Source organism: Barbatula barbatula (genome assembly GCF_947034865.1).
Source record: "Barbatula barbatula genome assembly, chromosome: 20".
In the NCBI taxonomy this organism is placed as follows: Eukaryota; Metazoa; Chordata; class Actinopteri; order Cypriniformes; family Nemacheilidae; genus Barbatula; species Barbatula barbatula.
This window is the reverse complement of record NC_136783.1, coordinates 13435637-13569984: the sequence shown is the minus strand read 5'-3', so window position 1 is coordinate 13569984 and position 134348 is coordinate 13435637. Positions and strand designations below refer to the sequence as shown.

The 134348-nt window shown below is 37.9% G+C and overlaps 5 protein-coding genes across 20 annotated transcripts; 4 read left to right on the top strand and 1 right to left on the bottom strand.

The window, feature by feature from the left end:
- Window positions 1-14627: 14627 nt before the first annotated feature.
- Window positions 14628-74313, top strand: plekha6 (pleckstrin homology domain containing, family A member 6). Of its 14 annotated transcripts, none has more exons than XM_079483256.1 (26): window positions 14628-14753; window positions 39240-39326; window positions 41097-41229; window positions 41415-41519; window positions 41689-41761; window positions 48840-48940; window positions 56912-57096; window positions 57577-58023; window positions 58442-58943; window positions 59096-59182; window positions 59481-59534; window positions 60564-60644; window positions 61621-61689; window positions 61796-61876; window positions 62395-62544; window positions 62660-62755; window positions 63152-63263; window positions 63474-63613; window positions 66559-66634; window positions 67124-67233; window positions 67887-68063; window positions 68155-68304; window positions 68461-68594; window positions 68702-68844; window positions 69588-69678; window positions 71446-74313. In XM_079483256.1, the coding sequence occupies exons 3-25, from the start codon at window positions 41113-41115 to the stop codon at window positions 69674-69676; spliced, it is 3279 nt and encodes a 1092-aa protein (XP_079339382.1). In that variant the 5' UTR covers window positions 14628-14753; window positions 39240-39326; window positions 41097-41112; the 3' UTR covers window positions 69677-69678; window positions 71446-74313. The 14 variants fall into 14 exon arrangements, with proteins under 14 accessions (XP_079339382.1, XP_079339384.1, XP_079339383.1 ...); XM_079483262.1 differs by lacking the exon at window positions 14628-14753 and adding an exon at window positions 22833-23181 and having other exon boundaries at window positions 41412-41519; window positions 67887-68060; XM_079483261.1 differs by lacking the exon at window positions 14628-14753 and adding an exon at window positions 22833-23181 and having other exon boundaries at window positions 41412-41519.
- A 271-nt stretch (window positions 74314-74584) lies between these two features.
- Window positions 74585-79851, top strand: golt1a (golgi transport 1A). Of its 2 annotated transcripts, XR_013788073.1 has the most exons (6): window positions 74585-74696; window positions 74869-74960; window positions 76649-76827; window positions 77029-77092; window positions 77315-79218; window positions 79500-79851. XR_013788073.1 is itself a non-coding variant. In XM_079482739.1 (5 exons), exons 1-5 carry the CDS (start codon window positions 74672-74674, stop codon window positions 77354-77356), a joined length of 402 nt encoding a protein of 133 aa, XP_079338865.1. In that variant the 5' UTR covers window positions 74585-74671; the 3' UTR covers window positions 77357-79851. The 2 variants fall into 2 exon arrangements, 1 of the variants encoding a protein (XP_079338865.1); XM_079482739.1 differs by having other exon boundaries at window positions 77315-79851.
- A 513-nt stretch (window positions 79852-80364) lies between these two features.
- LOC306909858 (uncharacterized protein) lies at window positions 80365-83165 on the top strand. 2 transcript variants are annotated; one of them, XM_079483948.1, is made up of 7 exons: window positions 80365-80568; window positions 81167-81238; window positions 81688-81727; window positions 81951-82051; window positions 82165-82254; window positions 82341-82387; window positions 82495-83165. In XM_079483948.1, exons 1-7 carry the CDS (start codon window positions 80517-80519, stop codon window positions 82765-82767), a joined length of 675 nt encoding a protein of 224 aa, XP_079340074.1. In that variant the 5' UTR covers window positions 80365-80516; the 3' UTR covers window positions 82768-83165. The 2 variants fall into 2 exon arrangements, with proteins under 2 accessions (XP_079340074.1, XP_079340075.1); XM_079483949.1 differs by lacking the exon at window positions 81167-81238 and having other exon boundaries at window positions 80403-80568.
- A 2571-nt stretch (window positions 83166-85736) lies between these two features.
- csf1a (colony stimulating factor 1a (macrophage)) lies at window positions 85737-93335 on the bottom strand. Its single transcript, XM_079482478.1, has 7 exons — window positions 93110-93335; window positions 91233-91346; window positions 91006-91068; window positions 87792-87962; window positions 87516-87705; window positions 86607-87422; window positions 85737-86519 (listed from the first exon to the last, which is right to left on the bottom strand). The coding sequence occupies exons 1-7, from the start codon at window positions 93140-93142 to the stop codon at window positions 86239-86241; spliced, it is 1668 nt and encodes a 555-aa protein (XP_079338604.1). The 5' UTR covers window positions 93143-93335; the 3' UTR covers window positions 85737-86238.
- Window positions 93336-107787: 14452 nt separating this feature from the next.
- On the top strand, window positions 107788-112284 carry optc (opticin). The gene is made up of 7 exons (XM_079483610.1): window positions 107788-108141; window positions 108984-109151; window positions 109424-109592; window positions 109706-109864; window positions 110990-111192; window positions 111335-111430; window positions 111509-112284. Exons 1-7 carry the CDS (start codon window positions 107950-107952, stop codon window positions 111677-111679), a joined length of 1158 nt encoding a protein of 385 aa, XP_079339736.1. The 5' UTR covers window positions 107788-107949; the 3' UTR covers window positions 111680-112284.
- The last annotated feature ends 22064 nt before the right edge of the window (window positions 112285-134348 follow it).

Sequence of the window (134348 nt, the reverse complement as noted above, 5' to 3'; positions counted from 1 at the left end):
GCTCTCTGTCCCTGACACCACATGCTGCAGAGATATGTTTGTGTTGCCACTCTCTCTCCCTCTCTTCTGTTTATCTGCCGCGTGATTGGTTTGTGCAAAGCAAATGCACTTTTGTTCCCTGTTTCTAGTTCGCTGTTCACTTTCGTTCTCTTTTTCTCATTGGCCGAGCGTGCAGAATTCATACCGATGGCCGTTAAATAATAACACTGGATGTTTTGTTGTGCAAAGCTTGAAAGGTAAAAAGGGGAAAGTTTGCATGTTTTTCAGGGAACACAGTTACTGGATTCAGAGACAAAATGTGAGAAAGTGGTTTCCTTGGCACATTTGCTTCTCTCTCTCACTTCACAATCTCAATATCTTGCAACAGCCTTGCTCTGATGCAGTGCTGATACTGTGAGCGCCCAAGGCGAATACTGAGTAGTGATGGAATGCTGTGCTCCTACATCCAATTCCTCTGTACATCCAAGTACTGCATATTAATTATAAAACAGTCATCTTAAAGTAATAGTTCAGCCAAAAATGAAAATCATTTATGTACCCTCGGCTCATTCCAATCCAAAACGTTGAATACAGAAGATACGATGTTGATAACACTTTATAGTAGGGTTGTATTTGTTAACATTAGTCAATGCATTAGCTAACATGAACTTACAATAAACTACAGTTCTACAGTATTTATTAGTCTTAGTTCATGTTAGTTTTAGCATTTATTAATACATTTTATTATGTAATCAATGGTTGCCAAGAACTAAGCATTCTTCCAAATATCTTGTGTTCATCAAAACAAAGAAATGTATACGGATTTGGAACAACTCAAGGGTGAGTAAAAGATGACAGAATTTTTTTTTGGGGTGAACTATCCCTTTAACCGTTATTTTACAACCCATAAAATAGTGATGGACGCCCTGCTTTTTACCTCAGGATCTGCGCTAGTTTGGGGTAAAATTTCAAATTTGGGCAAATGTGTTAAGCAGAACTGATTGTACTTCCGTCTGATCTGTTGCTGAAAATACTCCCAAATCCGTCTGTTTAATAAATGAAAACAAGGGGGCGTTGAATGTGTAGAACCGCGGATGATAGACTTTCAATTTGTCAAGTCTGTTAAGTTCTGCGGGCACAGAATCTGTGTGGGCCTGTCCATGAGTCAATGTAATGATCAGAATGAATCTTGTGAATTGCAAAAGCCAGACTGTTGGAGGAGTGGTCATGGCACATATTTGTCTAACTCACTAAATTGGTCCACGGCTACCACTTTTTCAACACAGTATCATCAATGGGTGCGTCACATGGATCTTAGAGAAGAGATTGTTAGGTATGTTGTTCTACAGTTGCATCACTGTGACAAATCGCAGGCTTGTCACGTGCAAAGAGCACTGACCTACAATATACAAACACATCACATGCATTGTAACAAGACCAACTAGTTCCAACTAGGCTTGAATGCATTTATGTTGATTCAGTCTTTATAGAGGTGTTACCTTTCAGCACATGCTTACGAGAATGTAATTAAGCGTGGAAAAGTGCACAGCACTCAGCTAGATCGCCTCCATCAGTGTTCTTCAGTGTGGATTAATGTGAGCCAGACAGAGAAAGAGGGGGTGTAGGAGGTTGGCCCGTGTGCTGAAAAAAAGACAGAGATTAAAGAGTTAATCTGCTCGCTCATCACCTTTATTTGAGGGTTATCCTCTCCCAAAGGGTTTGGTATAGTAGGTAACCCACTAAATATACAGTCGGTGCTAAATTTGGACACTTATAAAATGACACCAAGTCACATTTATTGTAAAGAAAAGGAAGCGTATAGCAGATGTTTAGCCCAGAAGTCTCACAAAAATATTTAAAAGTTTTTTTTTATTATTTAAGATTTTTTTATTTTTAAGCTCACTAAAAAAATTATTTAAAAAAATTATTTTAATTTGTTGAATAATTCGTTTTGCTTTTTATGCTTTCTAAATTCTTTTCAGATTTTACTGAATCAAATGTTAATATGTTTTGCTTCGCAAATGTGTAAGCAAGACAAAAATGTAAGATAATTCAAATCTTTTTGGGATTTAGTTATATTATATTGTATTCGTTTTATTATAATAAGAAATGATTTATATAATTTGGTTCACTGTGCAGATGACAATTTACATGTTAGATATTTTATCATCTATGCAAAAAAACTGAAACATGTTTATTTTACGGGCCGCGTTATGTCTGTCAGAAAGCTGAGGCCACTGTCCGAGAAAGGAAGGACAAAGGAACTTGGGAGTTGGAGGGGTTGTTTAAACGAGTGGGTGAAGAAAGGCGGGATGAAGTGGAAGATTGAGAGATGACAGATGGAGATTGTTAGGTTTCAGGTGCATTGTTTTTTCCCCTCTGCCTCCATGAGGTTCTTTCGGTACCCCGGAACCTGTTTACTCTACACCAGCCCATTTACTTGTTTAGGGCTGCCTTGCATAGAAATAGGTAATTATACATATTTTATAAATAAAATGGATATCCGAGAGCGGCTGCACACAGAGAGACAGATTGCCTCTCCATTTTGCCTGTTTAGTGGGGGGAGGGAGCAGGTGGCCTGCCAAAAGATGTGCCAAACTCGCCACACATCGTGCTCGACTGGATCTTAACCCTTTTATCTCCCGTCGCTGTCTACTCCACACCAATTGGACGGGACTGCCCCGTCAGTGGGTGTTAATCCCTGTCTGCATCATGGGGTGTTTTTTTCACTTGCCTTGCGGTCTGTTTTGGTGGCCTGGATTGTTTGGTTGATTATCTGACTAACCCCAACCAATCAGTCAATTTCAGTGTATTCAGCTTCTCTAAATGACCACCATTGGTAGCAGTGAGGTTCACAGTGGTTCTGTGTATAGTTGCCTGACAATGATAGCACATTGACACAAATGCCCTGATGTTCACCTGCTGTGACAAGCTATTCTGCTGGAATGATTGAATTGTTCAACTGGAATTAAGCTGTTCAGCACAAATGGTTTGGGACAAGCAGATAGAATACGTCAGTCTACAACCAACAGCCTGGTAGATCTTATCATGCCATTGTCTGTCTGTACAAAATATTCTGTATATAACATAATGTTGTCACAATTCTTTTAATTCTTAGTCTTATGCCACCACCATCTTTGTTTTAATGACCTATAGGACTTTACTTGTTCCGCAGAACACAAAAGAAGACATTTTGAAGAAACTTGGTAACCGAACAATGCCGGCACCCATTCACTACTATTGTGTGGAAACAAAACCAATGCAAGTGAATGGGTGCCAGTTAACAACTTTCTTCAGAATATCTTCTTTTGTGTTCTGTATAAGAAAGAAAGTGACAAAATGATGCGTAAATTATGACAGAATTGTCATTTTTAGGGGTAAACTGTCACTTAAAGATACAAAACTGTATGTGAATAAAATTCGTGGAACTTTAGAATAAGATTTTAGCATAAATCTTAGCAGCCACATCTATTCTTACAATAATGCTATTTACGTGCAGTTGTGATATTTAAGTAAGATTTCATCAAATCTCATCTTTTAAATGATAAATTGGACCGAAAGGTATTAAATTACCAATGATATACTGTGACTCTAAAATAGTGAAATGAGCAAATGGGAAAGAAAAGCTCAGATATAATTAGGCCTAATATCATAAATTAACGGTAATGTAATGCTAATCTTTATAGGACCCGTGGTCGTTTTCAGCCTCTCGCCAAGCTGCAGTATCTATTGGATGTGAATCCAAGCCCTGCAGACAGTATTATCTCCTCCAGTGTTGTAATACAGAGCAAAAGAGCCACACAGGAAATAGACCCATTAGGATTTCAATGACTTTACAAATCCTTATTCCAATGAGTTGTGAAGGACTAAAACAGTCTCTAAGACGCCCTCCTCCATTCTCTTCTAGGACTGATTAAAAAGCTTTTTACTGTTGATTCCTTCCTAGGCGATTACACAATACAGTATTTACCCCAATTCAGTTGAATTACGCTGCACATCCACAACCCTTTATAAGTGTGAACGTGCAAGGCTGTGTCCACATTAATAGCCAAATGTAGGTGGAAGATTCATCCATTTTAAAATCTCTTGAGTTCTTGATGGAAGTGATGCAGTACTTCAGCTGGACTGAGACGTCACATCTCGTTGTCATGATTGCTGAGTCTCTGCTTTAGAGGCCTGCTGTGACACTGTTCACACGCCTCTGGAACATCCTATTCTGTCCTTGTGCAGTGACCTCGAAACATTAATGCAAACTTAATTGGACAGACTGACATTTGCAAGTACAGTGATGTGTTTAGGGAAAATCGGGTCACCTTTGAAGAGTCTTAGAAACCTCTGGTGCTTTCAGAATGACTGAATGAAGATGAAATGCTGATCTTGTCTGCGTTTTCATTCTTCTCAGATATACAGCGTCGTGCAAGTTTTTATATTTACTGCATTGTTCATTTGTGGTTTGATCTACATCGGTCTCTGCCATATGTTATCCCACCACATTGTTGCTGAGGCTTTCTATTGGTTTATGTTCTGAATGTTCTAATCTGAGATGCAGGATATCCCAAAATCCAGACCTGGGATGCCTAGCAAGATATCTACTGACCACTTGTAACTGCTTGAGACTAGATTATCTCTGATTCTGAGATAAGGAAATTGAACTGCTATTAATGATGTACATTCGAAAGTGCCTTTATATACTGAAGCTTTGGAAACAAAACTAACGGTCCAAAAACATAAATGTATAAAAGTGAAGCAAGCAATGTTCAACTTGTTAAAAAACAAGTTAGACGTATGGCGTAGTATTTCTGTGCTTGATAAACTCCCCCAGCACTCCGACTTGTTTAGGAAAGTTATTTATAAGTCGTAATCATGAAAGGGATCATATTCCTGTTCACGGCATTTCAGTGATGGATGTTATATAAATGGTGGATATAACGCTGGATTTTTGGAGATAGTTTGTGCATAATGTAAACAACACGAAGGAATGTATTGTGTGCTCCTGTTGTAGTTCCGTCCCCCCTGCCTGCCTCCAGCAGCTCGTCTTTTTCCAGAAATAATCGCACAGCTGTATCTCTCTTATAAATTTGTTCGAACCAAATACTCTTCGAAGATATGCCGTATGCAATACTACTGTATAGATACTTCAGATTAAAATGAGATTGGCAGAAACTGTGTTTGTTATCCCATCTTTAACAAAGTTTGAAGTGCAGAAAGAGAGAAATGCTTTAATTTTATAGTGTCTTCACTAGAAAAAGCATGTAGACTTTTGAACACTCAACTGGTCACAGGTGTGCACTTTAGCTCACACACTGTAGAAATGAAATCTTTTTGAGTATGAAACTGCACAGCAGGATCTTTCCCCAAAGTATAGAACACAAACCCTCCCAATACTTTTTCATATCATTAAATCCTAATCCCTTAAATCTACACAGCCATAAATCAAACCGCGAGACAGAAAAGTCTGAAAAAATGATGACACCAAGAAAATACTTTTAACTGCAGCTCAAAGCTTCTATAGCGCCCCCAGAGTTCACTAAGATAATGTCTCTAGGCTATAAAACCTGACCAGCTGGTTTTATGGATTGCGTGAACATTACACCTGTTGTGTCAACACCCGTTTTTTTGCTAACACACAAATTTAGACTGTAGTAAATCTCTTTTTTCATTTTTTTAAGTGGTGTTGTTTTTTCATTCCAGTCAGCCCACACTCTCATGGACAGAGAATAAGAAGAGAGTCATAAGGCTCTCGGATCTTACTGTAGGTTCCTTTTATTGAGAATTCACACCAATTGCATTATTTGAAACCCCAATGTAGTCGGAAGAAATTATATATGCTGGTAAATGCATTTTGCTTTACTTGTTACTTGCTGTTATTAGCTTTGTATCAACTAAATCATGTAAATTCTACCACAACAGTTGTACACTGTGCTGTTGCTGTTGTTACAACTAGGAAGTTACAAATCTTCAAATTTGGAAGTGTGTGGATATGGTGAGTCAAATAGCGTGCCAGTTGAGTCAAGTTTGTCAAATGGCCATGACATAACAGCACCCTTATTTGTCAGACAATTGAAGAATGTAAAGGTGTGGCCTTCTCCTGTTCAATAACTTAAGCCATGCCTCAAGACTCAAACACAATCGAGCGATAATATTCACAGGCAAATGTTTTGCTCTCCAGAGCTCCTTTTTCCATTCGCAAACAAGGCATTACTGGTGTTTGGGTGTTTAGCTTATAGAATAGAAGAAAATATTTCTGAGAACATAAGAGATGACATATCTGCACCATACCTTTAAACTGATAAGGATCGTGCTGATAACATGCATTGTGTCTTAAGTACGACCGTGACAACCCCCCCACTGATTCTTTAAACTGTCCTTCTACTGGATATTCTGAATCATAACAACAATACCTTTTTATAATGGACTTTATGAAGGCAAGGTATGTACTTTAACTTCCTATTACTAGCATTTAGTTGACTTATTTTATTGTTTTTAATAAAAGTAATATTCTGTATTACAGTTGAGGTGTGCCATTTTTAATGTATAAACAACTTTTCATGTTTAAAACTTTACTTGCAATATACATATTCAATATACTGCCGTAGTAAGTTTGTTTACACTCTTCCTTAAGCTTCTGTGATGCTTCTATAAATATTTGCTCTGTTTGTATTAGCATCTTGATACAGCACTGCTGGTTTAACCAGCTTTATTTAGTTCTTCAATAGTAATCATCAATAAATGGGGATTTGATAATCAGATTATTCATCATGAAAATACAAGCAACCATAGCAGTGTTAATCTGAACGCTGTTACATTGGTTTATCCTGCCGTGTGTCTCATTTACATACTTTGCAAATTATAGTCATGTCCCCAAGTAGTCTCATTTGAAAAACAGCGCTGATTATTTAACAGCCAGTGTTGTATTGTAGGGGTGTGAAATATGAGATGGGATCTGGGCTTATGATGTCTTTAGGGGAGTGAGGGGATGAAAGTAATGCGGGACGAAAGTGACATAGCGATTTACTCACAACCATAAATACATATTGTCATTCCAAGCTTTGACGTCACATTTCGGCATCGTTTCCTGTGGTTAGGTCCGGAAAACAGTTTTCGAGCACGCAGAGTTAATTTTCATATTGTTCAAAGTCTTAAAACGTGTTATAAAATGCATTGACATTGCCAATCGTAAAATATTCGAAACAATTAAAGTTTGTACTATCAGTTATTTTTTAAGTGTGTGGTAAAACTGACATTTAAAATGAAATGTAATTTCATCTTTTTTTGCAAAGATAAAAGACATAAGGTGTTTGCAGTTACATATTAACAAGGTTATAGTCAGTTAAATGAATAATAACCAGAATAACAAAAAATCTAGCTTATATTGGTGTGTGTTACGTCCATCGGGACGTGTGTATATATGTGTTTATATTATATTTAAAAAAGTGTGAAGGTGTTTCTTTTGTGATGCATGTGGGTAATGATTTGTTTCCCAGTTGTGCTATGTTACTTCTCGTACAGTCTCCGTAACAGGTTCAGCAGGGCCACCTGACATCTATAACAGCTTGTTAAGGAGGTTACTTAACCTGTGATTACCAGCCTGCTGGGGGAGAGAGAGACAAAGACTGGAGGTTTTTCCTGTTGTCCAAAGCTGTTGGTTTCCAGGTGCCAACGTATACCAAAAGTGGGTTGTATGCAAATGAACTCTACTAGTGTGTAGGGGCACATTTAGTAAGTTGTTTATAAAGAAGTAGGTGTGCCCAGTTGTATTTCTGTTTTCTTTTCCTTTTATTGCAAATAGTTAATTAACCTAAGGACTGAGTTGTGTTCTATTTGTTGGCCACCTTATATGTGAAACCTGTTATGAAATGCAATAAGGGGATGCCATAGTGTTTGTTTTGCTACGGATTTTCATGTTTTTCTCCTGTTTTCTTGGTTAGTAAGGGGCAGTGCTTTGTCTTTCCTCTTTCTTTATTTTTTTTCTTTGAAGGCTAGAAGGACTCTTAAACCCCAAGAAAGACTTTGTTATTGTTATTTTATGGACATATCCCTTCACAAGTCACTGCTTATGGCTTGACAACATAATAAACTTTAAAACTTAACACGTGTGTTGCTGCCTTGGAACCTGGAGACCTCAGCCAGCCATTTTCTCTCTCTCCACACGCTTTTGTTACCTTTCTTAACCCTAGACTAAGTAAAGCGTAAGAGGTTTACTTTTGACCCAACTGTGTGTTACCTACTGATGGGGTCGAAAGTAACAATGTGCAATTCATCTTCAAAGTGAAATTATACAAAAGTCATGTAACATTTGAACAAAATACCACCTGGTATTGCTAGACCAGACTTGTGAATTACTGACCACAGCAAAAATATATCTCTTTCTGAAAAATTATGTTTTAAAAATTAAATTTTTTGGAAAGATTTTGCTTTCGTCCCCGCTCTCCCCTACTACTCGGCTGGAGCTGTTAAACCAACTTCTACAATAAAAGAGACAGGCTGTGATGTAACTGGATGAGCTTTCATAATGTTGACTGAATAGGAAGAATTTATGAGTGTCGGGACGTTGCACGTCACAGCAGGTTTACTGTAGATGCCACAGATGCTGTAGTTCGTGACTTCCTGTCAATATGATTATTATATTTAATACGTTTTTGTCATTGGTAGAAGAGGAAATGTGTTGTGGAAATGATTTGAGATGTAATGCAAACAAAGCATTCTTTCTTTGTCCCCTCACGTGCATAGATGATGAAAATGGGTGGGGCAGAAGGAGGGGCCATCATTAGTGGGCAGCACTAACAGCAGATACATAATTGACTTGAATAGGAGCTCCCGCCCTTCCTCCACTCCACACACGAAGCCCCACGCTGAGATCGCCTCCTTTTGTTAAGCTTTCTCCTCTCGTGGCGTCCTCCTTGCCACGTGCCAAGTGTTTTCGTCACGGCAGATGTCTGACACAATCTGCTCTAATCTCCACTGCTTCCTTTTCGTGACAGGCATATAGCGTGCATTAAACCTGGTTTCAATGAGGTCTGGATGAAAAACGCACATTCCAGTAATGGTGGACGATGTATTTGCTTAATTTAATTTGGAAATAAGTACTATTGATTGAGCTAATGACGTGAAATAAAATGTTAGTTTAAGTAAAACGGACGGGCAGAGGACGGATCGCAGCAATGACATGGTCAATGTGAGTTTGCTACGGTCCTCACTAATGAATTTGGAAACACTTTTTGATAAGGGTCAGCGGGGGGTTTAATCTTCAAAAAGCCCAAACAACACACTGATTAATTCGATTAGATGAAATCCCAGCTTCAAACGTGCGAGCTTTCTTCATCCTCTGCACAAAAGTTGATGAAACTGTGAATGAAGGCAGGAAAAGGCCTGCGTTTCTTTTCCAAAGCCCTGATTATATTGTATTTCCCACCTTGCAGTTTTAGAGAGGTTTGTTCGTGCATGCTGAGAGACCTGCTGGGTTGACGCTGAAATACAGTCATAGAGAAGGATCGCCCATCGGTCGGTATCAGATTTGTGTGCTTAGGGTTGAAAAGCTGTGTTCTTGTTCCCGGCCTCCTATCTGTGCTGTTTGACACCGTCCTTCTCTGTTCATCCTCACCGTGGGACTGTTATATGGCAGTGTCTGCCGGACCAATGGTTGTTGTGAATGTGATTTCTAGCGCTGCCCATGTTTTTTGCTCTTTGAGTTTGTTGGTGTTTTGCAGGTTATCTTTCCCAGAGGGTTTTTGCTAGTTGATATCCATAGCAAAGCCTAAGGCTTTGATTCTAAAGCATCTGCAAGATTGCTTGTACTGGTTCAGCGGTATGTTCTGGACACAGTGTTCTGTATTCACAATATATCTATAGACTTCTTTGGATGATGTTAACAACGCTGCTTCAATGCTGGCCAAGAATAACCTCCTGTTTTAGTTCTTTACCACTACACCAAAAAAAGTTTGAACAAAATACAAGGAACTGAATATCTAGAGCAAGTTAAATGTTAAATACCTTTATATTATTTTTATTTATTCAAATATGTAAGATAAAAAATATATTAATTAAAACTGTAAATGGGAGTGTTTACATCTTGTAAAGTGGTCTATATGACCCACTACATGCAGGTGTATCGTGCTTGATCTGACCTTCCACTTTTAGTGAAAAACATTTTTCAAATATCTTTTCAGTATATAGACATTTTCAGTGGCAACAAAATATACAAAAAAACGTATGTGGCCGAAACTTACCTTCCGGTAGACCTCTGCAAAGAATCAACTGAGTAGTTTTAATAAAATGTAATACTGTTATAATTCAACAAATTATGAATATAATTGAAAGTTAGTTAAATAAAAAATCTATTGTTATATTATAACCAAACACAGACCGGAAGTTAACTTTGCCAAACATTCTGCCACAAACTTGATTCCTGCAGCTCAACTAAAACCACAGAAGTCATGGGTTTCATAAAACATAGAATTTGTAAATGGCTTTGGATTAAAACAAATCTAAGCGAAATGACACGTGACCTGTTTCTTTGACCTACCTTTATTATGATTTAGAGATTAAGTCTTTCAATCAGCAACTTTCAGTAGTCCGCAGACTAATGAGGAATTACTAAAATGTAAGATAATCTTAGACTGTTAGATAAACGTAGACTGTTACGTGTATTTTATGTGTTACTGGTGTTCTAATTTAATGTGTTTTTGCTCTTTAATCGCTTCTGAATAATCTGCCCTCACAGCCAAGTGCCATGCAGTAAAAGTCTTTAGTTTCACGGGTACATGTAGCTATATGTCGCTTTCATTGGGAGGGGTATTTGTATTGAGAGGATTCTGGAAAATGGAGTTCTTGGGGAATGAGGGCACGTTCACTCCTCAGGGAAGAATGCTAGCACACAGTGTGGTAGAGGATTTAAAACACGAGTCATCCTTTCTTCTTCCGCTCTGGGCTGAGAGGGAAACGGCAAGTGTTTGCTTCGTATAGAACGGGAACCGCTGGAGCTTCATCCCATTTGGTGCAAGCGGCCTGTGGGGACAGAGCGGGTCATGGGCTCAGTCAAATCTCTATAACTCGATTTAAGCAGACTATGTGAATATGCAAGTTGGGTGTAAACAGCAGAACTCTTTCAAGAGCTAATTTGCTTAATACACGAATCATTAGATGTGGTTCTCCGGTCTGCCTTCTGGATGTTACTGCCCTCATTTGGACGAATGTTTACTTCATCCATGGTATGTAGGATTCAGTGAAAATAGCTCTTGGCATATCAAAATAAAAACTTCAATTTAAATGTATTTTTGTCAATGTCTGAACGTTCTTGAAATGAGACAATTATCTATAATATACAGTCGCACAACATTAAAAGACCAATTCAAACTTTTATTTTATTATCAGTATTACGGCCATTCCAGTCCAGTGTTGAATTTCAACAAAATCAAACCTCAGGAGTGACAAAAGGTCATCCAACAGCAAGACTGACAGCATGACAAGACACATGAGAACTGTCAAGATTGGGGTTATCACATGAAAAAACATTCAGTACTTTTCCTAAAAACACACACAAATATTACTGATGTATGGCTTAAAAGTGAATATTCACCTGTTTTCTTTGCAGCATTTGAGGTCCGTCTCCAGTTTTCATTTTGTGCAAATAAATGCCAATAGAAAAATATTTGTATGTGGGAGAAATATTGTTAGTAGTACACAGAATGTAGTAAAATTCATACAAAACTAAATTAGTTATGAAATGATCTCTTGTTTTTTTGACTGTAGGCTAAATATTTGATTTAAGAGCACACTTTCCAATAAGGTTGCATTTGTAAGATTAGTTAAAGCATTAGATAACATGAACTAACAATGAACAATACCTCTACAGCATTTATTATTCTGTTTTGTGTTAATTTAATCATTTACTAGTCTTTTTTAAAACCTCAAGTTGTATCTTTTAACGTTAGTTAAAGGGATAGTTTGCCTAAAAATGAAAATTCTGTAAACTCTGTGGGAGTCAATGAGATCTGTTTGGTTACTAAAATTCTTCCAAATATCTTCCTTAGTGTTTAGCAGAACAAATAAATATGAGGGTGAGTAAATGATGATAGAATTTGTATTTTCCTCTCACTTGTCCTTGACTTGGCCCTTGTTTTAGCTCCCAGCAGAAGGCATGCCACTGCAGTCTGTAGCTGGGCTACTGATGGTCAACATTATTAGCATGCAGTTAGCACACAACGTGCAGCCCATGTCCTTCTCCCTTATAAAATCATGTTTGTCGGGCCCCGAATAGTCTCTGCTCATCTGTCCTGATTTACCACAGCTTTACTCTAAGGCCATGGGAACAGAGCATGTACTCACAGCATTTAAAGTCAATGGATTCCTTATATGGACATATTTCCAGTATAATGGCACCGCTTCCATATTCTTCGGACAAAACCACCATCTGTGACATTTAATGGTTAAAGGAGAAAGATTTCTCTTTTTTGCATACAAAAGTAATAGTGTGTACTCCATAAGAATTTAGAGTTTGTTTCTTGGTTTCTTGTTGAGTGTTACAGTGGAGCTCTGTTTCATGATGCAGTGGTACTGTTATCATGAAGATGTCACACTGTCACATGTTGAAGAAGGAGACAGATCTTACAATTCATTGTTTTCTGTCATAGTGTCAGGTTTGTTGACTATGTGTCTTTCTCAGGTCAAGACTGAAAGCTTGATCGATATAGAATTTTGCCATGTTGCAATGTTGAGCATAGTACAGCATGTCCCCTGCATGACCTTGTTAATAATTTGTGGACAATCCAAAGGGTCAGTTTACTCAACACGTCTCCGGATCATTGCCTGTCTGCCCACTGTCAAATATAAGACTCTCGCTCATTCCCTCTAAAAACATAAGTGATTTTTTTTATGTTCTGCACTGTTGAAAAGGTGCCGTATGTTAACAATCCCTTGGTATGGTTGACCTGGTCACATGATTTTAGAGAAAATGGTCTTTTTGTGGTCTGTTAAAACCAGGTAAGACCAGTTTAAAAAGAGAAAGATCGAGCTAGGATAAGCAACTGGAGGAACACACAACCTCCGCAGATCTGTGAAGATCCAGTAACAATAGACTTGGTTCACATGGACAAAGAAGTTGTCATGGTATTTTCCCCTCATTCTCTCTGGAGCAGAACAGACCGATTTAGTTACAAAGCAGATTATACCCTACACAGAGGCATAGGTGAAACCTGATTTGGTCTAGCCGATAGCCAATAGTCGGACCATTTTTTACACTTTTAACGGAAGAGATGGGATTTTCACAGTCCCAACAGGCCTGCTGTGTCTGTGCATGGATGTCCGACCATTAGAACGGCTGTCATCCTACTGCAAACACGATTCTACGGTAGTGGGTCTGAAAACACTTAACCTCTAACCTTGAGAAAAAGCGTAGCTCTAAACACAAGTGTAAGTGTGGACAGGTCCTGGAAGTCTCGGGCGATTTAGCCTGTGGGTGTGTGTATTTAGAAGGATATATAAGAGATCGGGGGCTTTGGAGTGCTCCCATAATTACTCACAGATGTATGTGCTAATTTTTTGGAGGATCTATTGACCGACGTCCACTATAATACACATAACTATCTTTTCAGAGGTGTATAAAGACCTTACATAATGAAGCGTTATGTTTTTATTTCCTTAGAATGAGCTATTTCTATTCACAACCACCGTGGGTCACCTTGAATGGAATTTACCATTTTGTTCTAATGTAGCCCAGAAGGGACAAACTGTAATGACCAACGTTTCGTAAATATGTTTTCTCCTTGGACGTGACCAAGCCACCGTAGTGCTTCGAGTGGGAAGGGTGAGCGGTGAAGTGAGCCGTTGGTTGCAATTTACAACCTCACCACTAGATGCCGCTAAATTTCATACACGGGACCTGTAAAGGATAATATTGCTGGTTATAATAATACAATATTTAAATGCTAAGTCTTTAGTTGCCAAATGATTTTAAATAGCTTCCCATTTTTAGTTTTGCATATAGATATTTGGATGGTCTTTTATGGTGCATTTATGTCATTATTTATTTTGTATACCCAGCACATCTTTGTGTGCCTGAACGGGCACGTGAGAGACGATGATCGAACAAAGAAAGGAGGACAGATTTATCGCTACTCATATCTCACATCTTTCATGGCTCTCTGGAGACCGCTGTCTTTACTATGACTATTAGCCCTGCCCAAATGCTCAGTCAAGCTCTCTCTTATGGCTGGCCACGGTGCACCTGACCTCAGTCCTTTCCTTTTATTAAAAATATGTTTACATGGCTTCCTTTCTTTAGAAGAGCCATGGTTTTTTGCTGTGGAAAGAATGAACAGCATTTTGTTGTTTAAAAAAGGAAGCTTACTGATTTACTGATGGGGCCCATGTGGATGTACTCTCCTATTTAATTTCTCTATTGAATCTGGATTGGAGTGGGAAAAGGCTTTTATTACGTTTTACCCTCCTTAAGAACCAGGAAGGGATTTACCCGGAGGTTCATGAGTGGACGAACGAGGGGGAAATGATCGTCTAAGGGCCACCGGTGGTTTCAAGTTTCACCTTCTTTTACCCTGGAGCTTTTGAGCCTTCGCTCACTCTCTCTCTCTCACTCTCTCTCTCTCTCTCTCTCTCTCTCTCTCTCTCTCTTCCTTTCTCTCCCCCTCTGCCAGCCACCCCCCTTCCAACCACACCACGCTTCAGGAGCTCAGATAGGAGAAGAGGAGAGGGAAGCAGAGAAGGAAACGCATCGCGACGACCGAGAAGCGGTGATTCACAGCCACCAAAACTCCCTGAAGGTAGGAGATCCTCTTTCTTGTGGGGGAACTCCAGTTGGGGAAAAGAGTGAATGGAAAGTGTATTTTTTTGCATCTGATGTACATTGAAGCCATTGAATTCTGTTCTGGTGTTTCTCGGTTGTTAGCTACGGCACAGATGTGAGGTAATCAATGGATGCATGCGTGCTTGAGAGTGTGCATGTGCGCATTTGATATATAGAGGATAGACAATGCAAGGCGTCTAGACGGAGGTGCAGGCTAGGGGTTGTTTTGATGTATTGTTTGGAGCTCAGAAGCTATTTTAAAGACATATTATGCAAATCAAGGGTAAATATGAAAGGAATGGAGTCATCAGGCAACGATTCTTGATCTTGCTTATCAAAGGCAAATACGTCTTCTGGCATTAAAGTGATAGTACACCCAAAAATGAAAATTCTGTCGTTGTTCAGTCACACTCTTTTGAGAAGAAATAATAAGGAGAAATATATTTTTTTGTGTTTGCAGAAGAAAGAAAGTCATACAGGTATGAAATGACAAGAGAGTGAGTAAACGAAGACGAATTGTCATTTTTGGTTGAACTATCACTTTAATGCTGGTTCTACGACCGATCTAAAAGATCACAGAAAGCTAGATTTACTGACTCATAAATGCTGATTCATCTTCAGGTGAGCTTAAAGGCAGCAAAAACAGATCGTGTGTAGGAAAAATATAGGCTCACTTAAGAACAGGCTGGGACAGATGTTGTGTTAAGTCATAGCGATGGCCAGGTGTTTGACAGGAATGTGTCTTCATATCCTTAAACTGAGGAAAAACAATAATTATACACATAGATCCGAGGTTGCGTGGCAATCCTTGTCGGTGCTTCACAGTCGTCTTCTACATATAATTGATGTTTTTCTAATGATTACAGGGCACCTGGTTTGTGAGTCTAATATCTTTCAAAATCTTGAAAATGTAAATTTTTGTGCTGTTGGCTGTCGATAAACATCCTTGCATTCTGGGTTTAAACCTTTGATAAGTATAAGCCACGAGGCAGCTTAAGCATTGAAATGGGAGGCCATAAACTCCCGAGCTTAATTTTAGTGAGCTCACGAAAGAGCTCACTGGTGGAGTTGTGGTTCTGCTGCGAATCTGAGACGTGATCATATTTATTCTATATTTGGATTTTAGGGGGAATGGCCGAGATGCTAATTTGTGATGGGAAAGATGCCATCATTCAGGCAAACTTTACATGACATCACAATCAAACCATACAAACCACTGGATGTAATGACCAACTTTTCAAACATGTGTACAACATTGCAAGTTAATAAATGATCCTTTTGTCACTGTTACTTTGGCATGAAAGGGTAAAGTCAGTTGGCGTTAGGTCGGTTTGGCAGTCGTCACATGGTTGCTCTCTGGAGTGGGCTGCCGTCCCTTGACGTGACTAGCACAGGGTGAATAGTCGCCTCGGTGTCTGGATGGACAGACTTGGCACTGCCTGACGGATCGAGAGAGGTGAACAAAAAGCTTGAGGATGACAGACAGGAGAGGAGAAGAATTCCCACAATGCCCCGTTTGTATCCTATGTCTGAGGAGCTTTTCAGCATCTCAGGGTGGGAGTTTGATGTTTATCTGGAATATGTGTAGATAAAGGCTGGTTTAAACACACCTCTTTTTAAAATAGTCTTGCAAGAGACGGCAATATAACACGCTTCTTTGAATACGGCTTCCAACGAGTGTTAACCACCATAAAAATTGTTTTTTTCTGGTTTCAGTAAAAAGGTCTGAAATTTTTAACAAAAAGATACATTTACTTAAGGAGCAAAATGACTAGATGTACAGTCTTGTTTTCTAAAAGAATTATATCAAAATCAGTTTATGCTTCAAACTAGCAAAAATATCTCTCATTGGGTAAGAAAAATCTACTTAATTTTAGTTTCAATTTAATTCATTTTTAACTCATTTGCAGATCATTTTGCTTGTTTTTGGCGTACATTTAAAAAAAGTAAATCAAGGACTAATATCTTATGTCGTTTTGCTTATCAATTAAATGTATTTGGATTTCAATATTTTTATTCAATGAATCTATAGCAATGGGCAGAGGACATTTTTACTCAAATCTTAATAAATTACAGAATGATTTATATTACTAAAGATTAGAGTTATTTAATGGGGTGAAATATTATCAGAAAAAATCAATTGTTCAACAATTCTCATTCATTAAGATTTTTTCAACCTCATTCTCAAGGATTTAGTTTTCAGTGCACAGATTACCTTGGTAAAAATGTTTGGACAAGCAGTACCCTGATATATGTCAAAGTACAATGGTATAACATCACATACCGTGACTGTTCCATGGTAGCGCTTCTATACTTTTCTGAGGCTTGCAAGCTCTAAAATCATTAGGATTCTAGACAGAGATCCTTAAAATGAAGCCAGAGCTCAATAAAAAGTCAAAAGACTGTTGTTTAGAAGAGGATACAACCTCAAAGGGCTGACGCAGTGAGATGAAACTGCAACTTGTATTGTCTGTTCTTGATTTACTCTGCAGGGCCATCTGGGGTCCTAATTAGCACCAGTGTTATTAACTATAGACGGTTTCTACAGGCGTGTCCCTCCACACACATACACACGGTGTAAATTAGAGCCTTCAGTTTGTCTGTACACTGTCTGCACAAGTCACTAACTCCCACATCTCAGTCCCTGGAGCATCATTTGGATGGCTTATATATGAGAGAGCAGAATAAATGAGGTGGTGCACAGGAAGTCATATCGGACGGGGATCAGGAGAGCAGTTTGACTTATGGCAGTTTAGTGACATGCTTCTTTTGTTCAGTGAAATGCTTTGGCCATTTTAATTGCTCTTTGAGCGGTCCTCACTCGTTCTGCTGGGCTGCTCTCTTGGCATGGAGATGTTTTTGGCAGATGTCCAGCTGGGCTGCTGTTATGACTGTAACTTTGCTGTAAATGAATGCTTCATGGTATTTAAATACTGCAGTATTAAGGAATAATGTCGTAGAAGTGACACGAATTTTACATATCGTAGCAGTAACTTGGTGTCATCTTTTCCGATTAATTTATGTTGTATGAGTGTTGTTATATATAGTTCTGTGCACATCTTAAATGTTTTGACTATAGTGTTTTGATAGCATAATTAAAGGGATAATTCACCCCAAAACATTTTTGATAGTACTCCCCTTCTTGTACTATCGAAACCTATATGACTTTCTTTCTTTTGTCTGGAGAACACAAAAGAAGATATTTTGAAGAATGTTGCTAACCGCATAACCCAATTCACTTCTATTGTATGGACACAAAACCAGTGCAAGTCAATGGGCACAGTCGCTTTTTCGAAATATCTCCTGTATGAAATCAGAAATGTCTTCTTTTTTTGGCGAACTATTCTTTTAAATATCATCTGGTTTGAATATTTGAGTACAGCTGTAGTTGACCTTATCTACTAGTACACTAGCCTCTTTTTCTTTAGAAAATCATGCCTGGAAGTCAGTTTCTCTTAGTACGTCTGTTTGGATTCAAACAGTAATCCTGTTATTCGGATGTGATCATTTCCGCTGATCCAAAATCAACGTGTTTATTCATTTTAAAACGAGTACAGCAACTTGGTCCTAAATCAGAAAAATAACATCTTCTGGAGGGATGTACTTCTATGCTTGTAGAAACCCGCTAATAACACCCCTCCGTGTATTGCCTCGGGTAAAGAGGAGGAACAGAACCAGAGTTAAATACCTGTCTGATGAGACGTCAGTGAGATAGAATGCAACTTTGTCTTAACATGGAAGGGGTGTTGTTACGTTTTAAATTGTGTCCGGGACCGGCGCATGCTGCAATGACACAGTACTGCTCTCCAAATCAAATCTCGGACCAGCGATGATCCTACAGAGCCCAATCCATCTGGATGTAACTGTTTGTAAACATTTTTCAGTCCATGGAGAAAAGCTTTTCATCATTTTCTTTGAACTGCTACTAACCTGACCCGGTCACTATAAGGAGTTCTGGATAAAACAAAATAATGAGCTCTATGAATGCGCTGTGCATGTTGTTTCTGAATTGTTGCCAAGAAATAGCTTTCCTCATGAACACAGTGTGATTAATGTGGTTTCTATTTGTTAAGAAAGACAGCTGGATTATACTTGCAATATGGCTACATGGTGTCGATGTTATACATTTTGAGGAAGTGTGTATCACGCTGTTTTCTTAATTAGTTTCAAGAAATATAAATCTTATATATCTGCCATCATTCTGTTATGTTAATATTTACACAATCCATTATTTTCAACAAAATTTGAAGCCGTTTATACAATGACAGTTAAACAATTTTTTTCATGAAATAGGAATTTAATTGTTATGTATACATACACAAGCTGCTCTACAAAGCGCATTTCCTAAATATGCTATCCCCTCAGGCAAGTTCGGGAGGGGTAGAGTAAGCCATTGCTTGCAATTCGTAATCACACCACTTGATGCCGCTACATTGCTCCTTTAAAAGCAATCCTTATTTTGTAGTGAATTGCAAGAAATGAGAAACATAAAAGAAAAAGAAAAGAAACAAAAGAAAAGTGTGATTGGTTGCATAAATAAAATAAGCCAAACTATTGCTTGTTAGATCATTTCTAGCTGTTAACGGTGCAAAATCGCTCCTCTCTAGAGATTCCCAAATTAGCGCAATGGTGGATACGATAAAAGATTTAGTGCTCTCTGGCCGGTGGGTTAGTCTACTCAGAGTAAGTGGCATACAGCCGCAAATAACCTAAATTCCTCTTGTTAGCCGAACCTGCCAGTACCTGTTCTGTTTTAGTCTTACTAAAAGGGATAGTTCACTCCAAAATTATAAGTCTCAACCGGTATATGACTCTTTCTTCTGTGGAACACAAAATATATTTTGGTTTTGTGTTCATACAGTGAAACTCAATTGCTGTCCAATGTTCTTTGAATACCAATGTTCATTTTTGGGTGAACTATCCCTTTAAGCTGATCTTTCAACCCTCCATGCAAGCTATTATAGTCGAATGTTCTAGTTTGCTGTAGACTAGCAACTGGAATGAGCAGGTGCCCCTCATAGTTTTGAGAAGAGACACTTGTGGTCATGTTGGTTCTACAGATTAGTACTAAATTACAAGTTAATGGTTTTGAATAAAAACAAAGGATTGTGGTGCTGGAATGTTTTAATTGGCCAGAGAAGGAGGAGATTTGTGGCTCTTACGAGACGTTGGACCCCAGGCAATGAATCAAGCTGCTGTGTGGTCGAACAAACGGAGCTAAATAACATTCCCCAGCGTGCCTCGCCCGAGCATGCGTGTGCCTCGGATTATCTTGCTGTGTTAAAAGGAGTCAACGTACGTGTGACTGTTTGTGTGTGAGTGGATCCAGAGCGGCTGGCCATCTGTGTTGACTCATTCTTGATAAAGTCACTGAATTTTAGAGTCATGACAGGTTGACGTCTGACCTTGGTTAGAGCTCAGGGCAGAATTAGAGGTGCCATCGCTTGAGTTGAGAGACATTACCGGACCACATCGCTTCTGATAACCTCATCTCCAGTGTTCTGCTCTACTCAAATATTTGCCTCTGGTTGTACTGTAGATAGGATGTTCCACTGGGATGTATCTGTACACCAGAAAAATGTTCAACAAAAAGTTTGCTCACATTCCCGGTCGAAAGAAGAAAACTGTCGGCGATTCACAGCATTACAATTTTTGATATTTGAAACATGTTATTTTGTATTCTTTTGTATTTGTTACTGTTCAGCTAGTTTGTGAAATTAACAGATTGCATGTTGACTGTGTGAGTGTGTGTTTGTTCTGGTTACATAAGAATAACCACATGCAAATGTCTTGACACAGTTGCAGCGTCCCTCTGCTGATACACACACACCACACCGTTTCAAATCTATATGTGTGTTTATGCGAGACTAGAGAGCTGGCACTAACTCCATGGTGACCAGAGAAGCATAAATAAGCCACCTGTCTAAATGCTCAGTGCACAAGCTTTAAGGCCAGTGCGTATGGCCTCTCATATGTACGCATTTTCAGCTTCTGTTCACATTAGGTTAGGCACAGTCGTACAAATGAGGTTCCTTTCGGCCTGTGTGTATCACTGTGGTCCCGCTTGGGCATTTATGTTTTTGGCACAATGTAATAATGCCTTACCATCATACATTGTGCATGTTTGTGCCAGATGCGGCTTTTACCCATTTGTGTATATCACAGATCTGGTGTATCATGAGGTGTGATGAAGGTGGTTATTGAATAGGAAATGGCTATGACCTTGCTTGGTAGTGCCACATGTCACCACTTGACATATTACTGGGTTTCAAAGCGGGTTGGATTGAATGATCTCACTGAGAAGCTGTCACACAGCCCCCACGGGCATGTAGATCAAGCCTAGGAACAGCCTTTAGAAAGATATTTCGGTAAATAAATCAACTCTAAATTTGACAAATACTATATATGTATGTGTTTAAATAACTTGTTAGAGTAAATACATTATAAATAAATGCTGATAAATGATCAAATACCGAAAGACAAACAAACGCTAACTTGTACAACAATTCTTAGTTTTTTTGTCAATGTACAGTTAACATTCTTCTTAAACTTTGTGACATTACAACAAGGATCCACTTGAAGGCGAATTCCATTTTAATTCTTATCCATATCTTTGCCCGAGTTTTGGGACGACCAGATCTGTTTTGCCCCCTCCCTCGTCTTGAATTGCTAATGTTTGTAAGAAAGCAGCCAGAGAGACTGATAAGATGGACAGAGAGTCACGAGGAATGTGCAGTGATATACGGAGGCCCGGCGAGGGCTCTTGTCCGAGTATCTGAGTGAGTGAAAAGCATTTTGGAGTGGCTGCAATTCAAACCCTAATGGGACATGGGTGGCCATCAGATGCCAGGATGAGTTATGTGGACATACTTTATTAGGAGTTTGTTTTGGGAATGAAGAGCTGGGACATTGTGTGTGAAAACTGTATCCATTTATAAATAATTAATGATAATGATAATATAATGATTATAATAATGATAATCTGTGGAGGTTTTGTACAATGGCAACAGCATGAAGCAATCTGCGTGTTTGTGAACAAACAGTTGACCTTGGAAATCTTGAATTATCTTGAAGTGCAGTACACTTTTTGGCAAAGTCTACACAGACTCATTAGCTTGTTTGTGATGAACCGTTTCTGGAAATGTAGTTAAGGAGCAGTAGTCAGAAACATTATGTCCTCTTACAGGTCATCCACATTCTGATGTAATAATGAACAAATAGTGGCCTATGCAGTGCTTTATTTTGCAGGTAACCTAAACAGATTAAAAACAGAAAACAAGTAACTAGCTTGATTAAAGTCATAATTTACTAACCCTGATGTCATTTCAAACCTGGATGACTTTCTATCATCTGCAGAACACATAAGATATTTTGAAGAACGTTGGTAGCCAAACAACACTGTATCTTCTTTTGTGTTTCATTTTTATTTTTGGGTGAACTTTCTATGTAAGTGTCTTCCTAACATTTGTATTAAACCCTGTATCCTTCTATAGAAGTGTTTATTAATGCCTTCTTAAGCCACATTTCCATAAGAAGGAAGAGGGCTTGCATTCGAAATGATGTAATACAGCATACTGTGTTTCTGAAATACCTTATGCAAACCTAGCTTAGATATTCAGTAAATGTAACCCCAAATGGTTTAACTTCAAAATCAAAACTGAAAAAACTATAAAATGTGTAATCACAAGTCCCTACAAGGGAACATCCGAGCATGAAAAGTTTTGACAGGGCATTTTTTAAGCTCCACGACGGATGGCTGGGAAGACCTAGCTCAATGTTCATCCCAACCTCAGATGAATTGCCCTACTTCACCATGTTATGTAATGTTCTGCAGCCCATTAGCACTGAAGCGGTGGCCCCCACGTTCACCACCCCTGTCAATGGTACGAACTAACGCAAGCAACGCTTTGTTTTGTTAACCCGTGAGGTACGAGAGGCGAAAGGCCACGGAAAGAGTTAATGGATGGTCTTCTGAGCCAATCGGAGTTAATGATTAGAGTAAGCACAGAACTGCAGAAGTTAGGTGGCGGGCAGGGGCTGCGTTGTGGGTGTGCGTAGGGGAGAGAGAGAGTGAGGGAGAGAGAAAAGCCACTGTGCTTAAATCCAGCTGGCTGCCTCGCCGGGAATGTTATCCATATGTGCGGGCGGGTTCAGCTGCAGGAGAAAGAAAAGATATTACCCGCAAAGAAGCGATTGTTTCTGCTTTTCTTGTTCAAATTCCACTCATACTGGCCTCTGGCCCCGTTTCAACGGCCGATGTAGAAAGAGAGGTGAAGAAGAAAGACAAAGTGAAAGTTGGAGATCGTAAGCAAAGTCTAAATGATCTGTGGACAACAGTATAACGGATAAGAAACAGAGAGAAAAATGATAGAGACAGAAGACAAAACAGAGGAAGGCGTACCGAGGTGGGTCATCTTTGAGGTGGAATTTTTATGCTGAGCTGTTTGGATTATGTCTGGATAGGAATCTAGAGGAGACTGCGTGTGTGTGGGCAAGACAAATGGACGGGGGCGTGGGTCTTCCAAATCCAGCAGTTTGGTATATAGTCAATTTGAGATATTACAGCAATATCTGGAGAGGGTACGTGGCATTTCCTGAGTTAAATGCTTCCAGCGTTGACTCATGAGATGTTTGGACTGTGTTTGCTTTGCTTCTGGGACCTTTTATTGCATTACTTTCTTTTGATGTTAATGGATAACCATTTGAATTCTAAATGTGCCTCTTATCATCATGGTTTGTTTGCATATTGTGCATTTGTGTTCTTTCTCGGGCCTTGTATTGCCTTTCTGCAAAGGTTTAAAGGGGGAGAAACATGTCCACTTGTTTGTCTTTGAAAAGAAGACCACCTGAGATCATTTTGGTTGCAAACGCAACGCCTTCAGCAATTTCGAGTTTCCAGTTGCCACATCACACTGACAATGAGTTACTTGTGTGGCACAACAAGAGAAGAGTATCAGGTTTAAGACCCTTTACCTGCTTGTTAATCTTTATCGATGATATATCACCCTGTGCAGTTTGTTTACAAATATCATGATGTGACTAAAAATTATTTAATGTATCTACATTATATTCTTATATTCTGAGGAAAAAAGGCTAGAAAGGGGGAGTTTACTTGCAGACGTGCAGGAGAACCTCAGATTCTTGATTGCTTTTGGCAAATATGGCAGGCAGGAGAATTCTGACTGGAAGAATTTAAACGTAACCTTTAAACATAGTTCACTGGCAGTAAAGTTCAAAGCTTGAAATCGCTGTCAGGCAAGAACAACACTGTGCGGTGTTGTAAAATAATGCGTGCAGTCTGAAAATAAAGCCAAGTGTAAAGAATTGCCATCACCTGACAGCACTGCCATAAAGTACTTTTTATTAGGGACAGTTCACCCCAAAATGAAAATTCTGACTTTATTTACTCACCCTCAGACTATTACAAATGCATTTCTTTGTTCTGATGAACACAGGGGAAAATGCTTGTAACCAAACAGTTCTTGGTTACCATTGACTTCCATAGTAGGAAAAATTGGTTGATACATTTCGGTTGAGCACAAAAGAAGATATTTTGAAGAATATAGGGAAGCAAACTGTTCTTTGGCACTATACCATTGTCATTTTACCTACTATGGTATAGTCAATGGTGCACAAGAACTGTTTGGTTGCAAGCATTTTTCCAAATATCTTTCTCTGTGTACTGTTCATCAAAACAAAGAAATATAAACAAATTTAGAACTCAAAGGTGAGTAAATGATGACAGAATCTTTATTTTTGGGTGAACTGTCCCTTTAAGCTTCAGTCGAAACTGTAGTTTACTCAAAATGAAGATTCTGTCCTCTGTTATTCAGCGTCATGTGTTCTCTTTCCTCTGTTAAACACAAAAGAAGATGTGTCCATACAGTGGAAGTTTATGAGGCCCGATGTTGTTTGGTTACCAACGTTCTTCAAAATATCTTCTTTTATGTTCATCAAAAGCAAGAAAGTTATACAGGTTTGAAATGACATAATGGTGAGGAAACGATGATTTTGTATGTCATTAAAATGTTTATCCCTAAAACACAGAGCACGAGCTGGTATTTAGTTGGCTTATTGCTCAAAACCCTTTGAAGACCAGCGAACCAGAACACACCCTGACTAGAAGGAGATCACAAAGACTAGCTCAGAATATTTTCAACTCTTTTTTTCAGTAGGGATATTGGCCAAGCTTACCTGAGGCATCTGCATTTGCGAAATATTTTTTTTGTCCTATCATGCAATGAGAGGAATCCATCCTTTCACACCTGTGCAGGTGACAGCCATCTTACTCCTAAATAAAAGTGTGCTAACAATGCGTGCAAAGGTACAGAGGTTGGCAACATTTTCGTATCTAGAGATTCACTGGGTGGTGCCAACTATCACGAGCTCTGAGAAATCTTTTGTCAAGAATTTGTCTTGATTTAAAGTTCTCCGCTGTGAGCAATGAACCTCCCATTTGTTGAAGGATGGCTGCCAGGCCGTTTCCTCTCTTTAGTTCTCACCAAAGAATAAGCACGTGAGAAAAGAAACATGCGTTAGCCATTGGAGATGGTCTTGTGCATAGGAATGTTCCCTAGCCGTGCTGTTGGGAGCGTACTGGTGTGTTGACTACCAATCATCCTTCAATAAGGATTTCACTGTGCAAAAAGTGTGCACTCGTTTGTAAGGTTAAGTCTTAGTTAAATTCATTTTTATTTTTTTTAAATCAACCTGAGAAAGTCCTCCAGAAGTGTGTTAGCATCATGTCTCACATTCCATTTGAAATCTTACAGTAGCGGGTTATGGAGAAGTGGCATCTGTTGTCTCTGCTTTAGCTTGGCCTAGTTCTTCTCTGACCTGACGCAGGAACAGATGTAGAAATAGGACAAAATCGGGCTGCTGTATGGCCCGAGACCAATCTGATTGGCCTGCGAGAGATCAGGGCCGTCGTGTCACATAGCTGTGCACTCTCCAAAAGTAGTTTGTCCTTTTTCATTCTGACTCTTTCTACTGTTTAGTAGTTGACACTGACCTCGGATCTACAATAAATGCAAAATCCAATCAAGTTCTTAGTGCCAGACACAACTGTGTTGTCCTTTGAGAGGCTCAGATATCAAGTCATCTTTTATTTCACATTAAAGGCACGTCGGCTTCTGTTGATAGCTGATTCGTGTTTTGTCAACATTTGATGTGCCGGCACTGGGAGCAAAACACTGTATCCAAAATGTGTTTAATCTCATTACTGCAAGTAATTGAATGCGAAGGGCTCTCAAAATAGATCTTTATGTGTTAATTTAGTTGTAATCTTGGGATGGTATATTTAAACTAGCACTTGTTTGCTGTGTGAGGTGTATTATTTATAATAACTATTTTTAAATGGTGTCTTGTATGCTTGTTTTCACACGAAGCTCTGTTGGCTGTTCCAAAGCAAGTTTTCTCAAACACGCTTAATCCACTTTATTTCAGTTTCTTACGATTATATTTATTTTCCATATGTTATCAACAGACTCGGCATTGACTATACAGTGAGAATAGTTTGTGTTAGCTCAAGGAGGAACTTACATGAAATAATTATATATTTGAAATCCCTTTAAACTGAAGACCATGCCACATTTGTGAATTATTATAGATGCGTTTACATTAAATCCAATGTATCTTAAAGAGCTCAGTGTAGTTTAATCGGATTTAATAAAGCATAACTATCATTTCTTGAGAGTTCATTAGCAGTAAAAAGTATTTTAAACTTAAACAGTCGTGCACATACACTAGCACCATCCCAAGCATATCATTTAATGTTTCTTATACTATACAATTTATACACGTTCTCAAAACAGACTTTATATTATACACTAACACATTCGTTTGGGTTTTTAGTTTTAATTTCAGAGCTAGCATTTTACATACGGACTAACAGAGCTGCACGACTCATCTTAAATTGAAATAAAAGATGCTAATATAAATGGAATGCATAGGACTTTAGGTTGGTTATTGGTGAAGGATTGAACGATTATGTCCCTGCTTTGTTTTGTTAGAAATAGTTCTGTGTCTAGAATTCCTAATGTCCTGTATAGTCAACTTATTTATAGTAGTACTAGTCATAATTTTATGACCAGGCATGCAGCAAAAGGATTTTTTTACGTCTTGTTTCAAAAACCAATGCAGGGCAAGGAATGTATAGAGGAATGAAAATATGGAATGATTTACCATCAGATATTACATATTTTAAAAGTAAAGTGTGTCACGATCCTGCCTCGCTCAGTCATCCTTTTCTAGTGTTGTGTCAGGGTCGTGACAGTCCCACGTGTTTTGTGTGGAAGCACATGGCCATTGTTTGTTTTTGGTTTGCCATGTGCCCCGCCCCCTCGTTTCCTCATTAATTATCTCTAAATTGTTTCATGCCCCTCGCCTGTTGCCCTCATTATTTGCTCCATATTTAATGCCCTTCTGTTATCTGTCTTGTGCCCGTTCCCTTTGTGTGTATTTGTACCTGAGTACTGCCTTGTGTGATTTTTGAAGTTCCTGGAAAGTCGAGTCGTGTCAAGTCTGGATTCAGTCAAGTTTAGTCTAGTTGGTCTGTTTAATGTATTTTGTCAAGCTCCCTGTTATTTTTCCCCTTGTGGGTTTTGGTTTCCCCTGTTTTTTGTCAATAAAATTTGTCAACTCGCTGTCTGCGTCTAGGTTCTGCCTACCAATTCTGACAAAAATTTGGTTTAAAAAATCTTTAAAGGAATATTTTTTTGTGGTGGAGAAATGAAGCCTCACGAAACGTTGAGGCTTTTTAGCCATGTGGTTCACAAAAGGGTTCATTTCTCGAAGGCTTAATTTGCTCACAATACCACCTGGTGGCCAAAGAGTGTAAAACAAGCAGATACAGTACAGATGTGCCTGATGTTGTCTGTGATACACAGTATTTTGCGCCAGTTAAGGCTTAGAAATAACGGTTAAGAAAAAATCTATTTATATGAATATTATGCGTATTTTCTGCTGGTATTTAATGATTGTTTTACATAACTGTGTAATAAATGGTCATAATTGCCAGAAGGGGCAATATTTTGATTCTACAACTGGAAAGTGTCTGGGTTTAACTGGGCAGAGGGCAGTGAATGTGCTTGTGTAACTTGGTTTATATCGCTGTCAAAATGTTGCGGCAAGATTCTAACTGCTCACTGAACCACTCAGGCAGAAGCAAGGCTTCCTATGACGTCATTGGTCTAAAGCGATACAAGCTCTATACGCCAGGTTTCCATTACCCTAAAATATGCCCCATGGAAACACGTCAATTTCGCAAAATCTCTGATCGCAGAATGACTTATCGCAAGAAGAATAAAAATAAAATGTTATCGCATGACATAATTTAATGGAAACGCAGTTATTCTGCGATATTGTTTTAATCGACGTTTAGAAAACATTGCTTACATTTTGCGCAAATCTGTAATGGAAGCCTGGCTTACACGATTTCTCAACACACGCTCCGAAGCCTCGGCACAGAACGTAACATCACTTAATATTTAATGACACAAAGTAAAGCAAATGGTTAGTTTTATTTGTTATTTATCTTTTATTGACTTGATGTTTATGGTTGTTGTTTGATGTAGTTTTGTATTTTATACTTGCTGGGACCACAGGATCAGTAGCGCTAGGTAGTGGCTAATGGGGATCCAAATAAACAAATAAAATAAACATATACTGCAAGTAAATAGGCAAATATTTTCACCCTGTTTATATTGTGACAAAATTGCAGCTTATTGCACAGAAATGTGCTTTTATTTTCCCTCCTCACAGTGATTTGTAGACTTTCCAGTACATGACAAGTTACTTGCTCAGGGTTTGAAGGCAAAGGTGCATTATAATCCCAATAAACCGTTTTTCTATCCCCAAAAGTATTTTAAACACCGCACTGACCTGTATGCATAAAGCAAAGTTTGATCAAACTGATTTTTTTTTAATGATTTGTTGCCTTTTACGCCAAAACGTTTCAGGTCTACAAAACCTAATTTAAGGGGATAGTTCACCCCAAAATAACTATCCCTTTAATCCCAGTATTAACTAACCTGTTGAGCTCACAAAATGTGCCTCCGTTTCAACAGTCTGGAGCAGTTAGAAGACTGTGATTAAGAAATCAGTATTCTTCTGAAGCCGGCGTGGTGTTTGTCGAGCTAAAAGGCAGGTCGTAGGCCACATTCTTCATATGATGTCCCAGTGATTGTGTGTAGTTTCATTCTTTTGCTTTAACACCAGTCTTAAGCGATGTCTTGTGGTTGGGGATTTGTTAACTCCCTTGTGTTCCTAAAGGATCTTGCCTCACACTTAATCTCTTGTCTCAAGACTTAAACGTCCTTGATGGACCCTGGTTAAATTGATGGCTCCGGAAACACAGCCACGAGAGGTTACAAAGAGAGTCCAACACAAATCTATTGTATTGGCTTGATCCTTTATGGCCCTTACTAATCATTTCCTCTAAACCTGTATTTGTTTTTGCTAAATCTTTCCTGTCCGGAATTTTTGATGTATTATGTTACACTAGTGTATTACACATAGGTATGATAACACACTTAATTATTGCATCTCTTCCAGGAAAACGAATAAGTAAAGTAGCCTATAGATTAAATGCACTGTAAATTGCTGTGAACAAACAAAGCTTTCAAATGATAAATGTAATTTTGTTATTCCAGTGCATGTCACTTTAAATGCTAAAACTTGCTGTTTCCTCAGAAAATAGTTTACGCCTGTTTCTATTATTAAAGTAATTGCACATTCAATCCTGTCATAGTTTGCATATAGCATACCATACTTTGCATATGTGAGCAGACAAACACTTGATCTCAATTGAAATTTCTGTACATCTCTGTTTGTTATACTTGAGATTCTCAGTATGTCATTATAACATGCTTTAAAATGTTAATGCTGCTCTCATCTTGTTGCATATCTAACAGCATGTCGGATCATTTTTCAGCTGTTAAAAAGAATGGCAGGCGGTCTAAGAAATTTTTCCTGTCATGGACATGAAGATCTTGTGGAGATGATGTAGAGAAGATGAAAGTGTGCCCATGCTCTTATAGTGTAGTTATAAAGGCTTATTTGATCTCACAACACTTTTGCTTGCCAAGTTAGAATTGAATTATTGGCAACTACGGGATTAGATTACCCATATATAACCTGATCTGATTTATCTGTAGCGTCTGCACCAACATCAACACTGTTTCATGGCATCTAAGGTCAGTTTTATTCATTTTGACAAGTGCACCTGTAATCTCAGGCCTGTGTGTGTATTTAAGCCTGCATTTGTATCTGAGACCTTTTGTTCAGGTTGCGTTTGTTTGTTTTATTAATGCACCCAGATATGACGTCATTATTTGGCTAAAATCATAAATGACTCAAGGATGAGCGATATCAAAAGGATGTGTGTGTTATTACCATCAGATGTTTGATTGGAATCATAAATGCACATTTATCAGCACACGTCATTTGAGGAAATCTAGACATTTGACAAGTCTTTCCTTGGATAAACATGCACGGTTCCACCTTGAATTGTGCAAATACTGTGAGCGCTGTTGAGTAAGGAATCCTGGAGTTAGGAAAGAAAGCATCGGTCAGCAATGTTCTGGACGGTGCATTGTTTGACTTGGGCAGGGAACGCACAGAGCCCATCTGTGTAGATATCTCCAATAAGGACAGAAAGAGAGAGAGTAAAGAAAGGGGGTGAGATGAATTCGAGCTTTGACCAGCACTATTTGACAATGGGCACTAATCACTCTCCACAGTCGTGATGTCACCAGGGCGAGTCGGACAGATTAACGGTCTGCAATGTGGTGGGAGAGTGTATGCTGTCCTGCTTGTCTGTTGTATTTTAAATCTTGGGTGTCCGAATAATTTTTCAGAAAAGCATGGAGCAAATATTAATCATGTGCTTTGTCTGTTTTGTGGGTGTGTGTATAGTATTTCATGACTCGTTGAGTCGGTAGTGAAGTATGTAGGTTCCCTAGTTCTATAGCATTTAGGCTGTTCATTGGAACTGGGTTATCTGATCTTTGAAGGAAACTAAAAATGTAAATAAGTATTAACCCGCATTTCATTTCAAACCGGTATGTTTATTTTTCGTAGAACCCCAAAGTGGAAATTGTTCATGGATATGAAGAAACAATGCATGGTACCACATCTGACAGGTTATAATAAATCATAAGTAGATTATGTGATTTTCAAACCATATTACAAGTCCTTTTTGAGTTTGACTCATGTGGTCACTTTGAGTTGTAGTTGAATGGTTTCGATTCTTATAGATACTTCTTTGTTCCTCAGAAAAATAAATGGCATACCGGTTAGCAATGCCATGCGGGTGTGTAAATGCCGACATTGTGTGTGAACTGTTTCTTTAAAGTCGTTTATTAAATGCTGTTGAGTTAAATAAAAGCAGTTAAATGCACATCATGCCCAACTGAGCACGATACTCAATGGGATAGCCTTGAGAGAAGCCGTGTCAGCATCTCCCTTCCACCAGAGTGCATTGATCCATTTGGGTGAGCCTTGACAATCAATACAAACCTCAACTCCCATCATTAAACAGACACAGGTAAAATCCCACCTCTGCTCTTTTATTTTATTGCTGCAGCTTCTCTCTCTATCTCTCTTTTTCTTTCTCTCTGCTATGAGATTACAGTGTTTTGAAGGCAGGGAGCCCTGGGCAGCTCTTGGCAGTTCATATTGTAACCGTAGTTTTGAAGAACATGAGGGGGAAGAAGTGGAAACTCCCTTTGTCGGTTCCCATGATGCCTCCTCCAGTGGACAGCCAGCCAAAAGAAAATGTACAAGTCGCTCTAGGATCCCCCACAGTTCTGTTACTGAATTTTTGTATTTGTTTTGCTTTCCGGTAAAAATATCCATTACAGTACATTCCTATGTGAAATAAACTTTAACATTCATAAAGGAACAGTTCACCCAAAAATGAAAATTCTTTCATCATTTACCCCCCCCCCCTCAAGTTCAAGACGATTGTAAGAATGCTTGTAACCAAACAGTTATTGGCAACCATTGACTACCATTTGTAATGTGTGTTTTTCTCCACACCACTTGCAACATCGATACGCCATGAGCTACCATGGTTTCTATGTTAGTAACGGTTGTTTTTTAATGTAGCACGTCTGGTGTGGACACTGTTATGCAAGGGTGTTCAATATTAAAAGGAAATATAGGAACAGGGAAACATATTTTCTGTCAACATTACTGATCACAAATGGACAATGTTTGTGTCTGTGTGGTGTATGTGGTACCTCCATTAATGGCTCTCTGACGTCCCTAGTGTGGAATGAGTCATTGCATGTGCGGGTGAACATGCGTGTGCATTCTCAGAATTGCAGTTGCACAGCTAAACACCATGTTTGCTCTTTCTTTTCTATGTACCAAAAACAAGAACAGTTTAAAATGACCATGTGAAATGGTCGACAGTGTTTATTTTCGTGTGCACAGTGTTTATGAAGCCATATCGCATGCATTACAATGTGTTTGCGCCTGTGTGCGTGTTTTATGGGTATCGACAAATGTCAGGTAGCCACCCACTCCATCTCTCCAGTTGAAATAGTCTCAGCAAATAATCTTGCTGTTTATGCTTTAGAAAACAGTGACTGATCAAGTTTCATTGGATCGCTTTTGTGGTTTGCTGCGAGATACTGCTGCTGCAAGCTTATTGGCAGCAGCTCTCCAGTCTAATTATACATCCCCCACCCTCTCCCTCTTTTCATCTCTCCACCCCCTCTTTCCTCTCTCATCCCACTCATCCTTTGGCAGCCGGGCTGATGGCGGTGAGGATGTGGCCGTTGTGATGTGGCGACACACCGCCACCATCTTGGTGATGCCAAGGTCAGAGGAGGGGCTTGTGATGACATCATCTCAGCCAGGAGAGGAGGAAAGAAAATGTGCATGCATACGCACAAGGCACGTACACCCGGTCCATTCATCATAGTCCTACCAGCATCGTTTTAATAGTGCGCTGGAGAATGACATCGCAGAGACGTTTGTCAGTCTAATGACTCCTGAATATTCAGTGAGGATCTCAGAGCCAGCAGATCAGTATAGGACATCCCCTTCATTCCTGTTGTATGTGGATATCTATGATTTTATGCTATGACCGAGATGAGAAGTTATGAAAGACATTTCATTCCAGATATGAAGCTGAATTTGGGCGAGAACATGATGGTTCCTGTTGCAGAAGCACATCATGAAACATCAACTGTGATGTTCAGGGTTCACTTTGCAAGCGTTGTCGAGTGGGCGGTTCGTGTCTCAAAAGTATGAAGAAACATAAAAAAAACTAAAAGCTGACATACAGTTTCCTAGTGAGATGAATTTGAGTCAGCAAGTCTGAGGTTGCCAGTGATTTCTTTTTTTTTTTCGTACATCGGATTTGGTGTTATGCGTTTGAAATTAGACATTCAACATTTATCTGTTTTGCACTCAGAAATTGACAGTGGAGTTTATATTGTGACTCACTATTTACAAAACAACACCGATTTCTATATTGAGTCTATGAGAAGATCATTATTCATATCCGCAATAATAATTCCACCTCCACACAATACACAAATCTCAAAAATAGTTTATAATGTTGCCAGTTGATCTTTGAGTGGGCGCTGTTGTTGGAAACAATGTATACATTATAAGAATCACATCGATCCCGCAAGCGAATATGACAAAGCGACTCTCTGGCTGACCTCCGTTCTTTCACCACAAGGACAATTTTAATTTGAGTGTACGCCCTCAATACCAAGTGTATCGCTGAAGGATTGTATTAACAGCACAAACACAGCAGGTAAATTGTTTGCAAATGGATATGATCTTAAGACATGCCAGCTAACAGCATGCCACGTGTTGTCTTGTAGAGCAAAAACCAGACGCATTACGGTGGTACATTCCAGGCGAGCTCTGTGTATTAGCATTAAATGAATGCTTACCATTGATATCCAAGGTTTAAGGAGGGATCAGGGATAATAAATAAATTGCTCTTTCAACACCCCATGGATTAGCACAATCTGTACAAATGCAAACACATACGTCTTGTTTGTTTAGATTGATGCATTTTGCAGATGCTTTTATGCAAACCTACTTCCAGTGCATTCCAGACTTATTTTATCTGTGAGTTTTCCCAAGAAATCGAACATCTTACCTTGATGTCGCTGGCGACACATACTACCAATTGAAGGAAAATGTCAATATAATATGATTTAATATTTGTTATGGCTACTAGAGGGATATGTGGGTTTGAAATACAGTGGTATGCTTATGTGGCGTGTAGATAATCTTCTTAGACGGGCAAGTTAAGATTGTGTGCTGTTTATGTGTGTGCCTGTCATTTCCGGCCACAGTGAGGACGGCAGGAGTGAGACCATCTGGTGGGACCAGTTCAATATTGGAAGTACAGGAATAGAAGGATGACCGCTGTGTGTTGTAGTGGATTTAAAAGCTCTGACACACCTCTGAGATGCGAAGTATGAAGTGACCTCAGCAGATGCCACAGGCCTGTGTAAATGCGGTTTATTAGTTATTGAAAACCACTTTACATTTCATCTCAACTGTGGGGTGAGTAATAGTCTAGAGGTGTCAGTAAAACATCCTCAGAACATAATGTAGTTACCTTGAAAACTATATAATAGATTTGTGTGCTTTCCAAGGAAAATGTGAGCTATAAGGTCTTCACCATCGTGGTTAAAGTGTTGTGGGTCGTTGCACTGTGTGGCTATGGAATTGTTAAGATATTTTGGTCACTAGGTATTTATCTAAAGACCAAAAGACATTTTCCCTTTGCTTTGTAAATTAAAGACACTTGGAAACGAGAATAGTGTTGATTTTCAATAGTGATCATTGATTTGCACAATATTGTTACAGTGGGCAAAATCCAAATGCTTGGAATCACTTTAGATAACATATTATCATAATTGTTTACATTTCTCTGAAATCACAGAAGCTTTTTTTTGTAACTCAATATTGAGAACGCTTTAACGCTGCCCTTCGCTTCTGGAGAATGTATATTTCTTTTGAATCATGCTGATATCTTTTTTAAAGCACTTAATAAATGAAAAGTTACATGCCGCCACTTGCCTATGAAAGTGTTGCTATGGACAACAGTAGTTATTATGACAGTAATACTGCAATAATACCGTGTATTGAAATAAAAGCCTTAGCAATTAGCGTGATGTATGAAAATGGATAATAGCTCATCCAAGAATGAAAATTCTGTCATCATTTATGCACATTTTTGTCTTTTCAAACCTGCATGACATAATTTCTTCTGCAGAACATAGAAGAAGATATTTTGAAGAATGTTGGTAAGTGAACAATGGCGGTAACCATTGACTTGTATTCTATGGACCAACATTCTTCATAATATCTTCTTTAAATTCTGCAGATTAAAGAAAGTTATACAGATTTGAAATGACAAGAGTGTGACTAAATGAGTGATTCATTTTTGTGTGAACTATCCCTCCAAATCTCTTTTTATTTGCTTCATTATGTTATTTCCACCTACAGTCGAAAATCCAGATTTACACGCACAAACATAGATAACAGCTATTAGAGTGTGAGAAATGGCTGATGATTATATATCTGCCGACATGATTAAAGTCGATATGACATGAGCTTGTGTGACATTTTAACACGCTTGTCTATGGCTGTTGCCTGGCTTGGTTGTTTTAATGCTGAGCTGGTCTCAATATGAGATACGGATCCAGTAAAATCGGTATGTGTATGAGTGATGCGTGTGTGTCCCTGGGTAAGGTTTGAAAAGCTGGTAGCACAGATGAAGCCATCCACCTGAGTAATGGCTTTTGTTTTTGCCTCCATTTGGCCACTCCTCCTTTACCATCACCACAGCCAAGTGTCTCACGGCCGTCCCAGGGGTCTTTCGGTCATGACTCCTCCTCGGTTAGGCAAGGGGGTAGCATCTACATCTCAATCTGATCTCTGATAGGAGACCTCACGTGTGTGAGGAGAAAGAGAGAGAGGGTCGGACGAAAACCAAATAAGCTGAGCCGAGCAGATCTGGAAGGCAAGAGAGCCAGAATGAGATATAGAGGTTGAGCAAGGGACAGTTAAACAGAGAGAGCGAACGAGAGAAAGAGAGAGAGAGTGTAAAGCTGGCTGGCAACGGCACACATGCTCAAGGAGAAAAAGGAGGACAGCAAATATTGTATCCAACACCCTACAGCTCCTGCCATAGAGGCTCTCCGGCTTTCCGGTCTCTGGCATCACAAACCTGCTGTTGTCCACCTCTCTTTTCTTTACCTGGCCTCATCACACATGTATATGGTTGATCCGGGAGAAAATGCTGAAGTTCCGCGCGGACCGGCGAGTGAGGTACGTGAGGTGCGATGATGGGAGAAAGGGAAGGAGGAAGTTTACGGCATCAGCCAGAGAGAGAAGCTGCAGTGAAAAGAAATTGGGTGCTGGAGGTCAGGCAGGACTGCAATGCAGTGCTACCATCACGGACCAGTTTTACGAGAGAATGTCTCACTTAGGTGCCGTTCGCACGTCATGCTGCTTGTGCGTACGTCGGCTCCTCTGTTGTGCTTTGAATGTCATTCCTGATGTTAGTGGTGGAGAGATCTAGTCAGAATCCCACATGCTCTAGCACTGCTAAATATCTGTGTTGTGTGACTGTTTGGAAATGATTTGTATGTGTGCTAATGATTCACCCATTGATAAACGGTCATAGCTGTGTTTATGAGACGTCTTCTACCTCTATATAGGTTTATAGGTTACGCACTCAGTCGCGGGACTCTTTGAGACCACGTTCGAGCGTGCACATGTGGGCACACATGTTTCAACCTGATTGTTGTTCTAGTTTTGTCTTAATGTTTGTTAAGGTTTGGTAGAGCACTGACGTCTGGTGTTTGTACCTTTGGTCATGAGTGTGTTCTTGGCCCAGGTTGCTTGTCGTCAGCCTATCAGACTCTCTGTGTGTTGTGTGTCTGTGTATATCCACACAGACTCTTCTGAGAAGAAGTTCTGCTCGTGTTATGGTTAAGTGGGTGATGCCAAGAATGTGGCATGGTGCTTGGCTGAACTTTTGTGATTGTGTTGAAGAACTCTATGTATTCAGCTGATAATGACTATCTACATCCACAGAAAATAATAAGAGAACATTGCATTTGTGTCAACCTTACCATGGAAATGGTTTTAATCAGAGTTTTTTCCATACCAACAGTGCAGATATTAACATTTGGTGGTTGAAATGGAGGTCTCTCAAGTTTTCAAAGCATTTGTTTTATTTTCAGCGTATGATTTTTCATAGTTCGACAAGTTACATTTTCAGGATGGAAATACAAATTTAACAATTATTTTCTTTTCTTTGAAGAATCATCCCTTCTCCCTTTGTTGGGTGTCATTGCATCAGGGATATGCATTTTAATTCACAGAAATTCTACAATGTTTCCCTTAAACTGTTTCCTTTTATGTCACATCCATAAAGCATGTTTATTTCTCTTTTTTTAAATAGAAAACATGTGCATATAGTTGATATTATACTATCAACAAGGGTTTAGTAAAACATAAATAGATGGTTGAGTATATTGGTAACAAATACACGTCACATCCATAATGCTGGTGTTGCCCATAATCAAATAGAGTGTTTTATTGTAAACCTAAGAATAAGGCTTTTTCCATTTGAAATGTTTTCTAGCCCCTGGTTTTTATGATTCTGGCTAATCTTGTTCAATGCAGTTGTTTTAAACTGTTTACACTTTAGCATTGTTTAATACTTCACACTTCAAATGTTTTTTTTGTTAACTTGTTGAGATTAATAATATTTTATATTGAAGTACAGCATGTGACAATGTGGAATTTATTTTCTAAAAGTGTATGTTTTTGTGGCTTTAAAAACACATCAATATTTAATAAGGCAAGCAATATTATGTTTATAGTTGGTAAAGTAATTATGTTTAAAAATGTTTCCCCTCATCTGTCATTGCTGAATAAACAGATGTTTTTTCCCCCAAATTGTGTCATTGTTTTAGCCAATGTTGCTGTCTCGGGCTTGTCGGGATTCTCAAACCAACAAAGAGATGATTTCAAATCAGTTTTTAATATAGAAGATTATTTCTATAGTTCTTTTTGCATTGTTGAAATCAGCTTTATAGGAAAAACAACAGCACATTAGCGATACTATCTGTATTAAATGTATTCTGTTTGATCAGACTTTTGTATTTGAAAGCCATACGAAGGCACCGTTTTCAGGGAAATCAACCTATTAAAGGGACAGTTTACCCAAAATGGAAAATTCCTTAAAACCTGTATATCTTTCTTTCTGCAGAACACAAAAGAAGATGTTTAGAAAATAATTGGTTACTTTTTGAATGATTTAAATATAGTACATGTCTCTGCATATTAAAAAGTATTTAAAAGAAAGTTTTTTATTATTTCATAGAAACGGTACCATCACTAAAATGATATCTTATGTATGTCATCCTAATGAAAATTGTATTTGATGTCTCGTTTTCTATGGCTCTACTAGAATAGGACGCCACGGACCACAAAGCAAAAACAAATGTTTGTATGAAGGTTTTATATTTGGATGGATCTGTGTGTATGTTGTGGGTGCAATCTCCTGCCTCCATTCAAACGTTCTTTTTTCTTTAAGTTTGGGTCGAAGTCATATTAAACGTATTGAAAAATCCAATGGATTGAAGTTGGAGGATGGTTTCAAACAGGTGTTTCGTGAAGGTCTATTAAATTGTCACCACAGTCAGAAAATCTTACCGTGTTTAATATCCATATTTATTATGAAAACATTTGATGATCATCTCTGGTTATTTTCAATGGCTGTGAAGTTGTTTACAAAACTGATGGCAATTGAAGTTGAAGAGCATGTTTTATTCTCTGTACTGAAAAATCAAGGCTGGGTTAACCAAATCCCAAAGTATACTTATTTCCTCCATCTTTAGCATTTAAATAAAAAATCAATAGCCTAAAGACTGACATGAAACCACATGTAAGATTTGACCCAAAAGCCATCCACACAGAGGACATACAAGCTAAGAGCAGATGACAGGAAGTTCACCTCAGGCCTCTGTCATGTACACTGCTTGTCATATGAACAAATGACATATATAAAGTGTTAATATAACCTCTGGCACAATATTCGTCTTCAATCGGTCTTGTTTATCTTTAATAGTGTGATGTGAGCCCAAACTCTTTCACGCTTGATATACAATCTTCCACAACTGTTGACAGCCGTTCATTTCCACAGTAGTTGTCTCACATGGGCTTACAAAGAAAGTGGTCGAGTATTGATCGGACATGACGATGTAATGTTGAATTATTAATAAAGGAGGGCTGTGCCTGCTGTGCTGCTGGTTTGAAACTGCTCAGAACAGTCCCTCAGCTGCTTTTGATCTACTTTTCTCCAGACATAGTTTTTGAAGGATTCAACGACTGTTATGGCTGGTTCGAAATGTGTTTGTTAATGAGCCTTAAAACTCAAGTACTTTCTTTGTATTTTCAGTCAAAATGACCCAAACGGACCGGCTGGACACCAGCAAGTGATCCAGAACCATCTGGAAGAGAACGGGCAGATCCAGAAACTCTTGCTGTGAGTGTTATCTATTGTTGTTTTAAAAGCCAATGATGAATCTGTAACATGAGCTGTTAAACTATTATGACATGCATTCCAAAAGCCCTGAACCCGTTTAGTTGTTTTTTGGTGTCTTTTTTTAAAAGATACTGCAATTACGTCTGTGATTCAGAATGAGTTCTTATACTGCAACAGTATTTGTCTGAGTATGTGATTATTTTGGGTGGATGGGGTTGACTGTTTTAAGTTTAATTGTTTTCATAGTTTAAAACACAATTAGGTCTTAAGACAAATGTGTTCTTTGCTACTCAGAGTCGGAAAATTGGCGATATTAAAATGTTTTAACTACTTCAAATGGGTGATCAGTGAGCAATGAAACATTTTGCATACACTGTCACTGTCAGTCTTGAAATACTGGATACCATAAACTAACCAGTATGCTATTTTATTCCCCCTCTTGTCATTTCCAACCTGTATGACTTCAGAACACAACATAAGATATTTTGAAAATGTAACCGGCACCCATTCACTTGAATTGGTTTTCTTTCCATACAAAAGAATGGGTGCCGGTGCTGTTCGGAATCAAAATATCTTTTTTTGTGTTGTACATGTTTAAAATGACAAGAGGGTGAGTAAATAGTGACAGAATTGTCATTTTTGGGTGAACTATCCCTTTAAGGATCCTCTGGCACCGAATAAAATAATCCGTTACGTCTCAGACAAACCTAATAGCCATTATTATTGTACACTTGCTAAAACATGCATACAAAAACTGTCAGGGCAAATTACACTACAAATGTTGCATTAAACAGACTTGGATGGAATCACATATCTAAGGTAGAAGATAAACATGTCAGCGTTTCCTCGATTTCCTCTATATATTATGATAAGATGTTCCCCCTCAGACAAAGTGAATGCACTTACTGTACCTCTCTCAGGATTCAGCTTTCTGCAGGGTCAATGCAATATTGAGTAGACAGTAGAAAGCGCATTAATAAAGGGCCATTACATTATAGCAAAAACCCTTCCAGTGCTTAATGTTTTTAATTTCCTGCTACAAGCCACTGAAACAAGGCTGTCGTTCATAGTCTGGGTTAAACAAAGCTTAGATCATTTCTGCAAATATGTTTCTTGCGTGGGTATCATGCCCTGATGTAGTAATTGTTACTGCCACGTGTGTGTTCCCACTAATGACTCAATGTTTGTTTTTGGTGTCCCGTCCGATCTGTATGACCACACACTATTTCATATGTGTTCCCATATGCGTGATTTTTTCAGACACTGGTAATGGCTTGAGTATGGCTATAAACCATGACTGTGTGAGGCTAGCATGGAGACTTTAGGGAATTAGTTGTAAATTTTCTGTCTTCTCGTGGATCGAAGGCTGTTGGAGAGGCCTTGGCTACCAACGAAAGGAGATCAATACGATTGGCCCACGTCTGCAGCCATGCATCCACAACACAGCTGTCTCTCTTTTTCTCATTCTCAGCCTCCAATCGCATTCTTTGCGGACTGTCTGCTGTTTTTAAACGGCAACCTCAGGGGTGCGGCCTTGCGCTTGTGCCAGTTGGGAATAAAAATAGCTGGTCCCTCTGTGTCTGTGTGCTTCCATCCCATAAACCCTCAGTTTTTTCCCCAGTGCTGCTGCTCAATATATTTGTTTGAAAGTGATTTTTATGCGTCGCTGCGTTGAAAGGGCAGATGATGAGAAACGTGTGTTGCGTTTAGTCTCCGTACGGTGATGTCAGAAGCAGCTATGGCTTATAGGCTTTGTCTGTGTGCTCGCAGGAATTCCGATTCGGAAATGAACGGCAAGGCGGGTGGAAAGGGCCCCTCGAACATAGCCAGCGAAACCAACAGTAATGCCAACAACGTCAGCATGGTTTCTGAGATGACCTCGGACCCCCAGAGCCACACACGGGTCAGTATATAGAATGTACAAGTAATAGATCCACCAAGAACGATTAAGAGATAAATAATTTTGTTGCAAAACTGGCATCCTCTATTTTTTTGCTTTCTGTGTTTCAATTCCACTTTCATGTTTCGATTGTACAGAGTATGTGCACATTTTTTATGTTATCATGCCAACACTCCTCTCCCCAGCAGGGCACACGCACGCCCAAAAGAGCCGCCACTTTCGGGAAGCGCTCCAATTCCATGCGCCGCAACCCCAACGCTGAGGTGACCCGTCAGGGCTGGCTTCACAAACAGGTACTGTTACTGTTTAAACATAAAACACATCTTCACCACACACAAACAAACTCACACCTTCACACAACCTGGAGACATATCTCTGTGAACTGCACTTATAACATTTGTCGACTGGTTTAATAATGTCTGGGCATATTAATGTAGTTGCAACGCCTCTTGTGTGATGCAGGCAAGCAGTGGAGTGAAACAGTGGAACAAGCGCTGGTTTGTGCTAACCGATAGATGTCTCTTCTACTATAAAGGTAAGATTGACGGTTATGCAGACTTTAAGTGCAGAGCTTGGGGTTTTGCTTAAACACTCTCTTGAGTTATCTCATATGGTTGTATGATTTGAAACAGGGCTGGAGAGTAACGCAATACACGTAACTTAGTTACATATTTAAAATACAAATATCATTGTATATCTGTATATCATAACAGTTACTTTTTAAATGGGTGGTAATCGAATTACAGTTACATCCGAAAAGTTATTACTTGGAATATTCATGGCATTATTTCATTTAAAGCTTATATTAACTGTGACGGGCAATTCATGTATCAGCAATCAGTGATTCTCTGACTCGGAGAACTGCAAAAGCATCCATAACTCATTGGTTTCATTCCCCTTGCAGAATATGCGAAATTTGAATAATTTTAACAAAATAAGAGCGATCTGGGTTCATAGAAATTGCATATACATTTTATTTAGTACGGTTCTGAACAAGCTATTTCACGCAATAGAAGTTTTTATGTACTCCATAACACAAACTGAGTGAATTTATACAAATTACCATGTACATTATTTTTACATATCCTTAAATTCTTAATGTCTGTGGTTACCTGTCAACGACTGTTTTCATGTTTTGTGATAGTTGTTTTGTTTCTTAGAATTGTGAGACCTATACACTCGCAATTGCGGACTATAATGCCCAATGTTAGAAAAAAAAAATTCTCAGAATGCGGGTTTGAGAAAACAATTCAGAAAGGTTCTTAAGTCAGAATTGCATGAAATAGACTCACTAGAAAAATGAAAAGTATCCTCCCCAGCCCTGATGATTTGAATGTATGTTTTAAAAAAACAGCATAAAACGGCATTTGAATGTAACCCTTGGCATTGTTTCACCAAAAAATACTGCGGTAGACACACAAGCTGTGTGTTGCCAATAATGAAGAAAAAAGAGACCAAATGGCAGTGAGTTTATTTATGCACTCATCAGTTATTTTCTTTTTAAAGGATCTAAACATCTTTTCAAAAGGCTAATATGCTTAACAATCAAAATGACATGACGTATTAAAGTTGATAGTTCTTCCCAAAATGAAAATTCTGTCATCATTTACTCAACCTCTTGTCATTTTAAAACTGTCTGGCTTTCTTTCTTCTGCAGATATTTTGAAGAACGCTTGTAACCGGACAGCAACGGCCCCCATTCACTTGTATTGGTTTTGTGTCTATACAGTAGAAGTGAATGCGTATCACCACCGTTCGGTTACCAACTTTCTTTAAAATATGTTTTTTTTTTGGGAAGAAATGACAAGAAGGTGAGTAAATGATGACAGAATTTTGATTTCACATAAGACACTTTAAGTCTAGTTTGAAGTAAATTGGCACGTTGCCATTTGGTTCCATATTAAAGTCTATTGTACAAATTGTGAATATGGTAATCATGGAGTATTGTGGTATTATAAAAATACCACAGAATTGTCATCTGACAACAAAACCCTTACAAATAAATACTGTGGTACTACCCATCAACATTCAGTGGTTTTGCTGCCTGCGTAGTGTTCTAGTATAATGCCGTTGTTTATTGAGTGCCAGAAATAGAGGATGTCATGTTTAGACATGTATTTGTTGTGTCTAGTGTGTTATTTCTCATGATCACTGTGATGTTGTCTTGACAGCTGCATGAGCTCAAGTTGTCATGGTAGCCTTCCGAGTTTCACATAAACCGAAAGTGTCCAGTTTGCGGTCTGCCTTCCAGCTGAGGCATATATAAGAGATTAGTAATTATGTTTGATTTGGTTTAGGGTAATTATACGCAATTACATTACTTTTCGATTTGCATATGTATTCAGCTAGTTGCCAATATAGAGACGAAATTAACGAAGCTTAGAGAAATTCCTTAAAATGCATCATGTTGGAGATCCCGGAAATTAAATTGTAACAAGCCCTTAATTATTTTTAATTTATACATGAAAATATTTGGTGTGTAGTGCTCAATGGAGAAGTCAGTGTAAATGGTGGAGTCATTATTTACTGTATAACCAGTATGTGCAGGATTATCTGTATTCCATGTCAATCAGAAGGAATGTCTTGAAAACATGTACGAAAATAATGATTTAATGCTTGGTGCTGTAGCATGTGTGTGAAGTGAATGAGTAAGTGAGTCATTCACACTGTGTGCTTTCACATCGATCACATTCATAGAAAGCCACATCTTTTATCCGTGTGACAAGAATATTTGACCGCTTGGCGTCTTCTTAAGATCAGCCGTGAAGGTCAGTCTACACACACAGAATCAACATCATCCAGAGGCATTGTGAGATAGAGGCAGCATGTGGTGGTGGAGGGACAGATGCTCTGTGCAACATAGTACAAAATGAATGTGGTTCTTAACGTTATTGTGAATAACACTCTAGTAGGAACTTCAGAGAGAATAGTTCACCCAGTAAATGTAATTTATAACATGATTTACTCACCCTCATGGCATCCTAGGTGGACATGTTTTCAGCCAAACACAATTTGAGTAACAGTAAATTAATATTTGATGTGAAGTTATATTTTGAGAACATTTAGCCAAGATAGGACACATTTAGACTTTGAACAGGAACATGACGGTGGGTAAATTACGGCATACATAATTTTTTTTTGAGTGAACTGTTCCTTTAGAGAGATACAGAAATACTCTATCACGCAAGCCAAGAATATTCTCAGTGTTAAATTAAGTCTTTTGTAGAAAGCCTGACTTCAGATTGAGTGGATTCGCATTAAAGTCCCTGTCAACCGGAAGTTGCGATCGTTTCAAAAATACATTCTTACAATGCAAATGTCTTAAGCATGTCAATGGTTCATTATTTATTATTAAGTCGGGAATTTAATCGGTCTGAAAAAACATTTATTATGTAACTATGTTTTCTTTGGGCTTACAGTTGTGGTTTCGGATTCAATGACTGTGTATCAATATGTGTGTTCTCAGACACTAGCTTCTGGTTTCAGTTTCTGTACAGTATACTAGTAGTTTATCATAGCAGACACAAATGTGTTTTGTGAGTCTGTAACTGCCAGTCATCCATGTAAAAACAGTTCGGTTTGCTTAGTGTTTGTGTTAGTAAGATGAATTGTTTTTCCTTCTGAAGAACCTCATGACTAAGATGAGAAAAATAGAGCTGCAGTTGTAGAAAAATAAAATAAAAATGTTCTAAAGATCACTTCTGTCCCCCGAAGACCTCCTTATCCTCTCAGGTTTCCCATCTGAGGGAATAACTGTAAGCACTTACTCCTTTGAACTTTTACCTTGCTACCGTGCTTGAGTTTATGAGTTCTTCTCCCTAAGGTATAAATCTTATGCTTTTGATATGGGGGAGAAGAGACGACTTCCCAGACCTGCTTGGATATGCATGTCAAGGGGGTTTGTGTGGGCAGGCTGTTTTTTGTTCTCAGAAAGTGAAATTATGGGCAGATTTGTCCTTTGTAACCGTGAACCTTTGGCTGCATGCTTTGATGTAAACACGACAGTTTGCAAAAACCCAGAGCTTTGCATGTGGCTAGCGTGTATATGCGTGAGATGTGTGTTTACAGTAGAGAGTGTTTACTATTGGTTTGGTCTTGTAAACGGTATCATGTGAGTATCACCAGCACCTTTATTGGTCATTTTATGGCTTTTTTCTTAAATCATACTCGTAATGCAGAATAGCCTGTACATTTCTGACTCATTAGAACTCTATTAGCCTATCACATTAGATCATAAAATCTTCCCAACCTGGCCTGCAATCTAATCGTAACTTTGGGAACATCTGTGCATATGTCAACCCTGAGGAAGAGGTAGACGGTAATGGGTTTTGGCTTTATGGAAGCTTTCTACGTGCAGCAATGTAGCTTTAATTACATCGGTGGATGCAGCAAAGCCTGTGGGGCCTTGTGATTTAACCCTGTTGAATTATTCCACATTTCTCTCTATAATTACTTTACACTGCCTCTTCATTCCCCACATATATATATATATATATATATATATATATGTCAAGTAGCATAAAAACACGTCCTCTAAGCATGATCCCAACTTTTTTCCCCTCAGTGGAACCACCCAGTGCTAAATTCTTGAATTCTCTGAATATGGTTTTCTTCTTGAAGAATGATGCAGTCGGAGTTATAATACCACGTATCGTTTTACTTCCAAGCGGTAGAATGGGAGTGAATGCGAGTTGACTTTTTGAAGCTCCAAAAAGTGCATCCATCGATCAAAGAACTGCCAGACACGTTTCTGCCATGCGTTTGTTTAAGAGAAATATCCATATTGACAGCAATGCGCTTGAATCAGATGCTTGTTTTTCCGGAAAATGGCGGTGACGAAAGCTCCCACCAGAGTAGACACTATCCTATTGGAGGAAAATGTAGCGTTCGTCACCAAAACTGACACACCTGCGTCATCTGCCGGAAAAACAAGGTGATACGTGGTATTATAACTCTGATACGTGGTATTATAACTCTGACTGCATTATCCTTCAAGAAGAAACCCATATTCAGTCAGGCTGCCTTGAGGGTGAGTAAAACACAGGGAAATTTCTATTTGGTGGTGAAATATCCCTTAAATAAGCATCCTTAAAGGGACAGTTCAGCCAAAAATGAAAATAAAAAATAAAGTTGTTCCAAACCATTTTTTTGTTCTGTTAAATACAAAAGAAGATATTTTGAAAAATGTGGGATACCAAACCGTTGGGGCATCATTAACTACCATATTACCTTTTCCTAAAATGGTAGTCAATAGTGCCCAAGAACTGTTTGGTTACAAGCATTCTTGCAAATATATTTCTTCGTGTTCAACAGAACAACAAATGTATACATGTTTGTAACAACTTGAGAGCAAATAAATCAAGGCAGAATTAAATTCATTAAATTAATGATTCTTTAGAAGGTAGCAAGGCAGCTCACTAGGCAGTTCACATCTTAAGTTATGCTTTACAATATTGACGAGTGACTTAAAGAGTCCCAGTCAGCCGTGCAACAAACACGCTCCAGGAAGTTTCTTTCCCTCTACTGGGTTGAGGAGGTCATTCTTTTAAAACATCACATCAGCACAACTCTATGACTGGATGTATCCCGTACGTCTCCGCGGCTGCCCTTAATGTCTCATGGCATTTTGTTTGTTGGCACAACACCCCTTGTCCTCTTATCACTCGGCATCCATCTACCCAGCTGTGATGTGCAAAAGAGCTGGAAAATGTGTGACAGAGCAATTTAATGCCTCAATTGATATTCTAAACGCAGGGAAACGATGAAGAATGGCCCGCTGTTGTTGTCCCTGCAGATATCGGAGCCATATGTCAAGAATGAGGAAGAGAGGGGAAGAGGCAGATCATGAAACTTGGAAGAAATTATTATAAATCTTGGTTCTTGCTAATGATTAGCAGTGTATGTTTTACATAAATTAGCAATATGTACTGCTTATTCCTCCATAACACAGAATAAGCTCAAATAAAGGGTTAAACCTCATGGTTGGAACATTTTAAAATGAAGGCCTTCCTTATTTGGCTAAGAGATGTTCTTGTGATAACAATTCAATTACCCAATCAGATTTGACGGATATACTTACAGTTAAAGGGATAGTACATCCAAAAATTTAGGAGATTACTCTCCCTCATGACATTCCAAACCTGTATGACTTTCTTTCTTCTACAGAACACAAAGATAAGAACGATCAGTTAACAAATTACATTGGCCGCTATTGACTTGACATTGATTGTACACAAAACTACTGAAACATTTCTCAAAATATCTTATACACAATAGTCACTTTCAGCCCTGCTGAAAAAAACCCCAATAAAACCATGTCCAAAACACAATAGAAAATCGAATGTTTTTAATGGCTATAATGGGAATTGTAATGGTTTTAATGGAAACAAATGTGTCTACTGGTACATGACAGATTGTGTTGTTTGTTATTCACACCTGTTATTTCACTCTGATGTAAGGGATCAGCTATGGTAGGGTTTGGGTAGGGGAAAGGGTTTTACTAAAGAAATGCCAACTCATGTTGACCAAGAAACATTTCAAACTCAGCCAAATCAATCCGAGCACATACAGTAACATGTAAATATTCCCTTTGCTTTTATATTGACATGTAAACACAGTTGTGAGTTTTACTGCATGTAACAGTGAATTGAAAAATGATCCATCGAGGAAAATATGTTGGGCGGGGATGAAGTGATATTATCTTTAAACTGACTGACACATAGTTTTAGAGGTAAGATGGACATAATATGGTTAATTTTGTACACACACCAAGCGCTTGAATCACATATTTCAAATTGAGAAAACCAAATATGATAAAATTGCCATTGACAAATTAATAGTGGTCAATTTATGCCGTCTCTCGATTTAGTTTGTGAAAATATGTGGCATATTTTGTCAGCTGTGGCAATGACAGAAATACTGTACATTTCTTATTCAGGATTCTTTTTGTTTACCAGCAACCTTTTTTGTTTACAGAACAATAGATTCTAATTGGTTGTTCATTGCAGGTAGAGCTGGCTGAGAGCCAGAATTCTTGCAGCACTGAGTCATGGAGGGTTGATAGCTATCTCTCTCTCTCTCGCACGCTCTCTGTCTCTCTATCTATGCTCTGCCCACTTCTATTCAGCACAAACATAACCTGCACTACCCCTCCCACTTCTCTCTCTCTCCCTCATTCACACACACAGCGCTGTCAGAGCACATACAATACGCGGGCGAGCTCAGTGCATTTCCCCGGCAGCAGGGGTTCGACACATGAGAACACTGGATCTGCTTGCTTCTATTCCGATAAAAATTTAACGACGTGCTTTATTATTTAATCAGCCCGAGCCTTCCTCTCTCGACCGCGCACGGCTGATCTCAGAGTACACGGCTGTTCTTTATGCTGGAATAAAATTGATTTCTATTGTGGTATTTACCTGCAGTTTAGCTGGAGTTTGCTTTTTCACTACCGCTGCCCATCATTACCAGCATAGAAGAACACTGTTGGACTTTTCTCATCAAAGATCGCATTTGTATAATCTAGGTCGGAGTGATGTGTTTTGAATGTTGTTCTCTCAATCTGCTTATTTTTTTGACACTGTCAAAAATGTTTATGTGTTTGTTTGTTCCAGACGAGAAAGAAGAAGGGGTCTTGGGTAGCCTCCCTCTTCTCAGCTTCAAGATTGGACACCTCCAGCAATTGGACAACATCAACCGCAAATTTGCCTTTAAGGTTGGTGAGTTGTTTGGGTACGTGCTGTTGTGACAGTAGAGGGAATGGGTAACAGGTTAACAGGATATTTAATGTCAGGGTACCCGGGCATCTTGCGATTCTTGTAAAGTGAGAGCAGTTTGAAGATTGTATTGGTTAAGATTAAATATCAGTAGCTGTTTCTCAGTCAAAACCAACGATTGCACAAACGCACACACACAAAGTGGACTTTGCATCTACTCATGTTCCTGAGTGTGTTTGTTTATACACTATGTGCCAGAAGGGCAAACAAAATGCCAGATTATTAACGCGATTCCAGGTGGCTTGGTTCGAGCACACAGATCTTTAATCTGTGGGTATACAAATGTCAGGGTTCAAAGGACATTTTCAAATAAAGAACAAATGTTACATAACAAATTATAACATCAAGGTAACAAATTGAGCTTAATGGGCTTCATTTCATTGAGAAAATTTCCCTTTTGACACTATGGACGTGAGCTGGCATGATCTCCATAACATGATGATCCAGTTTATTTCAGCATGCATTCCCAATTGGAAATATGGAAATCTAAGCTTTTATTCAAATTTTATCACAAAGTGTTCTTATTTCACATTATAACCTTTTCTTGTTTTTTTATTTTGTACAAAATCGTTACCTTTTAAAAATCTATATCTTTCTATATTTTCAATATGGTCTCAGATTAAGAGACCCCGCTCTTGTCATCTTCATTCTAAACAGACTATACCGTGCATTGTATGCAAATGAAGTATCTGTGCTACTGTATGTTTATTTTCCAACATGACTTTAAATAATCCACATCCCTAGAAAGATGTTCCCACTGAGCACCACGTTGCTATTGAACTCTGAAAGGCCGTTGTTGTGATGATGTTTTCGCTTGGCCTGCATGTGAGGCTGTATTAGATTAGACAGGGTGTATTCTGGGTAGTACTTGAACTGCGCACAGGAGAGGTGTTTTGAAGTGTGTTTATTACTATTTCAAACAGTAGGCCTGCTTTCTCCATGTGTGGGAATGTGAGACCCGTTCTATGTTTACATCTTTTGCCTCTGGCACCGTGGAGCACCTCAGGGCTGGGCTGAAGACAGTCATGTCTATGCAGGCCTTGTTAGGTTTCTAGCAAAACGGCTTGTTTAACACCTGCCTTTTTAAAATTAAAATATAATAGAGGTATGCAGTAGAGGAGACGTTGATGACCTTTGACACTAGTTCAAAACGATCAGGTAGATTATGTTTTGCCTTTATTTGAGCCGTTTAAAGATTTCTGATCATTTAAAATATCGTTACATAATATTTATTGTATGTATTTATTTATAATTCTATTTAGTTAAATAAAATAATAATTATTTATGATTATTATTAGTAGTAGTAGAAGTATTATTTTTATATTAATATAGTGTAAGTTCATTTTAAAGTATCCGTTAAAGAAGTGTTCCGGTCTATTTGTTTGACTGTGAGATCACGTTTATTTAAAAACTTTGGTTTCACACTTCTGGTTCTAAATTTCATCCCCCGTGGACATATCTAAAGAGAAAGACTTCAATAAAACCTCTTAACACCCATCCACGTGTTCAGGAAAACATATCCAAACTCGTTCAATGTTCTCTTCTACAAAAGAAAGGCTATTAGATACTCTCATGATATACATGCCCAACAAAAATAACTCACTGTAGTCACTATAAAACTGTGGTCTCTTGAATCTTCACCCAGAGGCAGAAGGTGTACTATGTATACTTTAAATATCACAGCCCCCTGTGTCACAGTTTCGGTCCAAAGTCTCATCGACACACTGTGTTTTTTTATGACAAGTGTGACGAAAGTCATGAAAGCATCATGTGTGTCTCTAATATAATGTATGTCTCTAAGAATTAACTCATTAAGTACATGACTGGGTGTTAATAATTAAGCGGGAAACGCTGAGGCGTGTTTGTTGTGTGTGCACATGCACAAGAAAGGAGGAGAGAGAGAGAGAGAGAGACAGAGAGGGGTGTGTTTAGTCAGCCGTTCTATAACCTGCTCTATGACACTGAAATGTTACATGTATCATGTTCCCTTCACAAAAGAGACAGAAACTGCTGTGACCCAGTGCATCTTGCCCAGGGTTTCTGTATTCAGTTGCTTCACCTTGATGTAATGCCACTTCTTTTATGAAATCCTCCTAAGTTGTGCCAAGATCAGAACTGGTGTTTGGCCTCAGGGTGCGGGATAATTCTCCTGTTTCACAGAGGGGAGTCTTATATTTTCTAGCTCTACATTGTTAGGCTTTATACTGTACCTGTATGTGTTACAGTATCTAAATCTGACGATCCCTCCAAAATGTAGAAATATGCTTAATCTTTTCTTTCACCCCCTCTCACTTATTCACATGTCCCATTATAGAGTGTCTGAAATATTAATAAACGCTGGTTGTATAACTACCGTGGATTTTTATTCCCGTTATTTTTCTTCTTCTGAGAGCTGAATTTAAGAAACTTGAAAGATCAGTTGGCAAGTCTGCCACCATCAAACTCACAGCTGAGAAATTGTCAGTCCTCGACAGCTGATCCAGGGACAGAACCAGGCCTGTTTTCAAATCTTCTGGGATGTTCAAGTTAGGCGGCTTTGTAATTCATTCTCAAAGATACTTTTCCTTGTTGTAGGTGGAATTAAAGATTAAATAAGCGTTCTTTGTAGCCAATAAGGAAGAGCTGTTGATGGATTTTTGGACCAAACCTCAAACCACCTGGTCTCAACCATCTCCTGAGTTCTCTCCAAAACTTATTTCACCTCAATAGTGCTAGTCCTTGGTAGGGTTGTGCAAATAAATTTACATTTTTTATTAAGTTGAAGTGTTACATTTACACATTATTTATTTGTTAACAATTTGTCTATTTGTTTACTTTTCCACAATCTTAAAGGGATAGATTTTTATTTCTGTGTATCTTGCTAAATTGTAATCTGTTTTAAACAAAACCCTGTTAGTAGAAAGCGGCTTCCATTGAATTCTTCAGTTTTATGTACTAATTCCTTTGTCCACACATGAGGGAGCGAGGCATCTCCCTTAGAGACATGTGGATTCTCAGAACAGTTAGACGTCATCCGGAAAGAGAGCGTGTGTGTGCAAAATACAGGGGTAGAAAGAGCTTATTTCTGTGACACCTGGTCATCAAAAGTTGCTGCAATCATTCATTTGGCCGTCCTCCACCATATTTTTGCTGTAGTTTGGCTCGTGCTGTTGACTGCTTGTCAACATGTTGTAGAACATCAGATTGCAGCTGCGGCCGCAACCTCTCTGTTTTATCGCATGCATATCTCCCAGCTGTTTGTCTGTAGCCAGCTGAGTTGAGAGCACACTGCATGTTTGACAGCTGGGATGGCAATTTTGTGAGCTTTAGGACATTTTAAGCAAGTATAGCATGAACATCACATGGCCGAACAACTACCGGTGTCATGTACTCTAAAAGAGAGAGACAGACAGAATGACAGAGGCAGAGAGACGGGATAGCAGAGGGCTGTCATTTCCATACCTGCTGAAGCCTGACTGTCTGCTTCCTCCTCACAGACTAAAGGCAGGGAATTGCCTTGTTTCTCTCTGTTTACATTGAACTGCTGTGGGCGTTGGCACCTGCTGTCCAGCCTAACATGTCCCACATAATGTCTGTCTTTCAGATGGGCTACTGTTTGATTTAACAGGTGGAGACAGCTGGACTGCTCACCCTTTGAGCTTTTTCAATCCAGATAAAACTCAAAATGATTATTTTGCCTTACACTGGAGCATTATAAAGGAAAATATTGTGTCCACATAACTGTTTATTTATGTAATGGCAATTTCGTGTAATTAAACATCCTTTAAAGGGATACTCCACCTAAAAATGTTAGCAAGTGAGATTTCTGGGGTAGACATAAAATGGTAGTCAAAGGTGCCCCAAAAGTATTTATAAAATAAGTTCCTAAATTATATAAAATCTTCTTTTGTATTTGCAGAGAATTTAGCAAAGATTTTCCTTTTTAAAAGAGAATATTGGGTATATATCTTATATTGGGTTTGTATTTCATAAATGGATAGTTCACAAAAATGACAATGGTGCCATCATTTCAAAGCAGTATTTCTTGTTATGTGGAATACAAAAAGCTATTTTGAAGAATGTGTAAACCAAACAGTTCTAGGGCACCATGGTATAATTTTCCTAGTCAATAGTCAATAGTGCCCAGAAATGTTTTTCGTTTTTTCTAAATATTTTTATTTGCCATTATATTTTTTTATAAATGCCAAATGCATAAATGTAATGTAAATGCATACTCAAAGAAATAACCTGCTCCGTCTTTCATTGTGGCCTGTTAAAATAAATGTTGCCGTAACTGAGACCCACCAAGCAGTCAGATTAACAACAAATGGAATAATTTATAGATTAATATAGTCTATAGCATTAACATTCCTATCTTCCATCACTATATGATCATTTACTGTAGCTAATGGCACCCAGGTCGCACCTCTGTTTCGGTGCCATGGGAGACGGAGTGCTCTTGGCACCGTGAAAGACATCACAACAAACTCAGATTACAGTGAGCTCTGTGCAGCTTGACCTTCTTTTATGTGCTATCAAATAAAAGGCCAATTGAACATCAGGTTTATCAGATCATCTGTCAGTCTGGTGAGTTGCCAGTAAGCAGGTGCACCAAAGCATCCTTCTATTTTTCCTAAGATTGTTCCCTTAGGCTAGTTCATCTCTGCTATATACAGTAGCTTCACTGTGGTGAAGTGCTTGGGTTAATGGTCTTCTGAAAGACTATGATTGAGGTATATGTGAGAAATTCCACCGTCCTGAGAGAACCACTATCTATGAAATTCCTCTTCGCAGACCGATGATAACAGATGTTTTCAATTAGGTCATAATTAAGCCTTGTCTAAATATAGCCCTGACACACTATGTGATGAGAGCTTGTGACGTCCCCGCGGCTCTTGGTATTTTCGGCTCTGGTTTGTAAAGAATAGAAGAATGTGCCTTTGTTTGGATAAAACAGGTAGTTAGAGGAGGTACTTTAAAGATATCAGACTCTTACATGTGACGCCACTGTAAACTCAAATGTCTGATCTAGACCTTAACCGCGTCTCCAAGATACACTTGAGTTCAGGATACTATTTCAGCCCACTTTTGTAAAGGTGATTTGCAATGCATTGAAGTCTCACAAAAACATGTTGTGTTTACTAGCGTTCCTGGTTGATTTAAGGAAAGTCTTCTGGGCACAGTTGTAGTTTCTACACTGTAAAACAATCGGAAATTTGCTGGCAGCTGGGCGCCAGAAATATTCAGTAAAATAGTTTTCTGAAATTTTCTTGTAAATGAAATGAATATTTTTCTGCAATTTGACTGTTTTTGACCGTAAATAGTAATTTACATATAAAAACAGGACTATACTGTAAAAATAATAGTTTTTTCTTTTAAAATCACGTTTTTGACCGTGTTTCAAAAACATGTGAAAAATCTGATAAAAATGATTCTGTCTCATTCTGTAAAATAGTTTTTTTACAGTGTAAGATTGTCTAGTTTTTACATCTTGAATAACTCTACACTGTTTGGTTCTTGTAAGATTGCATAACTAAGACTAAGACTCATTAAACTAGTGACAAATTGGTCTCGCTTCAGTGTGAATGTATAATTTGTCATGCTCATGCAACAATTCACTGCGATACTTCTCACGTACTAATAATCCAGAGAGAAACAAAGCGTCCTCTGTTAAATGAAATGCAGATAGAAAGTACAAATTTTGCCAAACCCTCAAATGAATCAATAGTAAGGGAGTGTTTGACAGTTTCCTAAGGGAGAGGTTTTATTAAAGCAAGAAAGCCTTTCTCTTGGCAGGTACAAAGGTAAGACTTGTGATAGCATGGCAGGTTTTTCTGGGCCAGACATCTGTAAGTCGAGAAAGCTCCACAATGCGAACGACCGGTCTGTTTTGATCTTGTTTCCTGTGACATCAAATGCCTGTTTCGGTTTGTTTGGAATTGTGAGCGCACATACAACATGCAGTCTACTTAGTGAACGACCAGGAATTGAGGACGATTCAATTTGGGAATGAATATGAACACTTTTAATTAGGTTAATTTAGTTTATGCGGTCTTGTTATGCAGGTAAATTGGAGTCATTTTGATTAAGTCTCATTAGATGTGTTTGCATAATGAAGCTCAGAGGACTGGCCAAGTGTGCTTGACATTTTACATGACAGATTCAAATATTCTGCATATTAGTGTAGATTTAAACAAATCCTGTTCTTCAAGTTTCATATGTTGCATTTTTGTCTTTATTCAGAATCATTTGTTTCTTGATGGTCTGTAAGGAAGGTCCGTCTATTAAATATTCGATTGCATGAAACTAATGTTGGCACACCTTCAGATCATTATTCAAGATCATTTGTGAAGATTAGCAAAACATTATTTTTAAACTTATCATTATTACTGGTTTCAGTGATTGTCCGATTTCATAATGCATAACACACCCTCTCCATTCACAAGAACCTGCTGTGCATGGGACGGTGTTTCTCCACCTGCCTGTGAAACTCATTGTGTGTGAATTCTTGTGTGTGTGGGCTCTTCGCATTGTTAGGCTGGTTTAGAATCAGAGGTCAAGACTTTTAACGTATCATTAAAGAAGTAGGGAGTAAATGTGAGTTTCCATTGTCATTTTTTATTCCTACTATATGGAAAGTCAATGGGGGTAAATTTTGAAGTGAACTACTTCTTAAAGCTAGACTTGCAGGGTGAGTGAGCTTACCTGAGATTTTTCAGATGCTTTTAACTTAAAACAGTCAATTCTGGCATAGCAATGCTTTTATTGTGTATGATATTTTAAGTCTTTTATACTGTTATATTTATACCTTGTATTTCATAGAAATCTTATATTATGCTACTTTATTGTGTGGATGCAAACTCCAAATAATTCTAGGTTGCCCCCATGTGTACTAATGTGGAACAGCAGTGTCCAAGTTTGTATAAACAGACAATTTTTTTACTGCCCTTTAGGTATACTTAGTTATCTGTGTGCATCATATAATGGCTGCTGAATTGTAATCAAAATGCTACATAACAGAGCAAAGTCACATTCCTAACTGCTGTCTTTCCAGAATATCAATGCACAATGTTGAGCACTCACTAAATCTGATGTTAACTGCATCTAGTTCACATCTAACTGGTTAGATTATTCTAAAGCTGACCATCATATCTGACCCAGTCACCTTCATGTAATCTTTTCTCCTCCGTTCCCAATAACCCCACCACCCCCACCTATCTCTGAGGATCCATGAGTGATTTGACCTCCAATGTGCAGATGAACCCTTTTAGTAGGTAATTTAGAGCACCTCTGTTTTCTTCTTAAACTGCATGACTCCAGGTAAATAGATCAGACTCATGTGGTTTTGTCCTTAACATAAATCACATTCATAAAAAAAACCAAGAATGACAAAATCTGTATATTAGCCTCAATAGAATGTCAAGTTTTAAATGATATATAATAGTCTTCTACAGTACATAGAGTATCTTACCTGTTAGTTTCTTCATTAGAACAAGTTAGAATTAGAACTTGTGAGTCTGGTTTTGCATGTCCTATTCAAACCTTCTTTAGCTCAGCATTATAAAAATAAATTAGACTGCATCTGAAACTGAAGACATCTGACCAAGATTGTAATCGATAATGAATATGATATTAGATAAAGATGATGTCATAACATGTTAATGCATGTTAATGCTTGCATTCCACACATCTTTATGTCTTAAGCTTAAAATTACATTTATCTCACACAGTTTCCATTTTTGCATTCATACTTGTCTTTCACAGACAAACTGTTATTTAACTGCAAATTCAAATTTTTATACTGTTGCACCTCGAATGTGCTTTTGCATGTGCTGTATTGGGCCTGTTTTGCATGATTTGTTTTCCGCGGGGTTGCAGGCGTGTGACTGTAGAACACTTCAGTGATGTTTCTCTCTTTGTTTCTGTTGCAGGTGTGGTGTGAAACAGAGGAAGACGACGAAGAGGAGAATGAGGATTTAAAAGGCAGTATTGCGTTCTGTTTGCAGGTAGAGCACGCAGGCACGCGAACGTATTACTTCAGTGCAGACAGCCATAAGGAGCAAGAGGAGTGGATCCAAGCCATGAGTGACGCTGCCAGAGTCAAGGTCGAGACCAGGTAAAGACATACACACTATGCACCCTGTTCTGAATTAAAGATCCACTGAAGTACCCTACAATTTGCAACTTTGTTTCATGCATTGAGGTTAATGCATCAATAACATAAAATAAGGGTGGGACATATTGAAACATACTGTTTCTTAGAGAACTTTTGATTGGTCAGATGGATGAGAAGCTGAAGTACAGAATGATGTCATAAAAATTCATTTTGGTGGAAGTGAAAGACTGTAGGTTAATATCATCTAAATGTACATTTTGTTAATGTTTTGGATCGCTCTAGTTTATAGATATTCTTCAATATTGATTTCATGGGGATATTAACACTGGTGTAATGGTGATAATGGCTGATAATCTCTGAAATACACAGAAATGCACTCAAGGTGCAAAATTGACTTATTTGATCTAAAAGCATTGCTGTGTTCTGTAAAAACATCTCACAGATGTTTCAGCTTTCTTTCTCTTTCCCGCTGTCCTGCAGAAATAAATCCGAGCCTTATCCGGCAGCAGACCAAAACGACATGGTAGCAAAAAGTCTCGAACCCAACACTCACGCCGAGAACAACGGCCAAAGGCCACACCCCCATGAACCTGTCAATCACGATCTCAACGGACTTGAGACCAGAGACACCATGCCCACCACTCCGGCTACCCTGAATATAGAGGGCAGGGTAGGGGAGAAAGGAGGCTTGTCGCCCCATCAACCCAACGGATGGGGTAACTACGGTCCTCCAAATGGTTCAAGATATCAGTCCCGGGAGAACGTGAGGGACGTACGAGCGCCTCACGAGGAGAACGTGGTGATGCGGAGAGGCTTTGTGCCTAGGACGGCACCGGAGAGAGTTGCTCAGAGAAAGAGCTCTATGACTCAGCTGCAGCAGTGGGTGAACCAGCGCAGGGTCATGGGGCCTATGGATGACGGGCGCAGGTGAGAAAAACAGATTTGGGATTGAACTAGGGCTGTCAAATGATTAATCGCGATCGATCGCATCCAGAATAAAAGATTGTGTTTACAAAATATATGTACATATTAATTTTGAAATGATAAACAGATACATGTACATTTTTACATATTTAGAAATATTTACATGTATTTATTTATAATAAAACAATAGATAATTAAAATGATATAAAAATGTTTCTTAATTTTTATAGTTTATACATTTTTCTCAAATATATGCATTTGCAGTATGTGTATGTTTTTGTAAATGCAAAATTAATCTGCACTGTACACAGACATATTTTATGTAAACACAAACTTTAATTCCAGATGCGATTAATCGTTTCACAGCCCTAGATTGAACGTATGCAGTGACATCACATCATAATATTTTCCTACTTCTTAGTCCATCCAGGTATTACACAGTACACCGTGGTATGTCACCGGATTACAGTGTATATGGCGGACCTCAATATGTAGAGGAATATCCCCTCTACCCACCCGGTGTCCGCCCTGAGAGCATCTGCTCCATGTCGGCTGCGTACGATCGACCGCCCCCTCACTGGAATATGGAGGAGAGAAGGCGATCATTACGAGACGGACCCCTATATGGACAACCTCGAGACCCTCAGTGGATGATGGGACCCCAGGGCCCCCATCCTGGCTATTACTCCCAAGTGGATTCAGCACAGAACTCCATGCGACGCCTCTCCATTCAGCCACGTTCACGGTCCGTTCCCCGCTCGCCTTCTACTTCTTCTGGAGGACCGTACTCTCCACATAGCTTTGCCTCACCCGCCCGATCGCCCAGCACCAGGTTCGATCGAGCGCCCAGCCGAATGAGAGATGATGGTATATACGCTGATCCCTCGGTTTACGGCTTGCGCAGGTCAATCAGCTCACCTAAGGTAAAGAACTAGTCGCTAATCATCCGTGACATTTTAACATCAATGGATATTTTTTACCTGACTTATTTTATAATGTGATGTCTGACCACCCTTAAAACTATGTTAGAAAATGTGGGCGGAGACTAAATGACAGTAATCGTTTCTTGTTCCAGTATGAATTTCCTGGAGATCGCCGCTCATACAGTCAAGGAATGCACAACTATAATTACCCAGCATCCCCCTCTCTCCATAGTAAAATGGTAAGTTAAAGCTTTTCAACTTTTGTGCATGTGTTTAGCATAAACCGCTAAATAACAGCCGTGCAAATCATGTGACACTTCTAATTAAATGAATGATGGCAACTGGTCTGTCTGTGCTTCCACACGTGTATGAGCGTAACACACTACACTTCACTGTGATAATCGATGTTATGATCAGCTTGTGTGTGCGTCCTCTCATGTGTTTTGCTCTCTGTCTCGCCGTCTGGTGCTTTGCGGGTGTGTTTGTGCTGTATGCTGCCGGGTTTGCTGGACTTTGCTGTTGCTTCACTGCACACAGGAGGACATTTTAGACCTGCAACTTCAGAGGAACTTGGAGTACATAGATCAGCAGGTAGGAGGCTTAATCTAACAAGCACTAATGCATTTCTATGCTGAAGGCGTGTGTTTGCTCCGTTTCAAAACCTGGTGAGGTGATATTTCAGGTTAGGCACTAGACTCTAAATTGAGGGTTACAAACTGGTGTCCGAGGACCCCCAGGGGTCACAAACACAAAAAATTATTCTGTGGGCTTAGTAAATGGGAGCTGTCACAAAAATAAACGGCTATATTAACTTAAAAAATATATTATTTTAGTGGGACAAATTAAATAATTATAATTATTACATACAGAGAAGTTATGTTAAAAAATGGGCCGTTATGAATAAGACTGTAGCAAATAAACAAATAAATTAGTTTGATTTAAATAAAAGATCTGATTAAAATATCAATAAAATGTATTAATCTCTAAAATGTATTAGAATTGTTTATTAATAAATTTATTAAATACATTTAATTATTTTTATATTTAACAGTACATTACATTACAACAGAAGAAAATAATGATGTAAGATAATGTTAAACTTAATTTTTGATGTATCATGTAGAAAATTAATTGTGATGCTTTTATGCAGTATAAAACATTTTGATTTGACAAAGTAGCACCTTTGTACAGTAGGTCAAAGTGACACGAATACGGACAAAAATGCACCTTCAATGCAATATAAGATGCTTTGGATCAAAGTGGTTTAAAATACATTCAAGTAAAAGCACTGTAGCGCATTACTGTAGTTTTTAAACAGTGCTTTTGAAAACCCTAAAGGACGTGAGGTAATGCAGAACAAACTGACTGATGTTTGGATGGCCACATCAAGACATAACAAACAACCACATCCTAAATGTAGTCATGGTCCTCTCACACATTTTATAAAGCACCCACTCCTCCTACATTCACTGTCTCTCTTTCCTCGCTGTCTCCTCTCTGTGTTAGTTATTTTATTAAGCATGTCGAAATAGGTCAAATAAGGCTATCAGGAAATAATGTTATGTCAAAGTCAATATGCCATATTTAGATTCAGCTGAATGATGGTGTGTTCTGCCTCAGATGACAGAGAGTGGTCACCTTATCGGCATGGTAGCCAGAATGGTTGAACGTTCTTCTCCTCGATCAAAGATATATTCTCAAGTAAGAAAGACGCAAGTCTTCTGGGAAGGCAGGCTGCTGTTTTGTTGCTCAACAACTGACCTCAGTTGAGCATCATGACTTGGCTCAAACAAGGCTTTCTGAAGTTATAACAGCGCCTGCCTCTCTCCGTGCTTCTTAGTGAATGTAGCATGTTGGATGTTTTAGTAGTGCTTTAGTAGTTATACTCTAGTTTTAAAATCTGTAACCTTTAAGTTGAGATATTACAACCACAATCTTAATTTAGTTTCTGTTCGGTTTTTGGTTGAAGTAATTATTTCTTGTTTTTCAAGTTATTTGTGTCAAAATTTCTCCATCACTGAGTGCTTGTTTGCCCAGTATCACATCTTTCATATTGTGATCATTGTGTAGTCGTCTGTTGTCGTCTGTGTATGTGTCTTGTTAACTCATCTTCTACCGTAGTGCAAGAAAGCCATTTCCACTCTATACCCTTCACATGCGGGGCTAATCATTTTCAGAATTTGGGAATGTTTTTTTGTTGTTGAATAAAGCAAACAGCACATTTTCATGCAATGATATTTCAATTTGCTTGAAGACTCAATGAAATCAACATTCGATTTGAGTGTTTGCACTAGTACAGTATATACAAAAAAAGTTAGTCTCCATCTTCTGGAAACATAACCAAAATGATTGGTGACTCCCTCCCTTGCACCATTCATAAATGTTTTGTCCAGTAGAATTTTCTTTAAAATGAAAATGTCCATCTGCCTTATACCACTGCCATAGCTGGTGGTAAGTAATAGTCAAACTAAAATTTAAGGGCGACCTTGCTAATGTACATTACCAGAGAAAATCCCTGCACCCCGTCGACTGATTTCATTTGGTCTTCCACAAATGTTTAAATTTCTGTTATTATTATTTCCTTTTGTTGGATTGTTCAACAATCAATTTGCATATGCATTCATTGGTGGTCTGTAAAGCAATATGCTTATTTAAAATTGTTCCTCTGTGATCGTAGGTGCCTCCATACCATGATATGTACAGTGAGCTACATCCCACACTGAAGCTTAATGAGATTGAGACCAGTGTAAGTCATTTATATCTGAATTTATTTCAAAAGCATCATTGATAAATTGGGCAAATAGTCTTTAGTCAAATGAATGATTTGACTCTTTGTTTTTATCTCTGTACAGAAATTGCTCGGTGGTCTGTGTGAACAGATTCGTCTAGTAAAAGAGCATGAGGCTGTAGTCCATCGATTGAGAATGGAAAAGGTATTTCAACCAAAGCCTTAACCACGTACATACAATCTTATGCCTGATGTGCTAAAAACAACTCCATGTTATTGTTTCTTATCAACAGATACAATAAAGCATTACAATTACATAAATCACATAAATGTTTGCCTCGCAGGACGTTACTATCGGATGTTTGATGTGCTAAAACAGTTGCAAAATGTCAAAGTTTAGCCACTTTGCTAAAGTTGAGAATGTTGACCTGCTTCTATGAACAAAAAAAAAGTATTTATTATGGTTCCCCATCACAATTTTTTTTTTTGACGAACACTGTTAGACCGCTGAGGCAGATGACCCGAAAAACACTTTTTAAATTATTTTCAGCAGATCAGCATTAAAAATATAAAATGTTGCGGGACAGTTGGACCAATGTCTATGCTGGTTAAAACATCCAATACTCTGAATGCTCTTTTAATCACGTAGAAGCCTTATTTAATTATTTGGTAACGTACCTTAATTCTTCTATACGCTCACTATATGTTGTCTGCCATTTTCAGGACAGCCTAGAGGGGGTGCTGGTGGCCACACATCAGGAGATGGAGCTGTACAGGAATCAGCCACTGGCCATGGAGAAACTTCAGCTGAAAAAAGAAAGTCTACAAAACAAACTGATTAACATCAGAGGAGAACTTTCTCAGGCTTCAAGCGTAAGACAACTAATCATACAATACATGGGCGATGGTGATATAAAGGAATAATGAAGATTGGGATGTGAAGGAATTGGTTGAAAAGATGATCGTAGATGTTTCTGAATCTTCACAGGCTCTGACCAACGCTCGAGTAGAGTTTGACGCTCTGGAGGAAGAGGTGAACTCTATCCATGGTGACTTGTGGGAGCAGCTGAACGCTGGAGGGCATGTACGTCAAATACATCAGTGTGTTTATGCTGTCATCATCATAATCCGTATTAGTTAACAGAAAACCCCTCTAGTGCCTTCTGCTATTCTTGAATTCAGACCGGTCATTTATTCATGAGCATGTGCAGTTATGACCTCCACCAAAATGAACTGCATTTTTTTTTGTTTTAGTACTGCCATACTACTATATTTAGCAATTATGTATTCATTTGTTACTATTCTTATATGAATACGAGCTGAATATGCAATCAATAATTGAATTCATTATTTATAAGCACCAATATTCATTTCTCTAATGATTCTGACAGCTCTCCTCAATAATGCATGGCTTTTATGTTTCATTAAATGGCTCATCTAACAGAAAACTCTTTCCTCTACCATCCACCCGTCTCCTCAGGGCGAGCTGGTTCACAGGCACATTCAGAAGGAATTTTGGAGGGTTCAGGATGTTTTGGAAGGGCTGCACAAAAACAACCCATCCCGTGGCACAGACACGGCCAAGCACAGGGGTCAGAGAAGTGAATATACTCCGCTCATACTGCATTAGGGATAGTATTGTTAATTCTATCATTATGGTTCGACTTCATTTCTTTTTTTTTATATTAAATTGCAAATGCAAATGAGGAAAGTTTTCAATAAAAATACTACATAATATTGATCCAGTGTAATTTAAATATCTGCTTGTTCTTAGCCAAATTATCTGCATCTGTCTGTTACAGTAGCCAGTAGAGCATCAGGCTCCTTCAGCACAAACAGTCCAGCGAGTCCATTGAGTTCAGTGAGTCTCACAAGTCCTCTCAGCCCCTTCTCACCTGTACCTGGGTCTCTGGCCTCACCCACTAAACAGCTGGCCACAGAGGTACAGTAATACACACAACACTATTCAACACACACAGTCAGTTTTACACATTGCAGTGTAATAAATGCAGTACAAAACTATAAAAGCAAGCTGTGTTTCAACTAAATGAGATGATCTCAGGTTTAGTAATTGTTTTTCAACAATTGTTAATCAAAATTATAGATTTTTCTTTTATGCCAAAAATCATTAGATTATTAAGTAAAGATCATGTTCCATGAAGATATTTTGTAAAAGTCCTACCCTAAATATATAAAAACTTTATTTTTGTGAGTGGATGGCCTGCTACAGTAAAAACGTATTTCGATTTTTTCACTCTCTAAACGGTTGTATCTCCGCCATTTATTGTCATATCCGTACAACCCATACATCAGCTTTATTATTCAGATTTCAGATTATGGAAAAATCTCAATTTTGAAAAATTGACCCACAAGAGTGGTTTTGTTGTCCAGGGTCACATTTATGTTTAAACAATATCATTAACCTGAAAATGTAAGAAGATAGATCTGATGCCATTATTAGGGATTTTATGTACAGTATAAAGCTCAATTTCAAAACCTCCTACATTCTTACTGTCATTGAAACCAATTTTGGAAACTACATTGATATATGGTTTGACATTAATATACTGCAAAGCTAAGTGCTCCCACAAGGAGTAAGTCTATCTGCCTCTTAAGTCACGCAATACGACTTTCGGGCTCAAATGCTCTATGGTAGTTCTCAAACTTTTTTATTGTAAAGCCCCCTTTGTGTAGGGTGCATCGCTTTGTGGCCATCTAAATAATGACTTATATTCTTAAAATTAGAATTTACTCCTATTTACAATTATATCAAATGAACACATTTGAGCAAATACAATTATACAATGCTGGAACATCAAGTCTTTTGGTTGGTGGTCTTATTTTTCGGATGTTTGATTGCACAAAATGAAAGATGCAATTTTTGTATTTCATAAAATGCCACAAAAACTGTGGCCCCCCTGGATTCATCTTGCATAGCCCCAGTTTGTGAACCACTGCTCTATTGCAAAAAAAGCTAATGAGCCTGGAGACTGAAGTATATACCATGAGCTTATAATAGTTTTGCTTTAACGTGTGACATGAAAAACCATGCTCATAAACAGCTATTTAGAAGCGTCATTTTAAATGAGTGAACTCTTGTACCCGGCAATTATATTCATTACGTCATGACTCTACAAGCGGATGTAGGGATCTCACTAGTTTTTAGAATAGAGAATGATAAATGTTCTTTCTCTAATACCTTTTTCTCAATGGCTGTGTGATCCTTTAGCTTTAGATGCTCTTGAGTGCTTGGCTGTGTGTAATCGATAGTTCTCATAGGCGAACCCTTCCTGCAGTGCTACACTACCAAATTGTTACCCAGAGTTTTCTGCTTGTAGTGTGTACCGTTTATTCAGAGAAATTTACACCTAACCGAAATTTAAGATCACAAAGATTGTTGTGGTGAATTGTTTTACCACGTCAACAGTTTGCTTAGAGTGTTATGCTGATGGTGAAAGTACATAAACATTTGCAATACATACAGAAACAATTTCTGCTTAATCCCATACTGTAGCTGTGTGCAGGGTCAGTGTTTTTAATAGTGAATGTGATGAGGGCCTCTATGCTTCCTATAATTCTCTGCCTCCTCCACCTGGCTTAGTCACACCTGATGCACAGCTCTCTCTCCACTTCTCCATCCCCTCCTTTTTATCCTTACCCTTCTGTGTGATTCTATCCCTCTCTCTCCTTCTCCCTCTGTTTTTCACTTCCCCACGACAGGAGGTTGGCCCTCCACGACCTCCGCTTCCTAAGTCTTACCAGCCCCTGGAGACCTCCCAGACCTTTCCCCCCTCCATACCTCCCCTGCCCTTAAACAGCAATGCCTGGCTGCCCAGCATGGGCCCTCATGCCGGCCTCCACCAGGAAAGCTACAAGGACGAGGAAGAATACCACAGCAGAAAGGTACCGCAGAGACGGGACTACACAGAATGTGGACGAAACTATAATTCCCATCAGAACGCCAACATGTCCTGTGTCCATGTTCACACAGTGTCCATAATCATTAGATCATAATAACAACCCTTCACGAAACGACCACAATCTTTCAATTCATTTTTCTTTCACTTCACTTTAAATCTGAATCTTTATCTTATTCTGTTTGCTTTTGAAAATGTTTTGGTTTTGTCATTTATTACTCACTATCCTTTAATCTCAAACTAAACACTGTTCCATTAAACTGACAACTTCTTTGGTACTGTAATAAATCAAAGCAGCTCCATTTCCATTAAAGCTCCTGTTTTTCTTTCCTTAACCACATGTGTGTGTGGTAGTATAGACTGATCCCTCATACACAGATTTGTCGATACTACCGCAGTAGTTATGTCATTTCCATGCGTAGTAACTGTTTTATTTGTGTCTGATGTTTGTGTGTTGTTTGGTGTCAGTGCTGTGTAAAACTGCTTTCATTGCTTTGACTTATCATCCCGTTTCGGCTTAGAAGCCTCATGCGCTTACAGGCATCTTTTCATCAAGCCGTATGATCTCAAAAGTCCCCAAAATGCATCTGTGAATTTGAGTTTCGTTTCAGTATCTTTTAGAGGGCAAATGTGTTGTGTGTTTGGGGTAAACACCAAATACCCACTGACCCTAGAACAACCCCTGGGTGTTTGTTGAAAGTGTACATAATCTTTAGGCAGGATTGATATTGAAATTTCTGTCATAAACTGAAACTAATTTAAATGGGATGAAATAGTAAACAGCTTAAACTCAAATGTAGTTCTACTAGATACAATGAAATGGAGTCAAACATGAATGTAAAATAAACAGATCATCCGTGTGGGTCTCCTCTTGAAAGATCCTTAATAGACCTCATTAGGATTCTTAAAAATAGTTCTGCATTTAGCAGTTTAGAGTATTCGTGTTTACATTTCTGATGTTCGGTTTCAGCACAACTACAACTCACAGGGAGAAAAGACCAGCGACTTCGATTCAGAGCAAGACAGATTGTCCAACGTGAATAAAGGTATGTTTTTCTCATGATCTCATGTTTTCCGGGATGAGTCATAATAGACAGTTTCAGCAGCAATAACATAAACAAACGTTATGTGGCCCAGACTTAACTTCCGGAAAAAGAATCAATAAATATTGAGTAGTTTTAATACAATTGAATACAATTCATATACAATAAAATATTAATATAAATTAATTTAAATTAATATTAAATACATTTAAAAGAACATGTTAAGAACATGCCAGACTGATAAACAAACACGGACCGGAAGTTAACTTTGTCTACAGCTTTTATTGCTTTACAATAATGTCAATGCATAGCTGCATCAATCAACCAATATAAATGAATAATCAAAGTCAAAATCCTTTCCTACATCTTTTTGTACCTCTTTTAATACACCTACAGTATCACACTCACACAGTGTTAAGGATGCCACTTTGAAGGGATTCTTTTACAAAAAATGCTTATAGACATATTTTACTAGAGATTTCCCTTGTACAGTTGGAGTTGTTCCACCCAGAGCCCTTCAGAAGTCACCTTCAGAACACAAGGGTACTTCTAATGGTGTACAACGGAGAAATGGGAAGGTTCCCAACGGTCACATTTCCAGGGTAGGTTAAAGTTTGTGCTAGTAAATCTATCAGTTATACGGCACTAGTAATAAATCTGAAATAATACATACGTCTGTAATAAAATATGGCCCCATTAATATTGTCTGTATAAAGGATCTGAATTAGAGGTTTGTTTAAGCACTTGTTCCTTACACGTACTTCCTTTACAATTTTCCCTTTTACAAATAATGTTCTTATCATACGTGATGGATGGATTCATGACGGAAACATAAATATTAAATATTGTCTGGTTTTGTCTCACAGGATAGCAAATATCAAAGTATTTTTTATTCTTAAAGGCTTGATGGAACAAACACAGATTTTTCTGTTTTTGGATGAAAATGCAAGGGAGCAAATTGACAGGCACATTTATCTCAGCCTTTCATGTGTAAAAAAGATTTGTTTCGTTGTGAATCATATTGGATGATGGTCTTTGTAATAAGAATAAGGCTAATGGTAAATAATATCAAGTATGAAATTTAGGAACACAAAGGAACATTTTTTTTATTTGGTTTTGTTCGAGGAGTATTCAAGCCTTACTGATGTGGCTGGGATACAGAAGTGTTGGTAATACGCTGTCCAGGGTCCAGATTAAGTGTTTCTGTGTTGTATAAACGCAGGCTGTAATGGTAATGGGTACACGTGTGTCACAGGAACGGCCAAAGAGTGCAGTGTTTCCTGCCGAGGTGAAGTCGAAAATGACCGTGGAGGAGCAGAACGAAAGAATACGAAGAAACCAGAGCAGTTCTGTCAGAGATAAGAGACGGAGCCTCAACCTGTCCAGCGGCCAGCACGTCGATGGATTCAAACCCACCACAAACTACAGAGTGGTTAGAATACTCTTAAACATTCATACTAGTCTTTTATTACTCAAATAGCTTTAGTTCAATGACTTATATCACATGTCTTCCCGTCATACAGGTGCGGAGGAGAGTGACTGCAGATGAGGTGGATATTAAGGGTTTGGAGGCAGCTGTGAGGGGTGCAGGTGTGGAGTCACCCAGACAGGAAATTGCACGTCTCCGACGACAGGTGGAGCCTGAACTCTACGACATGGATATCAGCAGAGAGGTAAAAAGTCCCATGCACAAGGAACATCACTGGCACATTCACATCTATATGAAAAACTGGAGTAAATGATGATTTTTAGTTATTCTTTCAATTTGTATCAATTGCAAAAGAGAGTTCTTATGTGAATGTGACTTTGTTCTTTCCTCTTGTCTACAGATGTCTGCTCCAGAGAAGGTCCTGATTCCTGAGCGTTACTTAGAAATGGAGCCCAGCACACCTCTAAGCCCTGAGGAGCTTCAAGAAAAGCAAAAGAAAGTAGAGCGAATCAAAACGCTCATTGCCAAATCTAGGTATGACTGCACATCACATCCCCTGCTGCACCTTACGTACCAACAGTGGTCAAATGAATTGCTTTACATGAGTAAACGGTCACTAATGGTCGATCTCTGTCCTCCAGCATGCAGAACGTGGTGCCGGTGTTGGACGGGCCGGTGGAGGGACCCAGTAATTCAGAGCAGCAACTTCAGGAGCAGGAGAAGCGGATCGAGATTTCCTGCGCGTTGGCCGCCGAGGCCTCCCGTCGCAGCCGGCTGCTCTCCGGTGAGGACGCCTGCCTCCCTGAGGAGTCTGGGCGCGCTGTGACCCCCTCTGTCTGACCTTTAACCCCGCTGTCACTGTCACATTCTGTCACTTATTCCTCAAATTTCCCAAACTTCAGTGCTGAGGTCGCACTTTGATTATAATTATTACTCAATGTATTTTTTATATTTCAGATGTTTACTGCAATCTGTTTTAGCATTCAAAACATAGAAGCTCTTAGAGCGTCTCTAATGTGCAACCTCTGCAATGAAGAACAACGCTGTCTAGTTTCATCTAGATTCACAGAGGAAGAGTGAGATACATTTGGACTAAGGAATGACTATGAATCTATTCAGGTGTTAAATCTAATACGCATACAAGTGCATGTTAAGCATGACTTGATAAAAAATTGGATTAAATAGAACCATCTTCATCATTTTGCCTTAAGTTACATCCTTCAATTCATGTGCAATTTGGAGCTTATATTTAGTTTAAAATGCCTTTGCTATCAGCATTTCATAAAGATCTAGCCTGTTTATTAAAACAAAAAATATTTAAGCATTATAGTGATTTGATCCTTCAAAGTTTTCTTTCGTGTCATTTCATAATCTGTATGTCAAAAATGCAGTTAGCATGATCCTTCCTCTTCATTTTACCCGTTGGCTTGTGGCTCTGCGAGAAGAGTGTTTCATCACCTCTCTGATCCACAACTCGTTTTCCTTTGCCCCATATTTTTGTTTCCCCATGACACCACTACATTGCAGTCCAGTGCATCCCCAGTCCCCCTGCCTCCCCAACCAGCCTGCTCCCTTCTGCTGACTACTCTGACTCCTCCCACATCATGAAGGTGTGAAGGTGAGTTCCGCCCATCACACGACAAACCCCACCCCCGCTCCCTGAACTGTCCTGCTCCTTATAGCCCTTGTATCCCTTTAGTAAGGCTGGCTTTTCAGATGTAAACATAGCTGAATTCCTTTGAGGGGTACTTCTTTAAATACTATTATTGCATTAGTATGCAATATTATATTAAGCCAGTGTTTTGTAAAACGGGTGCAATACTATATACCCAAGGGCTTTTATAATGTAATTAAGTGTGAACTTGTTTTAGGAGCAGCCTGACTGTGTGTTTAGGCAAGTGTTAAAGCTTTTTTTACACAGTATTTTGGTGTAATGCTATAACTTTAGCAGTTTCTCACACAAACTCTTACGATAGCCGTTTCTCACAGGCTCCTGCAGCTGGCTTTTATTGTCCAGAATTTCGTTTTGAATATTTTCAATGACTAAACAACCTTAAATCCTACATAGACATCTGCAATCATTAAGCTTTTATTTATTCTGAAAAAAATGATCTCTGGCCAAAAATATTTATTTTCACCTTATAACATACACAAGTCTTTTAAGGGATGTTTTGATGTGTGTTTCATGAGTGGAATATTTTAACTGATTTTTACACTTTTCTACACACTTTTTAAATAACGTGACACAATTGACATGCCGTCAATTTTCATGAACCTCCTCAGATTATATATAGTTTAATTATTAGATTATGCATTGACTATGCAAATTACATTTTATGGCAATTTATTTTCTTATACAGGTTCCGTGTATTAACAAGTACACACTAACAGACGCAAACACTAGACCAATGCACCTGTGCAGACAAAAATAAAACAAAGTGTTCTCTGCCATGACCTAAAAGATAGCTGGCTGCAGAACCAGACATGTTATGATAAGTCTGCTATAGTGTCTTTGCAACATCCTCTCATCAAATTATAAATACTAGCTAAGAAACATTTGCAAACAACCATGTTAGTAAGGATTAGCTTTGACAGTTTGCCCCTGCTGGTAGATAATATAACAACACCATTATAGGGGCTAAACATGTTTCTGTATTTTATCACTCATTTCTGCTATTTGTATATATCGTTGCTGTCCTTCCGAGACCTTGAATGTCCAAATTCAAAGGATATACAGATTTCTTTAAATATGATTAAATACTGTGTTGTCAAAGTTGACAAGCACTTTTAATACTTTTTACTTGTTAGATATTTGCAAAACCCACTGACAAACATAAAGGGTGACTAATGATTTATGGCAAAAAGAAAAAAGACAAAATGTGATTTCTGAAGGACACAGCAAGATATGTATTCATACGGTGTGTAGTGTATTTTTAAACCAATATCTCTTTTTGAAAAGGCTTTGAGGAGCTGGAAAAAGATTTTTTCCTTAACCGCTGCTGCCTCAAAAACAACATAGAGAGATTAATCGCATTACTGGCTAAAAAAACAATGTTTCTCGGATGTGTCCACACACTGCATCCAGGTCACATACCATCAGGTCGGAATGCCCCAGCTGAACAACTGCCAGTGGCAGTCAGATGAAAGGGAATGCTAATGGAACAATGTCTTGCTATATAAATCACACTGGCGATAGCACATGACATCTTGCTTAGTAGCCTAGATGCGTATGCATAGAGTGTGTTAGTATGACAGACCTTTTTGTGTGCGTGCTTTGAAAAAAACAAAGGCTGTTATTCCTTTGTTTAATAGAAAATGCATCACTCACTGAAAATGTCTTTTTGTTCTTCTCCTTGTTTTCCCTCATCCTCTCGAATGTTTCCAGCTCAAGCACTTGCAGCTACCAAATTTGATGGGGAACCCTTCTGAGTGTCCAGCGGATCAAGATGAAAACCACCAAAATATGTTTCGCCTCTGCCAAACATTGCATAACACCACGCTGAGAAATATTTCAAAGTGTTTGGATGTTTGCGGAGGTCTGTGAATACAGCGAGGATCATCTGCCTCCTGCACTTCTTGTTTAAGAACTCAGTGGAAACCACGACAGAACTACATAATTCAATTAACAACAGTTGTTTCGGAGGATGACAGTCACATAGCTACAAAACTAGCCAGGATGTGAAATATGTTTACATGTTCATATTTGCTCTTGGTCGCATTACAGTGACTGGAGCATATAGGCCTACAGAAAATGAAAGGGTAGAGTTTAGCCGCTCAGGGTGGATTCTGCAGACAGAAGTACGTTGACAGGAAGGATCGTGGGATGGAGACCTGTAGAGATGGGAAGTTGGAGATTTGACCGGAGGAGACTAGCCATGGTAAAGTAAGGACTACGGCAAAGTTGTCGAGCTCAGTTTATCTGGAAGTCATAAGAGGAGAGAGGATAATGATTTGTTCCGAACACAATTGAACTCTGTGGATTCATGTTGGGATGCCCGAATTGACAGACTTTAGATGAAGGAGCCATTTCCCTCCATCACCTTCATTTCTCCAGAAAAGGAGTTCAAGGCCAGACTCACTGTGACTTTTCCTGGCCTCATTTTCCATACTGAACGTAGGGCTCACAAACCCTCTTCCTTGCCAGCCGAGTACAACCTGTCAGAATTGCAGTCTTTTAAACCATTGTTTTTTGGTCTTTACTTACAGTGTACGTCTATAAAGAAAGCTTATATATTGATATGACTTTTACTCTAATCTTTGCATCAAAGCCATGTGGACGCATCATAGTGCTTTACTGCTAGAACAGTAGTTACCAAAAACGGTAAATACTTGTGAGCGCTCTTGAATAGTAGATTATAGAGAAAGCTAAACATTTGGAAGTGTCCTTAGAGGTGTAAGTCTGCTTGTTGAAACACAATGTGTGTTGATGTGGGGCCAGCAACTTGCATTACAGCCTGTATATACTTTCATTAAATTATATCAAAACCTGTCACCCCGACAGAATATACAAAGCCCTTATTTGTGGATCATTGTGCCATTTGGAGATTCCTTTGGCTATGTTTCTGCCACGGCACACTTTTACGTGTAAATATAGACTTCACATGATATTAAATGGAACAATATTTTGGATTATTTTTCTAGCACTGGTGAAACATTTTATCTATCAAGCAGCTTGATTCTAATGTAACGAAACGTAAAGTACGATTTGCCAAATAAAAAATCTTCTGTTTTGTACTTGGAGGTCGTGACTGGAGAGTGTATCTTTCCTCGTACTGAAACTTCGGAAATGCCATGCAAGTTGTTAGCCCGTAAACTGTGCTTGTCTTTTTTAAAGATGTAAAAGTCTTTGGTTTAACTCTCTTAATTGAGAATTTGTTTCACAGAACTGTGTCATGTTTTTATTTCTCTCATCAACAATAAGGCGCACTATCACTGATATTGTGATCGTGTTATTCCTATATCCAAAACCCTAAATCGAGGTACAAACACAGTACGTTATCTGTAAAAGAGTTTCTAAAGGAACAGGTTACTTATCATCACCAAGCAAAAACAGCCCTGAAGGGACAGACAAAGATTTATTTTTATTGTTTTTGTCAAAACGAATCATATTTTTCTAATAACACAGATGTATAAAATGAGGTCCGGTTGGTTACATTTGTAAAATGATTAAGAGTGTTTTGAATTTTCACGGTATGGGGAATACTGATTGATTCTGATATTTTTAATTTATTCATCTGAACTTCAAAGCATCTTTTTGAAGGGCTTGTTTAAAAGTGGTTTGTAAGTGTTATGTTTTACGTACAGTAATTGGATTGGGTTAAAGTTGCTGTTGGATAGTCAAAGCAGAAATGTCTAATATTTGATCAAATATGTAGCATATAAAGTGGGATTAACAAATACAGAATAAGCACATGGATCTGTGTAAATATTTTTCAAATCTAATACTGTATGTCTTCATATAGACAGTAACTAATGCTCTTTTCAAGTAAAAAGAAACAAACTGCTTGAGCTATGCAAATCAGTCAAGATAAACAATACTTAATGTGCTTGCTTTAGAAGTACCCTCATGCAATAAAGTGAATGTATTTAAAAAAACATCTGAATTTGTTTATATATCCATTCTTCAGAAGCGTTTGTACATCCATCAGACAACATCCACATGTCCTATGCAAATTACAAAACTCTTAAAAGCAACATAACAGATTGCTTCGCTACGATAATTAGATATACTGTATATACAGTGTGGTGTGTGTCAATATAATATTGAATACTGTACTGCACTTATAATAGTAATAGTTCCTAAATGAGATATGTTTTTCATGAACTAATAATTTTTATTGTTGAAGAAGTTTAAGTCTGAGTCACAAGTTGGCAAAGAAATACCCTGTAATGAAACAGACTGTTAAGTCAAATTTTGGTCAATACAACATTCTTAAATATTTTTACAGAAATCCTGTACAGAAAAGGCTGTAAAATAAACCGCATTGTGTCTCCTTTTGATCTTTATAATAGTGCCAATAATAGTGGAAGGCACTGCAACGTGGGTATTCACTAAAGTTTAGAAATGCACTTAAAAATGTTGTAGCTTGATTGCAGTAAATTTCTTGATCTGCCAAGTGGGTTTTAGATCATTTGAGTTTGATTTGTTTATTTGTGCTTTATTTGTAAGCTTTTTTGTTTTCTTATAGACGCTATGCTATATTATAATGCACCATTACTTTTTGTGAAAATAAAACACAATGCTGTTGAGGTTAATGGTCATTGATTTTTAAAGGATGGTGTCTAGGGTGGATGTATCAACATCGGCTGTCAGATTCTAGATTGTGGGCTGAGCGAAGTGCATGGGGATAAGATAAAGATGCAATATGCATAATGTAAGCAGACAAACACACACACACTCTCTCTCTTTCTTTCTCTCTCTCTCTCTCTCTCTCTCTCTCTCTCTCTCTCTCGCTCTCTCTCTCTCTCTCTCTCTCTCTCTCGCTCTCTCTCTCTTTGCTTGGTTAATGTTCACCATGCAGCTGGGTTCAAAAGTCAAGAATTCATGTGAAATAGCCAGACCGGCAAGAACCAAAGAACTACAACAGATGATTTAAGGCAAGCGAGGAAACATGATCACAATCACTGAGTTTCAGAGTAAGTTTCTTTATCCAGCTCAATATGAATGACTAAATTTTGGGTCTCCACACAGGGCACCTCAATAACATTACCACAGTAACTTTTCCACTTATTGTGGCTACAGTTGATTTAAAAAAAGACATGTTCATTAAAGTATAAAGCAGGTGTCTCTGTCCTGACTGGGTTCTAGAAATCGGTGTGGGTTTGTCTGGATTTGGTGTGTTCTTTGTGCTGTTTGGAGTGCTTCTGTACTTTGACTCTGTCTTGCTGGCATTTGGGAATGTAAGTACAATCCTATGTTGCAACTTTACTTCCTTTGAATTGTCTAAACATGACCCAAGAAGTTCACTTGAACCTTAGTCATATTTAACATGAAAAGAGACACAAAAATGAAAACATTCATGCACACAGTAGTTGCTTTTAAATAAACTTTGAAATTTACCTGATCCTGATGTCCTAAAATTGAACTGTACTACCTTATATTAAGCGAGCAAAAAAAATTTAACAGACAATACATTACATTCAGACCAGGGTGTTTTGACACTGTACAAATAGGAGAAAGAAGAATTTAAGTTTCACAATATGTTTTGCTGTGTTCTTGGATCTTTTGGTATTACTGTAATCATGCTTTTGTTAGTTCAGTTCAGTTGCATGCTTTTCTCTTCACAATCCCTTCATTAATTTGATTCAGATATTTCTTGTAAAATTACTGGTCTGAATATAAATGTTCAACCAAACCCAAATAAGAATATGTATGAAATGTAGCGACATCTAGTGGTAAGGTGTTGAAATGCAACCAACGGCATACTCCACCCATCCCTTTATAAGCACTATGGCGGCTCTCACAGTACAAAGATGTTGTTGCGTTCTTTGCTACGATTTATTGACGAAACACGCTCTGTAGAGCTGTTTTTCCGTTTGGGGCTGCTGTAAAAACAACATGCTGAATTCCAAAAAGATGAATAAAACATTTGAAAACTAATAAAACAATGGATTGAAAACAGATACACGATGCTGAAAAGATAAATAACACATCTGAAAATAAATTTAACTATGGATTAAAAACTACTAAAAGTACATAAAGTTCTTATTCACACATACACAATAAATTAGCTAAATAACGATTATTTTGATAATCAAATAATTGGACGATTGTTGTTTCGATTAATCGGATAAAAGGCTAAACTATTTTTTATTTTAACTTTGCTTATAACAACTTAATAAACCCCAAATAATGGTAGGCTATTTATGTATTCCTTGAAAATGGTGTTTCACTTATATAATCTAGAACTTGACATTTAACACCTTTAACAAAAAATGCTTTAAAACAATCAAATAATAAATGAAATAACTTTCCCAAATATAAGTAACAATGTGCCGGTGAGGAAATGTTCCCAGTGAACATTAAACTTATTTTGAGCTTCCATGTTAGACATTTAGATTTCCCACTTTCCTTAAATCAAAAAGTATTATTAACATTATTCATTATTATCAAAAAGAATGAGACGAATGACATGATATATTGTACTTCATTGATATTTAATGAAAACACAACAATAAAATAGTAGTGTAGGTTAAACATACTTTTTCTGGAACTAATCAAACTTTTATTGAAAAACAAAATAAGAGGGATAACATACGTTATAACACAAACACAGTCTCTCCCGAATATAATTATAAAGCTCGTTCACACACATAGAATTATTTTATAAGCGACAGAGATATGTGGAGGTGAACTGATATTGACGTTTTTACTTTTCATTTCCTTGTTCTGTTCTGCGCCTCGGGACTGTCACAGAGTGGTTAACATAATAACTGGAGTAAATAAAATATATTTGTTGAACTGGGTTAAAATGGTAGACAAAAGTTAAACTAAAACATTTTATGAATGGTCTGAATGGTTTTAAAATATGCATGTTTTGAACAGAAGTTCTAGAAAGTCATTCTTACTTATGTCACTGTTTAAGCAGATCCTGTTCCTGTCAGGCCTGGCATTTATCATTGGCTTTAAGAGGACGGCCCACTTTTTCTTCCAGAAACAGAAGCTCAGAGGCTCCACCTTTTTTCTAGGGGGTGTGGCTTTGGTGTTATTAAAATGGCCTCGTATTGGCATGCTGGTAGAGAGCTATGGCTTTGTGCTTCTATTTAAGTGAGTAAAACCTATGAATCACATCAGCACAAGTTAATCAAAATAAATGCCTCCATAGTTAGTCATGAATATTATCCAGCATCAAACTAACTTGAATACATGTAGTTTCAAATTAATTTACAATAAAATCACTTAAGCCAAAATACATACAGTATGTGGCAATGCTTTGAATGTTCTTTGCGTAATTCTGTGTCATTCCAGATCATTCTTCCCAATGGTCGTTGGGTTTTTTGGAACAGCCTTGAACATACCCTTTTTAACTACGGTATGGAAGACAAACAGTTATAATAAAGAAATTATTTTCTGAAATCTAGCTATTAACACAACCACAACCAAAGTAGTTATTTTTGCAACTCAATAATGAAACACTTCATTATCAAAAACATGACAGACATTTCAAAACATGGCAAACATCATGGCCGTCTTCCACATTCTGATGAGAAGTGGTTATTTCAAACAATTCCCAAATTTCTGTTCTTTCTCTTAGATGTATAACAAGCTATCAGGAAGCAGCTCATCAAGGGTCTAAAAGCGGCCATCAAGATATTCTGGAGCAGTCGGTGAGGAAAATAAAAAAGGTCTTACAAGGACTGCATGCTCCACTGCAATGCACTGTTGAACACCGTTATTTTGTATGAACTGTGATACATTGTTTAATAAGGTTTATTTTAATATTTGTGTTTATATTTAAACCTTACACAAGGATAAAGGTTCGGTTATTACACTGCATGTTTTCTCTTTAACATCCACAGAACCTTTTTATTGCACAATTGGTTCTCTACAGCTGAAAAAATACCATTTTGCAAGACAAAAGCAACCCTGGTCCAGAGGCACTTTCTGTTTCAATTATTTGTATTTTTCACCTATTCATGTAAAATTAAGTTCTAAAGATATTTGTTTAACATTTCGATTCAGTTTTACATGTTCTGTTGGTTAAATTTAGTTATATCGTGAAAAACAGGGACCCGGGTTGCTTATGACCAAAAATATACTATATAAATGTAAGAAAGAAATGTATCTTTTAGAAAACGTTAATTGAGAAACTAAACATAATGGGATCACTGCGAAGAACCCTTTTTGGAACCTTTATTTTCAAGAGCGCTTGTTGAATAAATAATAACGTCCAGTGTTTCAGTTAATATGTTTAGCATTTTTTTATCGTTTACAATTTAATTTATTAAAAATGCTTTTTTGGTCCACATAAAACAATAAATATGCTACAAAATCAGTATATTGTTTTCACTGTGTGTGAGACATACTGTACATAAGTCTGCACTTCCTGTCTGTTTTTCGCACATTTTCTTCTCAAGATCAACGCAGGTAAAAATCCTGTTTACAGTTTGTTGACCACACTCTCAGCTGAGTAATGAATGCGTATTTTTATTTTCTGATCATTTCATTTCTATTCCATTTGACTTCATCAAGTATCCAAAAATAGAAACTCAAATTAATACATATACTCCAGTTAATACATGAAGATGTGTTTCTGTGAAATGGATGTGTGCTGCATGCACCCTGGTTTAAAAAGACAAGATCAGAGGGAATGTTGGAGGTCCATGGCCCGCTGAGGGACCTATGACGCAGGTAATATCAACGTATAAAATACATGAACTGTGCCTGAAGGTTTGATCAACCACTCAGTATCCTTCTCCAAACACAACATCCACACCAGCAAGTGTTAAGAAAGGTGAGCACTTTACTTGCATAGTTCTGTTGTCTTGTGGAATGCTCTTTGCTTTTAACTTCGATACAGGCCTCAGATAAAAAACATGTATTTTTTATAATAATGTGAAAGAAGTATTTTATGTTTGGTGTTTTCACAGGTGGTAAATCAGGTAAAGCCAACCCAAGAAAGGATCATTGTGTGATTAAAGTTATCCAATATGTTTAATAGAATTACACTGTTGTTGTTGTTTTTTTCATTTTGTATTGCATTTACATTCGGTGATCGCAGAATTATATGATTGGTTCTCGCCATAAACTAGTATAAACTGCCTTTTTTAGTATAAAATCAATATTTTTACAAGTTGGTGATGCTTTTTCTTGGAACAGACTAGCATACAGTAGATGTTAGGTGAAAGACTAATATCTGATTCTTTTGATGGTCCCTTTGAAGCGTGAAGGTGTGTGTCTGTGTGTAAATATTGCATTTGATAGGACACTGTATATGTGTGTGTCTGAACTTGTGCACAGGAAACCATTGTACAGATACCGTCCAAGTAATTCATCATCTTTTAAATGGATCCTGTCTGAAAATAATCACTTGTGATGTATCTCCTTCTTGCAGATATTCAAAAACATTTAAAATGGTGCTAGTTACCATCATTTTGATGTTGTCATTCGGGATTGGAAATATGTACCCATCAGGCCCTTTTCAATACTACCCAGAAGGTATATTCTTTTAGTGTTATTTTAAGTTGTGTGAATTATTTAATGATAATATCTGTTTTATTGAACAGACTGAGGAACCACTTTTCACCTTCATTTAACAGTACTTGTTTATATTATAGCATTATTTATTTATAATTAATTCCATGTTGTGCCTAAACTGTGAAGGTAGTGTCTATAGTGATGCTTTACAATACATACAGAATCTACAATACTTATTTATTGGACAATAATATTATTAAGTTATTCATATATATTAGTGACACATTGTTTTATATCTCCAGATGAATCTCCAGCAGAAACAGCTCTGAGAGTTCTCAGAGGAAATGATGTTAAGTCTTCTAAACCCTCAGCACACATTTCCATGGGTGTAACCAATCCAATCTTAGGTTCAGGTCCTCAGAAGAGCACATGGTGGTGGTTTCCAGAAAGACCTTTCACGAAGAGGAGACAGAATCTGGCGTACTACAATCTCAACTCCTTCGGCCTTCGCTATGGGAAGAGAGAACAGAACACGATTGCAGAATTTAAGCAGATACCTGTAAAGTAATATGTATCTATCAATATTATGTAGTAAACAGTAATGATTCTATTGAGGACACATGTTGCTGTTACTGAATAAACCCCGCTGATCTCAGATTCTGTTTGCCTACTATGATGATGACACAAAGTATCATTTAAGGAAAAGGATCACTTTATTTGTCAGAATATATAGAAAATGTTTTATGATTAACGAAATCTGAAAAAAATACTTTTTTCAATCTTATGTGTCTTTAAGGCCAAAACACATGTTCTTATTCTTTCTGGATTTACTTATGTTCGATTTGTTTAAGATGCTGCACATTCAACCTCAGTCAAATTTAGCAAGTCACTATCACTTAAGACTGATAATAATTACTAAAATGGTGGCTTTAAAATGACATAAACTTGACCACTGTTTGTTCTGTTGAATACACTACACTACACTAAAATCAATAATAGCCTGAAAGATTTAATCTAAAAACATCTGGCAGAATTTCCGTGACATAGCTTAATCAAAGAAAACTATGTTTAGTTACACATTTTAACATTTAAAGTATTCCTGCCAATCGGTAGGATTTCTCTGCTGTAGATGTTGCCTATTTGCCGTGTTTAAACATGACTGATGATACACCACAAGTTTCCACTGACTCTAGATGGTAATCATTGAGAGTTTCCGTGGTTGTGCTTTAAGGGAGGTTTGATAAACACTTAGATAAGTGAAATATATCACTGTAAAAGAGATTTGAAATCCTTAGAATATTAGTGCTTCTAAAATCATCATGCGGATTAAACAGCCTGTCTTCAGTTTTACAGTTTTACACATTCTGGAAGGTAAGTCACATTACACACATTACAGACATTTGTCATTAGAAATTTAAAAAATATATTTAGATCAAATTTCAGTTAAAAGAAAATTGTGGTTACTGGCTAATTGTGTGAAGATTATTCCTGGAATATTAAATCATTAATTACATTATAACATTTTAATAAACTAGTCAAAAATTTAAATAGAAAATGAATACGATTATTTATTTAACCATAATATTACAATAACATGTAAACACAAAAAAACGATTAATTTAAAAACACATCGATCACATTCATTCAATATTTGAACAGGTACATTTGATATTTTCTTAAATGAGGCACTTAATTTACAAAGAAGCAACGTTTATTTCAGTCCAAAAATTTTTATTGTAATAATGTTATTTATTGTAATTTAATTCAACCCAATGGTTGGTTTTGTCTATTATCAAAGCACATATTGAAACAAACCATCATTTTTAGAGTACCCAGTAGTATACTGTATACAACATTGATCTGGTGTAAATAATCAATTGAGGCTATTTACAAATCTGCTTTGCACCTGAAAACCAGGCTAAAGTCCCATAATCTAACAACAAGCATTTTTTCTTATAATTTATTTTAGCTGGGTTTTTACAGTCACATTTTCCAGTGGCATCCACAGCTAATAACACATCAACGAGATCCAATAACAATGGTGAGAGAAATTCAGATCATAGTGCCCAAGATCTAACTTTATAAAGCCAGTATAAATGTCATCATCGATTGGTCTATTATTATTACATCAGAATGTGTATCAGAAACATAGTGGACTATTCATATAGTCTGCTGTAATGTGATTGATGAGTAAGAGAAGAGTATACCTTCTGTGACATTCATGTACATGCATCATCTTGCAATGCAATGATTTCTTAATAGTAGTAAAACAGGGACGAACCAAATAAACCCTTTACTTTATTGTTTTAATCCTAAATGTGGTGTTGTCTAACCCATTATTGGGTCAGATACATGTTTGGGGTTAATTTAACCAAATGGTTGCCTTTGTGGCTTTTTGACTCAGTGCTGGGATAAAAATAAAGTTTTTACTAGACTATTGTCTTTATGTTCGTTTGTTTTAATCCAAAATGATTGTATTGAATTTTGCAGGTTCCCCAACAGAGGCTTCAAGTGGAAACAAAACCCTTTGGTATGAATAATTTTGAAACTGTCAATGCAGGAAATCCGCATTTTGAATATGATATAGAATAATGAGCATGTAAACGAAAGAAAGTTGCAAAACCTGAAAGGATTAACAATACAATGAAGAAATAGCACACAGAAATAGCATTATGAAATTTTCATCTGGCTGCCTTGATCATTTGATTTTATGATCATGGTTGTGATCCACCTTTGCTTTGTATTGTTCATAGTGATATTATTAATCCTTTGGTGATTGGAATCATCTTTTTTCTGGCTGCCATGGTTATCTTTCTCCTAATATTACTGTTTAGAGAATGGAGTGCGAGACATGGTACGTGTATAATGTTTATACTCTTCATTTATTCTGAAATTTAACTTTAAATATGATTGTATTTTTTTGTAATGCTTTTCATGACAGTCAAGACATTTGTGTTTAAAATTCAGGCATGAGAGTTACATGTACTTATGAGAACAGGGAATCAACCCCTTCGAGTCAAAATTGTGCAGAAAATGTTTGCCCTCCTTCAGTCAACGGTACAGACCATTTAATAATAATTCCCCTGTCTTACAATTCATCTGTTGAGGCTTTCACACTAAACTTTTGCCTTTCCAACAATTAGGTGCATGTGACTCATCCACAACCAGTTCTGAAAGTCACGAAGGCTCTGTAAGTAATTAAAAAAATTGACTTCTCCCTTATCTAAAAGCAATCGAGATGTTATGTTTCTTCGCTTGTATTGTTTTTTACTGGATTTTGTTTTGTTTGGATGTCAGTTGGCAGACATTTCCAGTAGCTGTCAGCGGTATGTGAGTCTCCACTACCGTTGCAAGGATATGGATTACATCAATATTTCAGAGGGAACATTGGATTTAAATAATAAAAAAACACGTGACATAGACTACGAGAATGTCACTGAACCCCAGAAAATTATCACCGAGAAAGATCAGAAAAACTGTGATGATGGCAATGAAAGCGACAGTAGTGACACAAGCGTTGAATCTGCAGTCCATTACTCCAAGGTTGTTTTTCTTAAAGCAGATAAATAAAGGATGTAAGTACAGAAGTCATGCGAAGATTATAGTCCCACAACATCTCATTTGGTTTTGTTGAGCAATTTGTTACAAAACCATGCATGTGTAGAATTATATAGGCCCTGATATTTTAGTGTACCAGTAATATTTTTAAATAATTGCTTGAGAGAAAATAACCCTTTGCTTTTTGTGTTTTTGCTTGGTTGTGTCAACAAAATGGATGGGGGGCATCTATTCCAATGCTTTTTCATGTGCACATTTCAAAATATGTTCAGATCGTAAAACACCACATCCTCTCAGGAAGGAACAACCAGACGTATGTGAAAGGCCAACAGTAATAAATAACAGCTTTACTGTAGATGTGCAGTTATCATTTACTGCACTCTAATAATAAACATGCCTCTTGCCTCTTCATATATGTGTACATTATGTTTCTTCTACCACCAATCATCGTTTGTCATTTGGAAGGAACCATACAAATCATGCAATAAACAAGGAGTGAAGAAAAACATCATTCGTTAAAATAAGGACATTTAGAATATTGATACTTCGCCATACCATGTTTAAGCACCGCTATAAATAAGGATGTATGTTCAATATCATACATTAATATTTCGCAATGCCTTAAAGTGACAATGTTCCGCCACATGGTGGTGTAGTTCTGCATGCATGATCTGTCATGCAAGTGCATTTGACTTTGTGTGCTCAGAAACGTTGTTTTTTCAGTAGCTATTGTTTTCAACATTACCTACATTAAAGATAAACAAAATGGTAAAACGTGGACTAAATATACATAGTATAGCGCACAACAAACAAACAAACGAGCAGGGTGGTATTTTATATAATGTACTCCTGCATTTATTTAAAAGTAAATTTCTGCTAATGTTATTATATTTTACCTATTAATCAGGTCATAGTGGATTTTTTGCTGCACATCATGGAAAAATGCGATATGTGATACGATAAGGTTTGTAAAATCAATTTAAAATTAAAATATAATTCAAAAATGAACATTAAATAAACAACATAGATTCACATCTTTACGTCATGTTTCTAACCGTTGATCATCATCTTCCACAGGTCAGAGCACGCACATGACCTCATACACACACACAGGCATTAACATTTGCGTGGACACAAAACTGAATAGGCCCTCGGTAACTCGAAGTAAATCGTTCGGATTGTTACTAACCATTGCGATATGCAAATTGGCAAGATTTAAATAAATTGTGCAGGCCTAATGGTAAATAAGAGTTTGTTAAGGAGCTCTTTAATGCAATGAAGCATCTGAGCAGAAATGAACCAAAGCCTTGAAGCTATTCAACAGGTCAGACCACATACAAATGGAGTTACTTTATTATCAGATTTACTCAAAATAACCCTACAGGACTTTTAGCTGTATTCTCATTAAACACAGATGTTAGACGATCAGGTTCCAAGAAATGCTTCTTTAAGTGAATGTAATAAATTTCTGAATTTGTTTGGGTATTACTTTTTAGGTACATGACTTGAATAAACATGATAACTGCATGTCTGAAATGCCACAAACACACAAACATCTGTCTGTACAACAGAACTTTCTGAATAAATTGTGGTGGAATGTAAATACAAGTGTGGTAAGCATATTTCATTCATTCACTTCAAGTATTCTTCTTCACCCTTTTTTTAATAAAAGCTTTTCACAGGCTATTTATCGACACACATGATTTATATACACACACTGCTTGCATGTGGTTTGATTTAGAAGTTGAAATAAGGTTTAGTTCATAACAGATGCTGAAGTTAATATTCACGGGGGTGAACCTTATTTGGTGGCAAAGCAACAAAAGAACTTTTTTGTTTTGCTCACATTCAACCAATAATGGATTTATGGAATAATGGATATCTTTGATGTCCAGGCATGACAGTCAGCGCATGAAAGATTGTTCCTAATTAATTCTTAATAAAATGTACCTTTTTTATTAATAAATATATTGGCATCAAATCAAACATTTAATTACATACAAAAGTATTTTTTCACAGGAGGTTAAAAGAGATTGACTCTTAAACAAGTCAACAGTTATACGGTGGGTTCCGGGAATCAATGAAAAATGGCGCGTCAAAGAGGTTTGGCGTGTGAAATGTGGTGGTTTGGTTGAACACCAGCATGCTCAGAAATCTCCGCAACACATGTGAGATCACATTCTCTATCAAAATTGGATAAAACAGCATTGCTGAGATCCTTATTGACTTGGTGTGACCGATACAACACAGTTCTCTTCACTAGAAGCAGCTTATTTGTGTGAAGTCATTGTGGTGGTCCATACATTATCAATAGTGCTTATAACTTTGCAAAAGTGCAATAACCTTTTTCAAGTTTAAAGCCAACGGCTTCGTGACCAAATGAAAGAAAGCTTTCTGGAATGTTTTAATTAAAGTTTGACCACCAACATACCACTTCAACAAACTCTTTCAATAAACTTCTCCAGTCTTCCTGCCACACTAATTCAGACCGTCCTTGATAGATTGAAGTCATAAAATCACAAAAATAACATCTAAAAGCATTTAACCCTGTTGATTCAATGCCATGCTAGTGCTCAAACTCGTCGGTCATTAATTTCACAGTAACACTGTAGGCTGCATCAATTGTTGAAATTTATGCTACTTTTTACAGTTTTTATTGTTTTTCCATGTTTTTAATTAATTTGCTTTAACAATACAATCCTATCCTATAAGAATAAAAACAATAAAAGTGAAATGTATTATGGTTTCGTTAAACATTTGGTCCAAATAACTTCAGCCTGTCATTCCTTTTCAATTTTCTATCCCAGCATCTGACATAAACAGATGACACATCCTTGAAATGTCTGTCTTGATGCCAGTAAGTTTTGTAAGGTACGACCAAAGCACATATTTCTGCCTTGGCGATGTTATTTTATTATAGTCACATGTGAATAAGCAATATGTGACTCTTGCAAGCCGTCTGAGACAGGAACAAACAAACAAACATTAGATCATTTTATTGTGTTAATTGCAAACACATTGTTAATGTTGACTTTTTCTAAGCAGTCTAAAAACACAGATGTTGGGTCCTTTTACAAATCGTTTTTTGATGCTGTGCAAAATGTATTGTTATAGTCGTTACATAAATTATTTGCTTATGATGTAAAGACGGAGCTTATAACATGACTTTCATAATGAACAGTAAATTTATTAATCTGTATTCTCTCTATAAATTTGCTTTTGAATATTATGACAAAGCACTCATTTTTTCATGAAAGAAATTCTCTCCTATCTTTCTCTTTTTTTATATACCCTTTGATGTTTTCAAGATTCTCCAAGATTTTATGAGAATATAAATGAAACAGTTGTGCAAGGATGCTTAAAATATGTCCAATTACCTCTTATGGCATCATTAACAAAGTTAGTAATCCTGATTTTAGACATCTTTTGAGCATTGAGGTATGCAGTACAGCTTCATACACTCAAATAGTTTAACACATTTCTTCACAATGTCTCTATTATAGCAGTTGCTGATTGATTGACAACACTTGGGATGCTGTTTTGCTTTAGTACAAAGAGCCATATTTGGTCACTTACTTGTTGCTGTCTGTAATATAGTACAGCTATAAGCAAAAGTCCACAACACACTAATGTTATAACGAGTGCGGAGGCAGAAAAGAGGATTGTACTGCTGGTTTCTGTCATGGTGGAGTTCCTCTGTGTTCCTTTATCTGGATGATCTTCTGGAGTGTGGACGTCCTGCTTGTCCTCCTGAGATCTGCTGTCTGTAGAAATAATCTGTTGTTAATTATGTGGGTAAACAAACTTTTTATTAAATCACGAGAGAGTTTTATATCCACTCTTGCACTTACCTATTGTCTCTGGAGTTTTTATAAAATGTTCTGGCTCCCTCGCCAATGTTTGGGTGTGTGTTTGGAAGTTTTCAGGAGGACTGTTTGGATGACTTAGTTGTTCAACCGGGGTGGTCAAATGTTTTGATAAATGCACGGCTGTTTTGAAAACTCTGCTGGTGACTGGTACCATGTGTTTGCTCATTTGGAGATTGTGAAAAAGTTTCTCTTTTGCAACAGGAGCCATTTCTATCGCTGCAGTTTTAAAATCAATGTTTGGGTGAGATGTTGTGGTGACCCAAGTCTGGAACAAGTTATGTGAATAAGATGATCCTTTTTGACTTTTGGAATCTAAAGACCTCTTGGCAAGTAAAATGGCAGTGCTTCTCTCCGCATTGTTCTGAATGCTATCTCCTGTGTCTCTTCTATAGGGGCCTGGCACGGTTGACTGAAGACTAAAATCAGTTCCTCCAGGAGAGAAATCAGGTAATTCCTTTGTAAAAGAAGGGGAAACACCCAATGACAATATATGCTCCATCTTTGAAACAGAAATCAAGGTTTTATCCATTGCAATGGGAACGCTACTCAAGAGCGAGCTGTGTAAATATCCCATTTTTGGTTTTAATGTAACAGCTGTCCGTGAAGAAGGTATAGAACCTGGATTTGATTTAGCTTCTTGGTGTTTTACTTCAGTTTTGTTTAGTTGTTTAGTTCTCCCGGACGATCTTTGTGGTAATGGTGTAGATTTTAGGTAAAGGTTCCATTGGCTTGTGGACACGGGTATCTTAGATGGTGGACTGATCGCTGCTGGGCATGTGCACGGACATTCTGAGACCCCTTAAGGAACAACACGCACACATACAGTATAATGTAGATTATGACAAAAAGAAACACAAACGCACATAAAGTGATATTGAAGAGTTATATCACCTGGGGATTGGTCGAGCGGTTCAGTAGTGGATTCTGAGTAATCTTCTGTGTACTCCTCCTCACAGTTCCAGTTTACAGGATCATCACTCTTAGTCATCAGATCCATGTACATGAGAATGACCTCCTCAGCTTTCACCAAAGCTGCCCTTGCCAAGGTCATGTGATTTGTTACAAACTTTGCAGGGCTGTTCTGTGAAAGGTATTAGTAGGTTAGCTTGTATAGTCATGCTCGTTGCTGACACAGTTGTAGTAAAATGCAAAGATTGACTTTGTTACCTCGATCTCTTCATTGATTGAAGGGATGCATCTCTGTGAGTATATGTTGTAGATGACGTTCTTCAGTGAATTTGTGTAACGATAATTGTCAGAGTCTTTGTCATATCTGAACTGTGTGTTGAGTAGATCCAGTATGTGAGGGAAGGCTGCTTTAATGTAACAAACAACACTCTGAAACAGAGAAAAAAATGTAATGATTACTATTTACACATAATAAAGGTCCAGTGTATGAAATTCAGCAGCATCTTGCGGTTAGGTTGCAAATCACTCCAACCCTCCCTTTTGTAGCGCTGCGGTGGCCGACACAGGATTAAGATGTCATCACATATTCGCTTCTTTGTCGAAGGAGAAAACTTATTTAAGAAATGCACTCTAGAGCAGTTTGTCCATGGTGAATTCCATGTAAGGGGACCCATGGTGTATGTAGATGGAAATAGCTCATTCGAGGTAATAACATAACGCATCATTATGTACGGTCTTTATTGTCACAGTTTGTCCCCATGCCTGTTTCTCCCGAGTTTCCCCACCGGACTACACTGCCCTACAAAGGCAAATTGCCTTAACTACACAAACACAGAAACTGAGAAAAATGCCTTTAAAGTTTTCACACCAGCCAGTCATTGCAGCCAGTTACTGTAATTTTGACACTCTTGCTTCTCTGAAACGGTACAAAATTGAACCAGGACACTGATCGAAAGACAGAAAAGATGTTACAAAGCACATTTCAAACCTTATCTTTAATTTTGACCAAATTTGTATTTTGGGCACTTTGCCTTTGTAGGGCAGTACACCTCCCAGCATTCTCCACGCTCTAGGGATGGGGAGTCGACTCCAAAAGAGTCGATTCCTCGACTCTTAATGTCCCTAACGTCGGAATGGACTCTGTAATTTTTTATGTTGTCATTGACTAAAATCGGTTCAATTGTCCCTCCACTCTCTGTGATTGTACATGTTTACATCCGATCCAAAACACTGCGTTAATCAGAGCATGAGCATTTGGCATGTTGATATTTTTTAATTCTTTTGATAAATGCCCAACACAGAAAGGCTATGAGACACATTAAGAAAAGAACACAAGGTATGCTTAACGCCTTTCAAACAAATGTGTTGAACTTAGCCTAGGGTGAATATACAAACTCTTAAACGAAAATAAATAAATAAATGTTGTGGGCTTTTTATTTATTTGTGCTTTTTATTTGTTTTGGGCTTTTTGTTTAGCGCACATTTACGGAGCCTCAATTCAAAACAATGAAACGCAGTGTCTTTAAGTACAAAACTCATTAATTTGTGTAACTGTAACTCTACAAAATTGATGCTATAAAAATAATAAAGGAAAATATTACCATAAGTCTACAGCTAAAGTTCGACCTGGGCCGCCATGTCCTTGCGCTTCGTGCGCTTGGAGACCTACATCGGTTCAGAACCATATGGTCTGACAGCACAAAAAACTCTCTGTGATGGTGCTCGTTGCACATATGCATGTGTATATGCTAGTGACTGGAGATTGGTTCCCACATTTTGAATGACAGTTAATGGACTCCAAAAGTGGGAGTCGAGAAGTATTATACATGTATAAATTATTACACATGTAGGCCATTTTGGAGGCCTTTACTTTAAAAAATCCACAATATGCAATCCTGATATTGATTAAATTGCATTTATGTCTATAGATCCTCCATAATCACACACATCCCAACTCCAACAAACTGATATTTTTATAAATTGAATTTTTAATATGTGAATTTACTATAATCATAAATCATACTTGGTTTGTTGGTAATTAACTGAACAGTACTTTGCCTGGCTCTTCATTCAGTCTCAGTATAGACCTTTAATACATGTATTCTGTATGTGGGTACCCTTGACTTCCCCGTCGTCATCTTCACAAGATTTATTAGTATTTTAATTGAAGCTTTTTTTTCCAAATAGAATTCAAGTAAATCTGTTGCTGGGGAAGTTCCGGGCACAAAAATTGTGTGGCCCTGTTTGGAATAACTCCCAACTAGGATGCCAGCATTCCTTCTTTTGATAATTTAGGAAGTATTCAAATGTCACTGTTTAAATATCAAGGATCTCCAGCCATCGATATTGCAGGAATCTCAAAAGTGCATTTCAGGTTGTGATCTTCTAAACTCTTGCATGACTAGTGGGTTCAACAGTTTGTTTAAACAAGAGCTTTTCACTACAGTATTTGTGTTATTGCCATTGGTCTCCTTCAGTAAATGTTTCTTCTTCACACAATAGCCTACATGCTGAGAATTTTGAAAGGTCAAAAACAAGCTCTCTTTGAGCTCAACTAGCCGCTCTAATAGTTTAATCAGTAATTTAATTACATTTAATGTCATGTGGTAAAAAATGTGAACATAATCACATATCATGTGAAGGCACTGGCAATATACACAAATACACAGATTATTATTCACAGGAATATGTAATGTGTGTGTTATTTAGAGGGAATTTCATTTTTTGAAAGTTCCAAATGCAAAACTTTTATAATAATTGGTTATCAATAGTTTATGTGAAGGTATTATGAACTTACTAAAAAACATTTTAGTTCCTTTTTCGAGAAAATCTTTCATTTATGAGTCATGTTATTTCCATGCATTAACTAATGTCAATAAATTGAAGCCCACTGTGAAGTGTAAACACTCCATATCAATCCTTTAAACTACACATTTGGTTTTAATATCCATGCTAAGCTACTGAACACGAACAGGTCATGGTGTTGCGTAATTCTTCAAACCTCCTGAGAGTTGAAATGTGAGATTTCAAGCCGGGCGAAAATGATTTGATATGGTTGAAGTCTACTAGCCGCTTTATAACAAAGTGCTGACAAGTCTAAACAACTTCTTGTTTACTTTATAAAACTAAATTACAAGTCAGAGACAATTTATTACACTAGAATGTCTTGCTTTCTCGCAGAAGCTCACAGTGAAAAACATAAATATTGTTTTAAATCCATTGGTTTTAGCAGTTTTTCAGCTTTAAACATGATCTCATGAAACATCTGTTTCAGATCAACATCGCCGACCTTGCTGCATAGTTTGAAGATCGATGATACCAGAATGTCAATGGATATCCAGTTCATAGAAATATCTTTTGAAAACAGGAAACTGAGTAATACATATCTGCTTTTATGTAAACCTCAGTAATCCATAATCCGTCCATTATATGAAACTCAGTCATCCATATCAAGAATTGGAAACATACTTACCAGGTTTTGACGTTCAGTGAAACTGTATGTAATTAAACAACCATTTTGGAGCTGGTTTTTAATCTATAAAGGAAAAAAGTAGAGGGAAAAATCAGTTAAGAAAGAAGAAATTTGACTGAGATGATTGTACAGTGGCTTTTCACCCTTAAGCAGCTGGTAATGATTCAAAATGTTCCGGAATATTTATCTCACAGCTGATCAAAAATGTAAAAAATATATGGTCTTACCAGGCGTCTCAAATTCAGAAGATGGCCCTGGGTGACAGAGTGCTTACATGGACCTGGCACACCAGCATAGACCAAATTAAAGCACAGGATAAGGAAGAACCACTGATGCCTTACCTGTATTAAGACAACACATTTTTTTTAATCAAAATTATTTTCTTTTATTTCAAAACACCAGAGTAGTGCTAAGGAATTGGTAGCATACTGCCAAGTCTGATGCCTCTAAGAAAAAAGAGGTTCCCAGCTGCTTAACCGCTGCCATAACTTCAGTCACATCCTGGGATAGAGCTCACACACATTATAAGCCCTCATGTCCTCTGCTTGTAAACTACGTAAATGAAGTGCTGTTGATAAGCTGGCATGTCCTGTAGTGACATGATTATTTTGTTCCTTGCTTTGTCATTATCATACACACACCTCTTATGAACTCATATTAATTGCGGGGCTGAATAGATTATTTGCGAAAATCGGTAACTTCAAAAATCATGTTTTTTATTAAGTTATCATGTTTTATTGTGTAAGTAAGCTTTATTTTTTGTTACAATTAATCAAAACAACCCAGCCAGCATAGGTTAATTTATATCCCAAGGGTTGGCTTTGTCCCTTTCTGAATCCTTCTGAAATATAAACATAATTTTTGATGCTGGGATACAAAGGAATTCATTTTTACATTGTTAAAAGAAACACAACCTTTTAGATTAAAATATCAAAACGGACAGTTCTCTAGAGCACAAACATACTATATAAACAGGTGATCAGTTGCACAGGATATTTGTTAATAGCAATTGTTCAAAAATGATTAAAAAAACACAAATTTTATGCTTTTCAGATGATGACAAATTAATTTTCTTGTGGATTTACCTGTGAGCTGCTTTGAGATTCACAAAAGGCAACTCAAAAGTCATACAATTTTATATCAAATAATTTCATTATCAAATATATTTTAACTATTAGTATAGACCCATGAGGGGGTTGAAAGCAAAAATAACATTATTAGTCCACAGAATACGCAGAGCATCTTGTCTCATAATAATGATGAAAGTTTAGCCAGCAGTTAAACATTTAAAAACAAGTTTTTCCTTCAGTAATAACTTAACCGTAATGAAAGTTGTATTTAAATTCCTTAGACAGAGTTCCCTGCTATGCTATGAGGAGAGCTGAGGTATTTATACAATAACACATGCGGTGATAACAGATCTAAAAAGATGAATGTCATGAATTGCATGTCTGTATCTGTTCATAAAGTGGCCGTTCTGTACAAAAACAGCCAATGAAAAGAAATTAAAATCTAGGCATATTGTCCCATAGTAAACCTAATGACCAATAATCTACACTAACTCGAAAAACGAACCTCAACATTTGCCTAAAAGTACAGCCAACTGAAGCAATGAATTCCCCAGACCACAGATTTCTTATACATACCATGGCTCAAGTAATGTGCCCCCAGTTGTTTAATGGTTTGGCTTTCTCACATCAAATGACTTGATGGCCATAAATCAAGAAATAAAAGTCTATGGAAAAACTTCAACCGGAGTATTCGATGTAAGAAAAACATTCCGAGGTTACACAAGAGATTCAATCAACGTTCTCCTAAGATATTATCTAGAAGCGGAGGGATTCACAGGTAAACGCTTCTTTCTGATGTCCGTTCAATTCTTGACCAAAGTCACACAAATGTCCTTAAAAAATATTATTCTGTGAATTTGTGCAAATACTAAGATTAACAGTTATTAAAGTACAAATCCCTTTCAACAAGCAATCAACTTGCAGTTGCATAAACATGATATCCACCACTTACCGTATATCAAGCCGATGTAAAACATGGCATTACATAAGTTTTTAGTTTAATCAATAAATGCAGATGAGAGTAACTCTCTTACCTTGGCTTTGTGGGCTGTAATGTGTGCGTTCATCTGGCTGACCTGAGCACGTAGAAACGAATGAAGTCCTCATGAAGACTCATTAGAAACCTTTTGTTTTGCGTTTTGATCCTGATAAAGATACTGTAAGCCCCTCTGAAAAAGTTTAAGACGTGTTGAATGTAACTTGCAGGGGAACTGAAGAGTGAAACCATGAGTTGATGAATGTTTCAAAGTGCCGGGAGTCTATAGTAAACCAATAAGCTGCATTAAAGACCTCCTTCTCTGCCCCCTCCTTGGTTAAAATTAAGCAACCTTCCCCCTTTTCTCCCCCCTTAAACCCACTGATAGAATAGAGAAACGTTACATTTGTGAATTGTAGTAACATTGATTCTTAGAATACACCCAAACAGTTTCTTGAGAGATGTATAGGACCCAATTCTCTCATTATTTATTCACCCTCATGCTGTTCCAGACACAACCACACTCATGTTCTCCACAAAATAACATAATAAACCAAAAAGTCCACACAAGTAGAAAATTACAAAATGTCTCTGCATACATTTGTGCATACTTTAACTGTGTTTTGTGTGTGTATACTTTTAATAATTTATCCTAGTATTGTGACACATCTTGGAATGCAAAGTACTTCTATTGACCACTTTTGTGTTACACTAATTAAATATTTTTTGTATACGTTTGTTTTGGGACTCACAGATCTTCGCCCCATGGCACTTTTGATTGTTTGTGGAAAGGCAATAAAACACATTCTCTTATTTTACATTGTATTTCAGTGAAGAAAAAAAAACAAGGGTTTGGAGAGACATACTGTATGAGGGTAAGTAAATGTTGACAGATGTTTAATCTTAGTGAACTTACCCTTGAACAGTCGACACCTACATTTTTCAAGAAGTATTACAACATTCCTAAAGTTACAGCCGTTCTGACTGTTCATTGTCATATTTGTTCCAGTTATTAAAATTTTATAACAAAATGTAGAACATTTAGGCGATTTTTAGACGTTGAACTACCAACCAAAAAGTCTTAAAGTCAGTAATATCGAAATAAGACAGTAAAACAGGACGACTATTGTTAGAAGTTAGTGTCATTATTCTCTTGAAACGAGCTGATTCACGCAAATGAAAGTAGGCTATATTAAATAGATGATCAATGACAACTAGTTTAGAAAACACTAATGGTCTAAGGGACTCTTGAATGAATGAATGCAATGAGACGATGTCCACAAAAAAGCTGAATGTATTTTTTATGTTTCCTTTTAAATACCTGCACTGTCTGCCTTTAAGTGATATGTGTCGGGTCCCCGCTTCTGTAAATGTTTACAGAACAAGCGGGAATCCAGTGTGCCTATATCTTTTTCTATTGCTGTGCAATCAAGTCAAACCAAGATTGCTATGGGGGCAAAAAGCAAGACTGTTAAGTTAGCACTTTTCAACATCCGCTCTTTTAAAAAAAAAACTTCTAGTCAACGACTTAATAACCACATACAACCTGGATTTTATGTTTCTAAATAAAACCTGGCTAGAAGACAGCTGCAGTGCAACAGTCCTCAATGAAGCATCCCCTCCTAACTTTACTTTTATGAGTGTCTGCAGATCAGTTAGGAGAGGTGGAGGAGTAGCTGCTCTTTTTAAAGATGTCTGTCAATGTAAGCAAATATCATTTGGAAATTACATGTCTTTTGAATATCTGGGTATTGTGCTAAAAGGTGCTCCTCGCGTTCTACTTATCACTATTTACAGGCCTCCAAAATACTCTTCATCCTTTGCTGAGGACTTTACAGAACTGTTATCAACAATTTCCTCAGAGTTTGACTGTTTTTCTATTGCCGGAGATTTTAACATTCACATAGATAATGCAGAAAACAATATGGCAAAAGAAATCAAAACGGTTTTAAAAACTTTTGACCTGACTCAGCATGTACACGGACCCACACACAATCGTGGACACACTCTAGATTTACTTATCAGTAAGGGTCTAAACATTCCATCTATTGTTATTAAGGATGTAGCACTATCTGATCATTTCTGTATTTTTTTATATAATGATCTCCCCTGCCATTGAAGTTAGATCTGTGTCTGTCAAGAAGAGATGCTTAAATGAGAACACTAGTGTACTATTTATGAAGGCCATATCTTTAACACCAAGCATATCTGCTGACTCTGTTGATTCTCTCCTTGATTCTTTTAACTCAAAGGTTAAAAGTGTAATTGATTATATTGCTCCTGTGAAAGTCAGGAAGAGTGGTAGACAAAAAGCACCTTGGAGAAACTCAACAGCAGTGCAAAATATGAAAAGACAATGCAGAAAAGCAGAGCGCTTGTGGCGGAAGACAAAACTTGTAGTCCATTATGACATCTACAAAGACACCATCCATACTTTCAATATGGAACTAGGCAAAGCTAGACAGACTTTCTTCTCAAATATTATAAACAGCAACTTAAACAACACCCAGACTCTTTTCGCTACTGTAGACAGACTGACAAACCCCCCAAGCCAGATTCTCAGTGAAATGCTCTCAGACAGCAAGTGCAGTGATTTTACTTCTCTGATAAAATCAATAACATTAGAAAGGTGATCAGCACATCCTTGAGTAGCGCTGGGGTCAGACAGATCATACCACAACCTGAGAAAGTAGTTACAATGTCTGATTTTGAAGAAATTGATGGCAAAAACTTTGGAAGAAACCGTTCAACACCTTAAAACATCAACCTGCGCTCTTGACGCACTTCCCACATCTTTTTTCAAAAGTGTGTTAAACTGTTTAGAAGCAGATCTCCTAGATGTGGTAAATGCCTCACTTCTCTCTGGAAGTTTCCCAAACTCCCTGAAACTACTGTTGTCAAACCCCTCCTGAAAAAGAACAATCTGGATGAAACCATATTAAACAACTATAGACCGATCTCATATCTTCCCTTCATAGGTAAGATCATTAAAAAAGTTGTCTTCAACCAGCTGGACAAATTCTTAAGCTCAAACGGATACTTTGACAATTATGGGTTCCGCCCGCATCACAGCACAGAGACAGCACTCATTAAGATAGTAAACGACATTCGCTTAAGTACTGATTCAGGTAAATTATCCGTGCTGGTCCTACTTGACCTCAGTACTGCATTTGACACAACATACGATCACAACATAGTTATAGACAGGCTGGAAAACTGGGTGGGTCTTTCTGGGATAGTCCTAAAATGGTTCAGGTCATACCTAGAAGCAAGAGGTTATTATGTGAGTATAGGTGACCATGAGTCTGAGTGGACATCCATGACATGCGGAGTCCCTCAAGGCTCAATTCTCGCGCCTCTCCTATTCAACCTGTACATGCTCCATTCTGAGCAGAACCAGAAAATATGATCATATCACACCAGTCCTCAGGTCCTTACACTGGCTACCAGTTACATATAGGATAGATTTAAAAGTTTTATTACTGGTATATAAATCGTTCAATGGCCTAGGACCTCAATACATTGCAGACATGTTCATTGAATACAGACCCAAAAGAACACTCAGGTCATTAGGATCGCATCAGCTAGAAATACCAAGGGTTCTCTCCAAGCAAGGAGAGTCTGCATTTAGCTATTTTGCGAGCCGCAGCTGGAACCAGCTTCCAGAAGAGATCAGATGTGCTCCCACAGTAGTCACATTAAAATCCAGACTCAAAACTCATCTGTTTAACTTTGCATTTAATTAATGTGCACTGTGCCTCTGACCGTCCGACTGTTTGTGCTGTGCTTTATTTTATTTATTTTCTATTCTAAACTATAGTTTATTTTATTTGTATTCTTAACTGGTTAATTTAAATTTTTCTTATTTCTTCACTGTTTTATCAAATGGATATTTTTAATTTCTTCTATGTAAAGCACTTTGAATTGCCATTGTGTATGAAATGTGCTATACAAATAAACTTGCCTTGCCTTGCCTTTGACCTAATAAAGCAATAAGCCCCAAGAAACAGTGGGTTACAGTGCATTTTATAACAGCTAAGGGCGTTGTGGCACGACGGGAAGCGGAGGGGGTATATACGTAAATGGGGACATTTTATACCAATAACCCAGAATCAAGGACCAGAACTGACCATTTTATAAGTGAATTCAAAGAACTCATTATTATATATTATGTTGTTTTCTACATAGCTCTTCATAGGTAGAGTGATGCTAAAAATGTTATGCAGTCTGTAAAATCTAAACCTAGATTTAGAGCACACATTGTGGATCAACAGCTAAGTAAATCTTATGAAATAATGTGTCAGCTTTTGTATGTTTGCATTCAAGGCCGTGTGCTGACATTTTGAGGGGCAGTGGCCGAAACAAAATAAAAGGGCACTATAGGGGTTGGGGCAGGAGAAGACTTAGAAAGTAAATGTGTAAACTTGAAGGTAAATATGTAAATCTATGTTAAGGTACAACTTTTTAAAAACATTTATAGTAGCATTTAGGCCTACAGTATTTTTACAATAACGGTGATTTGTTGAAATTCCAAAATGTGTTAACATTATTCGCGGGAGCAAAAGTGATATTTACATTTATGCATTTGACAGACGCTTTTATCCAACATAACTTACATTGCATTATAATATACAATTGTTTCTGAGCATGTGCAATCCCTTGGATCGAAGCGTTGCTCATTGAGCTAAAGGAAATATTCATGCATTAACATAAACAACTGATTCAATGGTTTTCACATGCTCTCCTGATACCTGGGCTCCTATTAATAGGGTCTTAAATAAAATGTTATTTATTTATGATGTATGTTATAGATTACTGGTTTCAACTAAGAGAATAGATAATGGGAAATCTGCTGCAAAGTTACAGTGTGACAAACTGTCAGCTTTGTGAAGGCATTTTCTACAAAGTGAGCCAATAACAAAAAATTTCAATTTGAAAGAATTTGACAAGAATTAAAATTTCTTATGAGAACATTATTTTGTACAAGTTGTTAGCAGTTAGCACGAATAATAGAAAACCAGGAGCAAAACTAAAATACCAAAAATAAACTATCAAATAATTTTGTAATGTGGATAATGTCCTCACAGTGATGGGATTAATTTCTGAAACTGTCGTCTTCACTACAGTGCTTGGACATTCTGGGAACGGGATTCTGGGGAGCTAGCGGGAAAACACGGACCGGAATCAGGGGATGTTTAGCGGAGTGATAACTCGGATCTTGAATGGATGTGCACCCCCTGTGCACAACCCTGTTTGCATTACTAACGCTGGATTCATATGGGGCTGCAGCATCAATGCTTGACGGAGGTTCCCGGTCAGCAAATTTCCTTTGGTGCAGATCTGGCTCAAAAATACTGCTGACATGTGGCCCACTTAAGAAAGTGTTCCCCGCCCCAGATCTGGTTAACATCTTCTTACCCACAACTCATCCAGATCTGTGCCATAATTCTACCTGAAGTGAGATGAATGATGTGTATATAACATGCAATAGTATGTGTACCTTATATGCCATTCTTGTTTGGCTGAGTTCAGTAAAGGACTGACGGCCCTTATGTGGGCCACATGTGGGTGATAGACCAGAAGCCAGAATTCTCCAAGAATATAACCATATTTACACCATATTTACAGATTATGCAAACGCCATTTTAACTCTCTAGCAAATCAAACACTTAACTACACAAGTGTATTTTAAATCATTTGCTTTTGTCATATGACATGTACTCAAATATTCATTTGTAATGAGTTTTTAATAATATGTAACATTCAAAGAATCTATATCTAGCATTTTACATATTTATGACATAAAACATATTATATTACTGCATACTTCATTTAAACACAGATTTTTTGGTAAGGCCTTCACATAAGAATCTAAACAACAATTAAAAGACAAACGCTGTCTCAAAAGTCTTGTTTCGGAAGGCTGTGTAGTCCAGAGGTCTCATTCGAAGCCTAGCTGCTACGTCATTGACGCTGTCTCGTTTCATAAAAGTGGGTATGACACTCCGTATGCACCCTTCTAATGCGACCTACCTTCACGAAAATTGGGGGGACACATGAGGTGTATCCTTCATTGCTAGAGATAACCCACAATTCTTTGCGTCAGCCAACATCTGTTATTTGAATAAATGGCAGCAGCTGCATCTTCAATCAAATATGTTGTGTTTAAATGTTAACAGTTTACAAATTTGTGTCACGTTTTATGAATCTTTGCAGGCAGATGTAGCAAATAGTGTAAGTGGTTAGGGATTTTTAGAAGTTTTAAAACAGTAAGGCAAAAAATGGTACATTGTTTAACTCTTTTTACCTAATTCATTTGACAGGTGTGCTAGTGCAACGTGTTGTCATAGCAACGTGGTACTTCCTGTTTCCTTTTCTGCCAGTATGTCCTACGAAGGACATCTCTTTTATTTCTACGTTGAGAATCCTCCGTATAGTGCCATATCTTAAACATAACTGTATGTGGTGCTAATTGGTTCGTTGTTATCTGGGCCATATACAATAAAATAAGATGTGAACCATTTGAACATTCCCGCCATTTCTAAAGCTATGGCAAAACAAATATGGCCCATATATGGCCCACATATGTTCAGCCATGCCATATTTAGGCCAGATGTGACAGATGATTTTCACATGTGGCCCAAATATGCTTGCTATCTGGGGTGTGTCTGAGGCATGGTCGACATGATCGTCATTGTGAAAACAGCCAATCAAGTTGTTCTCCGGTCTTGCATGAACGCAATTTCTGGCGCCTGCACTAGGTTATTTCCATAAGGCGATCTGACTGGCTGACGCCTGTGTCGGCGCTTGAAAAGTTTAGAAATGTTCAACTTTCCGCGAGCAACGCCAGTGAAACGTTGCTGACGGACCTGTATTTCAGTTTTGCAACACACGACGTCACCCATCCTAAGTAAATGAGAAGCGTTGACACTGAAGCCTCATTTAATTCCAGTGTTACATGAGTGACAAACTTTTCTGTATGTGTTACTTGGTGATTTTCCACCCACATATCTGTGCTGAATGATTTCCAGTATATGTGAGAAAGAAACCTTTCTAGTTATGTTGATGATGGGGTGCTTGAGCTTTATTCATAGGTCTGTAGGTCACATAGGGTATGTGAATTTATCATTTCTATGGGAATGATTACATCCATTGGGGCAAGGTATGAAGAAATTATGTTACTTTGACGACACAATCTTAATTTTATTTTAGATCACTATTTTTAGGACAACTTTATCCAGTTCAATTTCATTTTATTCAAAACATTCATTAAAACTTTTAAAGGCAAATGATGAATCACATTCTTTGAGGGAATCAAATGTGTTGCAGAAATTTCACATGAGCATATTTACACCCCAGTAACTATAAACACATGGTTTACACATGGGCCACCTTTTCTAAGAAAACGGGTGAATCCATTATAGGACCAAAGTATGTGTGCTGACAGTAGATCACTGTTCTGCTTTCACTTTGGGGAACCGAGGGTGAATATTCGGCTATGATCTTGTTATTCAGGATTAAATATTCAAAGTATACAAAGACATGCTTTTAAAATGTACATCACTGAAATAAGGAACATACAGTAGTTATACCAACATCTGATAGATTGTCAGTTCTTCTGGAGTTCAGTTTAAAGGAATTGTTCACTTTCAACATACATTTGATTACGTCCGGAATTACAAACTAAATCTTAAAGATTCCTAAATCTCTCTCTTGCTTTGAACGTGGTCATGGAATGCATTTGGCAAGACATTCTTCCGGGCACTGCCATTCACTTTTCACAAGCACAAAAAAATGTGTTTCTATTTGCAAACTAAAATAGTTAACTAGAGTGAAAATCTGAAAGTTAAATTAACCAAAGTTAAGTGGAATGAAGCAAAATAACATCTTGACAAACTTGTCAAGGTCTCGCTCTCTCTTGGTTTTCTTGGTCTCGCTCATCTCGCATACACATTTTGGCCCTCCAACCTTAAATCCCATCTGATATTCCTTTCTAAAGCAGAGGCACATTGTGTCACATGACTTCCCAATATTGGTTGAAACACATGGATCCGGATCCTCTGAAAATACACTGTGGCTAAAATGCCCCTTGGCATAGAATACATTCTGTTTTTGCTTTATAATTTGCTTTATAACATGTGCTCTATTGCTCTTGGACATCTTCCGAACCTTATTAAGTTGTTAACCAACATGTGCTCATAGTGTGTGGCGCTTGCGGTTAGAGAGCGGTTTAACATTTGGACTGTTTTTTTACAACCCTACACAGCAGCACTGGGCTTTTGGGACTATTGTTCCAAAAATATTTTCTCCCCACTTTCCCCACAATGTATGTAGCACAGACTATTGCATGTTAGCGATACTGTCTGGCAGGCATATTAATGAAGTCGAGCCTATGGAGAGACAGCTATAATATGAATTTCCAGCATTTATTTCATTAGAAATTCACGGATAAAAAGTTTAAGCAATAGTAAAAATCTTCATGCTAGTCCCACTTTGAAGATTCATATTGACCATGTTTAAGAAATTTGAGACAAAAAAGACCTGGGGAGTGGGTAGCCATTTTACCTGAGATCAAAAAGTTTGGTGGTTTGAGAACCGGCTAACCTTTGACCTTCCCCGTGTTAAGTGGACTTTCCTCCAGGCACTCTGGTTTCCTCATAAATTTTAACACATGCAGGTTAGGAGAATTTGGGCTTGGTGTCTGTGGAGGTTCCAGTCCTTGCCATTGTTGTGCAATGAGGTTATATGTTGTCCCAGAATGTAAAAATTCCCCTCTGATAATCAATATAAATATATCAATAAAAATCATTACATATACAGGCCGGTTCAAAAACCAAATCTCGGAGGGTGCTTCTGAAATTATTAAGGGTGCTCAAAAATATGTTTTTGAATGTATAAACAATCACTCTGTCATGATCCTGCCACTCCTTGTCTTGGTTTTCGATTCTTGTGGAAGGATCATGTCAGTCCCATGTGTTTTGTGTGGAGAAATGTTTTGGTTTAAGAAGCCATGCTCTCTCTTAGTTTCGCGTCCTTGTTTCCCCGGTTAGCGGTCCATTAGTGTTTGTCTTGTCTCCAGCCCTGTTCCATCTTTCCCTTAGTGTTTCAGTCCCCTCACCTGCCTCGTGCAATCCTCCTGTTAGCTTTCCCTTAGTGTTTCATCCATGTCACCTGCCGCCACTCTCCCTGTGTCATCAGTCCTTGTTAGTGTTTCCCCTTATCAAGCCCCAGTTTCCCTCTGTCTCTTGTCGGTTCATTTTGCATTTTGCTCACTTTTGCACATTTACCCTAGTCTGTCTGGATTACCCGTGTTCCTGTTCCTGTTCAAAGTTTGTGGGTTATTGATTTATTATTCTAAGGACTTGGTTTGTTTTGTCCCCTTGAGGGAGGCTTTTGTTGAAAATATGCGAAAACTTGATAAAACAAAGTATAAAACTATGAAAATTAACAGTAGTGTTAGAGAATAAAAGCAATTGTTCATTTGTCTTTCTGTTTTGCCTTGTACAACTATACGTTTAGAGTTTAAGTCAGATACATGTTAAATTGTTTTAACATGCTTTGTTATATTATTTAAATTTCATTCAAGTTATCAGAGATGTGTATAGAATAATAAATGGAAACCGTTAATATGCTGTTGTTTCTGTCAGATTTCAATTTTTAAATGATCTAACCATTTGGCAGCAGGCTGTTGAGGGCAGTATAATACAAAACTTTTTTCTGGATATTATTCAATCAAGTTACTAAAGAGTAATCTAAGCAATTATTAAGCAACAATGTTACGTGCAATTGGAACAAGAACCAAACCTTAAATTCCCTTCAATGACCCATCTGGGGCCACACGCCCAAATCTCTGCTGTCAGGGCCTACACACCCATACATATTTTGTCTTGGGCCCTGTGAATTAAAGGCATGGCCTGTCTACACAACCTGGCAGTCTTGCTTTTTCGCTATCTTTTCCTGTGGAAGATCCTGTGTGTGTCTTTCAAAACAAAAATATGATCACAGACTTCCCATCTGCCTGTCGACACAGTCTGTAGAGGTACCTTTCCAAGATGTAAACTCTCATGGGTGACATGCTGTATAAAATGTGTTTTATTATGCACTATTGTAATGGAATAAAAGGAAAGTGTGCTTTAAAGTGGACAACCAAAAGTCATTTAGAAATTATTAAATAAGCAGAGGACTGTCCTTGCATAACTTGCACTGACTGCAGTACGTCAGTAAGGGTGAACAGAATATCATTGAAAAAGCATTTGGTTTCAGATGATCCAAGTTTCCTTCCCACTGTGCGAGAACGAAACGCTGAAATAAAATCGTCTGAGAATGGTCTGTTTTATAACGTCCCTCAGTGTGAGACTACAGGATCGGAATTTTGATGGTTGATTTACCTAAACGTAGGGAGATAAATAAAAATAATGCTTTTCAAGCGGTTCATCATTTTGCACTCAGAACTTACATAAAGTATCACCATATTTTCAAAGGATTACTCTGATCTTATAGACCGCCAGCTAAGCATTATAACAGTTATCCCTTAGAGTCTCAGGGGTAGGTCCTGAGATGGGTTGGTTATGTGCATTATTTAATGAAGGGACTGTGGTCGATTAGTCACTAATAATTCATAGATACAGTAATGTTATATGGGATTTTTATTACGTGAAATTTATTGCAAGCATCTGTTACTGTTCTCTGTTATCCAAAATAAGAATTTTGATTCATCCCTTTTTTGATAAAAATGAAAAAAAAACAATGCACAATGTATGTCTAACCACGTACCAAAGTTTCTTACATGGGAAAAGAATCCGTTATTTATTTTAAATCATTTTGCAAATGTATATAATAAGAAAAAACTATAATATATATTTTTCATAAACTAGGGTAACTGTATCCACCATAGCACCGTCTCTCAGGAGCAGTGTGCTTTGGAGTTAGTTCAAAACAAGCACAGTTGTCTGCAAGCTTGCTGGGGCTCTCAGCAGTCTGAGAACACCTAAAAACAATGACACGCACACATACACTGTCTTGTTTCCTTTGCATTCTGTTACCTGCAACCCCAAAATTTTAAACTATGTCTAGATCTACAGAGTCATGTGACTACATAGCTGACATGTCTTTTGAGTGTTTTAATGTGTTTTTAAGAGTAAATAACATCAAGTGTGTTCCCAGAACACCCTAAACCATACTGCACTACAAAGGCAATGTGCAGTATCTACACATTTGGTCAAAATTAAACATAAGGTTTGAAATGGGCTTTGTAACATCTGTTCTGTCTTTCGATCAGTCTCCTGGTTAAACTTTGTCCTGTTTTAGAGAAGCAAGAGTGTCAAAATTACAGTAACTGGCTGCAATGACTGGCTGGTGTGAAAACATTGAAGGTATTTTTCTCCGTTTCGGTGTTTGTGCAGTTACTGCACTTTGTAGGGCAGCATACTGGATATTATATTGGTGGGTTAAGCGGAGTCTGGTTAAGTTAACTAGCAAGTTAACATAGGGCTCGACAAGGGTCATCAGCAGACAAACATGTGTTAGTAACTGGCTACGCTGGGTTTTCCAGCAGGACATGAACAAGTGTTTCTATTCAACGTGCGGCATATTACAAACGTTTGTACGGGGTCTTTCTGAAGGGGCCGTTGCAGTACTTGAACTCGGGGCGGACGTTCGGTACAGAATACTTGACCACCTCCCACTGAGGGGGCGGGTGCTTAGTGAAAAATCTTACAGGGATTTTGAATGTAATTATGAAATTGGTAAATAGTAGTAAATAGGGATGAAACACTAATATTCTGTGTTATATGGCCATTTCAGTCTTAGGAGGAATCTTATTGAACTTTTTGAAATGTAATCCATCTTCCTGGCTTGACTAATGCAATTCAGGTGGCTGATGGAAACCATTACTTGAAATGCTTCACAATATGACGATCAGCATTCTTGCTCCCCCAACAGGTGGAAATTTTAAAAATATACAGAAATTCCCCACATAGACTTGGTCGGTGTTGTGCCATAGCTAGGGGCGCGGCCTGGGGCAGAGCCAGCGTGGGGGGAAACTTTCTTTGACCTCTTAATTGGAAAAGCATGGTGTTAGCCAGTATGGTCTACAAGAAATCACTTCTTTCTATTCAGCAGAGCAAGACACAACGAGAAATTGAGCTGTATTGAGTGGGATGTATGTGCACGACTCAAGAAAGAGTGAAGAATGGCCGGAGGTGTTGTTTCGCAACTTTTTTTGTTACATGATTGAGTCTCCAGCTGGGCGACAAATGTAATATCAGCATCCCAGGGTCATTCGACAGTCTATATTTGTATTCCATGTTCATCAAAGCTATGATATAACAGACTGGTATGTCTTAACATGTTAAATGAACACATTTTATGCACAGCTTTGACCGTAGCATGTGACGTTTCCCTACATAAAAGTCCATTATAAGGAAACAGCTTAACGTGGTGCAAGACAGCGATAAATTAAGGACACCGAATTATCTGTTATGTTGATGTTTGATATCAGTGGTAAAGAAATGTATTTCAAATTTGGTTATAGATGGTCGTTCTCTTTCATCATCTCGTGTTCGAGATCTACCTATGGGAAGGGCATCCATACCTGACCTCTGCAGAAGCATCCAGTTGCACCAAGTCTGGCTAGAAGCATGCAGCCAATGCCAGGTAAGGCCACACCCCCTTACCTGAGAGCATAAGGTCTGCCTGCGCTTCACGCGATCTCTGCTCGAACACAGTTGTGTTGGTTTTTCGCTGCTTAGTGTGTGTCTTCAGGAGGACATCTCGTCCGATCAGCCTCCGCCAGACATAACAGTTGTATCTTCAGCCAGGTTAGCTGTGTTTTTTGCAAGCTCGTGGATTTTCTCACCTGCTACTCTATCCACGGCTGATCGCCATGTATTTTGCTTCGGCACACTATTGGCCTTGGCATCAGCCAAAATGTCAGTGAGCTACATTCACTCTCAGTACGTCCTTCATGCACTAAATTCTCTCTGAGTGGAGATAAGGTTTTTCTTAAGCCTAACCCGGCTTTTATGCCTAAATGCTTTCCTGCATTCAGATCGGAGGTGTTGGAGCTGTCCGCTTTTCACCTTCCACTTTTTTCCTCTGCTGAAGATCGGAGGATGATTGCTCTGTGTCCTGTCCGTGCATTACACACATACATGACCAGGACCAGTGTTTTCCGGAAGAGTGAGCAGCTCTTTATTTTTGGGTGCCCCCTCACAAGGGGAGTCCCATTTGAGCAGCGCCTCTCACATTGGCTTGTGAACACTATAGCCTTGACATCTGAATCAAAGGGAGTGCAGCCCCCAGGAAACATCAGAGCTCATTCCACGAGGGGCTTTGTTCAGGGGAGTCTCACTACAGGACATCTGCTCTGCTGCCAGCTGGGCTTCTCCCCGTATGTTTGTGCGTTACTACCGATTGGATGTCATCAAATCCTCGGCAGCACATTCTGTTGAATCTCTATTAAAGAGTGTAAGATCAGTCCCACAAATGCTCTGAAACGTAGGGTACAATAAAAAACACACAGAATCACTGAATGAATAAGTGTTTTTTTACGTTAAACATTAAAAAAAAACCCTGAGAAGCGACTACACCTGTCTAGTTTTTCACAGTAGAGTTTAAAAGTTCAGATCAGTTGTTTTTTTCTTATTCGATATTCAGAACCCCACATAGCAAGGTTTCAACACTACACCAAGTAGAAATATGTTGTAATCATTACTAGGAGCTAAGATCAAGCACCTTACGAGGTCTACAATGTATTGATTTCCCCCACGGCACAAATGGATATGATGTATTTGTGGGCATTCCCAGCTACGCCAAAGAAACAGTTCACCCAAAAATGAAAATTCTAACATTACTCACCCTCAAGTTGTTACAATCTGTATACATTTCTTTTCCTTTGTTCAAATATATTTGAAAGAATGCTTGTAACCAAAAGTTTTGGCCACCATTGACTACCATAGTACATACTGTATTTTGGGGTGAGATGTCCTTTTAATGGATTTTATCCATAAGAATCTATAATCTTGGGAGGAAACTGTATGTAATGTGTGTTTTGTTTTGTTTTGGAGAGGGATTTGTTGAAATATGCTAGGCAGTAGCATTCCATTACATCAACATAAAGACTGTCCCTAAATATAATTTTGTGTAAAGTCTGATGTAATGGGAAAGTGTTAGTAAAGAGAATATTTGCATTTACTTCTTTTTATTACAAACAAACAATTCCAAACAGGACATAAAGAAGTTCCCCTAGTGCCGCCTCTCGAGCTGCTCGTCATCTTCATAAAGCGTTTAGTAATGGAATGCATGATATTTGAGTAATTGGGGACTGACGCACGGACTATGAAAGAAAAGAATAAAGCTGGACCGTGCCTGTCTGTTTGTGTCTCGTCAGGCAGACGCCAGAAGAAAATCAGAGGATGTCAAAGGTCATCGGCTAGGTTTGTTGTTGGATGTCAGTCTGAGTGAATTCACAGCAGGCTTAGTTTACTGCATGCTAAATATACCATGAAATTACATTTAGCTCATTAGTTAAAATCAGACTTTAAAAAGGAGTTCGGAGGAAGAAACTTCTAAAAGCTTCAGCAAATTAAGTCAACAAAGTGAATTTTGTTCTCACTACATTATACGGTGAGATCAAAGGATTACCAAGCTTCTGCTATGTAAGGGTGAACATACCACTCCCTAAAATCCACGTGGTCGAAATGCCTCTCATTTGACCTGACATTCAGTTACAAAATCAGGGAGAACCAAAACATCATAAAATGCGGCAACAAAATAAAACGTTTCAAAGAAACACTTGCATCTCGCTAGGATACGTGTATAAAAACCACAAAGATAACAAGCTGCCGATAGGAGCTGTAAATTAGCAAACCAGACCAGGTCTGCGACTACAGCATTGACATGGCTATGCAATTAGTGACAGCTGAGCAAACTGTCCTGGCCGTTCCCCCAGCTGAGTTAACACCTCTCCCCCTCATCCAGCTTGGTAGTGTCCTCGATCCCGGGTCAGTTATTCATTGCTTTAACCTCTGGAGCACACAGTTCCACCTTCCAAACCCAAGAATCTACGCTCGGTCCACACAAACATCAAAGGTATGTCTTGGTTATGTTTCTCTTCTACTGCTGTGCAAAGGCTCCCTGGTCATTAGAGTTACTCTGGAGGGTTTTGGAAGCGGATTGCATGCGAAGGAATAGGCCCAAGAGAGCCCTGAATACCGACGTGTCAGGATGAAGGTGTCAGGACTTGCGTACAGGGCTGGTGTGGTGGGACCTGTGCGTGTTTACTCTGTCACGTTGTCTGATTGCTGTAATGGATTTACAATTGTGGGAAGCATGCAATGTAGGTTGTGTACTATTGACCTCATCTGCGTAGTGAAAGATATGTGGTTATTTCGTCATTTCACTAGACGGATTATATATACTTGTTTGTGCTGTATGGGAAACATACTTGTTCTCACACACTAATGTCAGCCATGGCATTAAACAGTGTTTATCTGCATTCTTTTTTTAGATCTGTAAATGTTCCAACTTAAACCAGATGACAGAATACTGTTACTACACATACCAACTTTATTTGTCTTAACATTTATCTCAAGTCTCTTTGTTAAGTCTGTGAACCTTCAGACTGCGTACCAGCTTTACATGTTTACTTGTCTAAGCTGCTGGAAAGAAATGCTCAATCTGATGTGACAGACACATTCTGTTTTATGTAAAAGAACCCCTGTAGACATTTCTATGGGAATTAAAGGAGCACACTGCCAACATAGAAAAAATGAAACATATTTGTTAAATAGAAGACTCTACGGAGTACAAACTCTAGAAAATGTTGAAAATAGTAGTGGTATCACTCTAGTTAAATTAGAAATCCCTCTCTAAGTCCCTCTTACATAAAATCTAACTTCGCATTATCTATATGGCAATTACATTTCCTATAGATGGCGCTGTTTCACACATTTCTGGTATTGACCCTGGTGGGCTTCACTGTAAGTGCACCTCCGGTGGATTCTGCAGCATATGACCTGGAGAATTATGATGTGGACTCGGATACCTGGGACCTCAATACATATGGAGAGACATATGATTATGATGATCTGGATGAGGAGGTGAGCAGATGAATGAGGGAACGACCCCTACATATTGCCCCTGCCCCTTTTTGTTATTCTAATGATCATGTTATTGAACTAAACATTTGCATACAACTTTTTATATATTATGAATATTTGTATTTGCTTCCACAGAGAAGATAAACGTTTGTTTGAATGAATGACCTAACAACTTAAAATATATCCCTTTTTAGTTTAATAAGATCCTTACATTTTGTCAATATGGTCTCGTTTATCATTCACGTGAAAAGTCATTTTGTCTGACCTGTCAGATTGTGGTTGGGACGCTGGCTCCTCCTCCTGTCACTCAACCACCTGCTATAGTTCCTCCCCCGGACTATGCGGAGGAAGGGACTCTTCCACCCCACCCAACAAAATCACCCGCCCCTTCTACCCTGGACTTCCGTGCACCGGGACTGTTTGGTCCTGACACAGGCTTAGGTAAATACATAACTGTTTGACGGATGGAGAAATGAGATCACTGGTTTTAATTGTGCGTTTGGCGCCATCTAGTGGTTGAAACGTCCACGACGTAGTCATCTGTTTGTGTACAGGACTGCCCAGTTGCCTGCTGTGTGTGTGTGTCAGTGGCAGCGTGTACTGCGATGACTTAGAGCTGACTCAGATTCCTCCTCTTCCTAAAGACACCACACACTTCTATGCTCGCTTCAACAAGATCACTGAAGTCAAGGCTAAAGATTTCATCAATCTCAGTAAGACTCAGTAAATCTGTTTTTAAATAAATATACAAATAAATACAATTCCTACCTATAACTATAACGTTAAGTTTCAATAAATGTATTATTTATTTTATTGAATAAAACAATTGAGCATAATACAAGTAAGCTGTTAGTAGGTCAAATTTGTACATCCTTCTTTAAGAATGTACATTCATTAAAGTAATAGTTCCCCAAAAATGAAAATTCTGTCGTCATTTACTCACCCTCTTGTCATTTCAAACCTTTAGGACCTTCTGCAGAACACAAAAGAAGATATTTTGAAAAATTGGTAACCGAACAGCACTGGACCTCATTCACTTCTATTGTATGAACACAAAACCAATGCAAGTGAATGGGGGCCAGTTAACAACATTCTTAAAAATATCTTCTTTTGTGTTCTGCAGAAGAATCACTGCTAAGTTCTCAAACAAGCTGCTTCTTCTTCAGCTCTTGACATGGTTACACAAGCAACACATGTGCGGACACTGACGCCTAGGCCTGTCATGATACAATGTAAAATATGCATATATATAAACACTATGGCGATATATTGCATCACCAAAAATTACCGACTATCGATAAATTGACTATCGTAACAGGACTCCTAGTGGTCATTGCCTGTCAACCCGGACAACAACGCAGAAGTGCAAAAGAAAACCGACACATAGCCTATGGCGTAGATCCGGCGCACTAGTATTTACTGAACTTTACATTGAATGATTGTCGTCAGATTCATCAGGCCTGTTAAGTCACATTCTTTTGGCAGAGTTTCCTAGTTGTGAACAAGACGATTTTCTTAAAATTCACTTTGGAAGTGTTTTCCTGTTTGCAAATTATGTTGCTAATGAAAACACAAAGCACGAGTTGTTTCAATAACTGCTAACCACAGATCTTTTATCAATACAAAAACAGCCATTCTAAAATACAATTAGAAATTTCTCAGGCCACCAGTGGTGAATTAGCATCCTGGGTCATCCCACAAATTGATGCCAAAACTGAAAAGATCTATCATCTGTTAAACCAAAGGATAAAATATATATTTTTTAAAACCCTTGAACAACTTGAGAAAAGGACGATCACCGGATACCTGTACTCAGATAGTTTGGCTGCTGTTCTCAGATCAGCTGCAGAGGATTGACCTGAGTGGAAACCAGATTAGTAGAGTGGATGAGGATGCTTTCCGTTCACTGTCTCAACTCCAGGATCTCTTTTGGGCTGACAATAATATACAGGCCCTGCCAGAACTCCCAGCCAGACTGAAACACATTGATGTCCGGAATAACCAGCTGAGGAGTGCAGGCATGCATCCTGAGGCCTTTAAGGTGCTGTAAATAGATATGTATAATGTCAATTATTTTCTTCTTTTGTCATTCATTTGCTTGCTCACGACACTTGACTTGTATGTACAGCATATAATGTAAAACAGGCATTATCTTGTTCATCTTAACTTCCTCTGCTGAACAGGAAATGAAGGAACTGCAGTTTCTGTATCTCTCCAATAATAAGTTAGACTACATTCCTGTACCACTGCCTGAAACCCTACGAGTACTTCACCTGCAGGTAAAAAACAACTCTTTCTACTCTCCGTATGTCACTATGAAAAAAGTAATTCCACGGAATGCTTTTTGTTTCTTTCAGAACAACAATATCCAGAGCATAAACCAAGACACTTTCTGTAATAGTCATGACATGAGCTACATACGGAAAGCCCTGGAAGATATCAGGCTTGATGGAAACCCTGTGGACATCAATCTGTATGCACAAGCTTTTGTTTGCTTACCACGTCTACCTGTTGGCACTCCAGTTTAGCAGAAAATGTCTCATCCCTTTTCCTAGTTTGTGTGTGTTATGCTGTCATCTTTGAACAGAATATTTTGATTATTTTGGTACATGCCTAAAGATCTCACTAGACAGGATCAACCATGACACAGAAAGTCAAAGCAAGATTATTGAGTGAAACGTGTGTGCCCCTTTTAACCACAAAGTGGCGCCCTTCTCCCCTTTGTACTGTTTGTGGCAACGATTTGTGCATATCTAAAGCCCCTCTACATCTGTTCGAGATGTCATTTAATCTCAACGTGATTCTCATAAACTCTTTGAGAACATCCAGCTCTATAATAATGAAATTGAACATTTGCTTGATTCTCTCAGTCGCTGTTTTTCATTCAGAAGTTTGTCAGGAAGTATACAGTTACATCTATTTTTAAATCAGTTTCTTCATGTCTACAGGTTACTAAGTTGCTGTCAAATATTTATAGTTTGACATTTACCCGTGCGCACAATGTGATACCCCTAGATGATTTGCACTGGACGATAAGCACAACAACAAATATAATCCCCAAATAATAAACAGGCTTTCAGACGCTCCGCTCATTCTTTCAAGGTTTTAAATAAACACTGGATTCTGATTGGACAAAGTATTGCATGTGTCTTCATTTTAGACATCCCACACCAATGCTTTGCATTAAGACCAGATTTCTGTCCGAATATATCACACCACACCAATGTTCACCAACATTTATTGCTGAGGTCTGCGTTGCATTATTGAGACAAATAGTGAGAAAGGTAAATTTAAGCACTACTAATCGCTCCCCTGCCTTTTATTCCGACCCCATTCTCCTCACCCAACAATCCTCCCATTGTCATTTGCCTAATGTTATTTGCACAAGGGCTCATATCATCCTCCGCCCCGTTTCTGTCGCATCTGCCTCTTTTTTTTAACCTTTTACAGGCAGCCGGTGACTCACTTGAAGAATAAAGACGAGAGACAACCCAGCGACTGAGGTGTAATGATACACAGCCTTTACGACTACTGAGCGGTTTGAAGCCGGCAGTTAATTGGTACATGAAAAGGAGACGTGTTTGCGATGAGGATGCAACAAAATAAAAAGGTTTTGTAAACAACATGCAGGATGCCTGGTATGAGGGTTAGGAATGCACCTGCTTCAATGCAACCGATTCGAGTTCTCGTCTGTATTCTCTCCCTCGCTCTCTCTGTGCCACTCTCTACTGGTCCCATGAAGGTGACCTTGCATTCTGCCTGAGCTCATCCATTGATCTCATCACTGAAAGAACCTACGGGCTTCCCTCCCACATGATTCAGGGGAGGGAGGGGCTTTAGATAGGTGCCTATGCTGTGTGGGTAGCAGGTGAGGAGAGGGGCTAAGGAAAGCGAAATGTTTTAAACACATCTTTTGACCGAGCCATCAAAAAGCAAATAACAGACATACAAAGGTTCTCTTCAGCTTCCCACACGCAAACTGACTCAATTGTTATCAAATTCGTAGCGGGGAACTGGTGTTGTTTGAAGCTTGGATTTGCTGACATGGGGACAAAAAGTACAGTAAAATGACAGTAAATTTGTCATTTTGGACTAGGTATATGTTTTTTTTTTTGAAAGCGTGTATTCAGTTCAACGGTACTGTAAAAGAGAATATACATTTTTGGCTGAACCAGCCCTTTAAATAAATGCACGTCACCCCAAACCGAAATTCAAAATGTCTGAATCATAGATAACTGTCTATTCTATAAGCTCTCATCAACGTAAAGACAAAAGAAAGAAGAATCCATTTAAACATCAAAGCACAGTGGTTTCTACTGCAGGGTATAGAGTCACAATTGTTCCTCGGCTGGGAAAGGGGGAGGGAGAAAGAAAACAGATTAAAAGTAAAAGTAAGAATTGTGAAGAGAGAAAGAAAAGGGTGAACAGAGCGATGGCTGTACTGCAGTCAGGAACACTGGGGGCTGGTGTGGGCGTGCGATCAATAAATGAGTGTTCTGTGGACGAAGTGAGAGAGAGAGAGAGAAAGAGAGAGAGAGAAAGAGAGATCAAAAATAATTCCCTGACTTAAATCATACTATGGAGTTCACTTACTGTACATGTGGTATAGAAAATGGAGGAGGAAATACAATCCGAAGCCATTGTCTTCACACCCTGCTGCATTTTATGAGAGCACTGCAGTAAATGAACACACTCATCATTTGTACCTGTGACCGTTACAGGTAACCATTACGATTTAATCTGAACCACAATGGCGACCCGCTGCTGATCTTATTTGCATACATTTAAACGCTGTAAAAATGCACACCCCACCTACTGTACAAGCGCTGTGCGAAAATACAATTTCTCTGACAAATGGCCTCCATCATTTACTTGGGAATGCAGATCTCAGAACCACGTAATAACAAATGCTTGAACCTAAACTCGCTCTTCCTTTTGTGGTAGAGGTATGCAGTGAACAGAGTTGAACCTTGAAGAAATTTACTCCCCCTGAGAGTTACAGGATGAGAAGAGTAGAGAAACGGAGGGGGGAAGAGTAAGCCGAATCCAAAAACTTGCTGCCCCCTCACCCCTTATAGCCAAGTATGGCTTCTGGCCATTCTCCTCCTTCTCAAAGGAGACATCTGTTTTCATAGGCACGGTGATAGTTTTGTGAAGTAAGCCTGTTGCTTTTCCATTTAAGGGAAGGTTTCATCCAGCAAATGGCTGGAGGGCAGAGCACCTTGGTTTTTCTGACTTTTCTTACATTTATGATGAATGAGTAATTGCTTCCGTCAGTTATACTTTGTATGAATAAGACTGTTGGTCATTCTATGTATATTTAATAACAAAAATCTGGCGCACTGACTAAAAACATAACAGCGTTAAAGGTGAAAATAACTTTATATTAATTAAATTCCTCACAGTGGAAGGGATTCTGTTAAGAGCTACGTCTTCATTATGTTCAGTAGTCTTTAAGGTGAAGCGTGTAAGTGTCGACATTCAAATAGTCTACTTCACAGAGGAGAACAGTAGTGATGTAAATTGCTCTTTACTGCACATCTGGTTTTGCCTAAAAAACTTACTTCACTACATTATAAAGCATAATACATTTTGTAAACATTTGCATACATCATACATTTACATATAATACATAAAACATTGTTACGTTTTGAGCCGTTAGTTGCAATTTGTAACATCACCACTAGATGCCACTAATTTCATACCCAGTGCCTTTAAGTACATTAAAACCTACTTTCTTACTTTTACAAACATACAAAGATATGGTTACTATTGTGGATTTTGAGTGTTTATGATATTAAAATACATGTTTTTATTAAATGATGCCATATTTTTCAAAGAAAAGACACTCTGATAAAGAACAGATATTATAAGGGCCATTTGTCAAAAAAGGTACCCAAGCTGTTACTGGGGTGGTACCCTTTCACCTTAAACATGCATAAGTACATCAGATGTATATGGTACCAAATATACATATCTGTGGCTAAATTATAGGGACCTTTTTAAATGGTTCCACCCCAGTTACATCTTCGCTAAATTTTTTGAGTGTTTATTCCAACAGTCAAAAAATACTGTAACATGCATGACTTTTGTCAGTGTAAATCATATCATTTTTTGTTTGCAGGGGTACAAACAAATCTACACTCTAACCATGAGCTGTGGGACGATATGCACATCCCTTATATTTTTTTACAATGTAGTGGCTCTGTATTTCATATGAGACATATATAGTCAGCACAAACATGTACTTAAATCAATATCCAATCAAACAGGAAATAGATGTGTAAGATTTATTTGAAAGCACAGTGTTTTATTTTTCTCTTGGTATCACCAACAGACTCCCATAATGAGAAAGCTTCACCACAAGCTGCTAAAAGTCTGACAGCACCTCCCTCTTTCTCCTCCTTTAATGTGAGCTTCACAGGGAATGACATGATCCTCTTTAAACTGTCTTAGAAAAGGTTTATCATCTCATCGACTCCAGCCGGAGATGGTATCCAGTCCATGGCTGAAACGGAAAAGATCAATGAGATGCTATTGGAAAGCAGCTCTTTTTCCTCCCTCTCTTTCTCATCTTAATGAGTTCAAAAGAGAAGTTCAAATTCAAAAGGAATTTTTGTAACGTGACATTATTAATCAGTTTTCAAATCAAAAGAACATCAGACATGTTCAGCGTTGGTCACACTCACCCCGGTAATAAATCTGAGGGATGCGTGATTCATCAATCACTAATCACTAACAAAAATTTATTCAAACTGGTCGATTCAGACTTGCACACACATTTAAATGAGGCCTTCATAAGATACAAGATTAGACGAATGTTTTCTGCATCCCTAATGAATATATACCCTTCTCTTTCCAGCTGGTTTGGGAATGCCAGAAGCTTACAGATGTTGCAGTGCTATTGAAGAACTTCAGATGAAGTGTGAAGAAAGGAGCAAAGACATACATTATTTTAAATAAACAACTGGCATGGAAAATAAAATGTTTTCCCTTTAAAGTGTCCGTGCGAAAAGGAGCATTGACTGTCCTTCAGAATGCTTTTCAGCAGGTGAGAAACTGAGCAGGTAAGAGACTCTGATATCTTTAGTATCTATAACGGCTGTTCATGAACTTTCACCTGCTGCTTAACAGCGAACAAGACGACATTGTGGGTAGAGACACCAATCCTTACAGAGACTATGATGACATAATTACGTGGGACAGTAAAAAAAGGCAAATGCTCAATTCTTAACTTTTCTATAGTGCGAACTTGAAATGCACAGTCTGTTAAGACTGCAAAAGACTTAAATTCTGTTCTTTCATCAGGAGTAGTCGAACATAAAACACACGCGTCACAATTTTCTCTGCAGGATATTATGGAATTCATTATGAGTCATCCCCACGCTGCAGGCTTTGATTTTTTTAACACTGAGCCACAGACTTTAAGATGCATTTAATTGAATTCATCTATCTTTCAGCATGGCCACTGATGAGATGAGGGGCTGGTCACACTGGATGGAGGGTTGTGGACTGCTTGCAGCGGTTTGCCATTCCTGTGCCAGAAAAGTCCATTCTTCTGGATTGCTGCCTAAGAGATATGTTGCAGTGGACAGAGTGAATGAAGCGCAATGATGAGTGAAACCACCAATGGTTTTCCTTCAATAAAGAAGAAGTTGGTAATCACTTTATATAGGTTTCATTCATTTGAAAGGTCCAGTGTATAAAATGTGGCATCATTTAGTGGTATGGTTGCAAATTGTAACCAACGGCTCACTCCTCCCCTCTCCCTTTTGAAGCACTACGGTGGCTGCACAGGAATAAGATGTCATTACGGTTTCACCTTCTTTGCCGTATTTAGGAAACGCACTCTGTAGAGGAGTTTGTCCATTTAGGGGAGCTGTAGAAATAACATGGCGAATTACATGGGGCTATTGTATGTAAATAGCTTATTCTAAGGTAATAAAAACATAACACTTAAGTTCTTTATACACTTCTGCAGAAATAGTTATGTACATTATATTGCAATTCTATCAATAGATCAGATAAAAAATGACACGCTGGGCCATTACATTCAAATAAAAGTCCCCTGTGAGTGCCTCATACAGTCATCAGAGTACACAAGATGAAGAGATTGTACGGCCCTTTTAACCACAATCATTACTGGGACGGTGCCATTGGTTTAGTAGCAAGGCTCCGGATGCACTGTAATCCAATAATTACAATCAAAGCACCTGACAAGACCATCGCTCAGCCTGTTAACATATCTGACCCTTACATTCTCAATCTATTCCCCTGCTTCAAGTGTACAGTGCCCTGGGGCTAGCCACGCGAGAGGATGAGATTCACCACCCAATGATTGTCACCCTTTGGGCTTCAGGCGAGGGGAAATTGCTTAATGGTCCACCAAGTCATGTTAAAGGATTGGTTGAGTTTGGGGTCTATTGAGCTTCTGGACAGCAAAAACATATATGATGCTAATGGAAATGTCAGTGTTAAATGATGCAAGATTTCTGTTAAAAATCAGGATGTGAAGCTGAATCAGGAAGAGGTGGTTGCAAGGCCGGTTTTAGTGTAAAGTGATCCCCACAACATAACCCAGCTGAAAAAAGTGCACTAAAGTACACTTAAATGTATTAAGTGCTCTGTTTTCACACACTCATTTAGTACTTAATACACAAATATTTGTATGTTTAAAGACAAACTTAAGAAGTACTCTGTGCTGCTTGACACCATTGCTGAGTGCCAATTCATCTACTTATACTATGCATACTATGCACTAAAAGTACGTACTTCTTTTGCTCATTGTTGCCTCGACAACACTCTGATCGTTAAACACTCATGAACATCAAAATACAGCTCTTTTTCAGATTTTGCATTTAAGTATTTATTCATTCATTATTTCTTCTGTATATTTACTGTCTACTTACATTTATTCATTATTTAATTTTATTAATGCAGTGAAGCATCACTAAACCTTCTCACAGTGCGATGTGGGTAATATCATATTGTGTGTTCATGGATCTACACTTCGAATTTGGTTAATATGTTTAAATGTGTTTAAACGCACCTATTTAAAATTGTGGGTAAGGTTTAGTGTGTAAATTACACACCACTGGCAAAAAGAAACCAAAAGAAATGGCAAAAACTAAATAGGTTTCCTGAACACTCCTTCTATCTTCCATAGGTCTTGCAGGCGCATGGTTTTGTGGAAACAACAAAACATAGCCTGTTAAGATGACTCAAATGGAATAAGGTCATTGAATACAGGGGAAGTGCATTGCTGTCCTGTCCCAAATTGAGTCATTTTTATCTCTGTTCCAGTGTTCTTCTCCTTTTAGGGAGTCCAGCCATCTGCCTTAAGCAATGTCTGTCTTACTGTAAGCAGTTGTGTACTCTGGTTATGACATATGTTGTAAATTAACATGCACAGTTATCCATGGACAAACATAAAAATAAATATGAGCACACCCTGGATGCTCTTGACTGTGCTTATGCACACTTTAAGGATGAAATCCCTGCAAAGTGTTCATAAACCCAAACCACTGAAGTTCAATCCAGCAGTACTCAACAGGGGTCAGTAGTGAGCAAGCAGCAGAGCGGCAGTGAGGTAGAGGAATGTGTTCATCAGCATTCAGTTAGGGTGTTTTGTAAATAAGCAATCCACTGAGAGCAGAGGACTGGCTGTCAGGGCCGTCTGGCCTCACCCCCCTGGAGTAACATGGTGTCTGGAAAGCTGTCACACATGAGGCCCTTCCTACATATGTGACTCTTGACTGCTGAGTGAGCAAAATAAGATACAAAGTCACAATGAAGCGTGGCAGTCTGCTATCGTCATACCACAGCAGTTGCATCTGATGAAAACATACACATTACATATACACTGCAGTAATAAACCTTTATATTTACAAATATGCAAATACTGAATTATTGAGCTAATGTGGATCTCAACCTTTTCATTGTCGCGCCCCCCTGCAAACCTATTTAAATGATCTGGCATCCCCCTAACATATTGTACCTGGAAAAAAATACCTGTTTATGACAGATTGATCTCAAGAGATCAGATTAGAAATGTAACAACCCTGCTGATAAAAACAAAAGAAACACAAAATGACCCATCACAGAAATTAATGGTTTGTACCACTGTGAACTATTAGCTTTTTGCATTACAACCATTACAAAATGGTTGTGTTTTGGGTATATTCCAAAAGGATTCATCTGCCAGATCACAAGAACAGTGCACGTTTCATTGATGCGAGAGTTCATTCACAGTTTATAACATAGATGTGGTCGAAATAATATGATCGTTTTTTATAATATAGTTTATAATACATTTGCCTGTCGAAAATAGCGCTTTACATCTTCAATAACTGTTAACAGCTTTAAACAGCCATCCAAGCTCAGAATTATATGAAAATGATAGGAATTGTGCTTATTTTGAAGTTAATTTTGAAGTTACTTATATGATCAACCTGTTTCTCAAGATAATGTAGAGATATTGGCCGCTTTGTATATATTAAGCTTTTGTGCGCAGCCTAAAATTGCACTGCAGCTTCAGACGGAACATTTCCCTCGGAGTTCCAAAGGAACCATCGCGCCCCACCTGCAGTACCTTTGCGCCTCCCTGGTTGAGAACCACATGGCTACATTTTGAGCAAAACTTTCTTTACAAAAACAAAATTTTCAAATCAAAATGAATCATGTGTTGTCCTTTCTGTCATAATTTTAGCTCACAAGTCATTAGAGCCATCTTCACAATTATGAATCAGTAAATAAATAAACAAATCTAAAAGGCTTGAAAAGTGTGAGTTTTCCCAGTTCCACAGACAATGAATAAATTATAATTATAATAACTATTTAGATTAGAAATTCCTATATGTAAACGTTGCTGTCTATTCTATTCTATTTCCCTGTTTACTTGTAGATGCAAGTCTTGCCTGGCCTAATATGGTGGTGCTATTGACAAACAGTACAATTCAGAGGTGATATCACATAATGTATGTTCATGGTACAACCCATGCTACCCTAGCCACTACTTATCCATTGTAAAATAAGATAAGTTTATTTAACATAAGTTTACAAAAATCTAATTTTACTTTGTTTTCAAAAACAAATCTCTAAAAATGATTAAATATGTATACATTTAGAGTGAAATGCCCCCATAAGATAATTAAGCGAGTTGCTTAAAAGCCCCTAAAAATATCTGCCAGTAGGTTAAGAAAAATAATCTTCAATTTAGCACTTTAAAAGGAATTGTTCTTTTTACCCCATTGGGGCGATATTTTTCTAAAGCAACTCAGGTCCAGACAGTGAGCCATTTTTAAGCCATTCGCAACCTCACCACTATATTCCCCTAAAATTTCCATATTGCTCCTTTGATTTAGATATCTTTTTTTATATCTCAGATCATTTTGACTAATATTTATACTAGCTATATTTGCCTATTTAAAAATGATTTTCACAGAAGATGGCGCCTCTGGCACTGCGGCACACTCAGTGTCCGAATTCACTCACTTGCTTTCATTCAATCTTTCAGATGGACTATATTAGTGAAGTAATGCAGAGAAAAGTGAATAAGGGTGTGGGGGCGATTTCAGACACAGCCAGTTACTCCTGACAGGCTCTGCACCAATCAGATTGATCCTTTAATCTTTGTCAGCCACTGAGCTGCTGAGGTGTGATTTGAGGTGGAGTAGGTGCTAGGTGTTGTTTATTGTGGTAGGCTGTACTGCATTTGTTTTAGTCACAAATCTCCTCTGCAATTTTCAGCTGTAATTTGATAATACATTTTAGCACTATGTCATTGTCTCTTCCTCTTTGTTTGACTCTTCAGTGGGTTTTGTGGGGCCTTGACACCTCTTTTGATGTATGTTTGAGTTTAGGTAATATTTCATGTGTCCCATCTGAGCGACCACAGCACAGTTTATAACAACAACACAAATTCACCAAGGCTTCTCGGGGGAAAGTAGTTTCACCCAAATAACAAGTTTTTCTCAGTCTCATAGGCTCATTCAGAGGTTACCCTAGAAGTGAATAGGATAATTCAAAAATGAACAATATCGCAGTTTTTGAGGAGTGTTCCCACGCCAGGGGTCTCATTATTAAAGCATGCGTACGCACAGATTTGATCATATAGCGTGTGGCATACACAAAAATCCACGGCAACGTTCATATTTATAAAAACGTGCTTATCGCCACGTCAGGGTCAGTGCAGACGTATGCACTTTTGGGGCACACGTGCATTTTCTGTGCGTACGTCTGATTCATAGTTTGAACGTACCAATCGAATATAGAATGATTTCTATGCAACATTCTATAATTGAGGCCCCTGGTTCCCTATGGCACTAATATTGTATGTGTGTGTGTGGCGCTGGGCCCATACACAACAAAGCATGTGATATGCGGTGCTGGTGATACATTCTGGGTGTGTTGATTAAAACCACTGGATACCTAAATTTTTCCCCACCTCCCGTTTCACAGGCCTTATTCATTTCAGGCACATCATAAGTGTCTTCTCCACTCGGCCTCTTCTCTTGTACTTTGGTTCATTCTTGATCTCATTATAGTGTCAGTTCTCAGGCATTGATCTGCTCCATGTGCTGGTTGTGTAAAGGTCATATTGGAGGCTAGATGGACAGGCTCTTCTCTGACATGTGTTCTTTTTTCTAAGCTTTTGAAAAAAACTGAAAAGGTTCGTCTCTGTGAAGTGTGCAATTTTTGCCCCACTGGTGTCACCAAAGAAAGTTACAAAACAAATTGGTTAATGACTTTAAATGGGTCTCCATAAACACACCCTCGTCTGCCATTGTATCGACAAACCGATACAGTAACACTCTATATTTACACCATTGGTTGAGCTGGTGGAGCAAAAATGGCATGTTTCAAATAGTGCTTTTCAATCGCTTCAAGCACCTGCCTTTTAGATAAATGTAAATGCTAACAGATAGCTTTCTGCACGGTACAATTGACCTGCTTGGCAGTAACACAGAGGCAGTAAATGATGCAAAGAGTTATGGCTTGTAATGGTGACTGGAAGTCAGTTCCAAAGATTCTGTCGGTATGAATTTAGGGAATCTGTTTGGGCTATTCAAATTGAAGAACAATTTTATGTTATGCCCTTGCCCTGCCTTGAGGTTACTGAACTAGAACGCTTGACAGATTGACTCTGCAATCTAAAGTAAGCATCTGGGCAAGCCTATTACAGATATTTTGTTACTGTTTGTCATGCAGTACCTGCCTTAAAATGATGTCTAGAGGAATTAAATTACAGCTCACTTTAGACCTTTACATTTGTGGAAGTAATGGTGGGATTACATTTTATTACAGGTTACAGTTTTGTAAAGGACATCAAAGTACACTGAATTTCTTTAGTCCTCCAGGATCATTTAACATTCAATGCACACTACACAAACATTCAATTTTATAACAATAAATCCTAAAATCTATTTCTGTCATGTGACCTAAGCTTTTTCATTAAGAGTTTTTTAATATCTATATGGCGACCATCCATCACCATTATCACTGTTACTTTGTTTTATGCATTTCTATGTGGCAACCATCCATCACCATTTTCCCTGTTACTTTGTTTTATGCATTTCTATGTAATATTATTATTTTCCTTAGTTCCAGCATTATAGTGTATGGTATCGTTAGGGCATACAGATCTACTGGACAAAACATGAAGCTGCAAGACTCTTTGGTTCCCATGGAGACCTTGTTCTCTAGTTTTGAAAGATATGTGGACTAAGAAGGACTTCCACGTTGCCATGAATTGAAAAAGGCCCTTTCATGTGCTTTCATTTTTCCTAGCTACTCTTAAAAAAGAGAAAAAAGCTTGTTTATGAGCTACAACCATCAATTACACATTTACAGCCTGTCTGCAATTTGCTAAAGAAGCTTGACGCTAAACTACATTCAATATCATTAATGGAATGCGGGAGCAATACGTCTCTGTTTTCGATGTATGTTTTCGATGTTTGCTTATGCGTGAGCACATTTTTATGTGTGAAAAGGTCACTGTTGTAGCAGAGCAAATGGCAAATATCCGTACTAAATCACTGCTCTGCTCGGAAGGCCAAAGAGTAGCCTAACAGGCTGTAGATCAGTAGATTTCTTTAGCCCTGGCTGATTTGTGGCTGCTGTCTGTCTATTCGTAGTGTTTCCATTCTAGTCACTTGCTTGGCTCTGTTCTGCATTTACATAGAAATTGCATCGGCTGAATTCGTAATGCTGCTGCTGCGGGGGTCTTATGTCATCTGGATTGGGGATGTTTGGGGTGGAAGTCTCTTAAGATTTTTGTTTTAACTCCAGAAACTCAGTATTTATGTATGGTGATAGCGAGGACCATACAGTACATTAATATTGTATTTGTTCTGCAACTTGCAGAATGAGTCACTCTTTCTATTAGAATAAGAGTACACATACAAACAGAGTCATTAATGTTAATTATCCAGTTTAATCACAAGAATGTAATTATGCAAAGCATAAGCCTACACCAGGGGCGCTCAGTCCGGCTTATTGAGTCATACTTTCCTAAAGAGTTTGGTTTCAACCTCACTCTAATGCACCTGCCTGTAAATGAACCGACCTGACGGTATTCATGACAACGTGTGATTATTAGAAAAAAAAACATAAAAAATATGGAACCCCAACCCTGTTGCATGCTACATTAGCATTAAAAGGAAGGTCTAACTTAGCATTTCATTTTTAAAAGCAGCGTTATATATTTTTTTCTTAGACACACATTAATTGTCCATTAGAAAATAAATAACAGTCTGAAAGTTTTCTAACTCTTAGAAGAGTTCTCCATTCTTTAAAGGGCCATTTTATGAATTTTAGTGGCGTCTAGTGGTGAGGTTGCAAATTATAACCAACGGCTCACCCCACCCCTATGTAGATATAAAAGCATATTCTAAGGCAATAAAAACATAACGCTTCAGTAATGTAAGGTCTTTTTGCACCACTGAGGACATACTGCATGACTGTCGATAGATCCTCCAAAAATGTACACACAGCACCTTTGACAAACACAGATGCAGAGACTCAGTTACATTGAAACAAAGAATATGTGAAGCGTTCAAGTTTTCATTTTGTCCCCACTGACGTTCCACCTGTTACAAAGTGCAAAAAGCTGCATATTGATTGGAGCGATTCCCGGTTTGCATGGTGTGCTCACTAGCACAAAATAATCACAGGGCGGGACCGAAATGTCCTTGCCAGTTCTGCTGTCCTTCTGGAGCAGCATGCACACATATGAATGCATGTGCACATGCAATACGTACCCTCTCAGGGCTGGACGGAGTCTCTCAGGATAGGCACACGGTGCTGGGGGAGTTGCTGAAAGGTCAGATAGGATAATTGTGTTAGACCCTGCTGCGCACCGTGCCATGGAGAACTGATGAAGAAGAGAGCATACACATGCTTATGGAGCCTATGTGAGACCAGTCCTCATTAGCCTTGTGAGCAGAAAGACGGCTTAAAGGTATAGTTCACCCAAAAATGAAAATGTTGTCATTGTTTGTTCACGCTCATGTGAAAACCTTCACGTCAATGAGGTCATGATATTCAATTCATTTTTGGGTGAGCTTTCCCTTCAAATTAACAATATTTTTCCTATATCTCACATCGTTCTCACTCTCCTTTATGTCACCTTCTCTCTCTCTCTCTCTCTCTCCCTCTATTTCTGTCTCTCCTTGTCTCTCCCTGTCTGTTGTTGGTGTAGTCACTGTTAGCACATACAGAATCTCAGTCTTGGTTGCAACCCCTCCCTTTCACGCCGACGTTCTATTTCTGTGATTTGGGTGCAGGCTTGTGTCCACGTGAGAAATGTGATATAACGTCAGTCATACCAATTACAGACTACACCGACAAACTGCATCATAATTCATTCTTTCAACAACAACAACCAGATGGCGATGGCCGTGGTCAGGGAATAGGTGAATTCTACTTAATTTAAAACAAGCAGAGCAAATACTGTATGTGCTTCATTTTACGAACATTATGGGAGCGTACTTGAAATGTGTGCTGTTGCCCGATGACTAAAGGCAACAAAACAGAAGCGGAGGGAAATTCTAAAGAAAATGAACAAAATGCTGGAGTGAGCACTTTTCATTGTTTTGGTCCTATCGGTTTGTTTTGAGGGTAGAATCAGGTGTCAAACCAATGACTGTGTGAAATCTGCAGAAGACTGCAGGCGTCAATTTCAAACTTTTGTTGACACCGCAGGACTTGTGTTTTAAATGGGCTTCATGTTGTTAAACCATGTTGGTCAGGGTTTGGCTGGTTATCACAGTTTAATAAGCTCTCGCTGGTGGAGACCTGGGACCCGTTTCAGAAAGCAGGGTAAGAGTAAACTCAGTGTAAGTTAACCCCAGAAAACGGGATACTCTGGGTTTTCAGTTTCAGAACGCGAGGTATATCAAACCCGCAACCGCGGGGTAAGTCAAGCCCGTTTCAGAAATCAAGGTATCTTATACTTAGAGTGAGTAACCATAGATACATAGGCCTACTCTGTGAACCTAACCTGGTCGGGAACAGGTTTTATTCCACTAACCCGAGGTTTGTTACAATCTCCGCCCCTTTTCGAAGCGCGAGCGGTGTTGTAATTGCCTTCGCCGTTTGTTTTTTCATTCGTTTTCCTTAATCGCGCACAAGTTTATAACACAGACATTAAATGTCCGTTTATTCAGGAACCTGTAGATGAGGAAGCTGCATTCATTTGGAGAGAGTTAAATTTACGTCGGTAGAGAATATGGTTAAGCCACGCTTGGATGTCATATCCGGAGGATTTGTTATTTGAGCGATACAGTTTTTCTTTACAGTCCATTACATATATCTGCCACAATCTGCTTCATCCTTACATCACAAACCTCAACTCGTGACCGCGCTCTTACATCTGAGCAGATTATTTTTATGGTCACGTTTCTTTGCTAATGGAAGCTTTCTACAATACACCGGGGATGCAGAACATGTTAGCAAGGCAACTGTACGCACAGCAGTAAGAAAAGTGTGCATCGTGGTCTTGCTGCCAATTCTGGAAGTAAGCGAATAATTTAAATACCCGTTAGGATTTCCCAATGTGATTGGGTGCACATGTAACCGGTCCCACTCGCGCGGTCTTCGAACCGACGTTGGCCCGAATGGGAGATGGGCACTCTAACGATGAGCCGTAGAGCGTCTCTGTTGGTCTGGGAGTGCCGCTTACACACCGCACAGCTCTTCACTCCGTTACACATAGCTGGAGCAGGGGCAAGAATGGCCAGTTTTCTGTCTTCTATAGCCACAGTGCTCGGTTCTCATATCCGCATAACTTTCAAAGCCAGTTTTTTTAATATATCAAACATTTCCCAGTCAGACATCCTAAAAGCAAGAGCATTAAAACTCACCGGACTGAATGATGTTTTTATATTTTATTTTCAGCTGCTGCCATGTTCTTTTTATTGCAGAAGGATTGCACCTACATGACAAAAATCGAAGGTATATATGTGTGTGTATATATATATATATATATATATATATGTATGTATGTATATCTTACATGTAAATGTGTATAGTGCCTCCAATTCGACTGCGAGAAATAAACGGAACGCTTTTTGTCACGTGGCGTTGCCATGGTGAATCGTGTTATCTTCGCTCAATTGATGATGTCTTTTTAAAGCCGCGATGAACACGCGTAACCCAGAGTAAACTTACTCAGAGTGGATTGAACTCATTGAAACCAGCTGTTCTGAAACAGAAAACTCAGAGTAGCGATTATCTGAGTAAATCAATTCAGAGTTCATATTTTAACTCAGGGTTGCTTGAACCTCCTTATTGAAACGGGTCCCTGGTAGACACCATTGGGTTTGCAAATAGTATAATTGCCATCTTTTATTTTTTTGGGTTGAACTAGGTGTGTGTTAAAGCATAATGAACAAAATGAAGCGTTGTGTTTTTATTACCTTAGAATGAGCTATTTCTATCTACATACACAGTGGGTCTCCTTATGTCGAATTCACCATGTTGTTTCTACAGTAGCCCTAAACGGACAAACTGCTCTACAGAGCGCGTTTCATAAATACATTAAATACACTTTTTGGGGAAAGAAGAAAAACGTGACATGATATTAGTTCTGTGTCAGCCACCGTAGTGCTTCGAAAGGGAGGAGGGGAGTGAGTGGTTGTTTGGAATTCGCAATCTCACCGCTAGATGCCGCTAAATCTCATGCACTGGACCTTTAACCTTAGTAAATGCATTGATTGACATCGAACAATGTTGTTAGTTAACACCAATAGGCCTATCATTATTCATGTTAGTTTCTCATGTATTAAGAAAATTGCACTAGATTTCTTTGTATTAAACATTAAAGTGTGGTAAGGTTAGGGTCATGGTCAGGACAAGATAACCTGCAACCCAAGTTTATTCATATTACTGCAGGTCGATGATATAAGGTTTAAGATCAGCAATGTTAATGTTGTGGTTCATTAGGGAAAACTATTTCGATGTGCGGGTGTGTTGGTTGACAGGAAGATACATTAAGTGATCCTATAGCCTGAAGTAATGGCAGCACATGGCCATTAATCTGTGTATGTCATTGATGAGAAGAGGCTTGGATGTCCATCAGATTTAACCTCACGCCAGCAGAAGCATATCATCCTAAGAGGATTTATATCTTCAGTGGTATTGAAGGAGCTTATGGGGGGACTTCCGATTTCCAATCCTTCATCCTAAACTCTGACCTCTATCAGGAATGAAGAGAAATTTCCCCATTTCATATACTTGCTGTTTGACAATGCTGTTTCACAATTTGACATTTTTCACTTGGGTTTATACATATGCAGTTCCTCTTGTGGACTAAAACTAAGAGAATTCTCATGAAATTGTGTATTGGATATAATTTGCAATGATGATGTTTCAGGGTTTGATTTAAGTTTAACATACAGGATAATAGTGTTTACATGGCGCTATTCAGGCAGTTTGAGCAAGTATCACTAAAATAATTGTTAGTTATTTATTTCAATGTATTCATTTGATTCATTCATTCTAAGGCAATTAAATATATCCATTTGAAAGAGTTTCAGTATTTCAAAGTGTTCAAATATAGGGCCACTGTGTAACTTACAGTATTCCCGCCTGTTATTTGTTTACTTTATGAATGTCTGGAGTTGTGGAATTATTCATAGAGGGAGGTTACAAAGCACAGAGACTGTCATCAAATACTGAACCTCACTGTTCTTTACCACAGTAAACAAACTCCCCACAAGCTTTTAAAGACTCTCTGTGGTGCCTTTCAGATATCTGTGGAATAGATCCAATTTAGATATTAAAGAAAGGTTGATAACCCCATCTCTATTGTCTCTAAGTGTTCCTATTTTGCCCTTATCAGCTCCTTTTGCTTTAAGTTGGTGTGCAACACTGTTGTTTGTTATTTTGACATTGCTTTAATGCTGAATCCTAGAACTTTCCTGGTAAAACATTTCTCTAAAACACTGCAAGAAGTCAGAGATGGTTCTTTTTATTCATTCATTTAAAGGTAATTCACTAACTCTATTGTTATTTCAAAGGTGTATGACTTACTTTCTTCTGTAGAACTCAAAAGAAGATATTTTGAAGAAAGTTAGTAACCCAAGCTTCGGCATCCATTCACTTCAATTGTACACAACCAATGCAAGTGAATGGGTGTTGGTTAACAACATTCTGAGTAAATGATAAAATATTTTTTATTTTGGGGTGAACTATTACTTTAAACTAATTTTCTTTGATAATCTGACATATTTATGAATGCAACAGAATAAATATATATTTCCAAACTTTAATTAATTAAACAAACACTTTTCATTAGCGTTAATGATTTGACAAAGATACAGTCAGTAGTTGTGTTACCCCCAACAGAAACTTCCATCTGCACATTTGATCTTTCCCTTCAAAATCCAATATTTATAAAGTAATAATAAAGTATTGATTGTGAAGATCTGCAAACCTTGTGGACCCCGCATTCATCCTGAGAGAGAAGTGGGAAAAATAAAACGAGGTTAAGGTGCATAAAAAACGAATTAAGGATTAGATAGGAGAGAGAAAGCGAGTCAGGGAGAGAAGCATGTTAAGCAATCAAGCAGAAAATGGATAAAATTGTAATGATGGAGCAGAACTATGGACTCTTCTCTCTACATCTTCCCGTTTCACATACCATTGCTCCTAATGAAGAAAAGACTGTTTCATCTGTTCAGCAAAGTTTTAGTGCATCTTGAACAATGCACTATTGTGATTGAAACACGTTTCGTTTGGTTTTATAAATGGTCGATTATTTTTTGGGATTTAACTACGAGAAATGGAATGAATTAAATTGGTATCATTACAGGCAGTTCCATTTACATTCCCCACGTGAGATCCACCATTTTGTCTGGCTCGCTATATAGTTGTCTGGCAAACTTTCAGCAGTATGTAGCAGTTAAAAATTTATCAAAGTGAATACTTTATTAATATGTAGTGAGTTAATTATGGATAAACATTCCTACAGAAGGTCTAATGATATTCAGTTGCGCAGATAATGAACGTGGTTGCCGATTCTCTTTGACTGTCTTCTTTAGTGTTGTTTTGCACCTGCCGTTCTAAATCTTTTCACCTGCCAGTGAGAACCTTCATCCATCATCTGCTCTGGCATTTTCACAATGTCATTACTTATATATTACTTGATTTTTCCTCGACTGTTTTCCCTCTAGATCTTTCCTCTTTCCCCAATTATTTTCCTTGTTAATTATATTAAAACCAATAAACACATCTTCAGAATATGCTTTCTTCTCAGTAATCAATGAAGGCTAATGTTGCTTTATTGCTCTCGTGGAATATTTCACAACAGACCTCCTGTTGCATGTGTTCCTGCAGCTCAACTGTATTGTGTCGGCAAAGCTTGGAGGTTTGATTCCTTGAAACATGACAGATTTGTAATTTGTTTTCAGTTGTCCATCTATTTATACAGGTATATATTTTGTATTAATATTAATGTTTAGTGTTCATGATAGATGTGGTAAAAATATTTTATCATTTTATTATTTATTTATGATGTTGTTATAAGTTTTATTAGTTTTAATAATATTAGTTTAATCGGTTTTAGTTTTTTAGCCGTAAATGATTTTTGTGCCTCAACATTTTTCAATTTGATTTGCATTTAATAAAAGTTTTCAAATAATATTTAGGCTGATATTTTATTGGATTTCAATGAGCAGAAATGTTTTCATAGTTTTAATTTGAGTAAAATAACTTTTGATCACGCATATTGATAAATATTACTTCCATGTATGTAGCTCAGTGGTAAGATCATGGCAATAGCAATGGCAAGGTTGTGGGTTTGATCCCAGGGGATGGCACATACTTAGAAACAAATGTCTAATGCAATGAATGTTTATTTGGATTAAAGCGTCTGCCAAACGCATTAATGTTAAATGGAAATGGAAGCAAACCAAACCGTTCTTGGACCCCGTAACCTACCATAGCCAATTACAATGGTAGTCAAAAGTGCCCCAGAACGGTTTGCTGTCCTACATTCTTCAAAATATATTTTGTCTTCAACAGAACAAAAAAAATTATAAAGCAATTTTTCTAGTGTGTACGTCAATGGTGGCCAGGAATGGTTTGGTTACAAGTATTCTTCCAAATATATTTTATGTTCATTGGAACAAAGAAATGTATCCAGATTTGTACAGAACTCGAAGGTAAATGTAAATAATGTACATTTTTGGGTGAACTTTCCCTTTTAGACAAAAACAAGTTAAATTCATTTGTGAGTAATTGTAGGTGTTGATGATACACAGTTTACACTAGTATACTGTAAATATTTTAAAGTTTCTACTTGGTAACAGGTTAGGGTGACTTATATTTCCCATCATTCTATGTTTAAGCACATCAGTTACACCGAATGTGCAGCCGTTATTTATTTTGTTGCAATGTGGAAGTGTAAAAATGCCTTTCTGGAAAAAAGAATTATAAATACATCTTTATTCTTTAAAGAACTATTGATGAATTCTGTTTGATTGACTGATGCTGGGAAATCTCTGAACAGGGTTTTTCAAGAAAAACTATAAACAGCAACAGTCCATACTTTAGGTAAAATAGTAGCATATTTAGGATTCTATCCATCCAATCAGAATCCTTATGTCAAAGCTTCTTTCATCTCGTCCTCTCTGTACTCCTTCCTTCTCATTCTCATTCCTCTCTCCTCTCTCTCTATCTGCACCACTTCACACAGACCTGCACGCTAGCTATCTGGACACATAATCAATGGAGCGAATGCCAGGGAGAGAACTATACTACATGGATTTCCAATGGGCTGCCACTAGTGTAGAGATAAAAAAATAGATAGAGAAAGATAAATGAGTGATAGTAGCACAAACCACACATGGTCACCTTTTACCTTTTACTGTAATTGGGTCAAATGGTAAGCCGGGAAGTGCTTTGCTCTTTAGATGGAAATAGGTTAAGGAAAGGCAATGCATACTTACCACCACCACCTTCTTATTTGATTGTATTACTGAATAAATCTGCATAAAAGTATTTGTTCTGTTGAACACAGAGAAAAATATTTGGAGGAATGCTGGTAACCAAACAGTTCTAGGCCACCATTGTATCATAGAAACAAATTACATTGGTAGTCAAAAGTGCCCCAGAACGGTTTGCTTTCAGACATTCTTCTAAATATTTTTGTGAGTTCAACAGAACAAAGAAATGTGTAAAGAAATGTTTCCTATGGTCGGGTCTGATTCAAGATTTAAAAAGCAACTGGACTAACACTTTCTACAGCAATCTTTACTCTTTCGTCATGTTATGTCTTGGCTGGAATTACCTAAAACTGCTGCCAGTGCCCCCTCTCAGATAGGTGTTCAAGCAGAGGTCAGCGAAGCATTTACCTCAAAAAGTTAGAATTGTTTTTTTCCAAGCTTAAAAGGTTTTTTATTCCCATCAAAGAGGTTCATATTACTGCATTATGTTGTTTGGAGCAATTGTTGCCAAACTGCTCCTGTGAGTGTCTTATCTCTCAAAGCCTAATGTGGAATAAATGACTCATTAAGGGTGTTTTAATGGTTTTTAATGTAGGTTGTGAGTGTTTGATGAGTTGTATTCCCACCACAAGGCATTTTCTGGATTGCTCTATGGATTTGTTAGTAACGTATCTACAATGTACAACTGTACAATCTTACAAACAAGCTAATTTATTTTCTGAAGCGTTTACAACAACTCCGCTGCTTGTCATTTTATCTGCCGTACAGATTGAATGTAAAAATATCTGCACCTTTGACTTGAGAGAACAGTCCTGGCGGAGGAGAAAAAAAGGCAGGCAGATATAATCTTTTAGACTTCTTAGGACAATGCACAGTATTACTGCTTTTATGAAGAAAAGAAACACAATGGCAACATACAGTTAATCAACAGTAACTCTGTAACAAACATTTCTGTCCTCATACTGTAATAAAAGCGTTGCAGGCCTGCAGGTTAGATTAAGTAAATTGCTTAATTTTTCTGTGAACGTGGACCCAATGCATGTCAGCATTTTAATAACTTACAGTTCACCGTGCAATGCTTAAGCAAATAATTGCATATAGAATAAAAAGGTTTTTTTTATAATGATTGGCATTGTTAAGTGTGGATGTAATGTGCGTACAACCCTTGAGTTTGGTGAATGTGAGGTGTGATCCCATCCTCATTATAAATGTACAGCAGTCAGAGACGGCGAAATCCGGCATATGTCGGGCTCCCACGGGCTTAACCGGTGCCTTGAAGTGGAACCGCGGAACAAAATGTGCAGGTCCTCCTAATCTAAAATGGAATAGAATAAAGCCCCATTTAGAAATAAAAAAAGAGCAGCTGAGATCGCAAAGCACGTTTTGGGACTTACGTGCTTCAGAACACACACATTATATAACTGATGTAAGGATTGCGGTAAGTTATATGAGTGCATATTGGAAGTTTAAAATGCCTTTCAAAGCCATTCAAATTATTTAATCAATCAATGACCTGCTGTACTCAGAGGTACTCGATGCATTTAACATAGCATTCATAGCATTTGAGAGGAAGAAGAATTGTTTCCAGATGGATCAGTTGCTAACAGGGCTTAAATATCCAATCAATCCTAAATGAAAAGTGCAAAAGAACTAAATAAATGAAATGATGCGGCTTCATTCAGGTAAGGTATAATATATGAGCAATCAAAGTTATATCTCAATAGCTTTTAATAAAAATTAATCAACAAAAGCTTGTGAAAACCTTTTGAACGCAGACTTTAAAGAGGCCATAACACACAGAGCTTCTGCATATCTCATGTTAATCTTGAGTACTTGAGAATTGTCCAATAAGGGACTAAGAAAGATTGTTACGTAGCGATTTTTCATGTTCGAAAAACTTTCCAAAACCTGTAGGAATGCTGGGGGAGTGTATCTTAATCGTACGTCCAACACATTTTTTGACAAGTTGATCATGAGAAGACAGCACGTTTAACATTGTAAAAAAGTCAGAATACATGAAACACTGTTGCAGGGCCACTTTAAATTAGTTTTTGCTGCACTTCTCGGCTTTAGAATTTCTCCCAGATAAAAAATTCTCTTTGGAATGCCAATCTATTTCGCCATATTTCTTTTAGATACTGTACGAATTTAAAGGAAAGATGTTCACCTTACCACAGTACTGTAAGATGGTCTTATGGTTTCTTTCTAGGTCATTGAGACTTAGTATTTTCATTTCTTATGATGCAGAGGGAAAGCCCTGGAAAACTGCGTAAATTGGTTTAGCATGCTGATGATGGTTATGTTGTGAGCTGTGTTTGTTATGCCTCATAACGCTTACGTCGTTAATTGTGCACTGAGGCTAATTATAACGCAGTTTAAATCACAAGCATATAGAACAATGATTTCTGAGGAGTTAGACTTCATTTAAGCAACATCAAGATGTTTTTTCCTCCCATCAAACGGCATTATTAATGACACAGAGCTGTGATTTGAATGGACTGAAATCTACAATTGCTTTACCTCAAACGTAAACCTATCTGGCTCTCAAATCACTCTTTTCTTCATTCATATAATAAAAAATCAAATCAATAGTTAATCTCAGTTAATTTATTTACTATAATGCAGTCATTTACTTCGCTCTTGTCATTTCAAACCTGTATGACTTTCTGTCTTGTGCAGAACACAACATGGATGTTAATGCCACAATTAGATTATTTATCATTAATAATTCAATAGAACTTATTGACCT

Excerpts from the sequence above, each read along its gene's own strand:
- optc (XM_079483610.1), top strand. The coding sequence starts at position 107,950 with ATGGCTATGCAATTAGTGACAGCTGAGCAAACTGTCCTGGCCGTTCCC. Across the intron at positions 109,152-109,423 it reads ATGATGATCTGGATGAGGAG|ATTGTGGTTGGGACGCTGGC; the intron begins GTGAGCAGATGA and ends CTGACCTGTCAG. Across the intron at positions 111,193-111,334 it reads TGCATCCTGAGGCCTTTAAG|GAAATGAAGGAACTGCAGTT; the intron begins GTGCTGTAAATA and ends TCTGCTGAACAG.
- golt1a (XM_079482739.1), top strand. The coding sequence starts at position 74,672 with ATGATCACAATCACTGAGTTTCAGA. Across the intron at positions 74,697-74,868 it reads CACAATCACTGAGTTTCAGA|AAATCGGTGTGGGTTTGTCT; the intron begins GTAAGTTTCTTT and ends ACTGGGTTCTAG. Across the intron at positions 76,828-77,028 it reads GGCTTTGTGCTTCTATTTAA|ATCATTCTTCCCAATGGTCG; the intron begins GTGAGTAAAACC and ends GTGTCATTCCAG.
- csf1a (XM_079482478.1), bottom strand. The coding sequence starts at position 93,142 with ATGAACGCACACATTACAGCCCACAAAGCCAAG. Across the intron at positions 91,069-91,232 it reads TTCTGAATTTGAGACGCCTG|ATTAAAAACCAGCTCCAAAA; the intron begins GTAAGACCATAT and ends TTTCCTTTATAG. Across the intron at positions 86,520-86,606 it reads AAAAACTCCAGAGACAATAG|ACAGCAGATCTCAGGAGGAC; the intron begins GTAAGTGCAAGA and ends TTATTTCTACAG.
- plekha6 (XM_079483254.1), top strand. The coding sequence starts at position 23,141 with ATGATAGAGACAGAAGACAAAACAGAGGAAGGCGTACCGAG. Across the intron at positions 39,327-41,096 it reads CAGATCCAGAAACTCTTGCT|GAATTCCGATTCGGAAATGA; the intron begins GTGAGTGTTATC and ends GTGTGCTCGCAG. Across the intron at positions 61,877-62,394 it reads ATCGATTGAGAATGGAAAAG|GACAGCCTAGAGGGGGTGCT; the intron begins GTATTTCAACCA and ends TGCCATTTTCAG.
- LOC306909858 (XM_079483948.1), top strand. The coding sequence starts at position 80,517 with ATGCGGATTAAACAGCCTGTCTTCAGTTTTACAGTTTTACACATTCTG. Across the intron at positions 82,052-82,164 it reads AGAATGGAGTGCGAGACATG|GCATGAGAGTTACATGTACT; the intron begins GTACGTGTATAA and ends TTTAAAATTCAG. Across the intron at positions 82,388-82,494 it reads CTGAAAGTCACGAAGGCTCT|TTGGCAGACATTTCCAGTAG; the intron begins GTAAGTAATTAA and ends TTTGGATGTCAG.